Source organism: Ziziphus jujuba, chromosome 1, assembly GCF_031755915.1.
Source record: "Ziziphus jujuba cultivar Dongzao chromosome 1, ASM3175591v1".
Lineage (NCBI taxonomy): Eukaryota > Viridiplantae > Streptophyta > Magnoliopsida > Rosales > Rhamnaceae > Ziziphus > Ziziphus jujuba.
Window position 1 is genome coordinate 34633982 of NC_083379.1, and position 141971 is coordinate 34775952.

General features: G+C 32.8%; 17 protein-coding genes, 2 non-coding genes and 3 pseudogenes across 31 annotated transcripts in view; 9 read left to right on the forward strand and 13 right to left on the reverse strand.

Annotated features, from left to right (window-relative positions):
* Positions 1-8418: 8418 nt before the first annotated feature.
* TRNAQ-CUG (transfer RNA glutamine (anticodon CUG)) lies at positions 8419-8490 on the reverse strand. The gene has a single exon. It is a non-coding gene; the product is annotated as a tRNA-Gln (tRNA).
* Positions 8491-12007: 3517 nt separating this feature from the next.
* On the reverse strand, positions 12008-14089 carry LOC107429785 (uncharacterized). Its single transcript, XM_016040536.4, has 2 exons — positions 13651-14089; positions 12008-13400 (listed from the first exon to the last, which is right to left on the reverse strand). Exon 2 carries the CDS (start codon positions 13215-13217, stop codon positions 12324-12326), a length of 894 nt encoding a protein of 297 aa, XP_015896022.1. The 5' UTR covers positions 13218-13400; positions 13651-14089; the 3' UTR covers positions 12008-12323.
* Positions 14090-23724: 9635 nt separating this feature from the next.
* LOC107429795 (putative disease resistance protein At3g15700) lies at positions 23725-26596 on the forward strand. Its single transcript, XM_016040547.4, has 2 exons — positions 23725-23921; positions 25261-26596. The coding sequence occupies exon 2, from the start codon at positions 25320-25322 to the stop codon at positions 26478-26480; it is 1161 nt and encodes a 386-aa protein (XP_015896033.3). The 5' UTR covers positions 23725-23921; positions 25261-25319; the 3' UTR covers positions 26481-26596.
* A 1008-nt stretch (positions 26597-27604) lies between these two features.
* LOC107429711 (PAP-specific phosphatase HAL2-like) lies at positions 27605-30829 on the reverse strand. Its single transcript, XM_016040453.4, has 3 exons — positions 30252-30829; positions 28483-29170; positions 27605-28100 (listed from the first exon to the last, which is right to left on the reverse strand). The coding sequence occupies exons 1-3, from the start codon at positions 30607-30609 to the stop codon at positions 27797-27799; spliced, it is 1350 nt and encodes a 449-aa protein (XP_015895939.3). The 5' UTR covers positions 30610-30829; the 3' UTR covers positions 27605-27796.
* Positions 30830-38585: 7756 nt separating this feature from the next.
* LOC107429806 (uncharacterized) lies at positions 38586-39175 on the forward strand. Its single transcript, XM_016040558.4, has one exon. The coding sequence runs from the start codon at positions 38790-38792 to the stop codon at positions 38994-38996; it is 207 nt and encodes a 68-aa protein (XP_015896044.1). The 5' UTR covers positions 38586-38789; the 3' UTR covers positions 38997-39175.
* Positions 39176-46117: 6942 nt separating this feature from the next.
* Positions 46118-49979, forward strand: LOC107429767 (receptor-like protein kinase THESEUS 1). Of its 2 annotated transcripts, none has more exons than XM_048471111.2 (2): positions 46118-46594; positions 46785-49979. In XM_048471111.2, the coding sequence occupies exon 2, from the start codon at positions 47025-47027 to the stop codon at positions 49554-49556; it is 2532 nt and encodes an 843-aa protein (XP_048327068.1). In that variant the 5' UTR covers positions 46118-46594; positions 46785-47024; the 3' UTR covers positions 49557-49979. The 2 variants fall into 2 exon arrangements, with proteins under 2 accessions (XP_048327068.1, XP_048327071.1); XM_048471114.2 differs by having other exon boundaries at positions 46954-49979.
* Positions 49980-51397: 1418 nt separating this feature from the next.
* LOC107429759 (uncharacterized) lies at positions 51398-52832 on the reverse strand. Its single transcript, XM_016040508.4, has 2 exons — positions 52532-52832; positions 51398-52226 (listed from the first exon to the last, which is right to left on the reverse strand). The coding sequence occupies exons 1-2, from the start codon at positions 52788-52790 to the stop codon at positions 51424-51426; spliced, it is 1062 nt and encodes a 353-aa protein (XP_015895994.4). The 5' UTR covers positions 52791-52832; the 3' UTR covers positions 51398-51423.
* Positions 52833-63151: 10319 nt separating this feature from the next.
* On the forward strand, positions 63152-64894 carry LOC107429743 (phytohormone-binding protein). Its single transcript, XM_016040493.4, has 2 exons — positions 63152-63439; positions 63576-64894. The coding sequence occupies exons 1-2, from the start codon at positions 63259-63261 to the stop codon at positions 63860-63862; spliced, it is 468 nt and encodes a 155-aa protein (XP_015895979.3). The 5' UTR covers positions 63152-63258; the 3' UTR covers positions 63863-64894.
* Positions 64713-65836, forward strand: LOC107429826 (phytohormone-binding protein). Its single transcript, XM_016040580.4, has 2 exons — positions 64713-65230; positions 65426-65836. The coding sequence occupies exons 1-2, from the start codon at positions 65050-65052 to the stop codon at positions 65713-65715; spliced, it is 471 nt and encodes a 156-aa protein (XP_015896066.3). The 5' UTR covers positions 64713-65049; the 3' UTR covers positions 65716-65836.
* Positions 65837-65929: 93 nt separating this feature from the next.
* On the reverse strand, positions 65930-67496 carry LOC107429732 (uncharacterized). The gene is made up of 2 exons (XM_016040482.4): positions 67247-67496; positions 65930-66875 (listed from the first exon to the last, which is right to left on the reverse strand). The coding sequence occupies exons 1-2, from the start codon at positions 67485-67487 to the stop codon at positions 66082-66084; spliced, it is 1035 nt and encodes a 344-aa protein (XP_015895968.3). The 5' UTR covers positions 67488-67496; the 3' UTR covers positions 65930-66081.
* Positions 67497-68944: 1448 nt separating this feature from the next.
* On the forward strand, positions 68945-72432 carry LOC107429908 (lysine-specific histone demethylase 1 homolog 2). 3 transcript variants are annotated; one of them, XM_025066925.3, is made up of 3 exons: positions 68945-70005; positions 70105-71172; positions 71303-72432. In XM_025066925.3, the coding sequence occupies exons 1-3, from the start codon at positions 69639-69641 to the stop codon at positions 72013-72015; spliced, it is 2148 nt and encodes a 715-aa protein (XP_024922693.1). In that variant the 5' UTR covers positions 68945-69638; the 3' UTR covers positions 72016-72432. The 3 variants fall into 3 exon arrangements, with proteins under 3 accessions (XP_024922693.1, XP_015896173.1, XP_060667805.1); XM_016040687.4 differs by having other exon boundaries at positions 68946-69164; positions 69606-71172; XM_060811822.1 differs by having other exon boundaries at positions 68946-71172.
* Positions 72433-72668: 236 nt separating this feature from the next.
* Positions 72669-78884, reverse strand: LOC107429723 (protein ULTRAPETALA 2). Its single transcript, XM_048471438.2, has 6 exons — positions 78750-78884; positions 78436-78573; positions 77362-77720; positions 74248-74466; positions 73365-73689; positions 72669-73111 (listed from the first exon to the last, which is right to left on the reverse strand). The coding sequence occupies exons 3-6, from the start codon at positions 77369-77371 to the stop codon at positions 72937-72939; spliced, it is 729 nt and encodes a 242-aa protein (XP_048327395.1). The 5' UTR covers positions 77372-77720; positions 78436-78573; positions 78750-78884; the 3' UTR covers positions 72669-72936.
* An 8167-nt stretch (positions 78885-87051) lies between these two features.
* Positions 87052-91347, forward strand: LOC107430086 (uncharacterized). Its single transcript, XM_060813590.1, has 12 exons — positions 87052-87412; positions 88023-88136; positions 88512-88622; positions 88697-88759; positions 88879-88992; positions 89073-89222; positions 89612-89689; positions 89765-89986; positions 90071-90201; positions 90502-90621; positions 91018-91110; positions 91302-91347. Exons 1-11 carry the CDS (start codon positions 87239-87241, stop codon positions 91019-91021), a joined length of 1281 nt encoding a protein of 426 aa, XP_060669573.1. The 5' UTR covers positions 87052-87238; the 3' UTR covers positions 91022-91110; positions 91302-91347.
* Positions 91348-91365: 18 nt separating this feature from the next.
* Positions 91366-96553, forward strand: LOC107430127 (uncharacterized; annotated as a pseudogene).
* On the reverse strand, positions 92620-92692 carry TRNAF-GAA (transfer RNA phenylalanine (anticodon GAA)). Its single transcript has one exon. It is a non-coding gene; the product is annotated as a tRNA-Phe (tRNA).
* A 703-nt stretch (positions 96554-97256) lies between the features above and the next one.
* LOC107430062 (uncharacterized) lies at positions 97257-100954 on the forward strand. 9 transcript variants are annotated; one of them, XR_003057608.3, is made up of 8 exons: positions 97257-97843; positions 98322-98399; positions 98969-99003; positions 99130-99185; positions 99763-99858; positions 100013-100083; positions 100289-100371; positions 100730-100954. XR_003057608.3 is itself a non-coding variant. In XM_016040858.4 (7 exons), the coding sequence occupies exons 1-6, from the start codon at positions 97406-97408 to the stop codon at positions 100069-100071; spliced, it is 762 nt and encodes a 253-aa protein (XP_015896344.2). In that variant the 5' UTR covers positions 97257-97405; the 3' UTR covers positions 100072-100083; positions 100289-100642. The 9 variants fall into 9 exon arrangements, 3 of the variants coding, with proteins under 3 accessions (XP_015896344.2, XP_015896353.2, XP_015896337.2); XR_003057609.3 differs by having other exon boundaries at positions 100818-100954; XR_001582500.4 differs by having other exon boundaries at positions 100319-100371.
* Positions 100955-101049: 95 nt separating this feature from the next.
* LOC107430134 (uncharacterized) lies at positions 101050-102437 on the reverse strand. Its single transcript, XM_016040936.4, has 2 exons — positions 101570-102437; positions 101050-101492 (listed from the first exon to the last, which is right to left on the reverse strand). Exons 1-2 carry the CDS (start codon positions 101745-101747, stop codon positions 101239-101241), a joined length of 432 nt encoding a protein of 143 aa, XP_015896422.1. The 5' UTR covers positions 101748-102437; the 3' UTR covers positions 101050-101238.
* A 610-nt stretch (positions 102438-103047) lies between these two features.
* LOC107430112 (uncharacterized) lies at positions 103048-105525 on the reverse strand. 2 transcript variants are annotated; one of them, XM_016040909.4, is made up of 4 exons: positions 105311-105525; positions 104576-104646; positions 103976-104065; positions 103048-103272 (listed from the first exon to the last, which is right to left on the reverse strand). In XM_016040909.4, exons 1-4 carry the CDS (start codon positions 105432-105434, stop codon positions 103198-103200), a joined length of 360 nt encoding a protein of 119 aa, XP_015896395.3. In that variant the 5' UTR covers positions 105435-105525; the 3' UTR covers positions 103048-103197. The 2 variants fall into 2 exon arrangements, with proteins under 2 accessions (XP_015896395.3, XP_015896402.3); XM_016040916.4 differs by having other exon boundaries at positions 103048-103255; positions 105311-105518.
* A 551-nt stretch (positions 105526-106076) lies between these two features.
* Positions 106077-108257, reverse strand: LOC107430102 (uncharacterized). The gene is made up of 2 exons (XM_016040898.4): positions 107990-108257; positions 106077-106573 (listed from the first exon to the last, which is right to left on the reverse strand). Exons 1-2 carry the CDS (start codon positions 108138-108140, stop codon positions 106278-106280), a joined length of 447 nt encoding a protein of 148 aa, XP_015896384.3. The 5' UTR covers positions 108141-108257; the 3' UTR covers positions 106077-106277.
* A 2745-nt stretch (positions 108258-111002) lies between these two features.
* On the reverse strand, positions 111003-112520 carry LOC132800368 (monodehydroascorbate reductase-like; annotated as a pseudogene).
* A 23992-nt stretch (positions 112521-136512) lies between these two features.
* Positions 136513-139181, reverse strand: LOC132800232 (monodehydroascorbate reductase-like; annotated as a pseudogene).
* A 1668-nt stretch (positions 139182-140849) lies between these two features.
* The window catches only part of LOC132800370 (monodehydroascorbate reductase, seedling isozyme-like), a 3005-nt gene continuing 1883 nt past the window's right edge, over positions 140850-141971 (reverse strand). Inside the window, exon 2 of the mRNA XM_060813890.1 lies at positions 140850-141971. This exon is cut by the window's right edge and continues 571 nt beyond it. Coding sequence (XP_060669873.1) covers positions 140850-141971 — 1122 coding nt within the window.

Consider the following 141971-nt stretch of genomic DNA (forward strand, 5'->3'; position numbering starts at 1 on the left):
GATGGATGAATAAGTACCCTCGTTAGTCTTGAAGCAATAAATTACTATTTCAAGAAAAGTTTTAATGCAACATTGGAACTCTACATATTCTTTTTATCGTAGATTTGCCAACTTAATCTGATCGAGATATAACTTATTGCAATAAGAAATTTAATCTTAATTATTATTCAAAAAAAATACAATTAAAAAAGGAAACAAAATGTTACGTAATCAGTTTTGTTATACATGATATGTACAGCTCTATGTGATATATATTGTTATTTTTTAATATTTATCCTACTGTTGTAGCTTAGTAGGACTCTTTAGTTTGTACACCTGTATTTAACAGTGGTTTCACGTTAATAATAATATACTTTTCATTCTCTCTATTTTGTCTCTGTTTTCCTTATATGGTATCAGAGCATCTAAATTTTTTTTTTTTTTTCGATCCTTCCTAGTCCTTCTCATGGCTCTCTCTTCATCTTCTACATCAAATCCTACAGACTCAACACCCACTGTTGCTCCTTCTACTGTCTCTAATGAGCCATCTCTCTCAAGCCGTGTTCTTGTGGTTCTCAATGTGGCCACACAGGTCCCTCTTAAACTCACTGACACCACCTATTTTCCATGGCGTAAGCAGTTCGACGTGCTTCTCACAGGTTATGATCTCTATGGTTTCGTCAACGGCAATATTCCCTGTCCATCGCCGACTCTATCTGATCAATCTCCCAATCCTGATTATTCGTTTTGGATCCGCCAAGACTCTCTTCTACTTGGTACGTTGCTGGCTTCTCTATCTTCTGAGGTTCATCAGATTGTAGCCACCTCTGAAACATCTAAAGATGCATGGGATCGGCTTGCCTCTGCTTTTGCGAAACCATCCCGCTCTCGGCTGTTGCGAATCAGAGAAAGGCTTATTAAAGCCCAGGGTAATCGGTCGGTCTTGGAGTATCTTAATGATGTTAAAAGTGCAGCAGATGAACTCAGTCTCTTAGATCATCCGGTGAGTGAAGATGATCTTACTTTATATATTCTTAATGGTCTATCTACTGCATTTGAGAGCATTTCTGCAGCATTTCGTACAAGAGATTCCTCTATCAGTTTTGAAGAATTACGTGAGAAATTAACGGAGCATGACAATTATATGAAAAGGACAGACACACAGCCTCCAGACACCACGATTACTGCCCATGCTGCACAACGCATGCCTCCACCTGGCACTTTTGGCCCACGGTTTGGTGCACCCAGACCATACGGAGCCCCTCGTGCTTCTGTTGTTCCTCAACATCGTCCCGTCTCCAACTCCTCTCCCACCAATTACAAAGGTCGCTGTCAGCTATGTGCAACCCATGGACATTCTGCACGTTATTGTCCTCTATTCAAACATCAATGGACATTTACGCCTAAGCAGCAAGTCCCTCCTACTTTCAATCAATCTGCTCCTCATGCCTTTCATTCAACATCTGTTTTGCGTCCTACTCCTATCCCTCCACCTCAACCTTGGCTGTTGGACACGGGTGCTTCGCATCACATAGCTCAAGATTTTCAGACTTTATCTCTTCATTCTGACTATGATGGCACCGAAGAAATCTCTGTTGGTAATGGTAACAGATTGGGTATCACACACACGGGCTCTACCTCTTTATCCTCTCCCTCTAAACTTTTTTCACTCACTAATGTCTTATGTGTTCCTGCTATAACAAGAAATTTACTTTCTGTTTCTAAATTTTGCCAAACCAATAATACCTCTATTGAATTCTTTCCTACTCATTTTGTTGTGAAGGATCTCCGGACCGGTGCTCGTCTTCTCAAAGGACCACTTAGACATGGAGTTTATGAATGGCCGGGTCCCTCTTCTCCCTCTCATCCAACACATGCTGCCTATACAAGTGTCAAAACCAATCTTCAACAGTGGCATCAATGGCTTGGCCATCCTGCTCTCAAAACTCTCCGTCATATTATTCACAAGTATTCCCTACCTGTCTCCAATAATGCTAAATTTATTTGCTCTTCATGTTTTTGCAATAAATCTCATCGTCTCCCTTTTGGTGTGTCTTCCCTTTCTAGTTCAAAACCTTTACAATTAGTCTATTCTGATGTTTGGGGACCTTCTTCTGTTCCCTCTTTTGATGGTTTTAGATTTTATGTAATTTTTGTAGACCATTTTTCTAAGTACACATGGTTATTTCCTATTATGCATAAATCTGATGTGTCTTCAGTTTTTATTAAATTTAAAGCAATTGTAGAAAAATATTTTCAATTACCATTAATTTCCTTTTATTCAGATAATGGTGGAGAATTTATTAAACTAAAATCTTTTTTTGAAATCAATGGCATAAGTCACTTCTTAACCACACCACACACTCCACAACAAAATGGGTATGCAGAACGTAGGCATAGGCACATTCGTGAAACTGGCATGTCTTTACTATCTCAAGCTAATATTCCTACAGAATTTTGGTCATTTGCTTTTCAAACTGCCACTTATTTAATTAACAGATTAACTACACCAACATTGGGATATAAATCACCTTTTGAAATTCTTTTTCAAAAATCACCAAATTTTATTTCCATCAAGACATTTGGGTGTCTATGTTTTCCATGGCTCAAACCCTACACAAACTCCAAACTTGACCCTGCTCTCGTCCATGTGTTTATCTTGGCCCATTGTCTAATCAAAGTGGATACAAATGTTTGGATGTCATGACAAATAAACTTTATTCTTCTCGTCATGTGACCTTTGTAGAAAATGAATTTCCTTTTATGCAAAAAGTCAAAGCTAATAATTCATTCTTACCTACTCCCACTACTATTCAATCACATGTTCCCACCTCAACCCATACATTACTTCCATTTCATTCTCCACGTATCCCACCAAAATTAATATCCTCTTCACTACACAACTTTTCTCCTACCTCTTTTCCATCTTCTCTGACAGCCTCCACCTTCACCTGCTCTGTCTCCTGGCAGTCACAAAACATGTCCTCCAACCTTATCCGTGTCTTCATTTACTCCTCTCTCAAGTGATATACGGCGAGAAGACAACACTGCTTCCCAGGAATCTCTCCCAGCTTCCCCATCTGCTACGGTCCCCTCACCTCCAACAAATACCCGCATCCATACCATGCGCACAAGGTCATTAAATCAAATATTTAAGCCAAAATTACTACTTGATTTTTATGTTGCTTCTATTTCCAACAGCAGTGAGCCGAAGACAGCAAAACAGGCTTTGGCCATCCCAGCTTGGAGAGATGCCATGCACAGTGAATATCACACCTTGCTTAAGAACAATACTTGGACGCTTGTTCCACCTGCCTCTACTCAAAATCTAATTGGTTGTAAGTGGGTTTTTCGCACTAAGTGTAATCCTGATGGTTCTCTTCAGCAATACAAGGCCCGTCTCGTTGCTAAAGGTTTCCATCAACGGCCGGGCATCGATTATTTCGACACCTTCAGTCCTGTTGTAAAGCCCACTACAGTACGCACTGTCATCTGCCTTGCACTCTCCAATAATTAGGCAATACAGCAACTTGATGTTAATAACGCCTTCCTCAATGGCGTACTTCAAGAAGAAGTGTTCATGGTTCAACCCACTGGGTTTATTGATCCAACCAAGCCGAATCATGTTTGCCGGCTAAACAAAGCTATTTATGGCCTCAAACAGGCTCCCCGTGCGTGGTATACGGGCTTCAAGGAGTTTCTCATTAAGTTTGGTTTCAAAAATTCTTATGCAGATACCTCCCTATTTATTTATAGCAAACAAGGCCTCACTCTCTATTTACTTGTTTATGTTGATGACATAATCTTGACAGGCAACAACTCCACTCTTCTTTCTGATTTTATCAAGGCCTTGTCAAACAAGTTCTCTCTCAAAGATCTTGGGTCCTTGTATTACTTTCTTGGGATTCAGGTTCTTCCAACTGCTACCGGTGTACTCTTATCCCAACAAAAATATATCACGGATCTCTTGGATAGTATGAACATGCTTGACTCCAAACCATATTCGACTCCTATGGCTGCAAACACTGGCTTATCTGTTAATGATGGCAAGCCGCTTGATTCTCCAACTGAGTACCGGAGACTTATTGGCTCCTTACAATATTTGTTGATAACAAGGCCGGACATTGCATACTGTGTTAACAAACTCTCCCAGTTTATGCACTGTCCAACTCAAGTTCATTGGGCTTCCGCTAAATGTCTCCTTCGTTATCTCAATGGCACTCAATCTCATGGCTTAGCCCTTCACAAAAATTCTCCTCTGAATCTTCATGCTTTCTCTGACGCTGATTGGGCAGGTAACAAAGACGATTGCACGTCAACCACAGCCTATATAGTGTTTCTTGGCAAGAACCCGATTTCATGGTCATCAAAGAAGCAAAAGGCTGTTTCGAGATCGTCCACTGAAGCTGAGTATCGGGCAGTTGCTAACACTGCCTCTGAAATCTGCTGGATTGTCTCTCTTCTTCATGAACTTGGTGTCAAATCCAGCATTGTTCCCATAATCTATTGTGACAATTTAAGTGCTACCTATGTGTGTGCAAACCCCAAGCTTCACTCACGCATGAAACATATTCGTATAGACTTCCATTTTGTGCGTGATCAAGTTGCAGAAGGGAGTCTTCGTGTCTCACATGTTTCGAATAATGACCAGCTTGCCGATCTGCTCACAAAGCCTTTAAGCACAAGGCAATTTCAATCTCTTCGCTCCAAAATCTGTGTTCTTACAGGATCACATATTTTGCGGGGGATGTTACGTAATCAGTTTTGTTATACATGATATGTACAGCTCTATGTGATATATATTGTTATTTTTTAATATTTATCCTACTGTTGTAGCTTAGTAGGACTCTTTAGTTTGTACACCTGTATTTAACAGTGGTTTCACGTTAATAATAATATACTTTTCATTCTCTCTATTTTGTCTCTGTTTTCCTTATACAAAACAGATTAAAAATGTAGAAATGTCAAGAATTACTTTCTTCCATAACTATTTGATTTTTCACCTAAATAAAATAAATTAAAAAAAAAAAAAAGGAAGTCTCATTTAAAGGAATAACTTGTGATGGATGAATAAGCACCCATGGCTAGTCTTGAAGCAACATATTAGTGTTCAAGAAAAAGCTCATAAAGCAACGTTCGAACTTTCTCTCTCTCTCTCTCTCTCTATATATATATATATATATATATTATTTCTAGTCGTTGTAGATTCTCCAATTTAATCTGACCGAGATATACTCTTTAAAAAAAAAAAAAATTATTCTTAATTATTTTTCCAACTTAATGGTTTTATACAATGTGAAATTTGGATACTGGAATATGAGTTGAATGTTGCAAGAAAGAGTAATACCAATAACGTAACCAAGTGAGAATAAAGCACAAAGCTGGTGGAACATATATAATTTGGAGGTTAAAAACTACAAAAAAAAAAACAAAAGTTTTTGTTTGGAGAGCCTTGTCCTATGTGGCCAATTACTAGCTAAAATGAAGATCGTGGAAAAAGGAATATGTATAGCTAAGGTGCAAGACGATACTGAGGTTGGAAACCACCATATCCTCTAAATGTTGATGGTGTTGTATCTGAATTGAATTAAAAGGTTGGCGCATTGGTCAATGAATAGGATATCCTACCCTTTATCCTTGCTCATATTTCATCTATGTAATAAATTTATTCTATTTTTATCATGTTATTATTCAAAATAAAAAATACAATAAAAAAGGTGAAAAAATTTAATTAAAAAAAAAAAAGAGTATAAATGTCAAGAATTACTTTCTTCCATAGCTATTGATTCTTTCGTCACCCAAAATAAATAAATAAATTAATAAAAACAAACGAACAATGGTTCTCATTTTAAGAAATAACCTAATACATAACAAAATAAGAAATGAACAGTAACAACGATTATTAAAAGATTAACAGCCAACTGAAGTAGAACGACTTCGTAGGCCAGCTGCACACATGGCCACTAAAAATATTTCAATTCCATCATCTAGTCATGTTGGTTATGAATTAATCCTCTGCTTTTATGATTGTGCATATCCTACAACTTAATACTTATGGACATGGTCCGTCAGCTTCGCCTTATACTAGGTTTTACTTTGTGCTTCCTGGCCATTCCTCTAACCTCTTCTGCACCTATTGGTTTCAATGACACTAGTAGCCAAGCCTACAAAGTGCTGCAATCTCCACATTCTTTTGGTTAAAAAAGTTAGTGTTCAATTTAAAATAAAAACCGAGCCTATTAGTCAAGTTTTTATATGATTGGACATTAAATACTAGGGGAAAAGACATAAAAAAGGGGAGAAACAAAAACATAATGCCCATGAGAAAAATAATGAAAAATAATGGTGAATAATAAAGCTCTACATATCGTCCGTAGCTACTCCATATGCCAAGTCAAACTCAGTCAAACTGCACTTCCTAATCTATTCACACAATAGATATAGTTTTAGCTTTGTTTTTTTTCCATTTTTTGTATCTTCAACTACATCTTTTAACATGTTATATTGAATCATATTTGTGTCATATTATATCATATTCATAAAAAATTTAGTTAACCTAAATCCGAACATATTTGATCAATTATTGTATAATCCAGCATCCAACTCATTAACTCATTAAAAATATATACAAATTTAAAAATTTAAATTTAACTTACCTTTCAAATAATAAAATAATATTTTTTAAGAAAAACTTTATTTGTTTTTATATTTTTTAAAAATTAAACTAAAAAAGAACAAATGAACATATATTAAACAATAAATTAGATAATTTTAATATTATAAAATTTATATAATTATAAAAAAAAATTTAATAGATCTAATAAATTTATTATGTATTATCGTATTTTATCCGATATAGTTTTAAAATCAATCATGGCTAATTTAATTGTTGGGCCTTGTGGTAGAAAAATTGAAATTCAATCTAAATGCACTTTGTTGCTTTACTGCGTGAGTTATCCCATATCATGCATTTTGTCCTCCAAACTTTGCAAATTCCTTTTCTTTTTTTTTTCTTTTTTTTGGGTAATATTGCAAATTTCTACTTCCTATGTTGATTTTCGTGATAATAAATTTGGCCTTTCCGATCTTGTTATTATGCCCTATTAAAAGATTTTCAAGTATTACACCTTGTAAGTCTTGTTCTTTATCCATTCTGATGTCTACTTAGAAACTTGTTTTTTGAATATTGAAGTCCAACCAAAAGAATTTATTCTCGTTTGTCTGTTAGAAGTTAATCTTTACGAAAGGATAGAAGTAGGGGTGGGCATGGATTGGGTTGGTTCGGTTTTAGACCGAAATACAACCCAATTCATACATATCGGTTTTTCTAATTTACAATCCAAACCAAACCATTAAAATATTAAATCCAAACCAAACCAAACCATTTATGATCGGTTTGGTTTGGATTGGTTGATCGGTTTGAAACTTACTAATTTATAAATATATAATACAAATAAAAAATTTTTCAAATTTAAAATATAAATAATAAATTATAATTATTCAAGCATAAAATACAATTAAAATAATACAACATAGTCTAAAATGGAAAATAAAGAAGAAAATATAGCAAATGATACACATCATGCACTTATTAAATAACAAACATTAATGTCATCATCTCACTCCTATAAAATCAAATTAAAATTGTTAGAACAAATAATGCAAAATAATACATTAGTCAAAATTCATTCACTCAAGAATCAATGCATAATTCCTTTTTTTTTCTTAACCTTAAAACTTTGGTAAATTATAAATCAATCAACGTTGACAGGTTCACTAATTTTAGTTGATTTTGTAAGCTCTACAAATATCAAAATAATAAAATTAGTAATAAATTATATTTAAACATTTATATATATATATAAGTAACAATTGGATACAATATATGTAGATATATATATATATATGATGGGGATGTAAAATATATATATATATATATATATATTATGGTGATGGTGATGGACTGGTGGTGGGCGGCAACAAAGGTAAATGTTTAGTTTAGGGTTACAACTTATAATTTGATTTGAGATTTGGGATATGGGGATGTAAAAGAAAAAAAAAAAAATATATATATATATATATATTAAAAATCAATATATAAAAATGGAAAAAAAATTAAAAATTAATATATGAAAATGAAAAAAATACTCTAAAATTAACATATAAAAATGAAAAAAATAAAAAATATATAATTTTTTAGTTATATAATATATTATTTGGATTGGATTGGATTGGATTGGATTGGATTTATATTTCCAATCCATAACCAATCCAATCCATACAAGTTATAATATTTTGAACCCAATCCAATTGATATAAAAATCCAATCCAAACCGTTAAAAATGGATTGGATTGGGCGGGTTGAACGGATTGGATTTTGCCCACCCCTAGATAGAAGGAAACATAAAATAAAAGATAAAAAATAGATAAAACAAAAAAAGGTCCCACCGAGATTTGAACTCGGGTTACTGGATTCAGAGTCCAATGTCCTGACCACTAGACCATGGGACCTTGTTGGTAGTCTGCTTCTTTCATTTTTTATATACTATTCTTCTTCTCTACCCATCTATTCCAGCACATTGTTTTATCTTTTTGCAAAATATTTGAGTTTGTGTTTTTTATTTTTTTTTCCTGATTTGAGCGGCTATTTGAGATAGGATGAACGCATAGAAGCAAAATCAAAATAGAAACATGGAGCTTACACGTAGCAGGTTGAAGATAGAAATTAAAATAGTTCACAAATCACATTATTACCAGGTGTCAGCTCTCTTAAATTTTATTGGTCAGTTTCGCTTCACTTCTGAAGCACAGTTGCCCAATGACAACACTAGCTTCTTCTGTATGAAATTTTGTTAAGACCCAAAAAAAAAAATTTTAAAAATAAAAAACCTATGCATCACAATTCTTGTGATGCTTCACAATGAGGTGGAAACTAGTGAAATTTACGAGGAAAAACCTTTGGCGTATGTTACATATTAACCCAAACAGCAAAAGAAAACAAAATGCAAGGATGCTTACATTACCATTTACTTTTGCAATAAATTACCATTTACTTTTGCAACAACTTTTGTTTGATTATTCTATGATGCTTAAACTCTGATTCTCATGCTTAATTGAAACCTTAATCATATCCATATGCAGATTTGTTATCTAACACATTACCAACAAGCGAACTTTCTATATTACTTCAGAACCAGCCTGCTGGTAGCAACAGTATGGATCCTGTACCCAAAATTCAAGCTAGTATATTATTCAGAATGTTATGCTTTTAGGATGTGAAAGAGCGAGCAGTTGTAGTAGTAGTGGTTCTATTCTACTATTTTTCTTTAGTGCTGATTAATTTTACAGTTTTTAAATTTTCTGATCATTTTATACTGGTAGAAATTTTATATTTTTTAATCTTATTTGGGCTAAATTAGTTTATTAGGAATCAATTTTTTTTATTTTGATAAGTAATAAGATAGTTGGGATTTATAAATAATTAAATTTAATATTATATAATAAATTAATTATAAATTTGTATTTCAAAAATAATTCTAAAATCATATTTTCTTTTCTGATTTTTTTATATAGTTTTTTTTATATAGATAAGAAGCTAGTGTTCTGATTCCATATTTTTCCATCTCAAAATATATATTCAAATAAAAAAATTCATCAATTTTTTAAAATAAATTAAATTTTTACTAATTTTATCATTATTTAAATACATGAAAAATTAAAAATAATATATGTATACTATAAGCATATTACATGTACATATATTTAAACCATTGCCAATTGCTTTCTTTTGGTTCAAGATCCAAGATATTCTTGTCTTGTATGAGAAAGCAATCTATACAGTTGTTGCTATTGTATGATGTTCATTAATGGACTGAAAATATCAACCTGTTCTTTGCTTTTGTCGGTTAATGCTGTAAGGGTGTTTCAATGCCACGCAAGGACCACGCACCACACCTTGTTGGTTACTCTAATTAAGACTAGATGTGCCTCCACATGCAGAAAAAAACAGCAAAAGAATCTCTATCAATTTTCTTCAAGCTAACTTTCTTTTTTTTCCTTTTTTGATATGCCATGGATTTTTCAATCCTGTAAAATTGTGACATCTAATTGATTCAACTTGCATTCAGAAGGAGTCCATATTTATAGGTAGCTCTCCTTTTTTGACTTGTGCCTTTTATGTCTCAAATGTTTTTGGCAGTTTCAAGAGCTATAGGAATAGGGGTTCCTGGGGTTTTATTATTTAGGTGAGAGTCTCTTAATTGCCGGTGATGATTAAGAATTTATAAACAACCATAATTACAGTTTGAAGCATTACTGCCTTTCTGAATAACCCAGATGGCACTTGGCCAGTTCCAAATTCAGGAATTCAAAAAGAGAATTTGCAAATTAATTCAGCCAGGATTTGTAGTTGTGGTGGATTTAATGCTCAACTAACACATATCCAACCTCTACTCATTTTGTTTCTCTGTCTTCAACGGTGTAAGATTTTGACTCCTGTATGTAGATATATGTGTATATATATATATATATATGTGACCAAGTCTGCAGCAACACATATTCATCAACAAATATATTTACTTCTTAAAAACTATGACCCTGTTCTTCAACTTGAAACAAATTAATTTGATTTGAAGAAATAAGGAATTTTTTATTTCAAAAATTTGGCAACAAATTAAGTCACTACCTGATAATAAGTGGCCGGATGCATGAAGCAACCACCATGGATAAAGTGGGTGAAATTTAATATGGAAAAAAGGTGAAAAAAAATTGAATATGCAAACTGGCTGGAAGAAGCATTGAAATTTTGGTACTGAAAACACTAAAAAGGAAAATAAAATCATATATATATATGTATAAATATATGCTTGATTGAACAGGGGTTTAGTGATTATTAAAATGCACACACAGGATGCAATTAAAATGTTTCAGAGAAGTTATCAATACTCAATTTGATGAATCTCCATTTAATACATTAATTTCCCATATACAAAATATAATCATATGCAGCGCCAACAACGGATCACCAAATCTATAACACGATGGGGGAAAAAAAAAAGGTCTCTAACACTCAATGGGGCATAGATTTTTATCAAAAAAATATTAAAAAAAAAACTAAAATAATATGGGGCACAATTTGAATACATCATTAGCAATAATTATTTTATGGAAACCCAAAAGAGAGAAAAGAAAAAAGCAGTAATTATTTGGTGTGCACTTTTCCCAAACAAGGCCTGCCATTCGACCTCAAAAACCAAGATCACCAATTGAGATTTATAATTATTGAACCTCTAAAATGATTTCTAAATGAATTTTAAATGAACATATAAAATCATAGTGTGAATTTGGATACAAGATATAGGGGTGTTATGGAAGAAAAGTAGTTGTGGGAAAAAACAGTGAATGTAATCGATAGTGAAGGGCAACCAATAAGTATAAAGAGCGATTGTGATATTTTTGGAAGCTGAATAAAGAAGGCATTGAAAGAGAATTGAGAAAGTTGGTAACCAAAAGTTCATTTTATAAAAAATAAAAAATTGGGGGAGAGATGCCTTTGGATATAAATTCCCAAAACAAAGTAATTCCTCATCCCACTGAAGCAATGGCCATGTTTCAGTATCACAGAACCACATGATGCCTTCTGATGCTGACCTCTCAACACCCTTTTCCCTACTCTCTCCAACACTAAACTCAATTCTCCTTTTCAATTTTACATCCTCCATAAATTTTCATCCCACCAAATTAAAATATCACTTTCTCTTACGTCTCCTTCTACTACTATTACTACTCTACTACTATTACAATTATTACATTATCCAATCACATCCCTATATGATTCTTTTCTTATCAGGATATTGACAATTACAAAAAAAAAAAAAACTATGTTATATTTTTCTTTAATATTTTCAATAGATTACAGTCTTATAAACCAATAAACTCAGCAAACATCGTTTTAAAACTGAGTGGCTTGCAATATCCATGATGGATGATGAATAAACCAAGAAAACTTTTAAGATTAGGGGGGAGAAAATTGACAAAAACATCTCATTTGATAAAATTCATAGTCCATATACATATCACACAGCTACCTTACAAAACAGTATATTTTCTATTTTCCCAACCAACCCCAAATAGGTCCATCTGAGTCAGCTTCGCCTCCTCAGACATTACAACTTAACATCGATCAAACTAAAAAAAAAAGTATTTTTTTTTTATTTATTTATTCACATTCTTTTTTTTCTCTTTCTTTCGTTCAAAATCTCTGCTAACAAGATTTTAAAAAGTACGTAAAACTATCATCATCTTTATATTTCATATTTATATAATAAAAAAGCATGTTTTCCACGTCAGCATCTCCAGTCCAGTCTGACTTCGCCAGGTCCCACAATGTGCTGACTAGGCTTCCTGAAAGAAACGATGTGGCTACCGGCCATGAAGGCGGTCACACGCTCCGACACCCTGATGTCTTCCATCTTCAGCTCCTGCAATCTCCGCACGTATTCAGGCACGTGCTGTAGGTCCCACACGACCCCGACCCCACCCGGCTTCAAAACCCTCACCAGCTCCCCCATCACCCTCATCCTCTCAGCTGCGGCCTCCACCGTCCGATGCCCGTACTCCTTCCCTACGGTGTGCACGAATGCAGCGGATACCACCACGTCGAAGTAGTTGTCCCCGAACGGCAACCTCCTCGCATCACCCTCTCGGCACGTGACGTACTCCCCCACCCCTTCCATCTTCGCGGTTCGGAGCGTCGACAGTGTCGTCCTCTTCGACCGGTCCAGACCCACGACCCGACCCGAACTCCCTTCTTTCTTCAGCTGGGTCGCCACTGCGTTTAGCAGTATCCCTCTGCCGCATCCGAGGTCGAGGGCCAGTTTGACCGTTGACCAGTTGTTGACGGAGTTGACCATCCGCTGTGCCATGTCGTAATGGAGCGGGAGGGAGGAGTAGAAGAAGTTGGCGGAGGCGAAGAAGAGGCAGATGGCGGAGATCGCCGTGACGGAGCCTGAGAAGCCGGCGGCGAAGCGAGCGGCGCTGCTTGGAACGGCGGCGAGGGAGAGGAGGTGCTCGAAGAAATGGCAGATGGGGTTGAAGTAGAAGAGGTAGAGGACGGAGAGGACGGTGAAGAGAATGGCTTGGAACAGGAGGAAAAGTACGGTCTGCCATTGGTCCACGCCGTAGATCGAGTAGATCTGAGTCCACTCTCTTCCTGTTGTGGCTGATTTCCCCATTTTCATGGGCTTTTAGACTGACTAATTTTTTACTGTTGCGAAAGACGTCGTAAAATGGAGCTTCAAAAACTCGCTGGGAGTGTACTGGGTGGTTGTTGAGAAACAGAGCAGCCTTTTAAGCTCGAACCATGATGTTTTTTTTTTCTGATTGTGAACAGATACAATTCAACCCTGTGTTGAATGCGAAATCTGCAATTGGAAGAAGACTTTATATAAGCGAACGAAATGGCAAACCACCGTACAAGAAACTAAATGAAGACAACCCAGTAATGTGTATAGAACAATTCAGCCGATCCAAGCTGAATTTTTCTATTACTCAAACCGGGAATTGAAAATCCCATATTGGAAATTTCTCTCTGTTTTCGTTTAATACAGCTTTCTCAGCAACAAGACAGACCCACCCAGCGTACAAATATACACTGCGGTTCTGTTTACTTACATTAACGAAATTTCTTTTCCTTACGCCGCTGATGAAGCTCAGATCCACTGACTGTAGACAAGATTTTGGATCGATCCAACACGGAAAGAAATGGGTACAGAGAAAAAAGCTATTTTTTCCTTTTTGCCTTAAACAAGCAATTTGTCATTCGCAGCGAGAGAGAGTTGCAACAATAAATCTGCAAAATGTCAGGCCTGAAGCTTAAGAAGGAGATGATGATGATGATAAGACTGTCATCAGCTTCCAGCTATTTTGACGCGCTTTCGTTCGTCGGCTTTCGTTCAAATTTTATTGAAAAAGAGAAAATAAAAGGTAGGGACTTTGGGTTCCGAGAAAAAAAAAAACCAATATCGTTTTACTACTAAACTCGCACTCTCTCTCTCTCAGTGGGTTTGTGGTTGTAAATGTACGGAATTTAATAAAGAGAGGGAAAGAGAAAGCAGAGTTGATTGGTTTGTGGGATTCTGGTATGTATAGTAATAGCGAGCGAGAGAATGAGTGAGGGTGTTTGGGGAATTTCCACATGGTGACCAGTTCAGCAGGTTGCTTGACTTTTTGGGTAATGGAGATTTATTCAACCGAAATTTTTGAAAATCTTTGCGAGGATAAAGAAAACAAAATCAAGGGGCAAAATTAGGTGTGCTTTGATGGAAATTTTTAAATTTTAAGCTATATTTGAGGTTACCAAAATAGGTAAAATCTTATTCACCCAAAAAAAAAAAATTTATATTAAAAAAAAAAGTAAAGCTTTAATAGTAAAAATATCAAAGTAAAAGTTACGGAGAGTCTTTAAATCTGTGGATTCGTTATGCAACCTAAAAAGCAAAAAATGATTCACCAAAAATTAAAATAAAATAAAAAAGCAAAAAGTGACTTGTCACCAAAATTTTTATATATCTAAAAAAAAAAATCTCGCAGTAAATTTTTCGTTGGCATGAAAAAGTAACTTGCGAAAATTTATTTTCTCAGGTTTTAACTTGCAGCGTCCCACTTTCTCTTCACACCATAAATAGTATAAATTATTAATTATAAATAAATAGATAAAGAAAAAATAGCGGTTACATTATTTTCTTGATATTAGCGGTTACGTTATTTGGAATTTAATTTTTTGATATATATATATATATATAGAATTTTATTTTTTTTAGTTTTTTTTTTTTTGGAGAAGACAGTTCAACGGAAAATGATTATAATTTACGTTTTTATATTTTGTATATAAGGAACTTTAATTAATTCACATATTTAATGATTAGACAAAAGTAGTTTAGTAAAATACGGTAATTACGTTATGTGCATTTTTTTCTATTTGCACAAAATTCTAAATGAAGTTTTAATCATGTGAAGCTTATACATACCTATGTTTTCTAGTATATTAATGGTAAAGAATCAAAAGCATTTGTGGTAGGTAGAGTTATGGTAGCTAAGAGTACTATTAATGCATAATTTAGGTAATTTTTTTTGTTTTAGTTAAAATATAATTGAGGAAAATTGGTTTATATATAGATAGGTCATTTTTGTGAAAAACGAGTAGATTGCTTGTAGATTTATACCAAATTATAATGATAATTTTGTATACCGTTTCTTAATGAGATTTTCATGCAAAGCAAACTGAATGATTCAAAATTGAAAGATTGCTTAAAATGCCAATCCAAGTTGTTTTTTTTTTTTTTTTTTTTTTTTTTTTTTTTGAGTGTTTGAATTGGCTCCTCGTTTTCTTTTTGTTTCTAATATTCTTTCCTTTTATATATAGGAGAAGTATTACTAATTGTTTAAGAGACAATATAATTGGTATCTCGGTAGATATCCTTGTCCAAGGCATCGAAATTTGGGTCATAAATTCAAAAGGTAATTGTCCTAAACCTTTAATAAATCATGCTATAAAAAGTGATTTGTCATATTCCTCGAAACCAAAATGTTGGGTTAAGAAGCTTTAATATTTTGAAGCTTTTGAAGGGTTTTTGAAACCTCAAACATTGTGAAGGGTTTAAAAAAGAGAAGACTCGTTCTTGTTTTGTTTAGTCCAAGAGCTAAATTTAAAAAAAAAAAGAAAAAAGAAAAAATGACTACTCTCATTCGAATCCAATTGCTTCTTCTTTTTTTTTTTTTTTTAAATAAAAATAAAACCAACAAGTCCATTATTTCCGCACAAGTTTTGCGAATAGAAAGGGTCGTGGGTGTGTACCAATTCATTAGCATGGAACATCTTATTTTTCAAAAGAAATTCTTTTGGTAAAAGAATTAGATTTTTTCTTTTGTAGTATGAAAGCGGTAAATATGGTAAATATCCTATGATGCTATTAGGAAGCATTTTTCTTTTTCAAAAAAAAAAAAAAATTTGATATTGTATTCCAGTGCATCAACATTATCTTTTCTTTATTTATGGTATTGATGTTAGCAAATTCAATGGTATTACTCATATTTTTTTCACAAGATAAAAACAAATAAGCGTACTATGCGCATCTACTTAAGGTAAAAAGCTTAATATTTTTCAGTTTTAGATTAAAAAAAAAATTGAGACTCACATATAAAAACAAATAAAATGAAACAATTAAGTTTATCCTAAATATTCTTAAAAAAAAGAAAATTCCAAGAACATTCATCACACTTCTTTTCACAATTCAATGCCAACCACTGAATTTGTATACCCGTAGCACTCTGATTGGAGCTAATTAAACCAGCTTGTTTTATTTAAAACTTTGAAAGTATAAAACATGTTCAAAAAGGCTTTGGGGGTAATGCTAAATCAGCTCCGCAAATCATGGAACAGGAAAATCTGGACCGTACAACATGACAAACCACGTTGGAACTTTGGGATCGACGTAGTTGGGAGGGGAAAGCTTTATTACTAATTTGACCCAAAAAACTCTCACTTGCCTCCACCACTGTCTTGTTCTCTTCCTCTGCTCCCTTGATATCAGGCCATAAAGTCCAAGCGTTTCTCTCACTGGTCATATACCTGTATTTCCCAAATTGCCCTTTGCATGGTCCCATTGCTCTTTTTTTATTTTTTATTTTTAATCTCACCCCTTGCTTTTTTTTTTTTTCTTTTTTGTTTTAAGAGAAAGAAAATATTTTTGGGTAACCACTCTTCAACTTTCCTTTTAATAATCCCTTAATAAATGTTATTCTTCTTTATTGGTCAGAGTTTATAAGATAATATTCAAATTCTGACTTTTGTCAAGATGCCTAAGGAGACTAAAAAAAGATGGTAGAATTGCTTTTCCTTTCATTATAGAGAGCATAGGCACAAAGTTTCAATTTAACATATTTTATACAATGTGAAATTATAACAAACTTGGCATGTAGGAGTTGTCCATTGAAAATGGTGTGCCTCTAGGAAGACCTAAACGGGATGGATTCTTGTCTCATTCAGATAGTTATTGTCCACCAAACCATAAGTGGAACCTTGCTGCATACTTACTACTTAATTATAACTCTTTGGAAGTACCATTTTCCATGCATACAAATTTCATTGAACAAAAAATTGAAATTTTTTTATTTATTTTTCCAAATATCTATTTTTTTTTTAAATAAAAAGCTTTAGCTTTAGTGTTAACTAATGTAGGAGCGAGGCAACTTTTTTTTTTTTTTTCCAAAATCACAATTGTTAGTTGACAAAAAAAACATTTTGTAATTGTTATGAGAGATACAATTAACTCTAATCAATTATTTAAAATTAAATTCAAAAGTATACTTTTTTTTTCAAATAAATCCTAATAGTTAATAATTTATACATTTATCTTGGATTTTATTTGAAAAATACAACATTGATACCTAACAAGATCTAAGTTTGTGTTATATATTGCACTTGCATCAAAATAGCTAGTTTACTATCTAAATAATTAGATATATGATTGGGAGTTTAGAGTAATTTGGATAATTCAATCCTTGTTAAGTCATGCATTGAAGCTAAAGCAGAAAGAAAATTATTTTAATTTGGCTCCTAATAAATTTAAAAAATAAATTAAAAAATCCCTAATTATAATTTAGGGTGGAGTTGAATTTTTATGATATTTTTATTGGAATGAGAAAATTTAAAAAAAAAAAAAGGGGGGAAGGGCAAAGTTGTCCAAAGGATGGAGTAGTGGAAGGAAAAGACCAAAATAGTGATATAGTTGAAGGGAAAATGAAAAGTCATAATAGAATTAAATTAGAAGTGGGGCCTACTTTGTCTTTAACAAAAAAGTGAGTGGGTCCCATTTTGTTATCTCAAAGAAGAGGAACGCGGGAATGACAGTCCGAAAGGGACTGATTGAGGAAGCCACGAACTCAGACCGCTACGTACTTAAGCACCGACTAATTCATATAAAGTGCTCTCCGACACAAACTTTAATCTAATTCGTAAATATGTGCCTCTCCTCCTGCCCTTTCAATTATTCCCTGCTTATACCTCTAATTGCCTCTTTGTGTTTCCTTCTGAACCTTTGATTTTTTTTTTTTTTTTTTTTGCCCTTTCCTTTCTTATCTTTATTTTTCAAGTTTCGTATTTTTCATCATGTAATACTATTATATATATATATATATATAGATATATCACGAAAGACTTATTTTTTACATTGAAATAGGTTGGACTATTTAAAAAATATATACAATAATTTAAGTCAAAATCAATTTAATTTCATTTAATATATAGATACCATTATAAGAAATTTTTCAACCTCATTAAATTACGAAATTCAAATTCAGATACTGTATATCTATTTTTTTACAATAATTTACTTTTATGCTGGAATATATTTATTAAAAATTATATACCTATAAATGTATCAAATGCTAAAGATTGTCAATTAGTAATTTAATTTTAAGCAGTTAATTAAAATTTCATTTATAACATGAATCATGTTAATAAATTTTTTATTTCATATTGGAAACATATTTTCAATATCATAATTATATATATGCGCATAAATTATTTTGGTTTTGTTTAATATAGTTGTAGCTTAGTTATAATATATATATATATATATATATATATATAGTTGTAGTTTCTAACATAATACGCTTTTGCTGTAAAAATAATCAACTGAAGTTTTCCTAAGCAACACGTTTCTACCTTTCTATTCTTTATCGATCAAACAAATGGCTTAATAACAGTATCCTCTAACCACTTTCTTGATATTATGCAATTCCATCCACTGTCCTCATTGTTTCCGGTACACTCTAAATTAATATATATATATATATATATATATTTCTTTTAAATGTATAACTATGGGTTTGCCTTTAGGGCACTAGTATATAAAAATATATATATATATATTGTATATACTTTTGACTTTCCAATCTCTCATGGCTAGAAGAAACAACAAAATTTTGTAAACAATGTAATTGTGTAGTTGTTCTAGAACTAAAATTTTTGTAAATCAATTGCAAGTCAAAAGAGGACAAACTTCTAGATGTTTACAATTGTAATATTTTGCAATTTTGCGTATTATATTATGATTGATAGTAGTAGCTACAATAAGAGAGGCAGCACTAGCATTTGAATAAGGAGGGTGAGTGTTTCATTAACAAACCCCCTCAAAAAAAAAAAAAAAAGAAAAAAAAAAAGGAGGGTGTGTATTTTTTTTAAGAAAAATAATTAATTTGTTGTTAATTAGGTAGGTATGTTCTATCGGTAGAAGGACCATCCCTAGTTGGAGTCAAAATGGATGCTACGTACATTTCTTCTCTCTCTCTTCTTTTCTTTTTTGTTTTTTTGTTTTTAGGTAAATACCTTTCTTATTTCTCACATTTATACGGAAGAGCTAATCAAAATGGCTTTCCTAGCGCCCACCATTTTGGTGGGTTTGTGAGATTCTCGCCTACAGCTTTGGGTACAATCAATTAGTCTCCAATTAACTACCAGAACGTGGAAATTCAATTCACCAACAAAAGATGGACATTCACAAATTAAAGAATATATATATATATATATATATATATATATATATATATAAATATATTTGAAAAAAAAACTATAAGAAAAGATAGAGAGAGAGAGAGAGAGAAATTCAATTCACCAATAAAAGATGAATATTCACTAATTAAAGATATATATATATATATATATATATATATATATTTTTAAAAAAACTATAAGAAAAGAGAGAGAGGGAGAGAGAGAGAGAGAGAGAGATTATGTTAATTAGTGCTACAAGAAAATTGAATGCCACTGAAATAATCTACGTCCATATAAGATAACATGGATAATGGGACCGTTTCATCTCTCTCTCTCTCTCTTTTTAATCTTAATTATTTGAATATTGTCAAATAATGCATGGCTTCTTTTTTCCTTCCTTTTTCTTTTTTGTCCATTAGTCTCACTCTCGTGCTACACTTCTTTTTTTTTTTTTTTTTATATATATTCTGCTTTTCTAAGGTGCATCACACCATATTTTCATAGCTGATTAATTTTGAAAAATATATGCCCTTATTCACACTCACACATGATCTTTATCCCTTAATTAGTATTGTACAAGGTCGTTTAGTACATTGAATCTCAAAAGTGGAGCAAAAAGATTCATAGAATGACAATTAACATAGATTTAAGTCCTGGAATATCAATATTAGTTAAATTAAACCAATCAGTTAAAAAAAAATTAAAAAAAAGAGAAAAATAGAAACAAAAGCCAAAAAACCTCGCAGCTCAGTTATATACAGGGCAAATGCAATATATATTCCTTCGTTGGGTGGTCTGTCCAATAATGAAAAGAATGGGATAAGGTGGGGGCCTTCAATTATTAAATTGAATAACATAATGATGATGGACGTTTCTAATTTTTACATTATTTTTTTGTAGGACTCGTTGATCCCACCACCGGCTGTGCAACACAGCCCCAGTTTTTTGTAACTTCTTCTGTTAATGCAACTCGATCGGTACTCAAACTGATCTGATCAGATTCTGCCACTACAAAATAATTTAATTTCATCGATATTTTAAATCCAAGTCCAACACCTTCACCTTCTAGCAGGAATGAAACGACTACATATACATATAGCTCACACAACGAAACTACCCTACTTCAATTTCTTCTTTTTTTTTTCTTTTTTTTTTTTGTGTCTTTTTTTCTGAAGAAACCCCACTTCATTTTTGTTCCTGCTAACTGCAGTTTTGTTCTTATATGTTTTCATATCTTTACAAGGTTTCCACATGGTACCATTTATTTCCACTCTTTTTTTCCCCTCAAATTCTTTTGTTTCAATTAAATATGTATATGAAATATATAATCACAGTTAATTAATCCTCAAAACGAAAGTTAAAAATAAAATAAAATAAAATAAAATATTGTCATGGTCCCGGAATAGTTTTAAGCTTGCCCTTTAATTATGGAGCATATTATTATATTGTTAAACTCTGCTTAGCAATAAAACCATTGTCGGAAGTTGGAACTCAAATCTATAACATGCTTCAAAAGTCTCCTTATATAATGAAAAAAAAAATAATTTTGATGCTCCACTTTTTTTTTTTTTTTTTTTGGTAAAATAATTTTGATACTTCACTGGGAGAGTAGACAACGGCTCAAGACATGGGATGGTGTTGATCATACAGCTATTCGTGTTCCAATTGATTTCGATTCATTATATCAAAATATTGGGAAAACCCATTGTTTGTAACATGTTAAATTAATATTTTAATTCCTATGTTTGAAGGACTAAATAAATAACAAAGAATTCTCTTCTCTTTTTCTGAGATCAAGAATTCTCCTCTTAAAGCGTGTTGAGAATCACTGTAATATTAAATGCTAGCTAGGGATTATTAATTTTTTTCGTTTGAGGAATTTTTTTTATTAATTTTGTTTTGTTCTAAAAAAATATAAAACAATGAAAATGTATGAATTATGAAGTTAGAATGAAATATAAAACGTTGCAATTTTCAAATTCAATTCATATATCTTGATTAATTTCTATCTATATGTACATGGGGGAAAAGATGAAGAATAATATTTATTATTTCTTTTTTTTTTTTTTAAGAAAAGATTTCTTATTTATTAAGAAATAAAGAAACAACACACAAAATAAAAATACATATTGCAATTTTACACAAAACAGTCTCAAAAACATGTTGGACATTTTCTCAAAAAGTCAATTTATAACATCTTACTTTTAGTCGAACATGAATGGATTATAACCAAACAAATGGGCTGACAAGAATTACGTCATTGGATACTTCGTGCATAAAGTTCTTCAAGTATAGTTTTTCATTTTATTTTTATTTTTATTTTTTTGGAGATAAATATTGTTGAGATAATATTTTATTCATAGTCCTAGATGTACGACTAAGCCAAAAAAAAAACAAAAGAAGAAGAAGAAGAAACTCACACACACATATATAAAATTAATTAGATTCTCTCTCTGCCGCCTTTAATACTATTATCTTTTATATTATTTTATTATTCTCTTATGTAAGACTTTGTCTTCTACATAGAAGTAATTTGAAATCTCCTTTTTTTAAAAAAAAAGAAAAAAAAAAAGAAATTTGATTTGTAAACAGGGGGGTTGGAAAAAGATTCGCAATGTGCTTGTGGCTATGACTAATTTATAGTTATTAGTCCTAGCTAAAAAATAATAATAATTATTATTATTATTATTATCAGTTAAATAATTCCAATGATCATTACAAAGCTTTGATTTTGGAGTTTCTGTCACATCTCCAGCTAGCGGCCACTTTTTAAGGTTTTTGTTATATATATAACCTTTGGTTTCACCCTAAAATAATAATTATAGCTAGCTAACTAGCTAGAAATATCATTAAATTTTTAATGCAATGTGCAAATATTTACGTTCACACATACATGCATATATATATATGTAAGTAAAAAATGAAAATAAATAAATTACGATGGATAAACTTATTACAATAATATTTTTCACACTACTTTTGCACATGCAATTAACAATGAACAAAGACTATATCCAAGATTTATGCCATGTCCTTGGAAGAAAATGTCTTCAGCTAAAACCCAGTCTAATCCTTTCAAATTAATTATTTTGGTAAAAATGAAGTATGTGTGTGTGTGTATATATATATATATATATATATATTTCCTTTCATGAAGGTGGCATTTGTTGTTAACTCGAATAACTTTTTTGTTATCATGCTATGAAACCTGAATAAGACCGAATTGTACTTTTTTTCCAAATTTATTCAAAAACAAGATAGATGATGATGACGAGGCTCCGTGTGCGATTGAAAAAGTAAACTACGGGCATATATATGGAATTGGATGGTTCCAAATTTGAGAGCTGCCTAATATCTATGAAACTCCTGTATATATAAATATACAACCCAACCATTCCTAACATTGACTTTTTGTAAATTAATCTCTTCATTCTATCCAACTGGTAATATTCAATTTTAAATAATATATATATATAATTAATTCAAATCAATTTGTCAAATAAAGGATATTTGTTTTATTTTATATAAAATTGTAAGAACAATATGCTGCATATATAAATATGTATATAAAATTAGTGGCCTGCCTTTTCAACCTCTGTCCATTATCTGTAGCTGGATTTGGAACTTGGAAGGAAAAAGTCAGATGGAAATGAAACTGTGGAATTTTGGAGTCTTGGGGTAATGGTTGGACATTTTCTATCTTTGCTTGTTACATTAATTCATGGAAACGTTCCAAGCAACTTTCCATTATTTTCTTTCACCAAAAAAAAAATTAAATAAATAAATAAATCTTTAATTCATTCATTCTTCTCCATATTGTGTTTGTTTTATAGGGTTGTATAGTTGACCATTCAGAAGGCCCAGCTAATTTGTACAAGGCCTAGAATCTTTTGGCCCAGAAATTTCATAATCAGACTGTCATAGAATTATGGAGGGAACCTTCTTTATAGGGAAAGTGTTGGAAAAGTTTGTCTACTACAAGATGAACAGGTTAATAAAAGTTTGGGACGATGGAGTTTATGAACTGAGATTTCAATGCAACCAAAGATCAAAAAGATAGGCTTTCTTCATTTTGGGCTATCTTGGGTCCATTTTTTTATAAATGGGCTTGAGATTGGGACCAAAGTTAGTATGGTTGACAGATGAGTTCAGTCAACCCTTAAAAAGCAGCTACAAGTATAGGAAGGTGGCCTGAACCTTCCAGCCTCTTAACAAGGATCTTTGCAGTCACTTGCAGCGAAAAAGTTGTGGTAGTTGGTAAACATGCATTCTTTGGAATATTTCATCTGTTTTTATTATCAGCTTCTTCTTTGGAGTTTTTACTTGCTTTCTTCCAAGAGCTTTGAGAACAGCATCACTGGGTTGCTTCCCCTTTTGCTCTCTTTCAAAGGTAATTGACTCTTTTTTTTGCTCTTGGTTTCAAATTTTGTGGTTCTTGTTTGGGTGAATATGTTAGTTTTGCATGTTGAATTTGGATAATAAGTTCCTGAATCGTGTTGAATAAGAACTTACTGGGTCCATGCAGAGTTCTAGATTGCTTTTTCCTGGTTATCTTTTGACTGAAGTACATCTTCTGCCATTGTTAGATTTTAGTGGCTGGGAAATTATGAAATTTTGATCATGGAGCATGTTAGGATCTATTCTGAGCTGTTTCTGGAATTTTAGTCCATAAAACCTAGTTGTAGTTCAGAAGCCCAAATTAACTTTTTCACTCTTTTTTTTTTTTTTTGGCTTTTAAGGAATATTTTTTTCTGGATGAATTATGTGTAGATTTGGCAACCAATTACTTAGTCACTTAAAGTGAATAAAAATGGTATTAAGGAATAAAGGCCAACTGATTATGATTATGTTGCTGTAGCTTTGATCGTTAATGTCAAGTTAGCATCCCTTTTCTATAAGCAGAATAATGGAAGCATGTATGATTTCTCAACCCCTGTTCTCAAATATTGTCAAAAATATATCAATTCTTGTACATTTGCATTTTTTATTCTGTCCTTTCTTTATAAAAGTTTCACCAGGTTAAGTACCTGAATTTGGTTGTTTTGAACTTCTTTATATGTGTTGTATCTTTTGCCCTCACAAGGAAACATTGAGGAGCACTTAGTGCTAAGGCTTTTGAATCTTCTATTTGATCTTTTGAGGTTTACAGTACTTGTCATTTTTGTAAATAATCCTTATATACTGGAGACTTCGTCGACCCTCATTAAAGTGTTATTGGTAGTTATATGCCTCCATTTTCCTTATCTTTGTGTTATCATCGTTCATGGGTGTGCTATGCTAAACTGATGAGCTAACAACCCGTATATCTCCTTAGTTGCACCTTTGGATGTGGATATTCTGTCAAAGAAGAGGCAATTAGCATCTCTTAGTTAAAAGAGTTGTAGATTGATTGCAATTAAACAAAACTAGCAAAAAGAAGTCAATTGAAGTATTCAACTTGGTCCAAGCCATTTTTACCTTTTAAACATTATTTCAGTTTATGCAATCTACAAAACTAACGTAAAAGAAGTCAAATGAGGTATTCAACTTGGTCCAAGCCATTTTTACCTTTTAAACATTATTTCAGTTTATGACTGAACACGATAATATTTTAGATACACTAGTATTTGTGCTTGATATTTCAAGAACTTATTATTTGGTTACATAAGATATCCTGTGTCATTCTTCTTGCATATAAATATCTGCTTCTGTAATTTTTCTGATGATTTATAAAATTTTCGGATTGACAGCTGACACGTAGATACCAATCTTCGACACTTGCTAAGTAGTGTTAAAGTGAGCAATCAACATGGAAATCTTGGCACTTTTGGCATTGAGTTTCGGGATTCATTATTTTGATTTACCAGCAAAAGTTGAAAAGGTTAGGGACATATGGAGATTCATCGGGGAGTTTCCTGAATGGCTAAACTATCACAAACAGCTTGAAGAGAAAGGAAAAACTCTTAAAAGAAAAGTGGAAACTTTGTGCTCTCTAGAGGATGATATTAACACAGAAGTAGAGAGTGCTCTCCGTCAACCGGGGAAGAAGCGGAAGCGTGAAGTTGAGAATTGGTTGTGGGATGTACAAAGAAAGAAAAACGATGTTGTAAGCATAGAACAGCGGATTGGAGAAAGAAGATTTTTCTCATTTCCATTGTTGGATAAACGAGTTGAGAAGTATATTCAAGACATAGATGAGCTTTGCGAGCGGTGTAACTTTTCTGATGGACTGCTTCTTGATACACATATAAAAAGAAGAGAGCCATTCCCAACAGCAATGTTGGAGGGTCATACGTCACGTACAATTATCGAATCAATTTGGCAATGGTTGGTTAGTGATGAGGTATCAAGAATTGGAATTCATGGTGTGGAGGGAGTTGGGAAAACGGCAATCTTGACACGTATCCATAATCTGATATTAGAACATTTCCCTACTTTTGAGCATGCTTATTGGGTCACTGTTTCACAGAATACCAACATTCATGATTTACAGGATACAATTGCAAAAGAGATTGGTTTATATCCCCTGAATGAGGAAGACACAAGAAAAAGAGCAGCAAAGTTATATAATGCACTAAAAAGAAGTAAAAAGAGTGTACTCATTTTAGATGATATTTCAACACCATTAAAACCAGAAAATATTGGGATTCCTTCCGATGTCAATGCATGTAAATTGATAATGACTAGTCGATCGTTAAAAGCATGCCGCATGATGGACTGCCAAGAAACTATCGAGGTAAAGCCACTCTCTGATGAAGAAGCAGTGAACTTATTTAAGGAAATTGTTCGTCTTAGGAAAGTCCTTGCCCCAGAAATGGAAAAAATTGCAAAGCTGATTGTCAGAGAATGTGAAGGATTGCCTGGTTTTGTCCTTGAAGCTGCTCGAAGGTTGAAGGGAGTGGATGACATTAACGAGTGGATGGATGCTCTGAGTGAGGTGAGCGAGCTTAAAAAGGGGCTCATAGACTAGATAATGGTTCTCAGCCATGGAGGGTTTTGGGTTTTGCTTTTTGTATGTTTTTTTGTTTACATTTCTTATGTATCATTGATTTGAAAACTTTGAAAAAAACCAACTTTAACAGTGAAGATTTGGAGTCCATGGCATATGACTCTGGAAACATGCCAATTGAGAAATGTCACCTAAGCATAAATAAGCTCTCATACATCCAATAAACTACGTCTCTCAGGGGAAAAAAAGAAAAAAACAATGGTGCAATCATGAAAATGGATCCTTTAAAGCTCTGCATAACTCCAGATCATTTTTTTTTTTTTTTTTAATTACCATTCTAAGTATCACTAATGCCAAGCTATGTAATATACAAAGCAATATTGAAGAAATGTTAATTTGTGATCAGAGTTTAAGAATAACCCTCCTTTGACAAAGCAAAGGATGGCAATTAGGACTAACTTTTTTCAAAAAATAATTGAATACTCGCGAACGACTAATGTAATTACCGGATCATGGTTCATCATATTGTTTATTGGTAATACTGGCATGAGATATAAGTAAATAGTATATCATTTAAATAGTTTATTTAAAAAAAATAAAATGCTTCATTTGGGAAAAATAGAAGTCGTATCTAAACTCAATTCCAAAAAACTCTTTAACCTTTTTTCCTCAGCTTGATTTCAATATTAACAAAAAAAAAATATATATATATATATATATATATATATATATATATATATTTAATTAAACTGTAATTTCTATCAAATATTTTCTCAAAATTATTCTTATAAGTTAACATGTACTTATATTTAATATGTAAAACAACAGACGAAATGTTATTGTACTTAAAAACTGTCTCTAGTAAAAAATTTTAAAAAAAAAAAAAGATAACCAATGTTATACGTGGAAAAAAAAAATATATATATATATATATATGTATAAATATGACAACAACTTTAATATAAAATTTTTATTTTGGACTTTTTCTGGGGAGCTCAGGCAAAAGGCCCTGCCCTTTGCCGGCTCTGACTATATATTTGTAACTAAAATAATCCTCAGTCTACATCATGAACAATCCAACATTACAAAACCCATGTGGGTTGGCACTGGAACCTCAAGCCTCAAACACCAAGCATCAAGTCATATCTCAAAACTGGCTTAATGCCTTGATCACAAGATCTTCTCAGTAAATTGTCAAAATGGATCAGTGCAGGACATGTCAAATGAGTAAGTCAATGGTAATGCAAAATACATATCACTGCAATGCAGATGCCTTGCCCTCTTGAAAGGTATCAAATACTGCAAAAATCAGTTTTGGGAAGAAATAGAAAATCTCATTATAAGTTAGAAGAATCCCAGCTAGCATAAACAGCGTTAATGATTTTCTCATGTAGCGTTGCCCCGGAGCAAGCAATTATGCCACGATCAAGACCTTCTAAGTACACACCCTTTGAGAAATCCAGTGGGCGACCTCCAGCATCAGTTACCATACCACCAGCCTCTTCCACAATGATGACACCTGCAGCATGATCCCATATCTTCTCTTTGTATTCAGAGCTTGCAAACTTCATGAAAATTTCGGCATCTCCACGAGCTATTGCTGCATATTTCACCATGCTGTAGACACGAAGGGGCTGCTTTCTGCCATTTGAGCATCAAAATAACATTAACAAGGATCAAACTAGACATAAATAAAGCAAAACAATTGCAAAGATCCTTCTACTCAAGTGTGGCCAGGGGATTAAAGTTATAGTTGCTAAGCAAAGAAAGTGTTTAATCAGGGAATAATGAAAAAAGGAAGTAAAACTAGCTAGATTTAGTAACCTTCTTTTCACCTGCAATTACATATCAATTACAAAGTTATGCATTTATTCACCACTGTTAACCTCTTTAACTTTTCACACAATTAGCAAGTTTGATTTTTCAGTCACACAATCATCCAAATGGATAGGCAAAGCCTTAAATTTATGAATAATCAAAAGAGAAGGGAAAAAAATAAATAAATAAATAAATAGAGACATACCTAAGCCCTACACTGTGGGCAAGTCCTTCTGTGTAGGAATGATTTGAATTTGCTTTCTCAACAGGTTCACAACGAGTAGCCTGTGCTGGATCATCAATGGAAGAAACCCGAACCAATGTAGCAGAATTTGGCCATTCAAGCTTGTTTTCTCCATGAATTAATGGCTGCATCCAAGCCTTACCACTGCCTTTCATTGCATAGATCACACAACCTCTTCCCCATATATTCAAAGTCGGTTGAGACAAATTTGACATGATTTGATGTTGTTGATAATGATAATTGAGCCACTCTTTCTTTGCTGGGTAATTTGGGCATCCAAGAACTCCAATAACAACTTTTCCTTCCTCAATCAATGCTAGAGCTACAGCATACTGATCCCCACGCACAAACCCCAACGTTCCATCAACAGGGTCAAGGACCCAGTGTCTTCCTGTAGGGCCTCCACTCGAGTTGCATCGACTGATAACCTCAAGAATCTGAGTAGCCCCAAGGGCTTTCGGTGGACTTCTAAGACCATACTTGGTTGCTTCAGCTAAGCATTCATTCACAGTGTTTACAACAGCTGCCAGCAATCCTGCTGAATCAGCTCTGGACAGAGAGTTTATGTCTTCTTCAGCAATAATGGAGACATTTTCAACCCCAAAGAATTCAGATAACATCCAGCTAACGGTTGCTTGTACACTCCAATCTGTTCATGCAAAGATGTCAAATAATAGATAATCTCTAATTGGAAATAATATGACCATTTCAGTTTCTTTCACCAAAATTTTCAAGTTCAGTGCCCCTTTTAAGTAAGAACTTGAACAGCTGCTTCAACAATCCAATCTGTTCATAATCCACTTCCTCCTTATATTCACTTTGAAGTAAGAACCATGCATTCTAACACAAAAACAATAAATCGAAAGAGCTTGACATGCATTTTAATTATAGTACTGTGCCTTTTAATGTTCCCCATAACGATTGCCTTTTTAAGGGTTATAGGTCTCTGAAGGAAAAAATACAAATTTTTTTTAAAACAGGATATGTAAATCACATAAAGAGCCGTTTTATGGAAATTACATCTGATTCTTTCATTATACTTTTTCTTTGAATTCAAGACCCAACTTCACAGCCTTGTCTTGCTTAGAGCCATTAAAAAACATGAACCACAAAAGAAAAGAATCACTTTCTGAACATAATCCAGTTTCACAAATTGACTACAGTTTAAAGCAATGGTATGTGATAGAATTCCTCCAGAATATCCCATTCAGAGCTATTTGGAACCTCCAAAAAGTTCTACATTGCACGGGTTTGCCAAGAAGAAATAAAACTAAAACAGCAGTTTGAGACTAGCCAACAAAACTCAGATAGCTGCATTAGTAATTAGGCTTAACTAAATAAAACTAAAACAGCAGTTTGAGACTAGCCAACAAAACCCAGATAGCTGCATGAGTAATTAGGCTTGAATAGTTAAGCCTTCTGTTACTCCGAAATTCTGATTATATGTACAAATTATTTGTCTGATTTTTCTATCGTTCACTATCCCAGCAAACCAAAACTCAGAACAAAAGCAGAGAAGATACTAAAGGTTTATCATTCAGTCAGTTTTTTACACAAATGCATCGAATCCAAAATTTAACTTAAATAAAAAAAAATAAAAATAAAAAAAATAAAAACCACACCAATACTTCATTCAAAGAAGGCTGATAAAAATTCAATAGCCCAAATTTCCCAGAAAAAGAAGATAAAACAATATGATTGACGAGAAAGCTCATTTCATTTCAAAGTACCTGCAACCGTTACAGGAGAATCATCATCCTTAGACTTAACCTGGTCACTATTTGTCGTTGCCAAACCCTCTTGCACCTTCTGACACAGAGAGCACGCCAGGTGAACCACCCTTACGGCAACATCCAACTCCTTGGAGTACCTTCCTCCCTCCATGATTGAAAAGTTCAACAATTTTGAGCTATACCCAAATCGGGAAAAACAATAAAAACCGAAAAAAGGAACAACCTTTGAGATACCCAAGTCGGGATCCGTGAAAAAAAAAAAATTTCCTACATTCTTGTATATTGTCAAAAAAAATTTAGAGGTGAATAATGGGCTGGTAATTGTGTTATTAGTTGAAATGCTGGGCAATGGCATTTACTGGTGCATTGGGCTTTGGTATACGTGGGAGGAGAGAATAGGATTTTTGGTTGGGTTGGTAGCATTTGCGTGCGAAGAAGGGAGTGTTTGTGTCGTGGGAAAATGGGGGAAAATAAAGAAAGAAACACGAAAAAGGATGAGCGTCAAAAGTTCAGCGTAATTTTTCATCTTTCGGAGGCTTTGAATCGAGAGGACCACAGGGGTCTTTTCCCACTTCACTTTTTTTTTTTTTTTCACTTTTTCTTTGTGAAACCATGTTAAGGTCCAAAATATGATTACTTCTCGCCAATAAGATATTGCCGTGTCATGCTTTTGCGTATCGGAGTAGGGTCCACCATCGAGAAATTTAACACATGATTCAGGAAACAAAAAAAAAAAAAATCGAAACTGTTTGTCAATATTATTTGTCGGCCAAACAAGTGGTAAGTGGGCGGTAATGTATAACGTTCATCTATGTCATTATAGCCTTTTTTTTTTTATTATTACTTTAAGCGGAGGAGATTTTGTGGCTTTAAATTTCTTTTATTTTAAGATAATTTAGTTGGTCTTTTCCAATAATAGTAATAATAATGAATTGGTTTGAATTTTTGACAACTATAATTTAATAAATTTAGCTTTTTAATTCGAAAAAGAAAAAGATAGAATTAATAAATATTTGAAACATAAAATTAGTTCAATCAATCACATTTAAAGCTTAAAGAGGTTTTTAGATTTTTTTTAAGAATAATATTTTTTAACTATATATATATTTTTTATAGTTCAAAAGAAAGTTTATAGCACTTTAGTATTCTTTAATTTCAAGATTGTGCGGTACACACGCCTTCCATTTTAAAACCCTAACACATTGAACCACATATTTTTTTAAAGCTCGTGCATATTGGTGCAATTGGACCTAATGCTTAACAGAATGATAACTTCCAATCAAGTGCCCTCTTTTTCACATTTAAACATTAATTTATTTATGTTTATATTTATGCAAAGTTTGGGGTTCTAAACACCTGTAGGAATATCAAGAAACATTGTGCAAGAACCAAAGTCGCAAATGAAAATAGTCTCGGCATTCCAATGCCATTCAAGTAAGCATTCACTTCCAGTATTTATATCCAAACCTGCAACCTCTCCAGTAACTTAAAATTGTTGTTAACATCAACACGAACAGAGTGGTAATCGGATTTGAAAGGGAATTACACAAGAAAAACAAATTATGGTCAAGTTTCCTACACTACTTCTCTTTATCTTCCATTAAACAAGAAAACAAAAAAATGAGCTCATAATTAATCGAGGCTTTACGATGTGGCCAAAACATCGGTGTTACTTGAGTAAGTATTGTTTGTTTGAGGCCAATGTTTGAATGGAGAGTAAGGAACGGAGATAGACTCCTGTCATGATCATAACCATTTTCATTGTCTGCTGCATTGAGATTTGTCGTTTGCAGGCTTGGTGGTTTGTTTGTAGTGTGAGCTCCGGTTCTATCTTCAGAGCTTCAGTGAAGGGTCGGAGAAGAGAGAGTAAAGCTTATACTCCAAAAAATAAATAAATAAATAAAAATATTAGTGGTGAAAAGAGAGAACGTGAGGAAAAGAGTGGACGGAAAGTTAGTATGCTGTTAATCTTGAGATTCAATTGCATCAATGTGCAAACATTCATGAAAGAAGGCTCAATAATGTGCTTACTTATAAACCAATATTGGGTTTAAATTACATAATCTTCAATTAAATGATGTTAGTTTAATTAATAAATAGAGTTTAGATCAGAGATAGCATTGAAAACAATGTTTTTTAAACATATTTCTTTTGGTATTTTAAAAGAATATTTTTCAATTTCAATGCGAGACATTTGTTTAATAAGTAGTGTGGACTTCTAGATCTTGGCAAAACTCCATAACCTGGAAGTCACTGTTTAATTGTTGCAAATTAGCCCATATAGCTTACAGGCTCGAAAATCATTGCAATTTTGTCTTCACTTTTTCTTTTATTTTTTTCTTTTTATTTTTCCTGAAATATAATTGTGTCCTTATTTTTTTGATCTGTATTAGTAATTGTGTTCTTTGAATTATCAAAATACGCTTCTTTATATGTTGAAGTTTAAAGCAAGAAAAAAAAAATCATGTTTCAAGTTTGGGATTAATTAGAAAAATTTATAATTTTGTTTAAATTTAACTTAAATGCCAAAAAAAAAAAAAAAAAAAAAGCTTCTATAACTTTCCATATTTCCAATCCTCTTGGGACAGCCTGGATGACTATGACCGTTGGTAATATTTGCCATGGGTTGGATTCAATGTTTGGCGTTAAATAATCTCTCTTCCTCAATTTTTTTTTTTAATTTTTTGGTTTAATTAAAAAAATCATATTTTCGTGATTAAAAAAATAAATTTTTATATTAAATTATTTTAAGGATTTTATTTTATCCTACCATTCCTTTTCCTTTTTGTTTTTTTAGTGGCTTTCAATATGCAAAAATAGGAAATTTTTTTTTTTAAAAGAAAAATTTAATCATTAGGGGACTTAAATTCACATAACTTTTATTTTTTATTTTTAAAAAAGATAAATAGTTTTAAATTTCTTTATTATTAAAAAAGTTTCTTTATTACTTTATCTATCACAATCTGGTTGTTATCACAAAAGAAAACAATGTCTATCCATCACAATCTGGTTGTTATCACAAAAGAGAACAATGTCTAACTTTTCTTCTTTTTTCTAAAAGAAAAATTGAGTCCAAATATATATATTGATTTTAGAGCTAAATTGTTTGTGTTTTTGACCGTCCATTCTTTTTTTTTTTTTAAATAAAAAAAAAAAAAAAGAAACATCAAACTTCATCCAACGAAAACATTTCAAGCATCGTTTTGGAGCACAGGAACTAACCAAGGAAGTCCCTTCTCCATTCAAGTGTCATGCACAGATCACTGTCCAACTGTTAGTAGCCATTATTTTAGTGCTAAATAATTTCTCAAGACGAGGATATCTACCATGGAAGAAAATATAAATGGCTTCATTATCTTTCTACTTTTAAAGACGTCTAATTAATTTTTTTTAATATTAAATATGGAGATTCATATTATTATCTAATGAAATAATAACTTTTACTGTTAAATTGTCCCTACAAAAATACTGGCATTAAAATTTAAAATAAATTACATGATTTCATAATTTTATTTTATTTTTAAGAAATGATTTCATAATTAAGAAAGTGTTTTAGTAAGGGACAAAATAGGAGTTCTAAAATCTCTTTCAATTAGTTTGCAATCCAACACGTCCAATAAATTCATCCTTTTAGGTTAGGACATTAATCCATTAAAACACATCACATGGACTTCGGCAATGACACTATGTAATAGTGATATGAAAACTTATTAGCATTAATTAAGTACGTCTTCGATATTCTAATTTACTTTTTTCTTCTTATATTACATTTTTACTATATAAAGTCACTTTCTCAAAATTTGTGACGAAAACTATTAACAATATAATTATTAGTCGTTTTTTTATATTTTTACAAAAGAAAAAACTACTAATTATGTAATTCAATACGTTAACAAAAAAGAAATAAAAAAAAGCCCTCCATAATATTAACAACATATATAATAACTAATAAAAAATATATCTTAGAGTATAATTCCAATTTCCATACTATATTGATGATCTATTTAATTATATTGATGGCGATACTTTTAAAGTTGGTGAAAAACATATGATGATCCAATGTAAAATGAACCAACATGAAATTAATTTCATAAGGGTTTGTCTTTCAAATTCTTTGTGTATCTTTTTCACTCTTGCATGCATATAATATTTGCTGTGGTACTAGAAAAACTTTACATAGAACCTTAATTTTATCAAAAAAATCTTGAGAACTATAATTGCAATATTAAAAGTGTAGCAACAAGTTGCAAGCAAGTTTCCACATCCTTCTTATTCATCATAAATAAGTTTCTGCATCTTACTTATTGCTATGGGTCAAACCAGTGGAAGATTACGTACCTACTTGAACCAAAAATAAAATAAAACTACCTACTTGTACAACTTCAAATGTCTTTTAATCAAAGATTAAATCATATCATTTTGCAAAAGATAATAATAATAATTAACTTTGAATTTTTGCGAATCTCTTCACACCAATAATAATAACAATAGTAATAATTAACAAAGAATAGTACTAGTGTGTTTGTACGTGTGTGTATTTTGATTTAAAAAATTAAATGCATATAAAACGATAACATAATTTGATTTGACCAGTTTTGTATTTTAGTTTAGGTACGTCCACAGCTAGTCCACATACAACTCATTAATTTACATTCCATTGCAAGACTAGAGAATCCAAGTCGTTCGACCATTTGGCCATTCCTCTCCTTACGCGTAAGACTAGAGAGTTATATAGGTCCACGGTCCACCATCATCTTCTTTCCCTTCTCTTCCCCGTTCTTCACCTTTTTTTTTATTTATTTATTTTTAATAATAATAATAATAATAAATAAAAGATTTAGTGGCTTGTGTTTCAATATTTCAACAATTTATTTTATCTTTTTTAATTCATAAATTCATATAGGGTAAATTAAACCACTTGTTTAGTTTTTTTATTTGATTATATGGTCCAGTTCATTAGGGTTGGAGTTAATTTCCTTATCCCTCAATAAACTTCATACCTAAACTATAAGCATATATATTAATGATCATCTCAATTACAAAGGTATCAATAGTAACCTTAATAGCTTTTGGTATTCAGATTCCCTCTTCTTACTTAATCGTTGAAGGATTTTTGGCTTGTGCCTCCAAAGGCCTTCTACCAACATTTTCTATTTCATAGGTACCACAGGTTATCAATGGTAAAAGAGGTTGCATCAACAAGTTCATAGTAACTTGAAACCATATTATTATAGATTTATAAAAAATGAGCATAAATCATCACAACTAAATGAGCATAGATAATGATTACCAAGTGTTATGGTAAAATGATATAATCTTATTTTATTATTTTATATTGAATTTCATTTTATCCCTTTAAAGATTCATTTATATTAATTTTTACCAACGGTGATTTTTTCTCTTTCATAACTTTCAACTGTTGCCTTTTGCAATATGACATAAATATATATATATATATATGCAAAAATGTTTTCCAAAGAATTATCACCCAGTTTCTTTTGAAAGACATATTGATACGTGGACTCCAAATGGAATTCACATGATTCCATAAATTTCAAATCCTTACATTAAAGGTTTACCTTTTAATATTAAAAAAAATATTTTTTTAAAAAATGATTAACATGTAAAATAAAATGAATTAGTTAATGTGATTTTCATTTTTATTGTTCATATCATTATGTCTTCACAATGAATTGCAAGATAATTTACAACAATTTTTCTCGCTTTCGTGTCTCAGACCCTCAATTTCAATTTCTGAGGTATGAACAAGGGCAGAACCAGGAATGTTAGGGTTGAGAAGTTAAATTGTTATTTATAAAAAAAATAAATATTTAAAATCGAATTATTTAAAAAATAAAATAAACCTGCACATTTACTTCATATGCATGTTATTTTCTTTGAAAATAAATGAAACAAGCACAAACTAAATTATTTAATTCTATAGAACATAAATAAAAATATATTAAAAGAAAAAGAGACTATAAAATGCTAAGATTGATAGCCATCAAGTGCAAATCAAGTAAAGTTTTTTATTTGTTTTCATTTGTCAATTTGATGGTAAAGTACTCATATTCTCATACTCTTTAAAAATTCTTATAATTTAGAATAAAAGAATATAACATGTATGATTAGTCATTTTTATCTACATAACCCAATTAATATTTTATTATAAATCTAATTTACTATTTCAATTGTTTTAATGATAATTAATAAATAATTATAAAATCTACATAGTAATATTGAATTGATAAAGAAAGTTAATACAATGAAAGGGGCCAAATGTGTAAAATATTAAAACTAAATAAAAATATATATTAAAAATATGTATATATAATAAAAAAATAAATAAAAAATAAAAAGGGCAAGGCGACAATGGCCCCCTTAGGCCCAAATGTGATTCCACAATTGGATATACATGTAAGTAACATAAGAATTAAGTCGATTTCATTCAAGAGGACAGGACTAAAAATTAATTTTCAATAAATCTATACATAAATGTTTAAAGAATATATAGAGAAATTTATATAAGTGATCCATTATCTTATCCGAGGAAGTGGATGATGAAGAAGCACAATTTTATTTTCTTTATTTATTTATTTTTTGGCTGAAAATGAAGAAGCACCAGTTGGTAACATGCACATGCTTCCTTAACATGTATTGTCCCCTTCTTCACATTTCACAATCTGATTGAACAACTAGCTAGGGCTACAACATTAGTATACTGTACGAAAAAGAGAAGGAGTCATATCAACCTCCCATTTCTTTACACTACAACTTTTCAACCTTGGAATGCTGTTCGTTTATTGGTCGGTCATATTAAAGTAATATTTATTACTACATTATTATTATTATTAATTTATTATCCCACCTGCATTTTCACAAAACATTTAATGAAGCAACATCGATCTAGCTAGCTTAGATACTTTGCAACACAAAATGTAATGAATCGAAGGCCTACTACACTTTATATATATTAGCTGGCATTGATTAAAATCGTCCTGCTTGCCTTCAGCTTTTTCCTATGCCTTAGATTTTGTTGAAGACCTTGCTTGACCTTAAAATATACAAATATATACATATATACATATACATATATGTTTGTGATGATTTCCCTTTTCCAAATATTAATTTCTTGTCTTTTTTTTGAAACTAACCAGCTAGCTACAAGAACAAAAATTACATGCCAGAAGCCTGGTTAATGGTTTTCCATAAAGCTAGGCATTTTTTCATATATTATACATTATTGTATTTATAAATATTATATTTTTACCAACAATATATATACATGTTACATATTTATCTTATGTAGGCCTTTCTGAAATATAAATATCAAGTCCCTATGAATTTATACATTTTTTTAATTTCCAAGCCCCATCCAACAAGAAATTGGGAACATATATATCACTTTCAACATTAATGAGTTTATAATTCTGGCATATATATATATATATATATATGAACCATTATTTGCACTTTTTATACATGCAATTTGATTTAATCGGGAATATTTTTAATTTTTTATATTGAAGATAAACAGGTTTAATAATCTAAAATTATTAAATTACATATCACATATAATAATTTAATATTTTAAATAATTAAACTTTTTTTTAATTTAACAAATATTTTTATTTAATTATTATTTAAATATTTCTCTATTATAAATTGAATTTCTTATATCAGATAACATATTTTCTAAAATCTGCTTCTTCCAACATGACATCTGGTGCAAGACATTCAAATTATGAACGGAAACAGATGTTGTAGGAAATCTGTGTATATACAGACATACATACATACACATATGTAAATGATAAACAAAGTGAGTCAGAAACGGTGAAAAAAATAAAAAAAAAAATTGTGCATAAATTGACGGTGACGTACAGTTCTAGAAGAGAGAGCCAAAGTAAATGAGCATTAATAGTAAAATTAATTACCTCAACTTTGTTGGCCATGTGGTACAAATATATTTTCAGTTGATCAGATTCTTAATCCCCACTCGGTGAACTATAACTATGACAATTAACAATATCCAACTGTCATTTTTTTCAAAAAAAAAAAAAAAAAAAACTGTCCTTTTTTTTGTCTTTATACTTTAAAAAAAATATCCAACGTACGGCCTTGATTTCATAATAAAAATATCTAACTTTTCACACGTGGCAATCATCCACGCAATCACCATGATTGTCATTTATCAAGCAGGTCTCCCGACACAATTGCGTGATCAAACCAACTGGGATTGTAATTTCATCAACGGAAACACGTGTCGTCCATCCAAAGGGACAAATCTCCTCAACCTGCTCGACTTGTAACGCATGATCTGCAACTCCTCTAATAACTTGTACACTCTGTGTGTGTGTGTGTGTGTGTATATAGATATATAGAGGAGGATGAGATGGTGGAAGTGATATAGTTGCGAGAGAGAACGAGAGAAAGAGAGAGGGAGAGAGAGAACAACAAAAAAAAAAAAAAAAATTGGAAAAAGCTGAGAGTGTGTTGTAATGTGAGTGTGGTATTAATTGAAGAGAATTAGAAATGGTTTGTTTTTGCTTTCTGGTGGACCAAACGCGGAAGGTTCGGAAAAGCAAGCCGGCGGCAGGGACGTGCTCGAGATGTGGTGGTGGGGCAAGCGTCGCCGACATGAAAACCGCCACGAGGTTTTGTCATGTTCCTTTTTACTCCAAATCTTGGAAGGCTATCATCTGTACTTTCTGTGGAGCCGTTCTCAAGTCCTATGCATGAATTTTTATTTTTATTTAAAATTTTTTTTTGGGTTTTCTATTAGATCTATCTAACCTAATTAGGATTTATTGTTATTTTTATTTTTATTTTTGTCTCTTTTAACTAAAGCTGCATAGCATATATGCAAGTTTTGGAATCTTGAAAGTTTAAAATATATACGAGCTTTTATATTCGTAAAATTTTTCTTTCTTTCTTTTTTGTTTTTTTCATGTATATATTATGATAAATATAGCAGTCATTCTTGTTAAAATTTTGAAAGCAAGGAAACTCTAGGCAACATTTGGAGTTGATTTTCCATGGAAATTTAATTAATATATATATATATATAGTGAAGGAATTTAAGGCTAAGTAGCTGATGATAAAATTGGTCCAAAATAATATTTTTTTTTAAATTATAAAAGTTCAAAAGAATTTTTTTAAAAAAATTTAAATGTTTTAAGGAACAGACTAAACAAGTGTGCCCTCCTTCTACGCAGTTTTAACTGCGATAACATTTTCCATATATGTTAAGTGGAATATCATTCATATGCCTATATATGATCATCCAATTTGTAACAGTGTGAAAGCAAAGGAAAAAAGAAAAGAAAAAAAATCTTAAAAATTAAAATGTATTTTAAGAATCATGCATACAAAAATATATGTGTGACAATTAAGTTGTATATATATATATATTGAAAATAAAATAAAGTTATATTTAAAAGGAATAAAATTGAAATAGGGCACCACACCACATGACATGAAAGAGTAGAAGATGCAAAAAGCAAGCAGTTAATAAATGATATGGTCAAGTCACAGCTTCTATTGAATGACCCTTTTTCCACATTGCATGGACAGCTCAAGAAATCATTAATGTTCAAGCTTCCTCTTTTATTACTTCTTTCCCACATTGATTTTTTTGCCATTAAAAAATATTACAACCACATGACTACGCTTACCCTTATGTAAAATAAAATGAACAGTAGCTATCCATGATCAGTGTTCTCCACCAAGTAGCATTTAAACGACAATGACTACTTTTGATAATTCTCATATCTTTGGAAAAAAAAAACCCAAAAAAAAAATAAAAATTCAAATGTTTATGTACTACTATTTTGTATTTAATGTTTTACAGTTTCCAATCTTTTATGAACGCCACCAATATTCTATCTGTTTATATGTACCAATTGCTAAGAAAATTAGTAGCTTCTCATCCAACCTGGAAGATTTAAACTTTCATAAAGAGCAATAAAGGACATTGTTGTCGCTGTGTGAGTGCCATTTTCATCAAATAAACGTGATGACCAAAGAAATTTAACATTGTCACTTTTATTGCTTGGATATTTGGGCTGAGCTTAGAAGTCACTCTAAATGTTTAACGTTACATAGGATCAAGTAACCCAATAAAATACATAAGCCCAGCCCAACTTCATATAAAGAGGCCACTTGTATCAGGATTTAGGGTTGTGTTATATTTATTTAGCTTTTATATATTTATTTACATTACCCAAGCAATTCAATAAATATAAAATAATTTTTGTAATTCTCATAATGGTTTATTGTAGCAAAGATTTTTAACACCACCTACAAATAAGTTGCTTTTTATTTTTTATTTTTTTCTTTGCCCTAAAAAATTAAAAATATAAAACCAATTTTAAAAAAGAAAAAGGTATGTGCCGAGTGGTGGAATATAGAAGTGGTGACGTGTTGAGAGAGAGAGAGAGAGAGAGATGGGGCGGGGGGGTTTGGATGGCGAGGAAGAGTGAAGGCGTCACCCACGTGGGTGTTGGATGACAGCGAGTCATCCAGGCATATGATGTGACATATGTTTTGTCTCTTCACGCTAACCACAAAATCTTCTGTCTCTTCTCCACTTATAATTACCCACCAATTAATCTTATTTATTATATATATAATTTTCATTTTATCCAAATAAAAACTACACTTGTTAATTTCCTTTAATTAAATTTATGCGTCACTTGTGTTTTATGCATTCTTACCACGTATAAATCTTTGATTAAAGGGCTATATTCTTATGAGACAACTTATGATAAAATTATTATTTCTTCTAATAAAAGAACAATATTTGAATTCTCACACTTCAAATATTTTCTTTTTTTCAATCCAATTTTTTTTTATTTAAACAAAGGATTAAATTGTTATATCTTATAAATATGTTAATTTATATAATATATCATTTTATTTCATTGTTTAAGTAATCTTAATCAGTATAATTAATTGATTTAGCATATTATATATATATGTCAAAATAAATAAAAATAAAAATAAAAAAATATTTTTTTAATGAAAAAAATAATTTTAATAGTTGAGTATTTTTATGAAAATATGCAAAAATTTAAAATAATTTATAATGTTAAAAAATATATATATTTTTTTAAATTTTCTGTAAAAAATGAAAACAAATGACAGATTTTATGTGCATCATTTGTTTGTTTTATTCCATATTTATTATCTTTTAGGGTTAAAGATACTTCACTACTCAGACTTCACTGCTCATTTGGTTTGGACAAAGTTTCATTTTAGGATCTTTATAATTTTATTTTATTTTTAAATTTGATATCCTTTTTTTTTTTTTTCGATGACATCATTTAAATTTCATTTTAATACAAAATCATTAAATGTTAACGGAATCCGTTAAGTTCATACATATATTTTTTTTATCACTAAACCCTTTTTTTAAATTCTTTTTATTATTTCATCCTAAAAAAAAAAATCTAAAATTCATGATTTAGTGGACACAATAAATAGAACAAAAACAAGAAATTAGACTTAAAAAATAATGAACGTAACGGTTCTATTATATTTAACAATTTATCATCGTAAAGCAAACTTTTTTAAATTTAAAGGATATCAAATGTATTTTTATAACACGTCAGATAAATAGAATAAAAGAATAAAATCTTAAACCATATCAATCATTTTAAATGATATGTGATAAAAAATAATTGATGTAATTTTAAAATGATTAATGTGGTTTAATATTTTAATTTTTTTATTATATTTATGTAGCCTGTTAAAAAGTTTGTAAAAAAACCATTTAAAACAAGTGATCATTGTATCTTCAATTTTATCTTATATACGTAGACCATAAATAAACTTTTCTGAATATAAAGTACATTTAACTCTTTTTTATTTTTATATTTTAAATATATATTAACTCGTGTTTAATTTAAATTTAATTATATTTTAAAAAATTTTATTGATAAAAATGGTTTTGCATATCTTTTTTTTTTTTCCCCTTCTTAAAAGTGGTTTTGCATATCTACTAAATTGAAAATGCACCACTAAAATTAAAAAATAAATACAGAAAAAGCCCAAAAAAAAAAAAAACTTTGTCATCGCCATCATTAACTGTTTATGCGTGTATATAGCAATTTAATAGATCAAAATTATTATATTAAGAATTATTTATTTGGAAGATAAAGCAATGTAAACAATAAAAATGGCATTCAAAATAGCTCATTTATTTAGTGATCCATTAGATCCACCACCAATGACCATGTATGTTACATGGTAATTTAATATACCAAAATTGATATTTGGAAACTATTTATTTAAAAGAGAAGGTGATAAAATGTAATAAAAATGGACCTCATATTAGCTAATCCATTTGGAGCATGTATCTATATACTCAAAATGGACCTATATCAATTTGGACTATATGTTCAACCCACCAAAGTATTTTTTTAAGATAAATTGGAGATTGGTTATAAGAGGTCAATCTTGTTTAAAAGGCTGTTCTTAAGAATTTATTTTTTCATATTAGATTATTAGTTGTAAAAAATAGAAAAAAAATAAAAAACATATAATGCAACCAATTTGCATTTGCCAAAGCAATGTAAGTCCAACTAGTATATAGAATTATCAATAATGATAAATATCAAAATTCAAAAAAATTAATAAGTAATCTAGGGTTAGTATCATTTTACACTCAACAATTGTTTTTTATCATTTTTGTCCAATAATATAATTTTCTCTAATTAAGTTGGTCAAATTAACCTACACACACGTTTTACATATACAGTTTAAGTTAACTTCATCAAATTTATCTATTGAAAAAATTTAATTAGATTAAAAAATTTATAATTTAAACGATAAAATGAAAAACTTATTAAAACATGACTTCAAAAGAAAAAAATAAAAATTGTAACAGTAAAAATTTAAGGCAAATCTGGAAGTCACAAAATAACGTAATGATTATAGTCAAAATCTTCAGGGTGCCAGAAAAGAAAAGAAAAGAAAAGGGGGTCATTTCATTGGTTTTGTCAAAATGTGAGAAATTTCCCAAGTTTCATACCTCGGCTACTGGAGTGACAACGTTCGGTCGGATTTTTGGTGGTAAATTTTCCTGACTTGACTAAACAGAGTTTTTTTTTTTTGACAATGAAAGAGAGTGTTTGAGAAAACGTATGAAGCAGTTGGTTTGTTGTTTACGATGCAAAAACATAAAAAATAAAAAACAAAAGAAATGGAAGATTGAAAAAGAAAATCGAAGGGTTAGGATGGAGGGGGACAAATGGTAATCGCACCGCTCGGCGTTATTCACGGACGCAACGTGAATGGCGGTGTATGTGTTTGTTTTTTTGTGGTTGTGGGATGGATTTTTATCAGCTGTGAACGCCCGCTGTCTCTCATAGTCCGTTGTTTTTGTTTTTTCAAAACGTTTTCGTCCAATACGTTTCCCATCCTGGAAAATATATTCAAGACGTGGCTATTCCTCATTCGATTTATTTATTTATTTTACTATGAAAGAATATCTCATTTCAATTTTTTATTTATTATTATTAGTTTATATATATATATATTTAAAAAAAAAATTGGTAAACGTTTGCGTGCTTGTTTACTACCATGTGCTTGGACCAAATCATTTGGTCCTTTTCATGTTTCATGTCGGTATTAATTTTTTTTTAATTTTCCATTTTTTTTTGAATTGGACAAATAAAATACCATCGAAATTTAGATAATAAAAGTTATGAAATCAATATGTTAGATTCCATAATATTTTATCATTTATTTTTCGTTCTATTTAGTAGGAGAAATGATTCATTTTTTCAAAAAACCACTTATACAAAATTGTGCGATAACCATTAAATGTTTAACTCAAAAACCGGGTGTTACGTCGATAGCTGACTTCACAAAGTCTTCGAGTGGGTGGCTTTTTGAGAAGTCCAGGTAATAGAATGTGAAATTGAAGTAGAATAATTTTATTTTATATTTTTAAGTTTTAATTAAAAGAAAAAGAAAAGGAAGTGAGAGAGACGTTGGTGGATATGGTGGCCATGTGCTGTCGAATGCGGCGGGTTCTTTATAGGAATAAGTTAACGGATATGGAGTCGTTGACGTCTATTCTGCCAGTCATCCACTCCAGATCCACAATCTCCACTTTTCTGCCTCGTCTTTTTCTCATTGAGTTATCCACAAAATAATAATAATAACAATAACAACGACGACGTTCTTTATCCTCGAGTATAAATTTGATAATTTTTTTTATTTTATTTTAATATTGCATATTTATGATCTTAATTTCGAAAACAAAAGTTGAATTAAATGTTTTCTTTTTTGAAAAAAAAAAAGAAAAAAAAGAAGGTATGTAGAGAGCTTGTGGTATAGGTTTCAACAGAATGAAAGGAATATAGTTTTAAGCAATTTGGTAGGTGTGTATATATATATATATATATATAGTGTCGGTAAAATAAATAAATAAATATATATTTTTTGTTTATGGTGAGGACCATCGTACATGGGATACAGTTGTGTCAAATATTATTGAGAATTTACACCCCTCACTTGGTGCATGGCATATTTGTTTTGTCATTTGGCTTTATTTTTATGATATTCATTCAAGAAAAATTATTCCATATTCTTATGATAAAATTATAGAAATTTTATAGAGAGAGTGAAAATACTTTTATCTGTGGGTCTGATGCTAAATTATTTGATTTGTGGAATAACAGACTGTAATGGGCATTCATGGGATTGATTGATTGATTGCTTGTTCATGTCTACCATATATATATATATTTATACTTTGTTTGAATAAAGAAGTCATATAATAGATATGAAATCTAATTCATGTATTAGCGGTAATTCTAAATCTTGGATTCATAATTTGGTGATCAATTTTTTGTTTTTCACTTAGCAAAATAATAATAATAATAATAAAATAAAATCATATTCTATATGGAAAATTATAATGCAATTACTAGTGTGTAGGACAAATATGGTGTTGAAGTGTTACACTAGAAAATTACATATTAATTTTAGTTTCAATTTCTAAGCAGTATTAGAAAGCAAAAACGTGCCGTTAATTATATAATTTGAGTCACTATCAAAAACTATGTTTGGAAAGGTTTATCAAACAATTAATTTCGGAAAAAAAAATAATTACTTTTGAAAATATCCCAAATGTTTTGTTATGCATACCAACTAATCATTGATTTTGTGGTATGAAAATGACCCATTTTCTTAAAAATAATTTGAGGTCGAATTTAAGACCATTCCCTAATACCGAGTTTACGTACAATTTGTCCTTTTTCTAACAAGTTGCCAAATCTCACTTTAAAAAAAACAAAAGAAACGATAAAAATAAAAACTACGAATAGCCAATGGGAACCAATTTATGCATACATGTAAATGTGAACAAATTTAGAGTTATAAAAGTCTATCAAAATGTGCTACGCATCATTATTTTTTAAATTTATTTATCCATATCTAAATTAAAATAATTTACCATCAATAAAATAAAAATATATTATTTTAGTAAGTATTTTTTTTAATTTTGTTTGCCTTAAATTTACTTATTTCGAAATCTATCTATCAATAATAAAAATATTTATCAATAATATAATAAATATTTTAATTAATTAATTTATATTTAAATTATATAAATATATTTTAACATGATAAATAAATTTAATAAATATTTTAATACAGGAACACCCTCGTCTAACCGTTGTTAAACCCCATAAATTTCGTCAATTAACGACGTTAAGTACGGCTCCTCCCGCCTCTCAAAGCCGCGTAAAAGCGGGTCCCAGTAATGGTTGGTCCCAACAAAGCAACCGTTCCGTAGCAGAGCTTTAAATATGGTTTAGAAAAAAATAATAATAATAATAATAAAAATAAATAAAAAATCATATACAAATTGTCAGAGCCTTGAAATAAAATAATAGAAACAAAAATATTACACAGAGGCTTTAAGTTGCAGAACTTCCATGGTGTTTTCTGTTATTATATTACAATCTTTCTAAAGATTCTGAGTATCAATATCAAACTACAACATCTTTTAGGGAAAAGTGATAACAGCTGGGTTCTTTTTTTTCTTTTTTTCATTTTTCTTTTTTTGATTTGTATGGTAGTGGTATTGAGCTTTGAAGTTTCATACCTTTTTCTTCTTCTAGTGGGGTCCTCTATGCTCTGTAAATGACAGCCTAATCAACAGCCTGGAAAGGGAAGGGGGGGTTTGTAGCCGCACTAAAAAAACCTCACCTTGGCGGGTTTTCATGGTGGGTTCGGGAAATCTCAACTGGGTTTTCCTCTTTGCTTCAAACCCATTCCACTCTTATTAGCCAGATTATGTCCATTTTTGTTTCTCTCAAGAGGTAAGGATTCTGAGAAAAAAACTGTACTTTTTATACTTTTTTCTTATCTGTTTATGTTGAACTAGTTGAAACCAAACTAGACTTTTGGTCCAAGTTTATGCTTTCGTATTGTTTACAAATTTTAAGAATTCTTTTTTCTTTTGTTCTTCGGGGATTCTTCCTTGTAATCCGGGGGTACCCCCTCGTCCAGGCATTGTGTTATAGATCTGATATTGCTGAATTTCTGGGATTCTTTGCATGAGTTATAGGCGAACTGGGTTGGGATTGTTTTGTGGAGAATATTTGGGAAATGTAAATTCGGGTTTGTGAATCTTTGTAAGCTGATTGGTTTCTGATTCTATAAATTCTTGTTATCTTAGGTTTGGAATCAGGCATTCTTTTGTTTCGTTAGGCTTTTTAAGGATCTGGGGTTAATTAGATAATAGTGAAGATGAAACTAGTGGAGTGGATAGCTTTGGTTCTGGCTCTTGTTCTAGTTTTTTGTCATGGATCATCTGCCTCTTTCACTCCTGTTGATAACTACCTAATTGCTTGTGGTTCTCCACGAAACGTCACCTTTCAAGGTCGAACTTTTGTTCCTGATTCCGGTCATTCTTCCCTTTTCGTAAAAAGTGGAAACTCTGTGGTTGCTAGCTCCAATTCTTCTAGTGTCCCTTCTCCATTATATCAATCTGCTCGAATTTTCACGGGCATTGCTTCCTACAAATTTGAAATCAAGCAAGAAGGCAGGCATTGGGTCCGGCTTTATTTTTATCCTCCTTCAAGCTGGAGTCAAAACTTGACCTCTGCCTCAATAACTGTTGTTACTGATGATTTTGTGCTCTTGAACAACTTTACTTTCAAAAACTATAATGGTTCTTATATGTTCAAAGAGTACGCAATCAACGTGACATCGGATGACTTGACTCTCAGCTTCATTGTGTCAAACAATTCAGTTACATTCATTAATGCAATTGAAGTTGTCTCTATGCCAGACGGGGTGCTCCCTGACCAGGCGTTGGCTGTAAATCCATCTTCCCCTTTCAGTGGCCTTTCTGAACTTGCGTTCGAAACTGTTTACCGGTTGAATATGGGGGGTCCTCTGCTAACTGCTCAGAATGATACCCTTGGAAGAACTTGGGAGAATGATGCGAAATACCTTCATGTGAACAGTTCCGCGGTGAATGTATCAGTCAGTCCTTCAAGCATAAAATATCCAGCTGCTGTGACTCCGGAAACAGCACCAAACTGGGTTTATGCCACTGCTGAAACCATGGGAGAAGCAAATGTGCCCAGTGAAAACTTCAACATAACTTGGGTCTTCACCGTCGATCCAAATTTCATGTATTTTGTTCGGGTGCATTTCTGTGATATTGTAAGCAAGGCTCTGAATAGTTTAGTTTTCAATGTTTATATAAATTCTGATAATGCACTTGGGAGTCTTGATCTATCTTCCATTACCGGTGGCCTGGCTGTACCTTACTACAAAGATTTCGTTTCCAACTCTTCAGCAGGTTCAGATACGTTGACAGTTAGTGTTGGTCCGGATACAGTGGCAGATATCACCGATGCAATTTTGAATGGTTTGGAGGTTATGAAGATCAGCAACGAAGTTAATAGCTTGGATGGGTTTTCATCTGTTAAGAATCTCCATCCTAGCTCACCTTCAAAGAACAACAAGATAGTAATCATAGTGGGTTGTGTTGTGGGATCCGTGGTTGCTGTGGCATTAATTGGTTTATTTTATTGTTGTTTGGCTGCCCGCAAGGCGAAGGATACTAATAATAATCAAGGTCATCCATGGCTTCCTTTGCCCTTATATGGTAACTCCCAGACTATGACAAAAATGTCCACAACTTCACAAAAGAGTGCAACAGGAAGCTGCATCTCATTAGCTTCTTCCAACCTTGGCCGGTTCTTCATGTTCCAAGAAATCCTAGATGCAACCAACAAGTTTGATGAGAGCCTACTTCTTGGGGTTGGTGGTTTTGGTAGAGTTTATAAGGGAACACTTGAAGATGGGACGAAGGTAGCTGTCAAAAGAGGAAACCCGAGATCAGAGCAGGGTCTTGCTGAATTTAGAACTGAGATTGAAATGCTATCCAAGCTTCGCCATCGCCACCTTGTGTCTCTCATTGGCTATTGTGATGAAAGGTCAGAAATGGTTCTTGTCTATGAATACATGGCTAATGGACCTCTCAGGAGCCATTTGTATGGAACTGATCTACCGCCCTTATCATGGAAACAAAGGCTTGAAATTTGTATTGGGGCTGCAAGGGGACTTCATTATCTCCACACTGGTGCAGCTCAAAGCATAATTCATCGGGATGTGAAGACCACAAACATTCTCTTGGATGAGAATTTTGTAGCCAAAGTTGCTGATTTTGGCCTCTCAAAAACTGGTCCTGCTCTGGATCAGACTCATGTGAGTACAGCTGTTAAGGGTAGTTTTGGTTACCTGGATCCTGAATACTTTAGGAGGCAACAACTTACCGAGAAATCGGATGTGTATTCCTTTGGAGTGGTTCTAATGGAAGTTCTCTGCACAAGGCCAGCTTTAAATCCTGTTCTTCCCCGGGAGCAAGTGAACATAGCAGAATGGGCTATGACTTGGCAAAAGAAGGGCATGCTAGATCAAATCATGGACCAAAATCTGGTGGGAAAGGTAAATCCGGCTTCTCTTAAGAAATTTGGAGAGACAGCTGAGAAGTGCCTTGCCGAGCATGGTGTTGACCGGCCATCAATGGGGGATGTCTTATGGAATCTAGAATATGCTCTTCAGCTAGAGGAGACCTCGTCTGCACTCATGGAGCCCGAAGATAACAGCACAAACCATATTCCAGGTATCCAGTTGGCCACGATCGAGCCATTCGATAACAGTGTGAGCATGATTGATGCGGGGAACTCATGCACAGATGATGATGCTGAAGATGCTGCAACAAGTGCTGTATTCTCTCAGCTTGTAAATCCTCGTGGAAGATGAGAACTGATGACTTTTTCTTATCAATGTTCTTTGGCCACTGGATGCCCATTAAAGATGTTGGTGATCCTGGCCTTGAGAGCGGTTGGAAATATTCCAAGGAATGAAGGTGATTTCTTTAATCATTATTTTCTGCTCTTTTTTTTTTTTTATATCTTTTTTTTCATTTACATCAATTTTCCGTCCATAAATTATTTTGTAATATAGTTGTGATGGGTGCCAATTGTGATCCATCAGAAAGTGAATGTGAGCTATCATAAAAGGATTCTATTGTTGTGTTGATACAAGCCCGTTTGGGTTTCAACTTCCCATGTGTTTTTACACGATTATGAAACACAGATTTGTATTGGCATTATAATTTCTTTGAAAATAAGTATAGAAAATAAAGCAGAGCTTGTCATCTCTGAAGCCTAATTAATTTGCTCATCGTTGTTTTCATGTTCCATCATGCTGTTTCGACTATATCTTTTTGTGACCTTGAATTTGTCAAAGAGAAGCCCAAGAAATGACTGGAAAACCAAATGGGAAGCGTTTAGTTGTCTATTGAAAGTAGATGGTACTTTGTTTTAAAAGGGGCAAAAAAAAAAAAAAAAAAAAAAAAAGGAGTTTTACTTTGCTAATACTATAGAACATGTTTAATATTTTTATAAATCATGTGGCAAACTTCGAATTGACTGTCAAAAACTTGCACCAATTACAACACGGTAATGACTCTGTCAGTCCCATACTTGACGTTGTTGATGACCTTTTCCAGCTGGTAAATGTACGAACCCAAGCAGTAGACTTTGGCAACCAGCAGACTTGGATTCCAGTTCATCACATAGACCTTAACCATTGCTGTTAGACTGGGACTTGGGGTTTTTGTGTCAGAAATATTGACCACTACCCATTTGTCTTAATTTATTTTTTCTTCTACTAATTTCTAAATCAAGTCTTAAAAACTCGGGGAAGACTTCAAATGCTCTGCACGTAGACCAAGCAAGTGGAGGTTTGGCTAAAACGTGTCTTCAACGTATTAGAGTTTATTTTTTATATATGTTAAATTAGTAATGTGTTTTTTTTTTTTTGGTTTGTGATACGCACTATAGAATTCAGAGGTGTTTTGTCATTGCGGAGTACCACCAAGAGACAAATAAAATCATATTTGATAAATATCATAAAAAAATAAATGATAAAAATTATGACATCCGAAGCTTATATACACGCTTAAATTCACCTAGAAAATTAAATTAATATTAATTCAAGTGAATACTTTTCTTTTTATATACTAAATAAAACTCATGCATATTTTTATTTGCATTAAAAATCGTTACTGGGTCCTTACATAGAGATCGGCATTTGCGGCAATCTATCTTTAGAGGGAACATAAATAACATTTTTGATATAGTTTTGCTCTAAGCGAAATGTAAAAGTTCGAAGTTAAATCTAGCTTGTCTTTAACGTTCCATGTGTATATCATCTAAAATGTTCCACCACCCGAAAACAAATATAGAAAAAGCTAAAAAAGAGTGTTCTTCAATTTTGTATTTTTTATTAGTATAAGGGAACAACAAAATTGTAAAAAAGTCAACATAACATACATATATATATATATATATATATATATATATTTGTTTATTTATGTAATACTTTATTGAAGCATAAAACATGAAATTAGGGTACAAATTTATAGCCCAATATTGTTGAGACATAAATATAATAATAATAATAATAATAATAATAAAAACTTACGAATTAATTCAAACAATATGAAAATTTCATCACCAAGTTCACCCAATTCATAGCTAACATTCATAGCCACAACTATTACCCAAAAAAAAAAAAAAAAAAAAAAATTCCCACCCCCAACTTATATAGTTTTGATTTTTAATTATTTCCTGCAAACTATTCCATTCCCTCCGGTAGTACGTCCAGTGCAGTCCAGCTTCCCATACTCCATAGCCATATTGGAATAGTACTTCTGCTGATCCTCAAGTTGCTCTGGAGACAAAACACAAGCACTGCAATCAGGAGAGAGAAGCGACGTCGTTCTGTACTCGTCTTCGCCTCCCACAACCGGCATTGCCACCCCGGGCTTGGCCGGGTTTTGGAAATCCGGCCGGTAAGTCCTTCCGAGCACGCCTTCAACCTTCGACGACAAGCCAAAGAATCTGAACTGCACTTCCAGGTGAGCAAAACAGTCATCGGCAGGTATCTGATAGTTGTGTATTCTATCATCTTCTTTAGTCACCGGAACCACATTCACCGAAATCTCAACGATCTCTGGTACAGTTACGATGACGCTGTTTCTGCCGGACGTTCTCTCCACTTTGATTCCGGTTTCTTTGCATTTCCAATGCGATGAATGGCCTTCCGGGACGACGATATCGTTGCCATTGTGTGAGAATTTGAGATGGTCGACTTGGTCGTCCCAAGACGATGCCGGTGTGGCTTCGAGAGAGAAGGTGCTGGAGTCGAAGAGAATGATTCCGAGAGCTTGAATCCAGGTGTAGTCCCTGGTTCTTCCTTGAGGACGGAGACCGATGAAGCGGGCGTTGATTTGAAAGTTTGTATCGGATACCAAGCTGAAATGCTCGTTTCTCTTGCCGTGGAAGTAGAAGACGATCCCGTCTCCACCAATGAAGCGCGGGTCCAAGCATGCCGATCCAGGTCCATTGCAGTTTGGTTTCCTTTCTGCATTATTATATAGATATATATTAGCAGATAAAAAAAAAATTAAATAAATAAACCAGTACTTAGCTAACAAGTAGAGATTATATATAATTTTTCTCTGGAAAAATTTGTCCAGGAATGTTGATAGAACAACTTAACACAACATATTGCATGACGATATAATGTTTCGTAATTGTAATTTGTATGATGTTATCCTGAATGATTCCAAATAGAATTCTCCCGGATATGTATACATGTACAAAGAAAATAGAAAAAAGAAAGAAGACAAATTAAGAAATATGATATGAAAATGTATTAATTATTACTTCTGCACTCTGCTTTGCAAATGGGTGAATCGCAGTTGACAGAGCAAATCTTAGCTTGAGGGTCAGTTGGGGAAGTGAAAGGGCATTCAGTGGGGCAACGTATCTTCTTCAAAAAGCATGGACCTTTTTTATAGCAGCTAACAGTGTCATACTTGGCAGCCGCGGCTTCGATTTGCATTACCATCCCTGACACAAAGAGTGCCAGGATGATCAGCAAACTACTGCAACTACCCCTGCTGAACATCTGCATGGATTTCATAATGTTCTTTTCCAAAATCAAAACCAAAAAAGAAGTAATGAAATTAATGGATATTGGTCTGGCCCATCTCATTCTCTGCGCACTTTTATAGCATTCAACTCAACAAGTGGGAGAGTTTTTGGGATTACTTTTTTCAATTAAATTAAAGTTTCTTACTTGGTTTAGAAGGGGGGGAACATGGGCTACGTGGTTGCTTAGCTGCTTTCTAGGGAGATTGTTGGTCTTAGTCAATGCTCTGGGGATCCCAAGTTGTGATTAAAGAAAGAAAGTTGACAAATCCAAGGCCAAAATCCAAGGCCAAAAAAAGAAAAAAGAAAAAAAATAAAAATAATAGAAGCTTGAAGAAGTAATCAAAATCTAGTCCATATAAGTACGGGGGGTTGAGTTTTCCAACTCTTCCACCCTCCGAGCCATATACATATGGTTAATACACTAATGTCAACTAGATTGGCTGCATGCCTCGCATATAAGATTATGACTGCCGGAAGGTCATGATCCACAAGATGATGAGAACACACGGGGTGGTTTGGACCCGCATGCTCGGCGTAGATACGGGTCATGTACGAGTAGAGGTCGCTTGTGAATATATATCTATATATATATATATATATACATAAATAGTAATATATATGCCTAATGTCTTGCTTCCTATGCTTCCTTAGCTCTTGTTTGAATAATTAGAATATCATTATAATTATTCTTAACAACTGGCCATCTTGCAAGTTGTTTCGAGCACTAGCTTGCTAATGGATATACTCTGCTAATTGTAACAAAATGCTAACTCTTTCTTAATTTTATATGATCCAGCGTTACTTATTAATCCATTCATTACGTACACGTATAATTTTATTACAATATGTGGACATATGTCTAAATTAAGATAGATGAGCCTAGTTAATTACGTCCCATTCATAGAACTAGTTTGAGAATGCTTTTAAGAGTGCTAGAATCAATTTTACTAAAATTTAGGAGGATTAATATGTTTGGTAAAAAAACATTCTCCTGACTATTTTATAATTTTGGACTATATAGATGCTTTTAAAATCAGATGGAAAGTTGATTTTATTTTTTTTATTTTATTTTATCTTATTTTTTATAGTTAAGATAAATTTGAATCCCTAAAATATCCTTAGTTAATCAATATAATATTACATTATATATCTTGTTTTTTATTTTATCAAATAATTATACTTAAATTAAAACTCTCTTATAAATATAAATTCAAATTAAAACTTTAATTTAATTACTGTTAATTTATTATATATTTTTAACAATATTTTTTAATTCAATTTTAGTATAAAAAATATAAAAACATAGCTTTATATAAATTATTATTAAAAAAAAAATAATTTATATAAATCACGTCCACTTTAGTAATTGTAAACTTTATAGCAATTCAATTTAATAAGCTACCAAACACTTATTGGTAACTTTTATATCTTACAACATTATTATAAGTATGAGTTACCAAACACTTAACTAATTATTTCTTCTACACAGTTATAATTTTAATTTTTTATTCTGCACAACTACAGTTGATTCTTTTAAAATTTAAATAATATCAAACTAAGTTATAGATCATATTTGCTCGATTACATGTAATCAAATTATTTAACCCCATCATATAGCCAGTGGTTTACATATAATTGACTGTTTATGCCCTTATACAATGAGAATGCTTGCATATGACAACAAAATTGTATAAATAGCCAAACTCATATCAAGACAATGTGATGTTTCTAATATCAGGTATTCCTTTATTAGCTCTTAAATTACATCAAAATATAATTTTAAATTTCAAGCTATCGGGAATTTATTAGCTCTTAAATTACATCAAAATATAATTTTAAATTTCAAGCTATCAGATCGGGACTTCAAATTGAGATCTGTCAAGTTATCTACTAGTATGACAACTTGACAACTTGCTCTACCAATATGATATTGTTTGCTTTGGCTTTAAAGCTAATGGTTTTATTTTGGTTCAAACCCCATTAACTTGCTCAAAACTTATATTAGTAAGTTAAAAACTCATACTTATATATCATTTTACCAATTCATTCCTGAGCGATGTGGGAATGTTTACTATCTTCTCCCTTTATACCTTACATTCTATAGGACTTCGTAAGTCTTACATATATATATATATATATATATATATATATATATATATTTGGAGAAATTCTAATTAAGTCAACTTCGATCTATTTTTAAGATTAATTTTAATTCAATTTGTATAAACTTGTATTAGAATTTATTTAATTAATGGTTATTGGAATCATTTAAATTTAGATTTGTTGATTCTTAATTTTGTCTTTGAGCTTAATAATAACTTTGAAAAGGAAGCATGTTACATATATAATTGTTTTACCATGGAATTTTTTTTTTTTGGAGGATTTATCAGGATTAAGTTATATCCACCAATAAATCACTTACATCCAGCAATAACATGACTTCTTGGCGGATATAACTTAATGATCTTAGACAAAAAAAATTGTTTACGATTCTTGGATAAGACAAACATTATAAATATATGTTGTTTTTAAAGTTAAACTTAAGAGAGTTTGATGTTGGATGAAAAATGTTATTTTTCAATATTAGTGACACATCATAGTGAGCCCTACAGGCTAATAAGTTCATTTAATAGGCTATCATTTATGGTTCACTTTTTAAATTAGGTATTGAATTTAAAAAATATAACAAAGAAACATTAAATGCAACCAGTTAATATTTGCCAAATCAATATGAATTGTTAGTGATATTCAGTACTGATAACAAATAATAAAGCTCTCTAATAAACAAGTGGTATAAGCTTCACATCCATACCTTAAGTTCTTTTCGTAGGTTTTTATCTAAAATAGGTGTTTTTCCAATCAAAAAGTATTTTCAAATTTCGTTGTCAAACATTAGAAAAAGACACTTTAAAACGATTTTAGATACTTTAAAATCACTCCAAAATTAATCCAAAATTATATGATTAATCCCCGTGTTCAATCATGTACTAATATATTCTCTTCTTTATTTAATATATAAATAAATCATTAGGGTTTTGGGTTAATTTGTACTATGGCCTTACCTTTGTTGGGATCCCTTTGCTACAAGACAAGGCTTGTCTTGACCATGGCCTGATGTGCAATGGCAAAAGCCTCCCATTTGGTCAAAGCCGCTTAAGTGTTCTTTAATTTTTAAAAAAATATTTACAATAGTTTAAAAAATTAAAATATTAAATTACATAGTAAAAATAAGGCCAAAATATACTTAAGTACCTTTTAATTTCACCGAATTTGCAAATGGGGCTGTAAATTTTTTTTTTTTGACACTCAATACCCTCTATTTTCAAATATGTTAAAATTTAATGAAATAGGGGTCACGCCCAAAATTGTTTTTTTTTTCTTTTTTTTTTTCAATTTCTTATAATTAACTAGAGAGAAAATTAATTATAAAACCTAAAAGTCAAAACGACACCGTTCCTTTCTTTCTTCTTCTTCTACTTCGTTTTTTTCTTTTTTTTTTGCTTGCATATAAGTAAAAATTCGGTCAAACTGAAATTTGGAGTTGGTGAATTGAAATTCCTACGCCTTGTACCCTTTCATCCACTGTACCTTCATTTCTCTGTTAAATTTTAACATAATTAAAAATAAAAGGTATTAGATGTTAAAATTTTTTTACAGCCTCCTAAATGAAAATACACTAGAAATAAAGGATATCAAAGTGTATTTTGGCCTAAAAATAATAACACAAATAAAAACAGGGTTTGCCCTGACCATTGATGCAATGGCAAAAAATGCCTCTCATAATTATTAAATTACATAGGAAAAGCAATATTTTCTTAGCTACTTGTAGAGAATCTCCCTTTGCCCAAACCAACTTTGGCCAAGCTTAAGTAAAGTTCCAATTTAAAACCAATTGGTAATGAGTATAATAGTCCATTTAAATTATATGGTAGATTTTCTTTGAGTTTCTTACCAATGTGAGATTTTATTTGACTTTTCTCAACATCAACGTTCATAAAACTACTATTAGAGCCTATAATCATCTTCTTGCAAGGTTTAATTTCTCTTTGTAGGTGGAATATCATATGGCGAAAGGTAAAGATTCGAGTAGGGGTTGAATCCCTTTGGAGAGATATGACCAAGGAATTCACACAAGTTATACCAAAAATATCGCCCTCCGTAACCATTGTGGACGTGAAGGTGGATTAACATCGATCAGATTGAAAGAGAAAATGGTGATCAAGCTGTCATGGAACAGATGGCAATTCAGCCAACTCCTTGTCTTATTCAGGCCATTGAGAAATGTATGTTACAATGATTTGGTATATTAGTGATGACGCTGTTGGGTCACATTGGTTGCATGGCCCATGCAGGTCTTATGTGGCCAATTAGTGGGATTGTGGGGCTGTTAGGAATGGGTCTAATACTGGTGCTATTATCTTTAGTAGTGGGTAGAATAAAATTAGTTAATATATTATTGTTATTTTGTTTAGTTGTTATTTCAGTTGTAGGCATGGCCGTATTGCGGGTAGGGTCAGTTAGTGGTAGTAGTGGGGCTGAATAATTTGGAAGCCATTTCTTGATTCTTGTTATGTAGGGGTATATATATTGTACCATAAGAATGAAATATGGCATCAGATAAAGTTTATTAACCTTCTCTCTAACTTTCTCTCTCTCTAGTCTCTCTCTCTAGAATATTGCTCTGTTCTTCTATAACCGAAACAGGGGAGTTCCTTCCTTTTCTATCTCTTCCTTTTCATTGCTTTGAAATTCTGAACCTATCAATTGGTATCAGGGCAGGTTTAAATGGATACCCGGGGCAAGACTAATGCTGAATTTCGAAATGAGGTAAATGAGGCCTTGGTAAGACATGAGACTAGTATCCACCAGGTGAATACACAGTTCGAGCAAGTCACTGCAACATTGCAGATGGTTTTGTCAGAACTTCAATCTCTGCGGGTGTCTACTAAATCATTCCAACCCTCCCAGGATATCAATCCCTTTTCTCTTGGAGAATCCTCAAACACAGCCAACAAACCCAACCACCATCAATTGAAACTTTTCTTCCCGAAATTTGATGGAGAGGACCCGCAGGGATGGGTGTACAGAGCAGAACAATATTTTGAGTTCCAAGGAGTTCCTGCTAACCAACAAGTTACGTTGGCATCATTCCATTTGGAGGGATTGGCCCTCCAATGGCATAGGTGGTTCATGAAATTTCGTGGGCCAGTATCTTGGAAAGAGTTTACAAAGGCCATTCTCCTACGCTTCGAACCAACTGAATTCGAAGATCCTTCCGAAGCTTTGACTCGTCTACGACAGACCACCACAGTAGAGGCTTACCAGGAGAACTTTGAGAAATTACCCCAGCGAATTGACGGATTGTCGGAATCGTTTTTAATTGGGTGTTTTATTGCAGGCTTAAGAGATGACATTCGCTTAGATGTTAAAATCAAACATCCACCAACTTTGACCGAAGCCATAGGGGTGGCTCACCTAATTGAGGAACGAAATCTCCTGCAAAGGAAACTTCCACAATTCCATCGTTCACCAACGCCTTCAACTCGAACACAGGGAAATTCCACGCAGGGATTACTTGGACCTCCACCTTCTCAGAAATCCACACCCAACATCACTCCCACTACTCTCCGACGTATAACCCCACAAGAAGCTCGTGAACGACGTGAAAAAGGCTTGTGTTATTACTGTGATGAAAAATTTGTTTCTAGCCATCGTTGTGCCCGACCTCAGCTCTTCATGATAGGCGATGATGTTGAGACCACTGAAGGAAATTTGGAAGACACGGCAACAGAGGAGCCCGAAGGAACTACACCCGAAATCTCATTCCATGCTATAGCGGGTACGAATCATCCGCAAACAATTCGGGTTATTGGACAGTTGCAAAACAAGGATTTAACAGTACTCATCGATGGTGGGAGTACCCATAATTTCATCGATCAAGCAGTGGTCACCAAATATGGCTTACCTGTTGAGAAAAGCAAGAAGTTTCATGTTATGGTAGCCAACAAAGAGAGAATTGAATGTGCTGGTCTCTGCCATGCGCTCACCATGAAAATTCAGGGGTGTCCCGTGACTGCAGATTATTACTTGCTTCCAGTGGTGGCTTGTCCGATAGTTCTGGGTGTCGAATGACTTGCTACACTTGGACCGATCGAAATCGATTATGCCTGCCTCACTATGACATTCAAACAAGATGGGATCATTCATACTTTTCAAGGAGTCCAACAAGGACTAGAAGTCCTTTCTCAGAAGGAATGCCAAAGCTCCCACGGGTCAGTAGGATGGGGTACATGATTCTTCCTCCAGCTGGTTGCCACGTCAGCCACCAAAAAACTCTCAACCCACCCACCAGAATTAGATAGACTCCTCTCCAAATTTCCAGTAGTCTTCCAAAATCCTACGACTCTTCCACCACAGAGATCCCATGACCACTGAATTCAACTTCTGGCGAATAACCCTCCTGTGAATGTGCGTCTCTATCGTTACCCACACTATCAAAAGGCCGAAATAGAGAAAATTGTTCATGAACTTCTCCAAACAGGACTCATACGTCCCAGCCACAGTCCGTTCTCTTCACCGATGTTATTAGTTAAGAAAGCAAGTGGGGAGTGGCGGTTTTGCGTGGATTACCGAGCACTTAACAGGATCACTATTAAAGATAATATCCCATACCCGTGATTGACGAGTTATTGGATGAGCTCCACGGTGCCCAATTTTTTTCAAAATTGGATTTACGATCCGGGTACCATCAGATTCACGTACACGAAGCCGACATTCCCAAGACGGCGTTTCGGACTCATGAAGGCCACTACGAGTTTGTCGTAATGCCTTTTGGCCTCACCAATGCATCAGCCACGTTTCAAAGCTTGATGAATGACATCTTCTGACCTCACCTACGGAAATTCATTCTGGTATTCTTTGATGACATTTTGGTTTTTTCTAAAAGTTGGGAGGAACATCTGAGCCATCTCCATACAGTTCTCTCCATTCTTGCCGCTAATCACTTGTTTGCAAAGGAGTCAAAATGTGTTTTCGGGGTGACTACTGTTGAATATCTGGGCCACATAATTTCTTCAGTAGGAGTAAGTGCTGACCCTGTCAAGGTACAAAACGTTCGAGAATGGCCAACCCCGTCGACCATCTGGGAGGTTCGTGGATTTCTGGGTTTAGCCGGATATTATCGGAAGTTCATTAAACACTTTGGAGGCATTGCAGCGCCCCTCACTAAATTACTCAGCAAGGAAGGATTTCATTGGATTCAAGAGTGCGACGTTGCTTTCCAACAGCTGAAGACGGCACTAACCACAGCCCCTGTTTTGGCACTTCCAGATTTTTCACAGCCTTTTGTTATTGAGTGTGATGCTAGTGGAATTGGAATTGGTGTGGTATTGTCCCAAAATGGATGGTCCCTTGCTTATTTCAGTCAAGCATTGCAAGGCTTGGCACTTTCCCTCTCAGCATATGAAAAGGAGATGCTGGCGGTGGTTAAATCGGTACGCAAATGGCGACCATACCTGCTCGGGAATTCTTTTACAGTCCGCACTGATCAACAAAGTCTGAAATACTTGTTGGAGCAGCGCATAACAACACCTGCTCAAGCACGTTGGTTACCAAAACTACTTGGGTATGATTACCACATTGAATACAAACGTGGGAATGAAAACCTAGCCGCCGATGCCCTCTCTCGAGTTGAGCTCAATTTCATTTCAATTTCCACGCCACAAGCGGATTGGTGGAGCCATCTATAGTCCGAGTGTGCCCGTGATCCATACTACATGAACTTTGGTTCCGCTCCGCACCAAACACAATGGGATGGCATCTGGTTTGAGCATGGCAAAGTCTTACTTAGTCCATCATCTACCTTGTTGCCAACCATTATAGCTGAGTGCCACTCATCTCCAACGGGAGGACATTTTAGGTTCCAGAAGACCCTATCACGTTTACTCAACGATTTTAGATGGCCTGGTATGCGCCAAACTGTCAAGGACTTTGTTCGCCAATGCGATGTTTGTCAACAGTGCAAGCAGATTACCAGACATCGGCGGGGTTACTCCAACCTTTGCCCATTCCTGATCTTATTTGGTCCGATATCTCAATGGATTTTATAGAGGGGTTGCCTCCTTCAAATGGATATTCAGTTATCATGGTGGTGGTGGACCGGTTGTCCAAGTATGCCCATTTTGTTCCTCTAACTCATCCATTCACAACTGCGATCGTGGCTAAGGTTTTTGTTAGTAACATAGTTCGACTCCATGGCATGCCCACTTCCATCATCTGTGACCGAGATAAAGTTTTTATCAGTTCCTTTTGGAGGGCACTTTTTCAGTTGCACGGCACCAAGCTTTGTATGAGTTCTAGTTACCATCCTCAGACGGATGGCCAAACTGAGGTGGTTAACCTTACCTTGGAGCAGTACTTGCGTTGCTTCACTGGTCATCAGCCGAGGCGTTGGAAGGAATGGTTGTCGTGGGCTGAATACAACTACAACACATCCAAGCATTCTTCAACTCAAATGACTCCCTTTGAGGTTGTGTATGGCAGGTCCCCACCAACTCTGCTTTCCTATGTTCCCAGATCATCACGTGTTGATGCAGTAGATTCCTATCTTCGAGACCGTGATAAGGTGTTGCGTCTTCTTCGTGCCAACCTTCTGCAAGCTCAGTCGAGGATGAAGATTTTTGTTGATCAGCACCGTCGTGAGGTAGCTTTTGCAGTGGGGGATTTTGTGTATCTTAAGTTCCAACCGTATCGGCAGACCTCGGTAGCTTTTCGAGCATCACTCAAGCTTGCCCCACGTTTTTACGGGCCTTATGAGGTGCTGGAGTGTGTGGGTACCGTAGCTTACAAGTTGGCGTTGCCACCAGGGTCGAAAATTCACAATGTATTTCATGTGAGTCTCTTGCGCAAACACATGGGGAAATTGCCAGTGGTTTCACAGCAACTGCCGCCAATTTCGGATGAAGCTACGATTTTGCCTCGGCCAGAAGCTGTCCTTGACCGCTGAGTGACACAAAAGGGTCGTTATCGGCCAAAAACAGAAGTGCTAATCAAGTGGCAAGGGCTGCCTGAGGAAGACGCTACGTGGGAAAATGCATGGCGGTTTGCGCGGACCTATCCAGATTTCCTCCTTGAGGACAATGAGTCTTAAGGGGGGGAGAATGTTGGGTCACATTGGTTGCATGGCCATGCAGGTCTTATGTGGCCAATTAGTGGGATTGTAGGGCTGTTAGGAATGGGTCTAATACTGGTGCTATTATCTTTAGTAATGGGTAGAATAAAATTAGTTAATATATTATTTTTATTTTGTTTAGTTGTTATTTCAGTTGTAGGCATGGCCGTATTGCGGGTAGGGGTAGTTAGTGGTAGTAGTGGGGCCGAATAATTTGGAAGCCATTTTTTGATTCTTGTTATATAGGGGTATATATATTGTACCGTAGGAATGAAATATGGCATCAGATAAAGTTTATTAACCTTCTCTCTAACTTTCTCTCTCTAGTCTCTCTCTCTAGAATATTGCTCTGTTCTTCTATAACCGAAACAGGGGAGTTCCTTCCTTTTCTATCTCTTCCTTTTCATTGCTTTGAAATTCTGAACCTATCATACGCATGTACAGATGAAAATTCAGTACAGATTAATGGGCAAATGTCAATTACATTTTAATTGATTGCAAAACGTGACAATTTAAGTGAAAAGACGAAAAAAAAAATGTATAAAACGGGTAATATTGCAAAATAAAGGAGCATATTTGTAATTTTCAAAATTATAACGATATTTTTGTTATATATAGTTGATTTAATTTTCTTGGTTTCCCCTTTCCTGTTATTCCAAATTGAACTTTTCGACTACTGGTCAATTTACAGTTCCATCACACTTTACTATTATTTTTTTTCTTTTCCTTTAAAAAAATACAATTTGCTAGAATTTTTGCAATTTACATTTAATGAGGACCAGTTTATGATTTACATTGTAATACTTTTTAATTTGATGAAAAAGCAACAAATGAAAATTTGAAAGCCTATATAATATATTGCTATGCTTTATACTTGAAGGTTTAAGATGTAATTTTTCAAAACTAGAGCATATTAAATTCCAATTAATCTTACCTTTTTTAATAATAATAATGATAATGATAATGATGATGATGATGAAGCCCATCAAATTAACTAGGGTTTTGGTCGACCTCCATCACTAGCTAATTTGTTTTTGGTTATAATTTTCTGTTATTTAATATTTTCACGAAAGCAATAGCATCGGGGCGAATTTTCATCATCGCCTTTGTTTGGGTCTATATGTCACTATTAACGTTTGATTCAATTATTGATATGATCATAAAAGATGCTTCTCAATAAGATTTTTGTAATGACAAGACCGACTAATGTAACCTCCATGATATGACTCATTGACTTTTTCGAGCTTCATATCTTGTAAAGCTTTCCCAATATTGGAGACCAAAACATATGGCGAAGGAGAAGAAAGCTCAAGTAAAAGTTAAAGTTGGGATTGAATCCCTATGGAGAACTATGACCAAAGATTTGGCACTTGTTGTGCCAAAAATAGCACCCACCATTGTGGAAAGTATGGAAGTGATTGAAGGAGATGGTGGCCTTGGCTCTCTCTTTCTCTTGCATCTTTGTATCGGTTAGTCCCTATTAATTATTGACTCTCGCTTGTGCTTCTGTGTATATATACAAATATTTTAATTTAAACTAATATTGGAATTTATATTTCCTTAATTATGAAATGAACAAACTGTGTTGGATATATATGCACATAGGAGCAAGCAAAAAATTACAGAAGGAAAAGATTGTGGAACTAGATGAGTCAGCATACAGATTTGGTATCCAAGTGGTAGAAGGGCCTGCGCTGACTAGGGGTAGTTTCTCTACACTGACGAGCACATTCCAAGTGAGTGCAGTGGGAGAGAAGGAGAGCCTTGTGGATGTGAATGTGGTGTATCAGACAGACAGACAAGATCAAGCTATCATTGAAGAGATGGCGATTCAGCCACCTCTCAATTTCATCCTAGGACTAGAGAAATTTCTGTTACAACTTTCTGAATAATCGATCTAATTCGTTGTTGAATATGTGTATGAATTAATGCAAGATCCTGTTGGATTAATAATATGCTTATATTATAAAAATATTAGAACTAATAATTATTATCCACAAGGGCGATGGTTGCGGAAGTTTAACTTGGGGGTCCTACTGGATGATGCACATTTTACCAATATTAGTGGGATGTAAGCTTTTTGTCAAATTCTTTATTTACATCCCATCAATATTGATGGGATATGTACTGTCCATAATAACTAATAACAAAACTGTATATATATAACATTATCTCATCACTGTATAATTTAATATGAAGGCTGATGCAGGCCAAGTCAAACAACATTGGTGATGACAAATGGGCTTAACTTGGCTCGGCTGACAACTATACCAGTCCGAATATTTTCTCCTTTTTGTTTTTTTTTTTTTTTGTCAATGAGGATTTATATACCACAACATTAAGAAAATAACTTCATCACTTTAGATCCACTTTCTCTGTAGACTTTATATTTATGTACATATATATATATATATATATCTCTTCAAATCAAATGACACGGATTCTTCTTTTTCCAGGCTAAAAAAGCTTTGGTAGATAATGGTTTTTGGTTAAAGACAAGAAGGTATCCAATTATATCCCTTTGTCCGTTCTAATGAAATGATACTCCAAACAATTTGTATAGCACGTGCCCTGCATGTGACTTCACCAATCACAGATGCTTCAAACCAATTCAGCTATCCACCTCAGCATTGCTGCGATTGGTTTACCCTGTTAAAGATTCTGGTGTAACTTTTTTTCAATTTGTTAGAAGCTGTTGTGCGATCTGTTTCTGTTATATAATAAAAGACACACTAACTTGATTTGTTTCGATTATCCGAATACAAGAAGATCAAATCAAAGTTTTTCATCATTTTGTTCTCTCTCTCTCTCTCTCTCTCTCTCTCTCTCTTTCTCTTCACAGAGTTTCTTTTTTCTTTCAATCCTTGCTTGTTCTTCATTTTTCTTACCTGTTCTTAGCTTTTTCTGTCAATATTCAATCTTTTCCATCATATAGTCTTTCAAACTTTATGGTTAACTAAAATCAATTGGTATTCCCAGGAATACACAAAAAAAAGAAGAAGAAACAAGATCAATCATATATCAATCTTCAAAATCGCTCCCTTTCTCTCTTTGAAATTATAGTAGTTGAGAATCGGCGATGATGAATGAAGTTAAAACGCATGTAATAGTAGGCGTAGAGATTGATGCCTTGTGGAAAGCTCTGTCCAAAGAGATGAGATTTGTTATTCCAAAAATAATTCCGAATTTGGTAAAGTCCGTGGAAATCATAGAAGGCGATGGAGGAATTGGTACAGTCTTCCTCTTCAGTTTTGGATCCGGTAAGTCCCATATCTCTTACGATGATTTCGATCCATATCTATGTTCTTCTTTATACCATTATATTTTTTCATTGGCTAGATACAATTTTGTTATTCAAAAACTTGGGTGAGATGCTGATTAGTATTCTTATATGAGAAACGAACAGCAAATTCGTGTTAGAATTACAAAAGTTTTGATTTGGAAAAAAATGGCAGATGTAGAAATGATGAGTCACCAGAAAGAAAAGATTGTGGAGCTTGATGAGTCTGCACATCAAATCGGTATTCAAGTCGTAGAAGGAGGGCATTTGAATCATGGGTTTTCGTTCTACCAAACAACTTTTCAACTCTCAGCAATTGAGGAGCACAGGACTCAAGTCAATGTCAAGGTCCTCTATGAGTCAGCAACTGAAGAAAGAACCATGCCATCCAAGACAACAGCATCTGCTCTCTCTTTCATCAGCAGCCTAGAAAATTATCTGCTGCATGGTGCTTCAAAGAAATAAATTTAAGCTATTAGGTCTTGGCATTACGATATATTAATCTATTCCTATTTTCCTTTTAATCTCTATTATATGAAATAAATTTAAGTTATCCTTATTCATTAATATATTATTTCATTATCTATGCTGTAAACAGGGTACAAAACTAAAGCGCCAAACAAACGATTGTTTCACTATTTTATTGTACTTTATTCAAACTTAGAAGTGCATTGACTTAAACTTAGGAACACACAGTAAAACAAAGAGATACATGAAACAAATAAGCTTAAGTAGCTGAAACAAACGGAAAAATATGCATATTTTTCTGCAGCTGATTGAAAGTTTCATTATTCATTTAATTAGAACGCCACGGGTAGTAGTTACGGTTTCTCATTTCTTGCAAACAATCCCGTATCCTCCAGAGAAGCCTCTGGTACAGTCGAGCAGGTCATACTCTTTCACTGTTGGAGTAATTTCCTTCTGGGAAACACCTTCCTTGGTGAACAAGCAAGACCCACAATCTGGAGCCAGAAGGGAACTGGTTCTGTATTTGTCTTCACCGCCTAAAACCGGCATTGCCACACCGGGTTTCGCTGGGTTCACGAAGTCCGGCCTGTAAGTCCTTCCAAGAACTCCCTCAACTTTCGGTGAGAGAGAGAAGAACCTGAATTGGACTTCCAAATGAGCAAAACAATCATCAGAAGGGACCTGATAGTTATGGACTCTGTTATCTTCTTTTGTCACGGGTACAACATTCACCAAAATCTCTGCGGTGTCTTTCAATGATACAACGACGCTGTTCTTGCTCGAAATTCTCTCTACTTTGATGTCTTTGTTGGGCGAATACCAAATGGAGAGATGGCCTTCTGGAATGATTTGATCTTCACCATTGTAGGTGAATTTCAAATGGTCAACTTGGTTATCCCATTTTGCTACTTTCGTTGCTTCCACACTGAAACTATGAGAGTTTAGAAGGATTCCCAAGGCTTGGATCCAAGTGTAGTCACGGGTTCGGCCTGCAGGTCTGTGGCCGATGAAGCGGCCATTGATTTGGAGGTTGAGATCGGAGACTAAGCTGAAATGCTCATTGCTTTTTCCATGGAAGTAGAAAACAACTCCATCACCACCAATGAAGCGTGGATCATAGCAGGCCGATCCAGGGCTGTTGCAGTTTGGTTTACGTTCTGAAAAAAATTCTCGAAACAATTATTCATTAAACTGATTTTTTCCACCAGATCAAAATCTTTAAAGTATATAACTCAATTCCGATCCACCTCTCAAAGTTTAAACTTCTGAGAAAAATGGTACCCGATTTTGGATTTTATAAGGTATTAGAGCTGTAGGACTTGGGACTTTTCAGTCACCAGAACTTTTGATACCAATATCATTATCAACGTTTATCCCAAAAGCTAATAACTGGTAGGAAGATGACTCAAAAATGTATATTAAACATATTTTCCAATAAAAATAAAAATGAAGGACAATAATAATGTTGAGAAAATGTATAAGAAAAGTTAAAGAAACGAAGAAGGTTGTTATATATAAAAAGGTATACTTTTGCACTGGGCCTCGCAGTGGGGTGAATCACAGTTGATGTAGCAAACTTTGGCCTTGGGGTCTTCTGAGTCACTGCTGGGGCATTCATAAGGGCATGTCACAGTCTTTCCATAGCATCGGCTATAGGTGTTGCTACAGTAAAGAGAGGTATATGCATTTGCTTGAGCGATTACGCCACAAACAAACACAAGGACAATGATAAAAGTGGAAGTGGAACTGCTGCTTCTCAAGGCTTCCATACTTGATTACTTAATTGGCCTTGAAATTGATATGAGAAATCAAGTTTTCTCTTGTGCTATTTATAGAATTAGCAATTGGCACATTTGCTATGTTTTTACTTTTGTAACTAAATTTTTTAGCTGAAATTTGACGTATGAACATGGGCCTAGTGGGCTTTTCTGCTTACTTAAGAAATGAGTTGACTAATTAATTAAAAACGTACACATGAAATTTTCTTCAGATAGAATGAGTTTTATGTATTATGATTAATTATGAATATATGAAGTTGATTGTTAATTCTTCAAGTGCAAACTTTGCTTAACCTTTTTTTTTTTTTTTTTTTTGGCTTGCAGATGATTTTTTGAGGATTCTGATAGTGGGGGGTATCAGATATTAGTCAGTTTTATTGTATTTTATATATATGAATTACGATGAAGGAAAAATTAGGCAGTGGATTGCCTATGTAGCTGACTAGTAGATAAAATATAAGATGGAAATAATTAAACATAATTTGGTCGGTTAAGCAATATTTTGAGGAGCCAACTGTTGCCTTGTATGTCACCTGAAGTGTTGGATGCCCTGTACATTGCCAACAAAATCAACTTTGTAGGCACTTTGCTGTGGTTCTAAACTTGGTCAATGCTATGAGGCTCGCAAAGTTGAGAATAAAAGCATCATGAGGAACAGATTTTAATTATTTCGTTGCCGAATGATATAGTGGATAAGATACATCATGTGTTTCAAGTCATTTCTTTCAGTAAAAAGTATAACAAAGAAAAACCTACAACAATAATTTCAATAATATTTTTGAAAAAAGATATATAAGTAGCATAATAATTTATTAAACTATAATTGTTCAATATATAGTTTCAATGCAAAACAAATGTTGAATCTTTAAATTAATATTGATATTGACTTCGCAATGCGATGACTAAATTATATAATTGGAGTAGGGGCCTTACTTAGTGGCTCAATATTCTTATTCAATGTATATGATGTATTTTTTCTGTTGTCTTATATGGAGTTTCTTTTATTATCATTATTAATATTTTTTACAGTGAGGCAGAAGACTTCAAATTCGGAATCACTTTTATAGGAAAATTAGGAACAAAAGCTACATGGAGTTAAAATCTCATGTGGTTAATTGGAGGATTATCAAAAACATTACCCAAAAGGTTAATGTAAGGATTGGTTTCTTTGGAGGTTTTTAAGGAGGGGGGGGGAAAGGTTTATAATATTTGAAAAAAGAGAGAAATTAAAAAAAAAAAAAAAAAGGAGAAAGAGAAAGGTTTCTTTGTATTGTCTTCAATATTTTTTTTTTAACTTTTTTTTTTTTGGTCAAAATTTTTTAACTTTTTGATAATATAAACATTTTTCTAAAAATGGGTGTTCGTAGTTTGTTTGGTGTGTGTATACAGTACCACAACATATCTTATCTTCAATCAAATTGTGAAGGCTTATATTGTCTGGGCCCCATTAATTCTGACTACCAGGATGTCGGCAATCCACAACTCTTGGATCGGAAAGCCCGCCATCGCTTCATTTCCCTCCAGTTACAACCCAATTTCTAATCGACCGAGTCCACTCGCTACCTACCACGCCTTTTCGAAGTTGCACCAGAACCCTAACTCCCAACCGAACTGAACCACTTTTCCACCCCGAATTCTCAAATCTCTGAATCAACTCGGACCGACCAGGTAATTCTCCCTTATCTTTCTACCCCTCCGCATCGAATTCCTTGTAACTTCTGGTTCAATTTGGTATCCATTCCTGACGGCATAATAGAAAAATCAGGCTTCAAATCTCGGTTGAAGTCTCGGTTTGAGTGAAAGTTTCTTAAGAGTTTCTTTTTTCTTTTTTCTTTTTTTCTTTTTTATTTGAATTTGACACTCACTTATACTTTGAAATGAAGATGGGTTTTGAGTAAGATGAAGATATTTGTTTGGTAACTGTGTTAAGATGGTAAAATGCTGGAAGATTACGTAGAAATTGCTAAATTTTTCGACCTTGTTGGAAACAAAAATAATTACCCATTTTGTTAACATGTATGATATATCCATAGCATGCAAGCAAGGCGGGGTGTTATGTATTTCTTGATTGGTTTCTGAGCTCAACTTCTTGATTTTGATTGTAAAAAGGTTGCTGCAAAGAAAAACCTTGGTATAGGAAAAATGGGAACCCCTGTTTCTGATGGTTCTATTTCGAAGCGGTCTTTGAGAAAGAAAGCGGGTTTGCGAAATTATGATGAGAATTTGATGGATGAGCTTATAGAGAAGCATCTGGGTGGTACTTTGAAGAAGAGGAATAGAACGAAGGAGGATTTGGAGAAAGAGACCGAGACCGAGGCTATGATAGCCTTTTCTCTTGGTTTCCCAATTGATGCGCTGCTCGAGGATGAAATTCGAGCTGGGGTAGTGAGAAAATTGGGTGGGAAGGAACAGAATGATTATATTGTTGTGAGGAATCACATACTCGCAAGATGGAGGGACAATGTGAGAATGTGGCTTTCTAAAGGGCAGATTAGAGAAACTGTGAGTAGTGAGTATGAACAACTGTTATCTTCTGCTTATGATTTTCTTCTTTATAATGGATATATTAATTTTGGGGTTTCGCCATCATTTACATCTCAAATGCCAGAGGAGACAACAGAAGGGTCTGTCATTATTGTTGGCGCAGGACTTGCTGGGCTGGCTGCGGCAAGGCAACTCTTGTCGTTTGGTTTCAAGGTGATGATTCTAGAAGGTAGGAATCGACCTGGTGGAAGAGTTTATACTCAAAAGTTGGGACTGGAGGGTAAATTTGCTGCAATGGAACTTGGTGGCAGTGTTATTACTGGAATCCATGCTAATCCTCTTGGAGTTCTGGCTCGGCAACTTTCTATTCCACTTCATAAGGTCAGAGACAATTGCCCCTTGTACAAGCCAGACGGGGCACCTGTTGGTAAGGACATTGATTCCAAGGTTGAAGTCATCTTTAACAAGTTACTTGACAAAGTCATGGAACTTCGACAAATTATGGGTGGTCTTGCAACTGATATTTCTCTGGGCTCAGTTTTGGAGACACTCAGGCAGTTATATGCTGTGGCCAGAAGTAATGAGGAGAGGCAACTTCTTGATTGGCATCTTGCAAATTTGGAATATGCAAATGCTGGATGTCTATCGGACCTCTCGGCTGCCTACTGGGATCAGGACGACCCGTATGAAATGGGTGGTGACCACTGCTTTCTAGCTGGAGGTAACTGGAGATTGATAAAAGCAATGTCTGATGGATTGCCTATATTCTATGGGAAGACTGTGAGTGCTATTAGGTATGGAAATGAAGGAGTTGAGGTGGTTGCTGGGGACCAAGTATTTCAAGGAGATATGGTGTTATGCACCGTGCCTCTTGGGGTTCTTAAAAAAAAGACTCTCAAATTTGAACCCGAGTTGCCCCAGAGAAAGCTTGAAGCAATTGAGAGGCTGGGATTTGGACTGCTGAATAAAGTTGCAATGGTTTTTCCTCATGTTTTCTGGGGAGAAGACCTGGACACATTTGGATGTCTCAGTGAACATAGTAATACCCGTGGAGAGTTCTTTTTGTTTTATGGTTATCATACTGTTTCTGGAGGTCCAGTTCTTATAGCATTGGTGGCTGGAGAAGCTGCAAAAACATTTGAATGCACAGATCCATCTATTTTGCTCCATCGTGTTTTAAGCATCCTCAGAGGTACCGCAGGCTCACAATTGCATATATCATATGTTCTCAATATTCTTCTGTCTTTATTTTTGCAATCTCTTTAGACAGTTTCCATTATTCTACCTTCTTAGCTGATGTAGATATATTTTTCCATCTTCAGGTATATATAATCCTAAAGGTGTTAATGTGCCTGATCCAATTCAAACAATATGTACAAGATGGGGTAGTGATCCCCTTTCCTATGGTTCATACTCTCATGTTAGAGTAGGGTCATCTGGCTCTGATTATGATTTGCTAGCAGAAAGTGTGGGAAATCGGCTATTCTTTGCAGGTGAGGCCACAACTAGGCAATATCCAGCCACTATGCATGGTGCCTTTTTAAGCGGACTTAGAGAAGCTTCATGCATATATCGAGCTGCAAGGGGTCATCAAAACAATCCAAGAAAATATGTTCAAAGGAATGTTGGACCAAGTAATGATTTGATGGTAGATCTTTTCAAAAAGCCTGATCTAGAATATGGAAATTTCTCGTTTGTATTTGACCCTTCAACAGAAGACCCAAGATCAATGGGGCTTGTCAGAGTTAATTTTAGTAGTAATGAAGGCGGTTATAAAGAGGAGTTATCTAACAGCTTTGTAGATTCCTCAAATCAACCCTTGCATCTCTATACTGTTATATCTCGACAACAGGCATGTGAGCTAGAATTGTTGACAGGAGGAGATGCAAGAAGGTTGTCACACTTGGTTAAAAATCTGGGCTTGAAGCTGCTAGGACCTAGTGCAATGGGATATTTAGGCAACTCTTTAATAACTGATATTACTAATGCACGAAGAGGCAGGGGCCGGAATCGCACCTATGTTGGGCAGAAATGAGTTATGTAGAGATCTTCCCCATTTCGGGACTTGAATCTTCGTGTACACCCCTTGTTATGTTAGAGGTAGTTAGAAATCCAGTACGCCTTTCCTTCTAAAGTGCACTCTTTTGTGTATAAATGTAGCCAAGTAGGTTATTCGTTAGCTTCAAGAGAATAATCAGTTTCTTGGAGGTTGACTGGGAAAGCCCTTTTTTTTTTTTTTTTTTTTTTTTTTTTTGAAAATGTACCCAAAAAAAAAAAATGTAGAAAATTCTGTAGTCTGACAGTGACCAACTTGTTGTAACTGGTGAGCCATCAGCCTAATCATCTGGCTGTAAAATTTTGTATAGGTTGAAGGCCTACGTACAAGCGTCCCATTTTAGTTGGGGAGGAAATGCGGTAAAGAATGAGGACGTAGTTCTGCTTTGGAATCTTTCGAATGGCAGTATTTCGTATGTAGGCTTGTTTTTATGTTTCAAATATTGTACATGTTTACTGCATTTCTTTTCTTGCTTAATAATGATAAAATGACCAAAGATAAATTTCTGAATATATTATCAAACAGACTAAAATTATCAATCAAATTAGTATTATGCTCAATGTGTTGGTATAACCTAGGTAATGACATGTTTTTTCCTTTCTGTTTTTTTTTTCTTTATGTTCTAATTGACTAAGGAAATAGGATAGTTAATAAATGTCAAGCAGGAACAATTAAAATGATAAAATATAAGAAGCAGAGAAGTCAGGGACTCCTAATCTTCTGATTAAAAAACAGCTGAAATAGGAAGATCCAACTGAAAAGCTAAAAACACTGGCAGTACTTCGAAGTCATTCATCAAGGAAAATGGAAACTACTTTGAAGTTTTCATCAAGGAAAATGGAAACTATAAGGATAGAAGTCCTAATCGAGCCAGCAAGGGATGACTCCAGAGGAAGGTGTCTATGGTTCTGCATTCTGCATGAAGTCTACACATGTTCGGCACCTGCAATCCCAGAAACGGCACCTGATGCACCCAAAACACACACAGGATGTGCAACCCTTGCATGTTGCAGTACGAGGGCATCCTCTCACGATTTTCCGAGTTGCACGCTCTTCTGCATCTTCACATGTGATCCTGAAATATAAAAAATGTAGTTCGAATAAGCAAGCAAGCTACAAACACACTTATGATATGACAACTTGGTTTTAACAGCTTATGTGATATGAAAGGTATTGCGTGGATTCCTTGTTACCACATATAATGGATAAAACATATCATCGTTGATTGCAAAATTAACATCTTTTTGTATGGTTTACTTTCTGTCGCTTTTGATTGAGCATGAAATGTTATATTTAGGACTTAGGAGGGGGAGATGTAGAAAGTTAACCTGTCATAGGGCCCATCAACACATTTCCACCTTTTGTTGGCCAAAGCATCATGATAAATCCTGCATTCTTCTTTGGTGCGAAGACGAAACCTGCGATCTTTCTTGCACTTTGAACAGGTGATGAATTCGTCACGGTGGAAATTCCGTTTGCGACGAGTCCTACATGCCCGGTTGTTGACATTGGAGGCATGCTTGTAATACTTCAAGATACCTGTTTTCCACAGGGGAATTTTTTCGTCATCTTTAATTACCCATATGTTGCTTTTCCACTTCCTCAGTCCCTCTCGCATTGAGTGCTTCTCAAATTCTTCTGGTGTCATTCTTCCTGGACATGAGAGACTCAGCTCTGCTAGCTCAAATAATTGTACATATAAAAAGAAAAAAGGAGTGTATATATATACATCTATATGTTTGTCAATGTAATTACACATTCCTATAGATGATCCCTGATCATTGTACTCAGTTCTTCTGCATGTTTTCTACAATGCACCGTAATATACAAATACATATAAAGCTAAAGCGATGGTGGGATCGATATGTACAGTTTAAGAGAGCTATATATATATATATATATATAAGCTCTCGTTCTTTATATCAGACAAATGAGAGATCATAAAATATACGATGGCCAAATTTCCTGGAATCTTAAGCAGACATGCCTGCACAAATAATAATTAATCTGTCTCACATATAATATATGAAATATATGACTAAAATCAAATGAACCAAGATGAAGAATATTATATATATGGGCAGTGTGTAATAACTAATGAGCTCATAGTATAAGATTCATATCTAATATAGGCACAAAAAATTATTAAGTAGACGATGAAGAACTTATATAGAAGTAAAACATAAGTGAAACACACATATCATGACTTGCCTTGCTGGCATTGAGGAGAGCAGTTGCAGGTGATTAAGAAGAGGCCAGAGGTGAAAACCTTGAGAATTCCTGTGGAATCACCGAACCTACGGCTTGTGCAGCCGCAAGGAGTTGCAACGAAGTCCGGCCCTCGCTGTAGCCCTTTGATGTTGTTCATCTTCTCGTCTGTGAACATGCCACTCTCACTCACCACAACCCGCTTTGCTGGTCTCTTTGGTCCTATATATATATATATATATATATACATAACACAAATTCATATAATATAATATCACAAACTATAAACAGCAACAATAGGAGATTAAAAATTCAATTAAAAAAAAAAAGGAAAAAGAAAAAAAGTGATAAAAAAAACATCTTGCAGAGTTTCAATCTAACAAAAACCCATCAGAAATATCATAATGTGGAAATATTTGGTTGAATTACAATATTATAATATGATATATATGTATACAACCCTGTTCAGGTGAAGGTGCTATTTGAATATATCGTGTGGAAAAAAAATGAGAAAGAAAAATGTTAGAGATAAAAATATCTTGAGGGTCTCCCTTGCTATTAGAAACAAAGAGCAACGCATAATAATTTAAGGCAAAAGAACGCTACATGTATATGATATCTTCTTCTTTACATGTATATATTCATTGCTTTTGCTACTCTTTGACTGTATTCTTTCACTATAATCACATGATATTGCTTTTGCAACTCTTTGACTGTATTCTTTCACTATAATCACATGATATATATATATATATATATATTCTACCATTAACATGTTTTAATAAATTTTTCATGCGGATTCAACTATATTTTTTTAAAAATATATGTATATTTTAAATAGTAATATATCTTTTTGAATCTGTACCATAATTCTATCATAACATTCTAATAGTAGAATTGTTATATATATATATATATATATACACACACACCATATATTTAGCTACCCCTATTGGCTATATCCTAAAAAAATGTTTAATTTTTTATAAACCCCATTTTGGTTTATAAAATAAACTGTTTATTTGAAATATAATTTTGAGCTGAAAATTGTTTCTATATCTCCGATCCATCTACCATGCTCGAATTTGTTAATTTTCTATTGGCAAAAGCCACCTCTATGCATATTTCTATGCAGATTCAGAGCACAGTTCTTCAATTATATATTGCTCAAATTAAAGATCTTGTCCTAAAAATTCTTTGATTAGTGTCACACCAGCTGTTGTGTATATATATATATATATATATAGATATAAATTATCTTTCGGTCTTTATATTCGACTGAATAACCTATAACCTTACCGTTATTAGTATTTCTCATATATATCATAAAGTAATTAAGCTAATTAGTACAAAATATATTTACATTTTTTCATGGATTCTATCATAATCATAACAAAAACAAAGATGAAATATCCTCATAAAACTCAAGCACAAGGGCATGTGGACAAATTACAAATTTGAAATTTAAGTGGCTGTAGCAGTTGACTAAAAGAATCATAACCATACTTAAGAACTTACGAAAAAGAAAAAAAAAAAAAAATTGTTTTCTGTTCACGTTTCTTTCTCACTTATTAAGTATTCATATAAAATTGGAGAACTAATCAATCTAGCCAGCAACATTCCAATAACAATCCCATAAGTTCTGTTTTTTTTTTATTACATATCCAATACATTATTCTATTCCCCTTCATATACACCTTTTTTTTCTCTTTTTTGGTTCTTCTCTTCTATTTCAATTCCAGAATGACCAAACGCACTATAGATTAGTGTATGGGCAAAAATAATTGAAATGAAGGATAAATACCCACAACTTCTAAAAGGATACCTTTTGCTTGTTTATTTAGCATTTTCAGATTGTTTAAATTAAGAATCTTAATCAATTTTCTCTATTCTGAATATAGTATTGTTCTTGATGAGATGATACATTTTAGTTCAAGAGTGTCAAATTATAAAATTAATTTACTTGGAGAGATGTCGAGGCTCCAAACATCTTGACCTACAGTTTCAATTAATATCTCAATTGGAAAATCCAGAATAGGAAGGAAACTATTAACTAACTAGTTTAGAAAATGATTATACTATACGTACAGGTGGTAATTAGTGGCGCAAATATTATATGGGATACAAAATATTAAGTTCGCTGATCCCTAGTAGACCTTTTCCAATCATAGAATAGAGAATTAAATAAGTTCTTTATCACAAACAAAAAACAACGACTTCATTAAATAATTAAATAGCAAAATACAACAATTACTAATTCATAAAAATATATTTAAGGAGTTCGTCATGTAAAATGAGCAAATATTGAGGTGACATAATTAAAGCTTGCGCGAGCAAGATATGCACTTTTATCACAAAAGAAAAAAAAAAAAAAAAAAAAAGAGTTTTAGATATGGATTTTGATGATTCAAATTAATCACTAATTTATCCTATATATAATGGCAGCAAAATAAGATTTCAAATTCATGTGCAGTGCCAATTAAATTGTCCAATGAACATATATGTGCATGTGTATGCACATCCTATATCTAAATTATGATATATACATCGATATAAACTACTAAATTAATGTTGAATATCTTTTTATTATCCTTTAATAAATGTATTAAATTTTAAGAATTGAGAAAATTGATATTATCAACGTAGACAAAAATAAATAAATAAACAAAGAGGCTAAGAAATTAGAGATTGAAAAGTTCAGAAATAAAAAAATTATCTACCTTAAATACGATCTAAATTAATTGTTGATATAAAATAGGGGAAAATTATTAGTCATAGCAAATATTTACATATGTAGCGATATTAAAAGTAGATTAATCAATATAATGTCTTTTTTTATAGAAATTTTTTGATTCCTTCATGATCTAACGAAAGGGCAAGCATTTCGAAAACAACCATTTGTTATCTATTTTGGTATTAAAGGTGAGGATAAGTCTTAACCAGTTTACGTGCATCTTGATTAATCCCTCTTTGGATGAAAATGACTTTTATATAACTAATTTAGACATAATTAAATTAAATTCCTTTGAAAAAATGCTTTGCATTTGTAGCCTATATGTATCTTGATGATGTTTAACTCTACAATAATGAAAAGAAAATAAAATAAATCAAACTTACCTCGGGCCATTTTCAGTAAATATGGTGTGGTTTTAGGGCTTTCCTTTTCACTTCCTTTTTTGAGTATTAAGCCTTAAAATTAGCTTGGTTTTTCTTCACACCCAATGCTTATTCTTTGCTTCTCAATTGCCTCCAAAAATGAACTAAGAGAAGAATTGAGATTTCTTATATGTATAGAAGAAGAATAAATTCATATATATGAAATGAATCTGCATAGATTTAATAATTAAATTACATTAAAATTAACCAGATACAATCATATTTACTCATTTTCTTTGGCATGAAATCCAAGTGTTGCAACGCTGTTGCTCGACTGTATCGAATGAGATTGTAAACCCTAAACGTGGCAATCCCCATATCTGACACATAAAAAATCAAAGTTATTATTACTAATAAATTTTGAAAATTTTTTCTATTAACGAACAGTGATTGAGTGTTATATTATTATTATGTTATACTTCACCGTTTTTAATTAAAACTCAAAATGAATTGCATGCAAAATTAAAAAATAGAAAAAAAGGTAAAGAAGAGTTTTTAACGTTGTCTTCGATGACAACTCAGAAATTTATGTTAGAGATGTGTCATTGACCAAATTAGAACATGGAAAATGATAAAATTGGTTGACAACTGCTTTTCACTTGTCAGAACAAGAAACAAAGAAATTTCAACTGCTTTTACTTGGGCCTTGTTCGAAGTTGGGCTACTTAAAACTTTTGTAGGTCCAACATTCGTAGCTTTAACAGAGCTCATCTAAAATTGCCCCTTTTTCCATTAAAAAAGAAAGAAAGAAATATTTCATTTACTTATTTCAAGTTTAGGATAAATACAACAGCTTCTCAGATTTTTGATAATTTCATCAATATTTTGATCTTTAATTCTTAAAAAATTAAATTTTGAAAATTAATTCTCTTCCATTTTTTATATTTTCCAAACAGGACCTACAAAAACTATTTTTACAATTTCAAAATATTTTTATACAATCTCATAAAAATTAAATTTACCGAAAATTTTTCCTTATTCTTTTTTTTTTTTCTTTTTACTTTTATTATTTGAATTGGGGTTAGGGTTTCCTACCTAAGGTGGAGCCTTCCCTTCCCCATTGCAACCAGCATAGGAATGATGGGCACCATGCCTCAAGATTGGGAAAATGGCTTCAAACCTTCAACTATGTCTTGCTGATGGCAACTATATTCTTTTGGAAATTTTGGAATGCTGCAATTATTTCATTCTAAATGATAAGTATGTGATCCAAGTAAAGTTCTGATGGAAGGAAACAACAAAATTTACTTGCATAATCAAATTTGTTGTAGTTTTACATAATTTATATATATATATATATATATATGTATAAAAGGAAAAAGGGATGAAGAGTGTGAGTTGTATCTAACCTTCCAATTTCTCTTCTACGAATTAACAGTTTTGTTACTGTGAAAAAAGATTAAAAAAATTTCCATAGCGGCTGTGGAAGACTGCCGATGTTCTCTTGGGATCCAGCCACCAATCCTTAAGGAGAGAAAAAATTTTCTGAAAATAATTTTAAAGTGTGAAAACAATGTTAGAAAAGGGTAAATTGGAAAATTAAAAAGTTGAAGACTGCATAAAGTTCTTTTGAAATTGCATCTAAAACTTCTCTTTCCTTTATCTTATGTGAGAAATTACCCTTATGCCTTATACTATGTTTGGATTGAAGAAAGGAAAAAAAAAAAAAAAGAATAAGTTTAATGAGAAAATGAAGGTTTTTAAAATAATTATTGTTTGGATAAGTTTTTATGGAAATAAAACAAAAATGAAAAAATAATTAATGCAGTTTATGTAGTTTATAAACATATCCTCCATAAATAATATCTCAATCATATAATAACAAAGTTAGTTTTGAAATTAAAATCCTTTTTTCCTTTTTTTTATTTTTCTCTCAATTTTTGGTGGAAAATTAAACTGTTTAAAATAAAATATGTAACACCCTGTCCCAAACCATGTCGGAATTTTAGCACGTTGACCGAGGTTCACTGCTGACCGTTGGCCGAAGGGGTTAAAAATTGACTTTTTGATCCGATTGAAATTCTAGGTTGACTAAGGTACCGTTACGAAGTACACGTTGGCACGAGTTCGTAAAGTAGTAGCACGTTGAAAACGGAGTTACGTTTTGAAAGTTATGAGTAAAACAAGTTGAGGTCCAAACTGTTCAAGGGGTGCCGGAGTTGACTTTTTATTCATGCAAAGTTGAGCTTTGACTCATGTATGGTTGTAAAGTGTTCGTCGATACGAGTCCGTAGACTAGTGGCACGTCCAATTTGGACATGTGGTTTGAAAGTTATGGACCTGTAGAGTTTTTCAAATACTGTATTATTTTAATATTATTTTTGAACGTGTAACGATGTACCACGTGTGACTTAACGAAGGTGACCATGTGTCACCATGTTGAGAAGTCACATGTCAACCATGTGTAATATCATATTATTTTATTATTATTTTAAATAATAATAATATTATTAATATTATTTAATTAATTTTAATTTATTTCTTTTTTATTTTCCTTTTTCTTTTTCTTTTCTTTTCCCCACGTGGGAAAACACCTCCTTCTTTTTTCTTTTCCTTTCCTTCCTTCTTTTTCCCCGAGCCATCAAAAAACCAGCAGGAATTTTTCCCTCTCTCTCTCTCCTTTGACTCTCTCCCCCTCTCTCTTTGACCGGCCTTTTGGCCAGATTTCAGTCACCGGAAAGTCACACGCGCTGGCCACCGGTGAAGCCCAGCTTCCCGCGACCTCAACCTCCAATTTCCCTGGCCATTCGCCGCCGGACGCGCCCAGATCGGGCCGGTGAAGTCGGCGGCGACCGGTTATGTTTTTCCGGCGATTCTCGCCGTTTTCGACCAACCCAGCCCGACCCATACCTCTATTCCACCATTTTCGACCCCTCTGAGTCCATTTCCAGGGTTAGATTGCCCAAAATCCCCACCGTTTGAGAGATCCCTCAAGTTTAAATCCGGCCGAAGCTTTCCGACCATCTCCGGCGGAATTGGGGTCGATGGAGACCGGATTTGTAATCCTCGTCACTCAAGCTTCGATTCGGTATATTATTCGACTATTTTGGATAACGTTTGTGTTTGACCCCCCGGTACCGGGTATTATTATCCGATTAAAATATTAATTTATTTGACTGTGTGTGGATTTTGTTCTAGGAGCACAGGTGAGTCATGGAATTGACCCCATGGTGGATCTTAGGTTAATTGCGTGCTCCAGGTGAGTGACCCACCTCCAAAAATATTTTGGGCAATTAATTATGTTTAATTGGTATTTGAATCATGCTCATGTGGTACGATGTAATTATTATTTTATTGTGGTTTAATTTATTATTTATGCATGAGCAAAGTGTATTTCGGTAAACGTGGTTTTAAGTATTATTTTTCAGGTATAATTGGGTTAAATATTTTATGAAAATATTTGTTTAAATTGTATAAATTATGCCCGCGTTATTTTAATTGTTGCATCTCGTGTTACGAAAAAATTATGGTTTATTTGTTATTGATGTTTTCGTACCGGATTGTGAAAAGGAAATATGTGGGATGATATTTTGTGAAAATTTAGTATATTTTCCACAATAATTTTGGAAAATGGTACGGTTGGTTTAATAATTATTTTAGACACATTCATACAGTATTGGTGTTCTGGTATATGTATATGTGGTTCAGCGCTCAAGTATTATTATTTCACCGTGAGTTGCCATTGGACCGTGGGCAGGCAAGTTTGTTATTGGCCACAGCCGCCCCCCTCCTTGGCAGGGATGATGGTTTCAGCAGCGGTACTGTCGGGACACCGAAGTGCCGTTTGCAAGTTTCTCTCTTTAATCTCCTCGCCAGTCGGTGCTCAGGACGCTGGGTATCGGAGGACATCACTGGTATATGGTATGGTGTGTCAAGTACAAATTTTTCGGATAGAAATTTCAAAACCTAAAGAGTACAAAATTATTTATTATAATTTATTGCAGTTTATTTATATTTGGGATATTTATTTATTTATTTGTTGTTTATTAAATTATTTGATCCTTTGGTTTTCGGGAAGTACGAATATCGGGTTTTGTGAAAATGTTTTAAAAGGGAAACATTTTCAACGGAGTGAATAGTGAGGGTTTTGAGAGAAATTGTTACCTCAATTGTTTATTTATTTATTTATTTAATTGTTCGGCATTGATTAATTAAATCCCTTTATTTGGTATATTATTAATATTAAAGGTGTTTAGTAGATAGGGTCACTCACTGAGATGATTAATATCTCACGCTCTTAAATTCCGTTCCCCTAGGTTCAAGTTGGGAGACGTTGATCGTCCGGGGCAAGCCCGACGTCTCAGCTTGTTGTCGAAAGTCCAAGAAGTATTTATTCCCTTTTTCCTCTTCATCTTGTATTGTTTCCGTATCTGTCATTGTATTAATTCATATTTATTTGTATAATGCTCTGTATACTGTATTGGACGTATAGTTATTATCTATGCACTGATTTACTGTTATTTTGAAGTGCTGTAAATTTGTGGAATCAAATTGTAGTATTGTGGGAGGAATAAGGGGACAGTTATAGAAGTGCGTTTTCAGTGCAGGAAATTTTTGGTAAGTCCTACCCTTAGGGGAGGTGCTGCCGGATTTTGCGTTGGAAGGTTCGATGGTATTTCCCTGGGATCAGGGCTTGTCTAGAATTCCGAGGAGGAATTCTGGACGGGTCCTGACAAAATATACATTTCCTTGATTATCCTTTCCTTTCCTTTCCTTTCCTCTTATATTTAGACATCTAAAAAGGAGAATTAATTCATTCTCTTTTTTTTTTTTTTTTCCCAACCAGAATGTTAGTGAAAATAAACTATTTTTAAATGCCTTGTGCTTCTTTTTCTTTTTGAAAATATTAATTGTTTTTAATCATTTTGCAAAATTAATTTGAAAACTTTTGTTAATATATATATATATATATTTAATTAATTTTATGTAACCTTTGTAATAATTTTTCAATTTTTTTTAAAAAATTATATGATAATTTTAGTTAAATAATTTTTTAACTAAATAATAATTTGTCGAATATATTTAACTAAATGTATTAAGAAAATGGAATGGAGGAGATTTTTTTTGTCCCTATCCGGCTTGTTATAATTTGTCAAATATATTTAAATCAATATATTATAATTTTTTTTTTGATATGTTAAACTAAATGAATTTGTCAAATATATATAATATATTAAAAAACTATTTTAATTAAAAAATATCATACATTTTTTTTTTAAAAAAAAATTATCACATAGTTTAAGCAAAAATTAATTAAAATATAAAAAAATTTTTTTGAGGTCTTCAAAAAATTATTGAAAAAAAAAAGAACCAAAAAATTTAAAAGTAATTTAACTTTAATAAGGATTTAAAATTAATTTAGACAGATAAGTGCAGATCAAAGGGCGTGGATAAAATTAGTAGAAACTCAAAGGATTCTTTTGTATCTACCCTAAACCTAAATGAAAAATTCTAAAGAACAAAAATTCTTACTTTTTTTTTTTTTTTAACTTTTTAATATTATCATTTTTTCTTCACACCCACACCCTTCACATTATGGATCAAATGATGCTCTTTTCTTTTAAAATTAGAAAATTATTATAATCTTGATAGAAAAAATTCTATCATTTTTTTTTTTAAATAATCATATTTTTGCCTCTATGTCCAAAAAAATTATATATTTATATACCCAGCACCATCAATCAGTAAATGTGATTAGTGGCAGTAGTTTGACTGTTAGTAGAGGTGCTCATCAATTCAAAACTGATTATTTTGAAAATAACCCATCCGATCAAATTACTAATTAGTTTGGTAATTTCAATCCAATTAAAATTGATTTTAACATTAACTTTAATCCAATAATAGTTTATTTGGATTGGATTAGATGATTAGTTTAGGCTTGAATTTGAACTTGTTTTTATAAATTTTGAGGTTTTGAATTTTATATATTAAATAGTTGAAACTTGGGTTTTGGCTTTTTATTTTTTATTTTTTTGTTTTTATAATTACCAGTGTAAAGTAGCCAAAATTTTTAATTGAAATCTCTTTAACATTTTGAAAATAAAAATAATTATTTTTAGAATATAATAAATAAAAATAATTATTTTAGAATATAATAAGTGAAATAAAATTGGTTAAAATAGAATATCAAAGACATCTAATTTTTTAAACTACATAATTAAATCCTATGTAAACATTAAATTAAAAAAGCAATAATTTATTAATTATTTTAAATATATATATATATATATATATATATTTGATTATTTTTTATTTTAATTAATTTAGTTTGGATCGATTTATTAGTTTTTGTCTATTTAAACCAATCTAAACCAATTTAATTATTAGTTTTGAGTTTTTAAAATTGATTAAATTCAATAATGTAAAATAACCAATCCAAACAAATTGGATTGGATTATTTAGTTAATTAGTTTTTTTGGCACACTCCTAACAACTAGGAGACGTTTAGTATCTAAGCCTAGTTCATAAGCCTAAAGACCCATATGTTAAAATTAGGACTAAAAGCATCTTTAAGAGACTTTTTAAGAATAAAAAGAATCTTTCATATAATAAAAAGCATTTTCAAACATAAAATAAAGATTTTTAAAACTTATCCAATAATAATCTCTGTATTACATTTTTTATTTTTATTTTTTCAATGAACATTTATTGTTATGTGTATTTTCTTTCTTTTTGTTTTTTGTTTTTTAATAATAAATAGTAATTAAAATATATTAATATAATATAATAATTTTAAAATTTGATAAATATTAAATAATATTAGATATAAAAAATATTTTTGTTTCTCTAAATTTAAAAAGCTAAATTTATTTTGCATTTTAAAAAATTAAAATACAAAATAAATTGGAATTTGTTTTTTGAGATTGATTTTTCATAACAAAAAATTTATAATAGATAATAAACCTGGGATATTATCACACGTACCTAAGCTTGCGTGTCCCAATAGATGACAATGTGACAAATGAGAAAGGAAATATCACATTGTTCATAACCCAGGTCCAATGTCAACTGGTCCACTAATCTAAATGGGTTAAAAATTAAACATAAGAAAAGTTGCAGTTGAACTACGAAAGCAACCATATACAGTCTTATCTTGATTAAATATATTAAAATATACTTTTTAAATTTCAAAATCCTAATATTGTTTTAAATTATCCGTAATACTCTTACTATGCTTCTCATTTCCTCTGTCTCTTCACCAACCATGAGAAGACTCACAGTCATAGCCTTGTCTGTCACTTCCCTTTTTATGCAATCGCCTATAAACAGACTCCATCATTGATTACCGATAATGAACACGATTCCAAATATTTAAGTAAACAACAGAATTGGTTTTCTTCAAGTTAAGCCAATTCAGGCATTGGTGTTCATCAATGAAGGGTTCCATTCCTCTGTTTGCTTTCAGCAAGGTTATTACATAAGAACAGAGGTCCAATGTGCCCTGCCTTAACTCCCAATCTCTTCTTGTAATATTAACATAAACCGGTTGGAGCTCGGAGAAGTTTGTTAACCAGAACCCCATAGCTCCTCTTCTCCACTTGTTTAATTAGAATTTTTAATATTTGCATTTCCTCATAGTCCTCCTTTAGAAAATCTAGTAATTGTTTTTTTTTTTTTTTTTTTTTTTTTGGTGAACATGATGTCACCTGGTAAACAAGGAACGAATATAATTAGAAGAGAGGCTCTTTTGAAGTGCATAATCATACGCACAGGAATGCACAATAAAAAATAAAAAATAAAAATAAAAATCTTTAAAAGCCTATCCTAAGTAATTAAATTGTATAGAATTGTATATAGAATCTTTTGGAAGTGATTTTTAAAAGTCACTTCAAGTGATTTTCAAAGAATCACTTAACTAAAGCTTAGTTTGATAGTGTTTAGATTTAAAAAAAATTACCTATAGTTGTGCTGTAAAAAAAAATCAATTTTTGTTATGTTGAAGAAAAAAATAACTAAAGTGTCTGGTAACTTATATTAATAAAAATGCTATAAGAGGTAAAAGTTACAAATAAGTATTTGATAACTTTAGAAATTGAATTGCTGTAAATTTTTTAATTACCAAAATGAACATTGTGTGTATAAGTTGTTTTTTTAAAAAAAATAATTATATATATATGTATATATATATATAGTCCTTCTACAGTCAGGACCATTCGGATAGAATTGCATGCAGATCCACGAAAAAAACATTGGTTTTTCTCTCAGGATAAAAACAGACGCTACACACAAAAAAAAATGTTGACTTTTCTAAAAAACATCGATTTTGCATCGGCTTTACTCCTAGTACGCACACAATTCTATCCGGATGGTCCTAATCATAGAATCACCCTATATATATATATATATATATAGAATTATTCTACAGTCAGGACCGTCTGGATAAAGTTGCATGTGGACCCATGAAAAATAGACGCTACACAAGAAAAAAATATCAGCTTTTCTCTCAGGATAAAAGCGGATACTACATAAAAAAAAGATCGGCTTTTCTAAAAAATATCGATTTTGCATCGGCTTTACTCTTAGTCCTCACGTAACTCTATCCGGACGATTTTGATTATAGAATCGCCCTTTAAATAAATAAATAAATATATATATATATATATATATATATATTAAAGAAAACCAATAAACCAATACTTTTTTAAAAAAAATTATTTTGATAAAATGGCAGAAGGTATTACATTAAAAATATATGATTTTTTTGGGTCCAAATCCCAATTTTAAAATAAAATACTTAACAACTAAGAGATTATATATATATATTACTTCTGGAAAGGCTAGAATTAATTCTTCCAGAATTTAAGAGTATTAACTTGTTTGGTAAAATATATATTTCTGATTATTTTATAATATTCCATAGGTATTTAGATGCTTTTACAATTAGATGGAAAAATAATTTTAAAAATCTGATTCTTTTATAATTAGGATAAATAAATTTAAATCTCTAAAATATCTTTAATTAATTAATATAATATCATATTATATTTATATTTTATTTTATCAAACAATCATACTTAAATTAAAACTATCTTGTAAATATAAACTCAAATTAAACTTTAATATAATTATTGATAATTTATTATATATTCTTAATAATATTTTTTAATTCAATTTTAGTATATTTATAACATAATTACATATAAATTATTATTAGAAAATAATTTATATATCCTGTCTATTTAAATAATTATAATTTTACAGCAATTCAATTTAATAAGTTATAAAATATTTATTGATAACTTTTATACTTTAGAGCATTTTTTGTTTAGAACAGTTACAATTGATTTTTTTTTTTAAATTTAAACAATATAAAATTAAGGTAACTGTATAATGACTAAAATAAATATGAATTATTATTTCTTTTTATATATATTATTATATATAAATGGATAAAAAAGAATTTTATAATTAGTTGAAAAATATAATAATAATTTTGGTTTTAAAATTCTAGAAAGATATTTTAAAATGCTGTCCTTTGTTAATTTTTAGAATTTGATTTTTGGAAGGATAGGTTATTAAAAAAATCTAGACTCTATAAGTTTATCAAACATTAAAAAATTTACTTACAAACTAAAATCATGAGGTTTAAAAGCAAACCCCTTGAATACACACTAAATTTAATTGGTGCTTCTAGAATTACCAAATGGACGATTTCTGAAAATACGGGCACACGGTTCAAATGAAATTCCGTGAAGAACTTCTTCTAAACCTAATAAAATAAATATAAAGTCATAAAATTGTAAAAAAGATTAAAAAAAAAAAAAATTTAAAAAATTGAAAATATTAAATAGGAGGCGAAGAAGGGAAGATCATCTTCAAGAGTGGAGTGGAAGTGGGTATGTTGTTGACGGTGGGAATGTGGGGTTTAAACTGCGCAACCTCTGCTTATCCTACACCACCTGCTCTTAAAGCTTCCATTCCCATGGCTACACTTCGTTCAAGCTCTTCACCACCACCCTCTCTTCCTATCAATCATCGTTATCATCGCATTGACAGTCCCTTTGTTTCAGAGGTTAAAATTTCTCTCTCTCTCTCTCTCTCTCTCTCTCTCTGTTCTGCACATTTCTCACACCTAGAGATAGCTAGCTCCAAACCCTAACATAAAAACAAAAACAGAAAAAGCTTTGTTTTGCATTGCCCTCTGTAAAGTTCAGTACTTTTATTTGGTTTCAGTGCTCTTTGGTCCTCGATTTTTCGATTCTGGAAACAAAGATATTTCAGGAAACAGTGAAAGAAAGTTAATTTCAATTTCTTGATTCTGCATTGCTTTCTTGTTCAACGAAATGTTCTCTTGGTTTTGGTATTTTTTTGAGTCGAAGCTGTTATAGGACAACCATACCAAACAGAGCTGATGTCCTCTATCAAAAAATAATATGATGATAATAATAATATATATACATATATATATATATATATACAGTGAGCTGACATCCCATCTATTACTATTTGTGTATCTTACTAGTTTTCCAAATTAAATAATTTATAGAACTCTGTAGAATAAAACCCAGAGTCTCTGTCTGTTATCTGGAAACCAATGTTTGTTCTTAGGTTTATGATGATTCATGTACAGTGGAAAAGAAAAGCCACCAAGTGGTTGTTTCATTTTTTTTGTGCAATTGCAGGTTGTGGAAGCGGTAGACTCCTTGTATGCAGAGTTTAAAGCTGTGGATAATTTGGTGGCACACAATACCACCCGTGTTCTTAAAGCTTTCCAAAATGCTCGAGTTGGATATCATGTGAGTAAAAGAGCAAAACTGATTATTATTGGTAAAATGTTCTACGTTTGCAAACTTACTTGGATGCCAATACTTCCTCAACCTAGCTTCTGGTTCTAGTGCTTATGAAGAAATTCTTGATGTGGAAGAACTGGACACGTTATTACCAAGCACCGATCTCAGGCCATTAGAACTATTTCTATAACGTATCCATTGATATATAATAGTGGATTACTGTCTTCGTTTTTATAATAGTGGATTACTGTCTTCTTTTAGGAAACTCTAGAGGACAATGCTGCAATTCTTTTAGGTCCTCCTGCCATGCAACAATTCTGGGTAAAAAACTTATTTTTGCTATGTCTTTATGGTTCTTGACATGCTTATTTACTTAATCAGCACTTCGGCGGATGCACTGGTTATGGTCATGATGAAGCTGGGGGACGTGAGGCACTTGACCAAGCTTTCGCAGAAATAGTTGGCGCTGAATCAGCAATAGTTCGTTCTCAGGTACAAGATGTGTATGTCTTACGTCAGTTTTGATGAGTATTTTCAACACTTAAACCTTTTCTCCTGCACATCAGTTTTTTTCAGGAACTCATGCAATAACTTGTGCTTTGTTTGCTTTTCTAAGGCCAGGAGATGAGGTGAGCTCAGTTTTTTTATGTTAACTGCACTGAGTTCATGTTGAAGCAACCTAGCGGCTGGAGTTAAATAATGGTTACTCTTCATTATTAAACTATGGATTGACTAACTTAAGTGTCAGCTTTTGGCAGTTGCTGGTCCTCCGTATGACACCTTAGAGGAAGTTATTGGAAAAAGGGACTCTCATGGTATGGGATCCCTGAATGACTTTGGAGTAAAATACCGAGAAGTTTCAGTATGTCCCTAATTTTATAAAACTAGTTTTTCAATTTCTTGTTGTGCTTGCGAAACCGTCTCATATTGATTATGTTTCAGCTTGCTAAGGATGGTGGACTTGACTGGGAAAATCTTAGGACTTCTTTGAGACCTGAAACAAAATGTGCACTCATACAGAGATCATGTGGTTACTCCTGGCGTAAGAGTTTAAGTGTTTATGAGATAGAGAAAGCAATAAAGATAATCAAGGTAAGCTTCTCAGAATATCCATCATTAATTAGTTGGGACTGTGTATCTGGCCACACTGTGTCATTGAAGTGGAAAATTCAATTGCAATAGTAAAAATGCAGAGGATTTGGCATTGTGCAATTTCTGGTTTGCAGCATTATTGACTTAAGTTTGGCCTTGAGTGACTTGCACATGATTTGGGAGGCAGTTGAATTTTCATCGGATTAAGTTGGCTTAAAGCAGATGTTAATACTTAACTAATCTAAGAACTTGATAACTTTTTCCTTGATCATTTTGTATTCTTAATAATCAAAATAGTGGAGGTTTAGCTGATAGCTACTGTGAGTTTTCCTGTCCTTTTAGCAATCTTGGATATTTACCCTGTTTTTGTTTCTCTTAAATTTATTCAGATGCAGAATCCTAACTGCTTGGTCATGGTGGATAATTGTTATGGTGAATTTGTGGAAAGCATTGAACCTCCGATGGTGGTATGTGAAATATTTTTCATTCCTTCTGTTTTGATTTCTCTGAATAAGGATAAAAAATGTTGTAAGTGTATGCAGGGTGCAGATTTGATTGCTGGTAGTTTAATTAAAAATCCGGGTGGAACTATAGCACCATGCGGTGGTTATGTTGCTGGGAGGGAGAGGTGGGTAAAAGCTGCTGCAGCTCGTCTATCTGCCCCAGGGCTTGGCATTGATTGTGGCGCAACTCCTGGAGATGTTATGCGATCATTTTTCCAAGGACTGTTCCTTTCTCCTCAAATGGTGGGCGAGACGATCAAGGTATAGAACCTGCGGCTAGTTTTCATTTTACATTAATTGCTTATGCTTGGCAGTAAGTTTTCTATTCATCTTCTGTAACAACAGGGAACCCTTCTAATTGCTGAAGTTATGGCTTCGAAAGGATACAAAGTACAGCCACTTCCTCGTGTTCCTCGCCATGACACAGTACAGGTTATTTTACTTTTATATGTTATCCTCGCCATGACACAGTACAGGTTATTTTACTTTTATATATTATCCTATCTAAATGAATTTGCCTTCAAAAGTGAAATTGTTAGCTTAGACTATAAGCTTGCCTTCTTGATAAAATGGGTTCGTTTGGGGAATGATGCCTCCTGCATGCAGTTAGCAGCTGATTATTTCTATTCATTACTCTCATATTGTGCATTTAAACCTGACATATTGCTTTCCACTATTATATATAAATTTTGTTTTGGTTCTACAGTTTCAAAATCATAACTTGGAATTTTCTGCAATGTGTAATAGACAAGCTCATATTTTATGATACTCTTCAGGCTGTACAGCTTGGAAACCGTGAGCGTCTCCTTGCTTTCTGTGAGGCTGTACAAAGAAGCTCCCCAGTTGGTTCATATGCTAAACCGGTGGCTGGAGCAACTCCTGGATATGCATCAGAGGTATGAGATATATGGCAGCTTCTGGAAATAAACTGCCATCTTATTGACATCATTTGTTTGTCGTGGCCATATCATATATAGGCATTAGTGTTCATGTAGAATCAAAGCCAGTGGGAGATGGGCATGGACATTTTACTTTCCTTCAAGAAATTTTCTGCATAAAAATTAATGAAGATGTTGTTGTGAGTTGTTGAGCCTTCAAACAAGCCAATAATCACAATCACATTACTTTTCATTTTAATCTGTGAAGTTTTGGCATTTTTACACACATCTTTCAATGAAATGGTTTGCATCTCATATAAACAAATTAAAATTAAGTCTGAACATGGATTTGAAGTAATTGAAATTGGAAATTGTTTTTTCTTCTCATTACTTTTTTTATTAAATGTGTATTAGGTAATCTTTGCTGATGGAACCTTCGTTGATGGTAGTACAAGTGAGCTTTCATGTGATGGACCTTTAAGGGAGCCATTTGCCGTATTTTGCCAGGTGTATTATGTGTTCTTGTTTTATGTATTTTTTTCTATTTGCCCAGTTCAGGCTTTACCTATTCTTTAATTCAAAAAGAGGATAAGTTTGAAATATTTGAGATCCATAAAAACTAATTGGATAATCTTAGCTATAAATTCATATAGTTCTTCTTTCCTGAATTTGGGTATTGCTTGTATATTCTAATGCAGGGTGGCACCCACTGGACTCAATGGGGACTAGTACTTGGAGAGGTTTTAAAATCCATCTAACTTCAAAACTATCGCCCATGCAATGAAGAGGGTATTGTAGCGAAATTCATTGAGGAACACCATGTATTTCACGGGTCAGACAAAATTGCATGTATACTTTATGGCAGCCTCATTCTATGTACCTTGTCTGTATTGCTCAAGACCATCAAGCTTTATCAAGTTGTGGATGAAAGGTAGAACTAGAGTCTATATCCTGCCCTTAATCATCTGATTATGTGTTGTGTCTTAAGAGTTGGTTTTTTCCTTTTCTTTTTTTTTTTTTTTTTTTTTTCTCCTTTGGCTTTTAAGGTGATGCAATATGACAGTTGACACAACACTCGAAGGTGTAAATAGTGTGAAAACTGTGGCAGCTTGTGTCGTCAGTGCTGGGTCGATTTCATTTTCTTTGTTATGGTTTTGTGGCTTTCAGACTGAATTTTGCGTAATGCTCTCACCATTTTCATCAGGTTGGTGGCTCAGATGTTTGGTACATGGGCTACAAGACTACTAGTTGAAGAAGATAAGGACACAAATGAATACTTCAAGATACTGTTTGAGGGGGCCGAATTTTTCTTCTCTTTAATTGGTTGACTTGTTTGTTCTTCTGTTGTTGCACCCAAATTGTATTCACTTTAAAAGCTTTGAAGGTAGTTTTGATTAGATAGAACTTGAAACAGAAAATTTTACAATTTTGACATCAATTTTGGCAGTGGCATCCATTCCTACTTTACTGTGTATGTGATGTTGTATAAAGTACTCCATAATATCTATCTCCTTTATTCATTGCAGAGAAAGATAAAAAGGCTAATTCAGTGGAAAATTTATGTTGGAACTAGAAGGTAAACAAAAATTACAAGTGCAGATTTTATGATCAGAAACTTGCAATGCTGACCCTTCAACTGTTTCAAACGTTAAAACAACGTTCGGTTCACGGTTTATCACTAGCCAAAGTTTGATGTCTCGTTTATTTTGATATCATGCAAGTACGATAGCTCCAAAAAGCATCACATAAAATTTTTTGTAACTTTCTAAATGAACGGTTGGGGTGATGTAAGGCGTCATTTGCTAGAATTACGTATTGGTTTGGTTCACCTAAGATGATTTTCCTTTCAAAATACTAACAATAAAAAACATAATTCTTGTACAAGTTATAGAGACAAAGAAACTGTGCGAAACAGCTACTACTTTGTATTATTCCATTTATCCAATTCCTCGAACTAAAAAGCATGCACCTTTCATTGAAATTCATTTTAGCAAAAATTTCAAAATGTCAAAAGATTGCGGTGAGCGTGGATCGAACACGCGACCTTCAGATCTTCAGTCTGACGCTCTCCCAACTGAGCTATCCCCGCTGTTGCTATTTAGGTTACTAGTTTCCTATTTCATAATGTTTGTTTCTAAAGTATCAAACCCCCCTGTTCAAATAGGTGGAACTAAGCCTGAGAGTGATCTTCCTACTTCAATTCTATGCTACGTTTGGCTCCCAGAAGAATTGCAGGAAAAGAAAATTAATAAAGACTGAAACTTGGTAAGCTTATCTAATACTAGGCACGTATATTCTAGACTAATACTGTTTACCTTACTTTATGGTTTTAACAACTAAACAGAACGTTTTTCCAACTCTGCAAAAATGTTTTTGATACTTATTAGTTTGTAAATGCATCTTGCTAATTGTCTTTAGCTAAAGAATAATGGTTCTTTGGATCTTTACTTTTTCTGTTATAGTTCCATGTATATTGATACTTTTATCTTTTTCCGGTGTAAATTTAGATGGACTGAGGCACAGAAAAAATCAAAAAAGGGTTTCTTAAAGCTCGTGATCTATGGTGTTAGTATTATCAATCTAAATGTGAAAGATATTGGATCCAGTAGGTGGATTGAAGCTAACTTGTTCATTTAGAGCTGCCTTTATTGGATGCTGATGAACATGAAATGCTTTCTTTTCTTATTTTTCGTTCAGAGTGTCCAAATATCCACACTTCTGCCCACTGTATTGAATTCCTGAAATGGTATTTTCATATCTTCTTATCTAAGGAGCTAGAGTTTGTTATATTGGATTTGAGTTGTAAAAAAGACATTGGGAATGTCGGCATTAGGCAATACCAAAATCTAGAGTTGAGAACTTGATATCAGTGTTGAAGATTCTGGCTTGACTGTGTGAGGAATATATACAATGCAGCAATGAATTTTCTTATAAAATGAATTATCAAAGCTATTGTCTGGTGAGTGTTGACAAATTAATCTTTGAGCTCCTTTTGTAGGTATTATTTCAGGAATACCTCTGTGCTTAACAAGAGTAATAATGTTTAATCCGGGACAAATCACTTTTCTGGGTTCTACCTTCTGTGTGATGCTTACAACCCACTTTGCGGTACAGCTTCTCTGAGAACATCTTTTCTACTGGAAGAAGCCAAAGGAGCAAAAGGCGATAATCATTATAATCCTTATGGCCCCCATATACGCAGTTGACTCCTTTGTGGGCTTGTTAGATTTCCAGGGAAGCAAAGCATTCTTTATGTTCTTGGACTCGATTAAGGAATGTTATGAGGCTGTGGTAAGGTTTCAATATTTGGAATCTTTATTATATGATTGTGACTTCTTTTTTTTTTTTGGGTGAAGTAAGATATGCATTTTCTGTGTGAGAATTCAAATTTTGCTGCTTTATATGTGCAGGTAATAGCTAAGTTTTTGGCTTTGATGTACAGCTACTTGAACATATCCATTAGTAAAAACATTGTGCCAGATGAGATCAAAGGAAGAGAGATTCACCATTCATTTCCAATGACTCTTTTTCAGGTGAAGGCGCCCCCCCCCCCCCCCCCCCCCCCCTTCCCTTTTTTTTTTTTTTTTTAATTTCTTTTTGAAGTTTCTTTTTTCAATCTATAATGACAATCATTCATATCACTTTTGAAGGTGTTTCCCCGAAATATCACTGTATTTTATGAGAATCAAAGAATCCATGAGGACAACTGAAAACTATCCTGTCAATATATTTTTAGGTGATGTTGTGAGATCAATAGGCAATGATCCATTAAATTAACTTGTGGATTTTGATTTGTTTGCAATATTATTTAAATATTTTCTTTCCAGATTTTGATATATCTTCCTACCAAGGGGTCTTTACGATTTGGGATATTCTTCTACCATTACCAGTATTTTGGTTTTTGCATGGTGTAAAGTTTTAGCGGGATGCCTAGGAGGAGCAGTTAATTAATCTGATGCTGAAAGCTATCAGAGGATATATCTTTTAGCATTATGGTGATGTAAGCCCATGGTGAGTTGCTATAAAGTTGAAACCAAAAGTACTAGTGTTACGTCGGTGATGGTAGCAGCAATAGTTGGCTAAATTTGCTGCCTTAATAGTTATCTAGGCACCGAATGACTGACTCTCTGTCTTCATGTGAACCCTGAAACACCGAACAATATTCTAGGATCCCCTTCTCCCTGTTTCCATTTCAATAGCATATTGTGGCAATTTTTCTGTTTGGCTAATTCTGTTTTGAGTTAGTGTATCTGTGTAGTGCAGCCTCACACTGCTCGTTTAAACCACCACACCTTGAAGCTTCTCAAATAATGGACGTGGCAGTTTGTTGTGATTCGCCCCATATGCTCCATTTTGATGATAACACTTCAACTTCTAGGGATATACCCCAGTTGGGTTAGCTGGACATTCACAATCATACTGAACATTTCAGTGTCACTGGCTTTGTATTCTCTTATAGTTTTCTACCATGTCTTTGCCAAGGAGCTGGAGCCACACAAGCCTCTTGCCAAGTTTTTGTGCATCAAAGGGATTGTATTCTTCTGCTTTTGGCAGGTAATTGCATTTCCTGTCCATTCATGTTATGCTTTATTGGAAGAGAATTATTCCAACTGTTAATATTGCTGCTAAATATTTCTGTGAATGTCATAAAAAAGGGGCAATTTTTAGCTAAATAAAATCCATTATTAACAGATCTATCTGGCAAACATATGAATACTAGTTAGTGCTAGAATGTAATCTTAATTTTGACATGCAGAATCACAAGATTACTTTGGATGGTAGGATATGGTCTATAGAATTCATATCCTGATTAGAAAAGGTTCTTGCGAAGAGTCTTCATTGACAATATAGTTTGTTTCTGAACAAGGACGTCTAATTGCATTTTCTCCTGTAGGTCACTTTTATTATGTTCCTTTAGCAGATGATATACCATATTGATGATGTTTTTATGCTTTTTATGATGGATCTCGTTTTTGTTTAAATGGTTCATCACAATTATTGGTTTCTATTTTATTATGGATACCAACTCTGAGCAGGCTAAGTGTCAAAACCATGATGCTTAGCTATTTTTCGAGGCTGCCGACACTGTTACCAGAAACCTTAATAGCCGTGTGGAATTGTGACTAATGTCTCTGCACAAAAAAGCTTTATATGCTTCAACTTTCAAAGCTGATAGTTCTCACTTTGCCATAATGCCAGTCCTTTTTAACATTTTCCTTTAGTGGACCTGGAGTTGATATTATATTTCTAGACGATTGTTCTTATGAGAATGGAAATTGTTGTATGTGAATAATGTATCTAAGATGGAATTTTTGCAGGGAGTTTTGCTTGACATTCTTGTAGCACTGGGAATAATCCGATCTCATCATATCTGGCTAGATGTGGAACATATTGAGGAAGCCTACCAAAACATGTTGGTGTGCGTGGAGATGGTTTTCTTTTCTGTTGTCCAGAAGTATGCATACAGCGTTGCACCAATAGGGATGATGGTACTGCTACATCAAGTGTCAAAATAGAGAAGAAGAGAGAATGATACCCTAGGACCCCACTCAATGCGGATGAGAAAGTTTGTAATATGGTGTATGAAGTGGCATAGGCAATGCATTTTGTGGACGTAAATTTCTCAAAATACCTGCTGACAAGCTTTATTGAGGACTAATTATGCGATTATGTGGAGGTTTTTTCCTTCAATCGTCTATGACTAGTCTCTCATCGTTGCTAGCTATGAATTTCGATTTTATTTTATTTTTTCTCAAACTAAGTAAAAGCTTATTTGTTTGGTTAAAATGTTAAAAGTTTATTTTTATATATGTATACAGAATTTTATTATCAAGATATTCTAATGGAATTTAATGTAGATACCATTCCGTAATAAGTTGTTGAAGAAGTCTATCCTATAAGATGTTGCGGACTTCTTCTGCAACTTGCTGCGGGATGGGATATTTGCATCCGTAACAATTCCATATGGAGATGCTATGTTAGCTGAACTATATCTATATATATATATTTGGCGAATAAAAAAAGATGTTTCTTATAGTCTCGTAGGTATGAAGTTAAAGCCTGCAATATATCTATAAGAAAATGTGTTTATGTTTATGATTTAAAAACAGTTTATTTATATATATATATATATATTTTGAAGATTTTTTCAAGATTTTAAAACAGAAAATTTAAAGCGTACATTTACTATGATAGGGTTTAGAGCGAGTTATTAAATTCCAAAAGTTCTAAAAATACATCTGGATAATATTTAAAGAACCAATATATATATATATATACATTTAAACAACTGAAAAAAAAAAAAAAAGGTGAAAAGAAAAACAGCAGACAAATATAACTTAGGAGAATCATTGTCTAATTCACCATAAAAAGAGAATCATTGTCTATCTAGTGCCTGGTTTTGAAAAAAACCCAATAATAAAATCAATTATTGTTTGATCAATTTCTAATTTTAACCAGGTTTAATTTTCTCTAGGACAGGTTTAACTTTGATGAGTTTCATACAGTTAAGACTTGAGATCAAGTAACAAAAGGCCTGAAAGTCTAGTTAGCAAAGTCCAAACTAATCACTCTTGCAATCACACGTGTTAGTCTACCAGAGGATAATAAGGATTCATATCCTGCAAGCGAAATTGAAAGCTCTCTTTTAGAAACTATAAAGTTTGTATTTATAAAAAAAAAAAAAAAAAAGAACTGCAAAAAATCTTTTCAGTTTTGTTAAAGCCACCATGAAAATGAAATCCTCCATAAACAGTTATAAGCCAGTGTTATAGATAAAGTCCACAAAATTCCCATCTTTGCCATGACAATAGTCCTTCAAATCTCCATTAATTTCTCAGCCTGCCAGTTGAGAACTTTGCATGATGACATATTCAAGAAATCCATTAAGTTGAATCTTCTACCGAGGAGAAAAGTTGGTGCTTTTCATCACAACCGGTTCAGAGTGAGGGGTTGTAGGGAGAGATGGTCATTCTCTGGAGCGGTTAGCAGAGAAGGTGGGATCTTGGTGAAGGGTGAGAAGTGGAAGGGAAAGAAAGGATCGGTTTTGGTGAGGTTTAATCAGGGCTTTGGTTTTAATGGCGGTGGAGGAAGTGGTGGTGGTGGTGGTGGTGGTGGTGGTGGGAGTGATAATGGTGCCACTGCTAGGCTTCTGGGTAATATAGCTTTCGCTATTGGATTGACCTATCTTTCAGTTACTGGGCAGCTTGGTTGGCTGTTGGATGCAATTGTTTCCATTTGGGTGGGTACTATTCCCACTCTCTTCCTTCTTGTCTCTATGTGTGCCCGTGCAGCTTAGGAATTTTCCTGGATATGGATATGCTTGCTTCTTTGTAGTTTTGGTTAAAACCTTAAATATCTGTTGTGTGAACTTCTACTTCTGATCCATTGTCAATAGCTTAACTCAATTTGTTATTAATATATAGTTGTTTGGGTCAATATGCTGGTTTTTTAGTCTCTGACCTACTTTAGTGTTCTTTGTTGAAATGTGGAGAATGATATTATTTTTCAATGCTTGGCTTGGCAAATAAATCCTGTTTTGCTTCCTTATTATGTTAAAAGTCTTGACACTTTAATGTAGTAGTTTTTGTTTTTCTTAGGTTTCAAGTGTCAAATATAATTATTCAGATTGTAGGACCAATACTTTCGTTGTATTCTTGATGACTTTGACACACAACATTTTTTGGTGTCTGATGTGACTAATGCGTTTTTACATTCAGCTATTTGCAGTAATTGTACCAATAGTTGGTTTGGGTGCTTTTCTCTGGTGGGCAGGACGGGATATAGTTCAAGATAGTGTAAGTCATCTTCTTCTTCCCCTTTTTTAATTTTTTAATTTTTTTATTATTATTTGATTTGCACAAGTGAATCTACGTCTATGACATGAAATTGTTTTCTGATAATATTAAAGCTGAGGACTGTTTCTCAAGGATATAATAGACCATGTTTCTCAGACACTCTCCTTAACAAGTTTTACATCGTATCCTGGAAAAGTAATTTGTATACATGAAAAAGTAACTCCTAATATTGTTTAGTGATTGGGGATATGAATTGTAACCTTTATGTTCTGTGTGAATTTATGAATTTAGAAGATCTAAATACTAGCATATATTGTTAAGTTCTAGCAAAAGGTTTAAGTTTTTCTATTAATGAAATTAACAATTTGGATGTGATTAGTCCATGTGAATATTAAATACAAAAAGAATATACATAACGTACTCAAAAAAGAAAAAATAATAATAATAAGAAGGAAAAAGAATGTGTCATTTCAATTCCTATGTCTGACTTTAAAACAGTAAAAGTTTAATTATCTTATTTTATCTTATCCTGCCTTTCTTGATTGGTTTACCTTGTGGTGTATGTGCAGTGCCCAAACTGTGGAAATGATTTTCAGATTTTCAAGTAAGATCAATTGAATCTGCAATAATATTATTTTCTTGAAACCTATATTAGTTGAATTTATTTTCCGTGGAATTAGTTTTTTATTATTGATTTGCCTCACTTGGACTAGAATGCAACCTTTTGCAGATCTACCTTAAATGATGATTTGCAGCTTTGCCCTTTCTGCAGTCAACCTTTCTCTGGTAAAAGTTAATTCTAGATTATTATTTTTCTTTTTTGGGTTCCAATAATTTATTACAACTCTTTTCAAAAGTAGACTACAGAATTGCGTGTCTTGTGGTGATTCTTTCATTTTTCAACTTAATAACCAATGGTTTGAACAGTCATCTTAAAAGTCCGGAGGCATATAAGTAAGTAAAATGGTAAAATCTGGATATAATTAATTACATAATTTTCTCATTAGGTTTCTGAAAAGTCTAAATCTATAGCAACATTAAAGGAATAAATTCATTAAAGTGAATTTTTGCTGTTAGATGCATGTGTGTTTATCTCTATATTCCTTGTGCATTACCTAAATGGTATTGTTTGATAAAAATTCTTCACGTCTAAATCATGTAATGTTAGTATAAAAGTACTATCCATTTCTATGCTTTGTTTGAGGCTCTATGCAATGAAGACAAGGGCCATGATATGGATCTCCCCTGCATGTCATGGTTGGCAACTTTGGGTGATTAGGTTTTTTCATTTTGATAGTTTGTACTACATCATGAAAAGAGTGTTTGCATTGCTCTCATGTCTTTACATTTTGCATTATTTCAGTGGTGGATAATAAGTTTGTAAGGGACTCTGTGAAGTTCTCCAACCAGTCTACTACATTTGGACAGGCGTTTAATGATTTTTATAGTTCCAGAAAAGGTTATCCTTGGAAACCTTATGCTATTTTACTCTTTCAGAGTCATTTGTGTAAAATTTATATAGAAAACTTGCTAAGGATTGATGAATCCAAAATTTTCTACTTGTCTACTACTGATGCTGATTGAATATGTTACCTGAAATTTCACTGTTACAGATAAGGATTCTTCTAAGTCAGTTGTTGATGTTGAAGCAGAAGTAAAAGATGCAGACTGAAGCCTGACAGCGGTAACCACCTGCTATGCTGTAAAGATCCTTAATATAATGATAAAAAAATAGTTTATTAGTGGAAAAAGCATATGGATGAATGAGATTTATGAGTTCTGTTAAACACTCTTGATAGGATTAATAAGTAATAATTTTGGGAGGATTTCAAATTGGTTGTGTTATAATTTTATCAGTATTTAAATCTTCTTCTTCTCCTTAACATTAGATGTCTGAGCTGAAGAATCCTCTGAAGCAGGTATATTATTGTCGTTTTGAGCCGGAGTTACTCTCATGTCACGACCCATTGAGGTAGGAAAAGAATGGTGACAAAGTCACATCATATGTAATCTGAGTTTTGACTACTAATAAATGTGTCATATGTTGTATATTACTTGTTAACACTAATTGATTATCCCCTCCCATTTTTTTATTTTTATTGTTAATTTTGTATTTATATTAAGTCTGTTGAGAGCACATGGTATTACTGTATTAGTTTAAGTTGTAATTGAGAATCTTTTGGTTCCATGAGTGATAAATCTTGCTGCTAATTCAGCCTATGAAAAAACTTTGGTTTACTCTACTTGAAATATATGTTTTATGTTGTTTTGAACTCTTATTCTGCCCAAGTTTGAAATTGTTTTCATCTTTTTCTCCCTTTTGCATGAAGCTGGTTTTGGTTTGAGTGTGAGGGTTGCAGCTCATACTAATAGGTGGACATAACGACCTAAATGCCTTTGCCCTTTTTGGCATTGCAGGTGCTTCAGTTTTATTTTAAATTCCAGTACTCGTGTTATTTGGCTGATGAAAAATAATGATATGTGGTTATCATTTTATAACAAATTGTAAACTTCACTGAAAATTATTCAATCATGCATTCTGGCTTCTTTTCTCATCTGTCTTTGGAAGTTAATATTTCATTGATAAATTCTGGAATTGAATGTGCTTGTTTAAGTCTTTAACCAAAGCTTGCAGTTATTACTAAACATATAAATCAATAAGTAAAATATGCGCTGATATTTATTTCCTCTTTAACTTGTACAACACCATAACAAAGAAATTAAGTAAATCTATGTTGCCATTCACACAATAACCTTCAGTATTATTCTAAAGGGTCAAATATAAAACGAGCTTCTTTGCCGATCAGATCATCGGCATCTAATTCTGTCATCAAGAAATCTATTGGTGAGGCCATGGCACTGCAAAGAATTTCATCAGACCATCTTTGCAGTTGTAGCTATTGCCACCGTCACTGGCAAAGTAATAAGGCTTCCACTGGTCCAGCACAACCTCAAAGCCCTCACCGCTTCCTTGCGTTGCATTCGCCAACAGATCCGCATCGCTTAAATTGCAATCCACAAAGCTCCAAAGGTATGGCAGCAAGTAGACGCTATAAGCAGAGCTGGAGTTGCTTGGAGGATCATACTTGAAAACTACAAAATCAATATACAGTGAGACACAAGACACAAAAGCATTTACTAAATTTTAGTATCATGTTAATGGTACATACCGAGTTTGTCATTGATGTAAAAGGGACTGTTTTGGATAGCCCAGTCAGTGTAGTTAAAGCCAAAACGCCAACCTTCAGACCCTCCGACAACAATGGTTCTGGCCTGGCAGACTGCCAACAAAGAGACAGTCATGAAGAGTATGAACCATTTTGCTCCATGGCTCCGACCCATCTTCATTGTCTAGTAATAGTAACCCAAGTGAATTATGAGGTCTTGGCTTGGGAGAACAAACTGATGGGTTTATATAGAAAAATATTTTAGCCTCCATGTCTAAGAGAACCAAGTAAAATTCTGAATTTCAACTAGGGAGACTTCTAAATGGGCTGTTCTTTGATTCCTTTTTCATTTGGCAAAATGACATTTAGACTCAGAAGGAGAGTGCAATGAACTATTGTTGGGTTGACTAGCAAGATTAGGTCATGAAATTTGGTCATTTACCATTTATAAGAGGAGTTTGGTGGTGATTGTCATGATTAATTAGGTATTAAAGGTCTCAATGTGGGTTGGTTAGACCTTAGAAGCAACAGAAGCCGGGTTCAAAGGTCCACTCGGTGCAAATATTTTCATCAGTTGCGGCCTGGCTTAGGAGCTGCACAGAAACCTTTATTCTCTTTGGGTAGACGCCATAGTCAAAGATTTTGACATTGGTGTTTAAATTACCATAAAACCACGCGAGTTAGAATTTATGAAATGATTTAGCTAAGTAACTCATCTAAGCTTAAAGAAATATTTTCCAGGACAACTGAAATCTTGTGAATATGGATAATAAAGACAATCTCTTGGCACTTTTGAGGCAGTTTCTGTTGATGGGCAAAGCTAAGGTTTATGAGGTGATTTTTGTTAACGTGTTTGGTTTTCTTTTCTTTTATTTTTTTTTAACCCAAATTGGGTGTATTTTACTTGCTTTAATTGTTATTAACATGCATTAGTGATAATTAAGTATGTTAACTAACTAAAAACTTAAAAGAGAAGAGAGCAAGAAAAAAAGGTAAGAACCATACATCGCACATGAAACACAAATTGAAATTGTACAGGTTTTTTTTTTTTTTTTTTTTTCGTATTTTTTATTTGTAATTAATTGATATGTTTAAAAAACTCTAACCATTAACTATCACTAACAAACAATTAAAATAAACGAATTACATATAATTCAGTGGAAAAAAAAAAACAAAAACAAACAATAAAAACCAGCCGCATTAACAATTAGTAAAGAATGCATTCAATATAAAAAACATAAAAAAATAAAACAAAAACCAAGCATGTTAACAAACTACATATAACAAAGAATGTGTGCAATCTTTGTATGCAATCTTTAAACCAATAATGCCAAAGCTTTTTACTTGAAAGTTCAATTATAACCTCAAATTTTCTCCTCAAAACTCTTTTAAGACAATCAAACCACCTTCAAAGGTTCATGGGACATTATTATATTATAAGAAAAAGATTTACTAATGCTCGAGTCCGATAACCACTGGTATAAAAAACAAAGGGTACATTCATTAAATTATCATTTCAAGGAGTCATTTACAACCAGACTAGCTCAAACTAAGGTGTATATAACATTTAAAAACAGCCTCATTCTCCAGAAAGTACGATGGTTTTCAAGCCATGTGAGCAATCACTTTATTTATTGGCAGAGAGATTTTGAAACAGTCCCAAAATTAGTGCGATGGTTCTCCGACTTTCTGCAAGGAGAAAAGGCCTATTAAAGTGAGGTCATCGTTATGTTAGAATATGCATAACTATACTAGAAAAGCAACAATCAACAAGAACTTCAAGTCAAGAAGAGATAACAATAAGCATCACCGTATAGCATACAAAATACCTACGAATGCACATCTCCTCAAAATGGCATAAACAATCGAGAAAATCCTCCAAACTTTCTATAATAATTTTACATAGCAAGATTCAGCTACTGATCAGCTGCCTAAATTATAGTTCCAGGCAACGTTAAGGCCAGGTGGAAGCTGCAGGTTCTAGCCCCGTCAGTCCCAAACTAGGATCTGATGAACAGATCAATCCATATCATACAATAGAATAGATACAACCTTGATTGGTTCAAATGAACATGGAGTTGAAATGTACCCACCACACCCAAAACACTAGGAACGTACTTGAAATCCAGACAAAGAAAAAGGAACGCTTTAAGAAATACATGCAATCCTCATTATCATCGTTTTTGTTAATCCTATCAAACCAGGCTATGGAAATACATGCAATTATGGTACTTTGAAAAAAAAAAAAAAAAAAAAAAAAGTGTTCATTAAAGTTTCCCATACAAGCTAAGAGCAACTGGTCAAATCAATAAACTTATAACATGACAGAAACAATCATGCAAAGTTCCTATGTGAGCTAAAAAATAAATGTGAAAGAGATAAACTCAATTCTAAGGTATAGGAGGCTACCTCTTCCTCATTGTCCTTCTTGCCTTTAGTAAAATACTTGTAGCCCCCATATAAGAGTAAGCCCCATCCAGTTAAGGAGACAATTACAAACTGCAAATAAAAAAAGTCTAAGAGAAGAATGCTATAACAATTTAAAAAAGAAAAAAGCTTAGTTTATTCAATTAATTATAGTAACCAGGCATACCAAGCTATAACCACAGATAGAAACAAAGACTTAGAACAACAATATTACTTAACCACTGAACTTAAGTCATTTTATCCACAAAAAATTTCTTGATACATTATAAGGAATCTCTATAATCATATTCATAATCATCATATAGCCTTAAATGAGTGGGCACTTAATAATCCCAAAAGTCTTCCCAAATAGTGCGAAAAACATAGATGGAATATGTTATAATATACTCGTAAAGATAATAATTTAATCTAAAAGCATGCCATAAATAAGCATAGAACAATTATTAGAAGTCTGGCCAAAATTAAGCAGGAAATTCATCTAACCGCGGAAAGTAACATCTGAATGGCGACTCAAGAATACAGATAAAGTAATATACTAAAGGGGGGAAAAAAAAATCTCTCAGAAATCAATACAAAACTCACATGTTCTTCTTTCCATTTAGATGGGTTCAAAGGATCCTGCCAAAAGTTCACCTTTGGAGGTCCATGGTGATCTGCAACAAGGTTAAAGTAACAAAACCATTAACAAAAAAAGGGAAATAATATTTTCACATTCGTTATGCGAATTAGTTCCCACTTTTCTTTATGCATCATAAGTTCAGCAGACCACGCGCCTCTAATTCAAGCTTTACCAATTTAATAGGAATCTGTCAAGTTGTCCTTCTCTTTGCCTAAACCTCATACAGGTCATCCTTTGTACTTCTCATCAAACTTCTATAAGCAAACCCACATCATAAAGTGGGAATTTCCTGATGCAAAAGAAAGCTTTGGAAAATTCATAGAACTTCATGGTTCACGCAAAATTTACAAATGTCTCACAACAACCAGGTAAGAAAATTCAGCTTTACCAGATATTCATGATACGGCAATTGGAAAAATTTCATGTGGGAATTTGTATCCAAAAATCAGATTTTTTTTTTTTTTAAATTTATATTTGCACCTCCTCTAAAACCCCAGTTCATTCAAAGGGTACAAACAACTTTAGAACAAGAAAATTCTCTAATTCTTTCATTGAATGCGCAGACACTGCAAGCCAACTACTCTTCTTATATTCTTTCCTTTTTCACTCCTTCAACAACCAAATGGAGTAACAAAGGAAGAAAATCGAAATGGAAAATTAAAAAAAATAAATAAATAAATAAAGAGAAGGTAATTTACCTCCGCCGCCGGCGAGGCCACGCCGATGGACTAGACTAGCGGCTTGAGCCGTAGAAGCCGATTTAGGTGAAGAAAGCCGAAGAAGATTCGCCGCTTGGCGCGCTGCCAACGTACATGCCGCCATTGTTCGGTGCTCAGAGAAAGAGAGAGAGTGTGTTAAGTGTGCTTAGGTGGATCTTCTTCAGTGAAAACTACGAAAGAAGGGCTTTATATAGTTCTAATGCAGAGGAAAAGGTTTCTGGAATGAGCTTTCTACTTCCACCAAGACGTACGGAAAAACGACTTGCCGCATGAACCGTTGAAACCAAACGACATTTGGCCTTATTCTTTTTATGGGCCTCTATATATGTAAAGATTGACGAACTATTAGGCCCGTTTTCAATTAGCAAGGGCCCAAGTAAGAAACTCTAGCAGATCTCTTTCATTTTATTTTTTTCCCATGATTTCCGATTCTAACCATTTAAAAAATATTTTGTTCACCAAAAAATAATAATAATAATAAGGTAACATTCTATAAATTTAATTTGAATTTAAAAAAAAAAAAATTGGTGTGATTTATTACAATATTAATAGACGTAAATAATGATCAAATAAGATTATTGCCAAGAAAGACTCGCGTGGCAGTTCAGTGGTTAGAGCACCACAGCCCCGGCCACTGGACGCTGGGTCGAGTCTGGGGGGGATCGGGGATGCCAGGGGGCACAGCCCCAAAAAGATAAAGAAATAAAATAAGATTATTGCCAAGAAACAAAAAAGAGAAAGAAAAGAAAAAACAAACAAATATTTTTTAAAATCCATTTATTTGTAAATCAGCAGAGATCGCTCTAGTTCATATATTGCATGAACCCAACTTATTTCATTTCAAATACTCCAGTAACACCATGTACAATATTATTATTTTCAAAATTACAGTGGCTATCCGAGGATCTGGTTGCTCTGCCTCTGGTTTTTTAAACACCATCCCATCTCATAGACGGGAACGAATGAATACTTTTTTCCTCTGAGTTTGCACGATATCTGATCCTTTATTGCCCTCGTCCAATGTCTTTTCCAGAGCCCCTGTTCCGGCTGCTTTGTATTTTGCTGATATCTCATGCTGTTGCTTTATATTATTGACGTCATCTTCTTGCATTTTCTCCATCTTTGGCTGCATATTCTCCATCACTAGCTTGAGATTTTCCACTTTTCCCTTGTCATTCATAGAAACTGGAAAGGGTTCATATTTTGATACTCGATGCTCATTCTTTTTGACTTGCTTCTTTCCTGCAAAACTCAAATGGTGAACAAAGAAATAGAAAAAGGGGTGGAAAATAATTGAGTATGCAAATATTATTTGAACGTTAGTAAGATAGCCATAAATTAGAAAGAAATCAGCAAAAGATTGAGCAGGATACAGAATGTAATAATGTCCAGGAAGAGTGAAAAATACCCTCAAAGAGATAGATAACACATTATTTTGCAATATGAGACTAATGCCTATAAACAAGTTTTTCCTTTATTGATAGGAAACCGACTGTGACTTGCCTACTTATTGGCAGATCAGTTCCCACTCAAAATTGTTTACCCAAAAAAAAAATAAAATAAAATAAAAAATTCCACTAACAATTGTAGTTCGCTATCGGAGTTTCTTTCTACGAGCTTAAAAGATGGTAGATGTTTAGTTGGAATATGGTATATCTAAAACAAATGTAGAAGAAAAATGATTCTAGCTTCCCATATTAACCATGTATAAGAGTGATACTCACTCCTCAGAAGCTGCTGTTTTCTTAAGCTGCCTACTCTTTGCTGAAATATCGTACAGCAGGATAGGAAAGTTTGTGCTATAATACCTAATTACCGTTCAGAGTAAAGACACACTAGAACTGTTTATGAACAAAGGTCCTCCTCCTAAGTGATAATATGTAGAACCAACTCCTCTTCTCATTAGTTTACCCAAAAAATAAAATAAAATAAAATAAATCCTCTTCTCGTTAGCTCAACCTGTGCTGATCAGCCCTGCATCCATTTACTTTACTATAGGCTCAAGGAATTAGCAGTTGATGAATCTTGACCAAATCTATCAATATTTTGAGGTGCATGTTCTAAACAAGGGAGAGAGATGCTTAAAACTTGTGGAGTCAGACGAAGTTACCTTAAATTGCAATTTTAACCAATTCCCATTACCATTTTTGACAGTAGCCTAACTTTATGTTTCATTTTCTTTATAGTTAAAAACAGTATGGCAAAAATGCTAGCTTTCAAACTGAGAAGCTCCTTTTAAAACATGAAAATGCAAATTTTCATCTGTTACACAGAACTAAGCAGCAAGGGAAGCGATAAGAAACAAAACCCACATAAAATCCAAACCATCCTGTGATTTTCGCATGAATATAACCATGAAACAATCGTCGAGTTAAACCCTCTTCGTTTATCCTATTTGTCTTTCACTGGTATTTTGAATGACCAGCAATCTTAACATGGTGAAGACGGCAAATTTTTGCAATTTTAGCAAGTACAAGGAAATTCCAAAAAAGGGGCAGCACTGAAAAGATTAAAACTGAATCGAAATATTAATCAAGGAGATTATAGAAAAATGATTTTAAAATTTCAACCAAATTACAAATTATGAATTGATTCCACAATTATCCAATCCAAGTAAGCATTTTCACAAACATATAAAGTGCAAGACAAGGAACAAACCTGCAAGGGATTTGAGAGAATGGATGAAGGTAGAATCAAAAACGAATTTGGCGATGTGGTTCAGAACCCCACTAAACTTTTCGTGACGACGGGGTTTCAGTTTGTGCTCCGTCAGATTTCGGAATCTTTCAATTCCAGCGGTGTCTGCCATTTTGTCCGATACCCTATACAGTTCTTTGAACAGCGGCTGGTTTACGCTACAGATTAGTCTCTTTTCTGAACATTTCTGTCTCGAATTTAACCGAAACGATCAGTCCCCTTTATTTATTTATTTATTTATTCCTATTAATTGTGTGTATTTACTATTCATTAGTTAGTGATAGTCTTACACAATTATAAATTTTGAAAAAATGCAAACAAATAAATAAATAAAAATAAATAAATTATCATTTTACTTTATAATTAGTTTATATATTTTACAAGTTCTAAGTGACATTTGAAATAAATAAATTGATAATATACATATATATATATATATATATATATATATATATATATATATGTAAATAAAAATCAAAGACTAAAGCGAACTACGTTATGAAATGATAGCTAAGTCTTTGTTCCTTCTTTTCAAATGGAATCCAAAATAAGCCATTATTATTTTTCACTTCTTCTGTTTTTTTTTTTTTTTTTTTTTTTTTTGGGAAGGGTTTATATGGCCATCGTATTTTTTAGGCTTCTCATAAATTATAAGGACTAGTTATAGACTAATTTGTAAGGACTAGTTATAGACTAATTTGTTTGGTGTCAATTAATTAAATAAACTATAAGGACTAGTTATAGACTAATCTGTCGGGTGTCAAATCACTTGCATTATTTATTGAATTTATTATAAAACATTTAATCAATAATACTATAATTATCAAAATATTGATCAAATAATATAACAAATAATGAAATAATATTTAATTGATTTATTTTTTTGTTATTAAATGTTTATTTATTTATAATATTTAAATTATATAAATATGTCAACAATAACATGATAACCTATTATGTTAATTTGTAAATAAATTTAGTGAATGTATTAATATATGTAGCATTAGTGTAATTTATCAAACATTGATAAATTGTCATATCATCTTATTGATAAATTATACTAATGTGACAACATTGTGGTTTATCATGCTACCACATTAATGTAACATTGTGATAAATTGTCATATTATGCAACATATCCTTTGGTAAACATTTTTTTATAATTTTAATATTATTGATGTACATATAGACGTATTCCTTTATTATTATTTTTATTATAAATTTTTAAATTGTTTTAAAATGTTAGATTTAAAAATGCATTTGATGTTTATATGAATTTAGTAAATTATAAAAATATGTAGATTTAAAATTATATTTGGCATTTATATAAATATAGTAATATACAAAATTTATAAAAGGATAAAGTAAACCCATCGATTGTTTAAGTTCATTTAAAACGTAAATGTAATTTTAAATTTAAAGGCTTAAAACAATCAAAAAACTGATAATAAAAACATCAAGGCAACTATGATATGATAATTATTCTTTCTCTTTTTTGTTTTTTTTTTTTTTCTCTCTCTTTCTATATATATATATATAGTTCTGATTCAATAAGGATATCTTGATATAAAATCTAAACCTGATGGCATATCGTGTTAAATTGTATTTGTGTTGTATTTTGTTATGCTCCTATGAAATTTAATTAATCTAAACACGATTTGTTAAATTTTCGTGTGTAAATAAATAAATCCAAATTTATTTGTTAAATTATCGTATAATCCGTCAACTGATCTCCTAACTCATTAACAATATATATAAGTTTTAAAATTTAAATTTGAATTAGTTTTCAAATAACTTTTTAGAAAAAATACAAAAAGACTTATTTGTTTTTAAATTTTTTAAAAATTAAACTAAAAAAAATAAATTAATACATATCTAACAACAAATTAAGTTATTTTAATATTATAAAACTTATATAATTACAAAATTATCAATTTTTAATGGACCTAATGAATTTTTCATGTGTTATCCTGTTTTATTTTTTAAAACTTGTTAATTTATTGGTTTTTATTGGATGATACTTATAAGAATTCGATACGATATCATCAATTTAAATATATAAATTATTATATGGATTCGTATCATGGTATTGTATGTATAAGATTTTATTAGATATAATAAAACCAACATAGAGTTCAAATCGAATAGGATAACTTGGTTGTTTTTATTTCAATTTAACTTTTTTATATTGAATCATAACTTTACAAAAGTAAAATATCATAATTGAATAATTATTATATATATATATATATATACACATATATTTACATTTCACACCGATTATATTGTTATAATAGAATTTTAATTAATATATGACAATAGTAGAGACTAATGGCAATCATGGTACAACTTAATTTCATGGAGCTTTATTATCGAATTTAAGACAAAATAAACTCTGTTACAGCTTTAAAGGTTTATTTTGGCAAAACTTATAGTTTTCTGAACTGAGGGTTTTTTTTTTTTTTTCTTTAAGTATTTGAATCTCCCAGTTTCGATAAACAGATAAATAAATAAATAAGACCATTTTTCTTGTAATTTAATATTCTTCCAAGAAATCAATGTTGAGAATTTTTCCTTTCAAAGAAATAAATAATAAATTCGATACTTTTCTTAAGAGGCTTTCTCTGGATCTCGAGAAAGCTTTCTCTGGAAGGGAGAACCAAAAAAAAAAAAAAAAAAAAGATAAAAATAAAGATAAAAAACAACTGAGAGGAAAATGAAAAAGAAAAAAAAAAAAAAAAAAAAAGTACGAGGAAAAAAAAAACAAAATGTTTTCCTCTGGGTTTATACAAAACCCACCTAGAAAAACAAAAAGGGAGGAAAAAAATCTCAAACGAAAGTGGAATGACTAAATGCTCTTCTACGATGAACCACGATTAAGACAATTAAGGAGAGATGCGAGACAGAGGGAGTGAGAGAGGAATTTCAATTTTCTTAGAAGGTCCTCTCAAATCCAAGATTAGGTCTTGCTCGCTCAGTTGGGACGAATGGAGAGGCCTCTCAAACAAGCGATTTCAAAATCCGTAAGACTTTATCTATTTTTTTTTTTTTTTTTTTTTTAAATCCTCATCGAATTCCAGGTTCCAAACGTAGCCTAAAGAAATTTTCTTTATATATTTCTTGTTACTTACAAAAAAAGGATACTCAAATTCTAAATTAATAGTACAGCAAAAAAAAAAAAATAATAATAATAATAATAATTCATCATTTTCACACAGAATAATTTTATTATTTGTTAGACGTATTACATAATAGATACAGAAGGGGAAAGTAGCTACATCTCCCACTGCATACACCCCTGGGACGCTTGATCTGAAATAACCGTCGGTTCTTATACCGTCTTTTTCCTCCTTTATTTGCCCTTTGAATATTGAAATTTGAGGCTTTGCTCCAACACCAACAACAACAATGTCAACTTCTATTGCCAGACCATTGTTCAGTCTCACCTTCTTTACCTCTCCATTATTTGATGCTGATGATTCGAACCCGATTGCAACTGTATTTTTGAAGAGTTTGACTCCTTTGTTTTTGTAGTAGTCCTCGTAGAAAGTTGCAATGGCCGGTGTGAAAAGGCGGTGCATCAGCCGCGGTTCTCTGTAGACCAAGCTAACTTCAAAGCCATTGATTCTCAAGGCTGCTCCAACTTCAAAACCAATGTACCCACCTCCAATAACAACTGCTTTTTTTCCTACTTCTTTCTTTTGTTGTATTGCTTCTACAAGTTTATCAGCATCACTGATTTCTCTCAAGTAGAAGATGTTTTTGGCATTATTATTAGCTTCTTGTAACTTAACTGCAGCAGAACCAGTTGCAATGATCAAAGTTTGATACCTAAAGACTCTTCCAGTTTCGCTGGTGAGAGTCTTTGAAGCAAGATCTGCTTTCACTATTTCTGTTCTGAGCATTAATTCGATCCCTTTTTCTTTATACCATTCTGGAAGCTGTCTCTTCTCTCCACTTCCAACACAGACATGGAAACTTGGAACTCCTGTGGCGAATCCATCTGGTAATAGATATGACTTGCTAAGTTCGGATCGTTCATAAGGTACAACTGCTTCTTTGGATATAACTGCTAGTTCCCCTGGCTTTAGCCCTTGCTCTGTAAACTCTTTAGCTGCGTATCCTGCTGCAACCCCACCACCGAGGATGATGTACTTGAAACTTTTTTCCTCACCGACAACTTTTGTCAACAACTTCCCTTTCTGGATAAGTTCTTGAGCTTCTATTATCTTTGCATCAACAAGTTTCCAAGATGTGCTAGGGAGAGAATTTTCCTTTTTCCAACCTCTTGCTCAATGTTTTTTACTTCGCTGTTTATGTTTTTAACATTGATTGACCAGTTTGTGACTTGGTCTCTTTCGTTTATCCCCAGACGATGTTCATTAGAAAATCTCAAGTCAATATCACCCTTCAGGCTATTTACTTGTTCTATTATACATTTGAGAGTTTTCATATCTTGTTCTGTGTTTTTGTAGTAATTCACAAATGTATTAATCAGGATCCATGGTTCAACTATTATTTTGAAAACAAGCACTGAAAGGAAGTTCCTGCACTCCAGAAAACCAAATCGATATATATGTGCATGACCAAGTTTGTTACCTTAATTCGCAAAATATTGAGGATATAATCCTCATAAAAGAATTGGAAATTGGAGGGAGAGATATACAATATTGGTACTAATAATGTCTACTTGTAATACAAAGCAAAACAAATTTGGGGCATGCAAGAAAGAAAGTTAAAATGGCTTCTCATGTTGTTGGAAACTGGAATATTGGGCATAGTTTGGGAAGTGTCAAGCTTGTGAGGGAAACTGGTTTTCAGGAAACTGATTTCCAGGATTTAGATTCTTTAGCCAGATATGTAAAATTTCTGAGTCATTTTTAAAGAACATCATAAAGAATAAATGATGGCCAAACTGAAGTTGTTAATCAAACATTGGGTAATATGCTTCAAAGTGTAGCTAGTGATAAAGATAAACAGTGAGATTCTGCTCTTCCACAAGCTGTATTTGCCTACAACAGCATGGCGAATCGATTTATAGGCTTATGTCCTTTACTATTGTCTATAATAAAGTTCCTTATCACAGAGTTGATTTGGCAATTGTTCCTTCTGAGGACAATAAAACTAGTACTAAGTTAGGCAGTATATTATCGAATTAACAGCATAGTTTCTCAAAAGTTGCAGAGCTCAAATCAAAATTACAAAATAGCCGCAGATTCCCACAAACGATTCAAAACGTTTAATGAAGGGATTTAGTCATGGGGTTTACTTTAGGAAGGAGCGATTACCAATGGGCACTTACGACAAGTCAAAAGCCAAGAAGCTGGACCATTTCCAATTCTGAACAAATTTATGGACAATGCCTATGTTATTGATCGTCCTCCAGATATAAGATTTCCAGCATTTTCAATGTTTCTAAAATCTATGAGTACGATCCACCAAATGTTGCAACCGTTTCTTCATATTTGCTCGTGGTTGAGCTTTCTCATGGATGAAGAGACCGATGAAGCAAGAAGCTGAAGTCTATTGTCGTTTCAAGTCATAGGTTTCGTCGTTTGCTTTGTTGCCGTTGGGATCGCTGTTTTAAACTTTGTTTAAGTTTTTAGTTGTTTAAATGTTGCGTTTAGTATTAGTTGCTGATTTAGCTAGTTGGTTATTTAACTTGTGCATTTCATTTGTCCTAATGCTTGTATTTAAGCCTTGTCTTCTTCGTTAAGAAGGCAGTTTTGATTACCGCGCGCCAATGTTGAACTTTCTTAAGCTTTCTTAAGCTTGTTTGGTTAGTGAATTGGACCAGTGATAGTCAAATTTGTTTGCCTGATCATTATCATCTTGGTAATTCTATTTTTTGTTATGTGACTTTCTACATAACTTTCTCAATGTATTAAGGCCTGGAGTTGTTCTATCCTATATATTTCCATGACGCGTTGCAGCTTTAATTTAATTTGGGGTTTGTTGTAGAATTATTTAACCATATTCCTAAGTCTCCTTTAGGTGACTTTTTGTTGCTTCATTTAGTCTCTCCAAGGTAAATAATGAACCGTATATGTGACTGTTTATGCTAGATAAAAATATTGCTTGGAGAACCATTTTGCAAAACATTTTTTCATTTTACAAATCAAAAAATGAAAATAGTAAATTGGATTTTGTATTTTTAGAATTTAAAAACATGTTTGGCAATTTTTTTTTTTTATGAGAATGAAAATTTTAAAGTTATGTTTGATAAATGTTTAATATGACGTATATTTATAAGAAAAAAAAATCTTTGTTATTGAAAATCCATATTTATATTAAATAAGTATTAAATATGGTTTATATCTATATAAAATAAATATTTTTATCTATTTCCTATTTTAAAAATTTTCCCAATACATGTAAAGGGTTTTTAGACATTTTCTAAACTTATCTACGTTTCTGAAAATGTTTCAAACTTCCTTTTTTTTTTTTTTTTTCAAAAATAACTGTTAAATACATTTTTGATCATTTTTCAAATTTTTTTTTTTTAGCTATGCCCCTGGCATCCCCTTCCCCCCCCAAGACTCGAACGCAGCTTCCACTGGCCGGGCTGTGGTGTGCTAACCACTGAACTGATCCCAATTTATGGACCAAGTCCAAATTATTTTCTCTCCTGGCATGTTAAACCCGTTTGTCAACAGTATACTATCTAAAAAATTTGTGAGTCCAGAGTCCCTACTTTGTATTTATATATCCCCTAATCAATAAATTGTAATTTTAAAGGTCTAATGCATTTCAGAGGGAAAAAAAAAAAAAAAAAAAAAATTCAGAAAGGTGCATAAATATGAATGGTTTAGAATGCATACCACAGGTTCATCTTGGTTTAACTGGTATTGCACTTTTTAATATGCCGAATTGTTTGCTTTTTGATCAGAAGTTGATGTCTAGAAGATGTTGCGAACCTTCTTAACTGCCCTGCAGTACTTATCCTCTCTCTGCAGGGAAAAAAGTGAAATGTAGAAACAAAAAATGGAAGAAAAATCGTAATCCAGTAACGGAAGAATAAGTTTTCAAATATAATTCAATACTCAAAGAGAATTGTTCACATGATTTATTGTATAGTGGGAAAATTGACCAGACCTAGCAGCAAATCTTCTTTCTTTCTTTTGGTAATTAATGCCAGTCCTCTTTGGTGGAAGAGATGTGAAAACTAATGCTAAGAGTCTTCTCCTTTTTATGGAAAAGGAATAGTGAAATAAAAAACAACAGCAAGGTATCCAAAGAAGTCAAACTTAATAAGTTTAAAGTAGGTGATTACAAAAACGAAGAAAAGCATCTCATTGTATTATAAATCTCATCTACGAGAAGATGCAAATGGTGCACGCTTTACGTGTAAACATGCAAATGAAGTCTCATTGTACTATAAATCTCATCTCATTGTATTATATAAGTCTCATCTCATTGTATTCTTTTCCTTTTGTTTCTTACACCTAATAATTAATTTTTTTTTCCCTTTCTTTCTTACACCTCCTTTTACATGTTTATTTTTATTTCTTTACGATAAATTTGAATTCAATTTATATATAGAACTTAGCCCCAAAAAAAAAAAAAATTCCACTTTTTACTCTTTAAATATTAATTTTATATAATTAAATTAATGAAACCCAAAATGATAAATCAAAAAAATTTACATTTAAATATGAATTTTATAAAATAAAATTAATAAAAGCTAAAGAAATAAATAAAACAAAATTTTAAATATAAGTTTTATATAATAAAATTTATAAATACAAATGAGATAAATTAATAAAATTTAATAATGGAAAAATAGATAAAATCATTTATAAATTTATATAGAAATCCAAAAACATAAAAATCAAATCCTTTATTAAAATTTTATTTTTTCTTAACACCAATATATATATATATATATATATTTCTTTGGGCTTAATCTTAAACATAATCCGACAGCACAAACACTCTTCATTTGTAATTTCTCCATTAATAGGGAACTCCCAATCATGTTCAGTCTGATAAAAAAACGTAACCTAAATCAAGGATACAAGAAATGCAAAATCCCAATTTATTCTTTCCACCATTGCTCCTTGCATGCCAAGCCTTTGACCAGGCTTTAGGATCCCCAGACTCAAGATTGTTATCTCATTTCTTAAACGATTCTTACCCAAAAAAAATAAAAAAATAATAAATAATTAAAAAAAAAAAAAACCGAAATGGCCAATTGAATGGGATAGGTAAATCTGAGGTCTCTGCAAAGAGAGAAAAAAAAAAAAAAAGAATAATTTATGGAGATTAGGAAAAGATTGAAGATGATGGAGACATAGTTGCTGGACAAGAAGAAAAATCCATATGAGTTAAAGAGGAGAGAGACTAAGAAGAACCATTTTTTCACTTTTTTCTTTTTCCTCAGCCCTTGCTCTCGGAGCCTACAAGCTCGCCTCGCCGCAAAACCAGAGGTCATCATAATGGTTGGATTCGGCAAGAAAGGGGACCTAACTCATTCAAGAAGTAAATAGGCTTGGATTTTGTGAAATTAACCCTATATGGGCTGCAGTATCTGCAAAGGCCGGAAGAAGAGAAAGCAAGAGAGAGAAGGGGAGAAAGAGAGGAAAAAGGAAAAGAAGAAAAAGAAAATTGCATATTTTCCAAATAATACTAATAATAATAACAATAACAATATTTATGAAAGGGAATTTTTTTTTAAATTATATTTAAAGGTTAATATATATCATATTGTATATTTTACCTTTTAGCCATTGTTACCAACAATATGGACTAAAGTTGAATTGTTTCAAAATACAGGAATTAAAATTGGTAGTAAGCAAATCTTAGGTACTGCGGTTGAAAATAACTCTATATATGTATCTATATATATATATATATATACATATACATTTATAAATATGCTTTCTTTTTCCAAATTAATCTTCATTTTCTTTACATAATTGAGAAATGTTCTTAGATTACTTTGATACATTCTTTTCAGGTGGCCAAAGATTGGTAGCAAAAAGGTGTTAAGGCTTTTTAGATTCCACCAAAAAGGTTAAACCAATAGAGAGAGCAGCCTCTTATATATCCTTTGGGGCTCTCATGTTTGGCCAATGTAATACTTATGTTCACAAATTTTCGAACCAAGGGGCACCAACTCTTTCCTAATTGTCAACTCCTTAAACTCTGGACCATTTGCTTTTTTATTTTCATTGTTTTTTTTTTTTTTCTATTTTGTTTTTCATGATTCAAAAATCACAACAAATGGTATCAGAGTTACAAGTTGAGAGACATGGATCATTGCATAAAAGCTCCAAATGAAGATTTGTGTATACAAAGTAATAAATCTCGCCGAGAAGAAAAGAGAACGAGCCCAATTGGAGGATCACACGTCGCTCAAATATTCTATAGGTTTTTCACACATTGCACGTGTCCACAGTCAAAGCCATATGCCTTCCATGCACCAAATGCACCAACCATACAAACTAAGTTGCTGAGTCAAGCTGAATCACAAGCCAAGCCAAGTCATGAAGATAAGGTGACACATCATCATAAGACTCTTCATCCACAATGTGTGCCACGTTATAGACGTTGAGCCATTTTTTGTGTGTTGACAATTTTCATTATTCATAACATTGAGCTGTAATTGAGATAATATTAGTCCGTGCCAGAGCATAAAAAAAAAAAAAAAATCTTAAATAAGAATGGTAAGTGACCTAGACACTTCACTTGTTTTAGGTGGTTAGACATTGACACATTTTTTAAAATAATTTTCCAAATTGTTTTGAGAAAATTTTTGACACTTATTTTCATGTGGTTTTATGCTTTTTAATGTCTCAAAGTTTGGCTTTTATTTTTTATTTTTTATTTTTATTTCGAGAGATTTGGAGTTTTGATTGATTTGCTTACATATTAATTGATCATTTTACTAATCGATTGATATGTTTTAGTGATCAATCGATGTGCCAACGGACTGATATGTGGTTAACGATCAATTGATCAATAGTAGAAACTAGTTATTATCTTCCCTAATTTTAGGGTTTCTTGTGTGCTCAAAACCTCCATAGCCGTCCCTTCTCTCTATAGTTCACTATAAAATTATTCTTATCAAATTTAAAAGAGATTTTTTAGGGAATTCGTGTTTTCATTTCCATTTTATCATTAAACACATGATATTCTTATTCTTTTTTTTTTTTTTTGTTTCCTCTAGATTTTCTTAAAACCAACTCTCACCATTTAGATTTATAGGATTTTTGACATGGTTTTATCTTGAAATCATCAAGAAAAGTTTTAAAACTTAAATCGTATCACTTTACCCATAAGATTTGTTAAGACAAGTTTTTGTTGGAGTCATTCTTTTATAGGGAAAATTGTTGCAATAGTAGTGGAGGCATATAGCCTTCGTAAGAGGATTGTTACGACATTGTGATGGAGCTTCCTTGCAAGAAATACTATTGTGATAGTGGAGCTGTATAAAGTTTGAGGAGTCTAAGACTAGAAAGTTAGGTCATCCACTACATCAATGGCTAGAGATGTTGATATATCTCTTACACCTTGAGTATGGTTGTATATGATCTCAATTCTCTTACTTAGTGGATTTAGACTAGAAGTAGTGTTTAGCACTCCATAATTTTTTCCATCTAAGGTTTCCATGTAAAAATCTATGTATTTTACTTTTCTGCATTTTATTTTCTATACTTATTTCTTTTGTTGTAGGGAGGACTAAATCCTTGGTATGTGCTGTTTATATATGTTGTGCGTTTTCGTTATATTCTATTTGTGCTGGATATTATACTTTTGTGTGTGATGCAAAAATTATAGTTTTGGGGTATAAAGATGATATAAAATAGGCCTAGGCCCTTGCAGATTCCTATTGATAATCTGTGTTAATGCCAAAAAAAACTTTTAAATAGCGAATGACCTATTCTACCCCCTTTCTAGGTCAATTTTGCATTTTCAATTGACATATCAACAGATTTGGCATGTCATTTTACATGTCACTGTCTTTTTTAGAAATTGCAAATTGCCCCTATAGTTTTTGGTATTTGTAGATTTACCTTGAATGTTTGGTATTTATAGTTTGATCAAGACTTTTAGAAATTGTAGTTTTATCCTAAATTTTTTAATATTCAAATTTTGACCTCAAAATATTCAAATCCAACATTTTCAACCATTTTGAGCACATTAGTGAACTTTGTTTTGCTGAATTCAGCTTCGATTTTTTGATCAAGCCATTGTAGATTAAAATGTCAATAGAGGAATCACCATAGAGAGTTGTCATCAAGCTTACTGATGATGAGAATCCACCCAAGCTTGCACAACCGACAACCTGCTCGGGTGTTGATCCAATACGGATAAAGACCGGATCGATCACTAGGACTCAAGCTAAGAAATTTAGGGACAACCTAGCTGTTTTTATCTAGGGAGTAATTAATTCTCAAAGGGGCTTGTCAATACCAGAAAAAAACAGGACCTGTTTTAAGCATCCAAGTGGTGAAGGTCGATACGGACTCGGATATCTGTTTTCATGCAAATATGGACTCTGGGTAATACATATCTCTAAGAGGTCATGGAATCAAGTCAAGACAGCTTCAAAGGCAAACGAAAAGGGTCTGTGCACACAAGTGAGATGGATGGCCGGTTTTGCTGTATTGCTTGCTAGCTTTACTATATTTTGCAGAGTTGATATTTTGTCCTTGATCCAAGCAAGGGCAATGTGTGGGACTCCATGATAATCCTATTTGAAATCTTACAAAGCATATGGGAGTTGATTTGGAGCCTAAATTAGTCAAATATTGGTCAAAGTCAACTAAGTGAAAAAGATAGTATTTTAGTTTCCTAATTTGATTTCTACTTTTTGTTTTAGGAAATTAGTCTTCTAGTTGGTTTTTATTTATTTACTTGCTGGAGAAATCAACTTAGGAAAGTTGTTATTTTATTATTTTCTTTGTAAATTAATTAATTACTAATTCAAAATAAAGGAACTAATTAATCAAAATTAGATTAGGAAAGAAGGTGACTTTCGGCCAAGCTAGGTTTCCTATTCTTTGGTGGTCGGTTTTACCTAGATAATTAGGGTTTTATTTTATTCTTTCCTAGCCTATTTAAGGACTTATTTTTGAGGAAGAACACACCTTCAATATTATTCAAAAAATTAACTATGAGATATAATTCTCTTTGTTCTCTTTGAACACTTAAAACACCATTAGAGAGTGAGTGTTTTAATTTTGACTTATAAGACTTCCATATCCTATTGTGAAATCTTTATTATACCAAGATTTCTAATCATAGGTTGGTTAGGAGTTAAGGTTTTTCCATAAGAACTTGAACTTAATTGAGATCTGGGCTAATATAATACGGATTTAGGCACGAGTTGACCTAGGTTCGTATCAACTGCCACCAACTATAAACTTTGGAGACCTCTAATTGAAGGTCTCTTAAATTGTAAGATTTATTTTAAATTTTGGATATCAAAGGAAAAAACTTGATCCTACCAAAAAAACAAATGTAAGAAGTAGAACAAGAAAACGAATGGTTAGATCTGGCAATGGATCGATAATAGTGTCTTCCATTAGGTCAATTTAAACAGTTCCATGCCATGGTAGAGTATGAAATAATAAAGAAGCTGAAGTGCCTCCTTTCAGATAATGGAGGCAAGTATTCATCTAGAGAGTTCCATGCTTACAGTAGAGTACATGGCATTAGACATGAGAAGATTGTCCTTCGCACCTCACAACATAATAGAGTAGCTGAGAGAATTAATTGGATGATCATAGAAAAGGTCAGAAGCATGATCAGTATGGCTAAACTGTTAAAGCTATTTTAGGGAGAAACTATTTGTGTCATCTGCTATTTAGTCAACAGATCACCGTTAGTACTGTTGAATTTCAAAATATTTGAGAAAGAATGGTCTAGTAAAATCCTTCCTACGTTCATTTAAGAGTATTTAGATATTTAGCCTGTGCATATATTTCAAGGAGCTAAGATGGAATCTCTATATAAGGACTACTCTATACCTCTTTATAGGATATGGAGATGAATAACTCATTTATAAACTTTAAGATCCAAAGACAAAGAAAGAAGACTATTGGAAGTAGAGATATAATATTCCATGAAAACTATACAATAGAAGACATTGAAAAGTCTATAAAGGCTTTAGTACTTACGATATTTGTTAGGACCCATCCAAGATCCCTTCTTAAAGCCCTAGATGAGTTCTGATCATAGGGGAAACCTTACCGGACCATTTTATGGAAAATTCGACAGCATCCCCCTAACGGTAGAACATGCTCCCATAATTAACTACATAAAAACGTATTCCTATATCGTACCACTTTATCCCTCCCTCTTTACTACAAATAATTCCACAATTGGCAGCACTTCGATAAAAATATAAGAACATGAATATTAGAAATAATTCAATAAATAAAAATATCTTTAAATATTCACATCCGTCCACACCACCCACTTACTGCCGTGTTATATTTCAATATCGTTTTATATACATACCCCTGCATAATGCAGATAGGATGGTAATAAAACAACAAGAATAATAGTAATATTAATAACAATAAAAAGACAATTGCCTGAAGGCTACCGCACTTGCCCAAAGGTTACACACTTGCCTGAAGACTTCCACACATACTCGCTCGAAAGCTTCCATACTTTTCCGAAACTTAACATACTTGCCTGACGACTTTTACACTTGATATATGGCGAAGCATAAATACCATTATGCATCGCCTATTATTGTGAAATTTTTTTTTTTGGTGTTTTTCTAAGTATTAAACAGTTTATTTTTTTCAACTTTAAATAACAAGTGAAAATGTTATAGCTGCTTCACAGTGCTGTTTTTTTTTTTTGTTTTTTCAAATAAATTTTTAGAAAGTATGTTTTTGATGTATGGCGATGCATAAATACCATTATGCGTCGCCTATTATTATGAAATTTTTTTTTTTGTATTAAACAGTTGATTTCTTTCAACTTTAAATAACAAGTGAAAATGTTATAGCTGCTTCACAATGCTTTTTATTTTTTGTTTTTTCAAATAAATTTTTAGAAAATATGTTATTGATATATGGCGACGCATAAATACCATTATGCGTCGCATATCATTGTGAAATTTTTTTTTTTTTGTTTTTTTCTAAGTATTAAACAGGTGGTTTTCTTTCAACTTTAAATAACAAGTGAAAATGTTTAAGCAGCATCACAGAGCTTTTTTTTTTTTTTGTTTTTTTTTCTTATTTCCCTCAGGCGACCCTCAAGCTTTTTGTGCGTCGCCTATTGACTTTTTATTTAAATATTTTTTTTCCTTTGGTTTTGTGAAAATATTTATCAATCTGTTTTACTTTTGGCATCAAATAATATGTTAAAATATTGAAGCACATAACTGTGATGGTTTTTTTTTTTTTTTTTTTGCATTATTTGTATCAGGCGACTCTGAAGCATATTGTGCGTCACCTGTTCATCGTTTATTTTAATTATTTTTAATATTGTTTGAAATTTTGTAAAATTGGTATGTTTGAAACCAAAGTTCATGCAAAACAAATACTACCTTATGAGCGATTTTCACAAATTTGTCTACGATATTTTATATGTACAAACAAAAGCTATTAACAAAAGCTAGCTATTTCACTACCATGCATATATATATATATATATTCATTGGTTTGAGATACTTGTGATCATCGCTGTTGCCCATTCATCTCTAAATTCGTTGACATTTTCAGCTTGTAACCAAGTGACACCTTCGTACTGAACATGAGAAACTTATGTTAATACATATAAAAATAATCATAAATATTAATTATTACATAATAGCAATATGATGAAATCATTAAATTAATAATAATTTACCATTCCTCTTAAGTCCCGGGGAGGAACTTTGCGCCTAATGATATCTCGCATTATCATCATCATATAGTAACCGCATTCCGTATTCCTGGGCTGCATCGATGTCTAAATTTGCAAACAGTAAATTATGTGTAATATTAGATACGAATATATACAAGTATTTAAATTAACTAACAACTAATAATGCTAAGTTTTTATATATAATAATTACCTTAGTATTTTGCCACCGAAGTTTCTTTTCAAATGTCTTTCCTTGGTTCCATGCAACGAAGGAACTATATAGAAATATAAATATTGTATAAGATTATACAATAGCTTCAAAAGTACAAATCCAATATATATAAGAACAATTAACTTACTCGTCGATCAAAGATTTTAGATCCTTATCAATTATATTCTTATGAGTCTTCAAAGAATCAAAAAACCATGCTACTGCTTTGTATAAATCAACAACACATAGCATCCAATGATTCCTAAAAACACCAATAAATATTTTAGTTAATATGATGTTTCTCGAAATGAATATTTTCATAACATAATTCAATAAAACTAACACAATATTACCTTGCACAGTAGGGAAATAACCATAGTTGATTGTTTCTTGCATCTTGCCATCTACTCAATATATTTGATATCCGTTCATGAGGGTTTTGATGACCAACCGAAGCAATAATATCCGGATGAACAAAGTAATATTTCCCTTCGAAGGAGCCCGTCAATCCCTCACATAAATGCCTACATAATCCGATTACAAATAATTATAGTGTTTAATTAATTAAATTAAAGAATTAGTTATAAAGACATCCAAATTTAGTTTACCTTATGTAGAATGAGATGCATTCGGAAGATAATTCTTGCATGTAACAAAAATCGTTTATATCGCTACTCGCTATGGCCAACTGTTGTTCTTCCCCAAAGATCTCTTTTTTCATATTAAAAAACCATAAATGATCGCTATCGACGTCCTTGATCCGACGTAGCAACACTCGGATCGTTGGGGTAACGATTAAGGGATCAACATTATCATCTTCATCATTCTCAACATTTGACCTGTTCGAGCTTCCATACAAAATATCAACAAACAACATTTAAAATAGAACAAAAATGAAATTATTTTAAACTTCATTAATATATATAGCTGCATCGAACAATACCTCCTTAGATGGCAAGATAACAAGATCTCTTGGCCATGCAACAAATGCACCTTCAGCATCACCGACACGTATGATGTCAAATGACGGAATAGGCAAAGGTGCAAATCCATCAATAACGTCATCAACAGTTACCTTATAATTTGCTGCACCTAGCTTCACACCATGGCACATATCCGTTGGCAGCGAAGGTACCAAAGTGCCACGTGCTACTATATGGCCAACATTGCCTTGTGCAAGATTGCATTTTACACCCTGCAAAGTTTAAAAAAAAAAAAAGATTAATATATGTTCACATGACAATATTCCTTCAACTTAAAGACTCGATCCCATGACCTCATGGCGGTAGGTAAGACCCTTCAACCATGGGAGCTATATAGATAGTAATAACCCACTTAAACATACATACATACATATAAATAAATAAATAAATAAATAAATAAATAAATAAATAAATAAATAAATAAATATATGAAATAATCACCTCAGGATAGATCTGAGGAGCATCAATCCAAGATGTAAATTGGGTCCCATGAGCAGCAACATCATCGAATTGGGTGCCCGGAGCATCAACATCATCGGCTGGGGGGGTCCCATGAGTAGCAACATCATCGACTTAGGTCCCACGAGCATTAACATCATCGGCTGGAGGGGTCCCTAGACCAGCAACATCATCGAGTTGGGTCCCAGGAGCAGCAACAGTATCGGCTAGATGAGCGAGTGACGGAATCTGAATACCACATGCCGATATGAGCGCATCAACTTGGGCAGCGCTGCTGCTGCTTGAATTTCTGACGATCGCCATCAGACCTTTGAGTAGCGTCTCATAGATTGAATTGTTTCCACTTCCCTCCGACTTGGTCTTTTTTTGTAAACTCGGCTTAGGAGTATGGAAAAAGTTATTCACCGTGTATCCTTTGCCTCGACCCCTAAGCCTACCTCCATACTCCTCTTTTCCCAAAGCTTGTGTTAGGATATCCACAGGAGGTGAAGGCCGAATTTCTCCCTCTGTTGCCTTCTTCTTTAAGTCATTCTACAATATATTGTTTAAATGATTGAATATATCAGTTTATATAATAATGAAGTAAATAATAATATATGCAACAAATATTCATATAAAATACAATACTCACAATTTTTTCCGCTACATGTTCAGTTTCTTCATTTGCATATTTTCCATCCTTCCCCATACGTGCCCGTATCCACAGGTCATCTCGGTCTACATAATCTTCAGTGCCTCTTTCAAGTTGCTTCAAAATTACAAATAAATTAATTTTAATAATGCATGCAACTGATCAAGTAATAATGACAAAATTATTATGGTTAAATGTAAATAAAAATAAATTGCATACAATGGCTCTTTCTAATCTCGCGTAGCCCATTGCACCCATCCTATGCGGATACTTGTTTAGTTGCCGTTTTTCCGAATATTTTTGACTTAATGCCTACAAAAGTTATAAACAAACATATTAGAAAATCCAAATAACATAAGTCACCATAACAAATTTTAATTTTTATATAAATAATGCCAGCGCAATTTAATACAACAGTACCGTGCGTTAAATAAAACTATACTTGGAATTTATCCGACAACCTTTGTTGTACAAAATCATCCCACACCTCTTGGCTTATGAATTCATAAATTGAGGGTCGATGCTTCAACTTTTCGGGTGTGTCAATATATGGTCGAACAAAAGATCTATACAAGTAATTCTTGAATTTTCTCCATTTGTCACAACAATCTTTTAAAGTTGCCTTCCTAAAACTATCATCCTTACCCGTATATTGCTGCAAAATTAAAAAATATATATATATATATATATTTAGTAACATTGATTGACAAGTAAATGCGGTAAGTTAGAAATGCAAGTAAAATGCATATATACAAGCTGCAAATGCAAAAAAAGAATTATAAAATCTCCATCAATTAAATATTATTTATAATAAACAATATCTAACAATAATGCACTCCGTACCTTTATTGATGCCCATAGGTTATCTTTTAACCTATCGGACACATCTCTCCAATTAGGTATATTAATTGGTATTGTGCTCCTAGCCAACGAGCCCTCCAAATTGTTTAGTCGAACGGCCTCAGAGTTAATAGCAACTCCAACCTCATTATATTGAGGTTCCAAGCTTTTGTTTCCCGCCAAATGCTTCCTAAGGCCTTTCATTGTTGTGGCCCCTCGTTTTCTACGCCTTGGGGATGATGTATTCGGCCTTTCCATATCACTGGATGGTGATCCAGCGCCATCCCCATCCGAGAGGACATGTTCATTAAAAGAATCCATAATTCTACATACAAAAAACATAAACACAAATTAATATTACTAACAATATGAACATAGGGTGTAGTATAATGAATAAACCATTAATAACAATAATAAACGATAAATTCATGTAATTTATTTACCAAGTGATGCAGTAATAGTATCTTCTCTTAACATCTATCCTCTTTAACAGTCATTAACATTTTCAAACTTTGCATCCGGCGACTAAATCACTAATGGATTTTGAGTCGCACAAACGACGTCGTTTTAAGACCCAAAACAGAGCACCACCTCTGACATTTCCCACGCAAATTTAACCATATAAACACATAATACAAATAATAGCATATAATTTTGCTTTACATACAATTGAACCCCACTTAATAAATATAGCTATTTTTCCAAACAAAATTTAGCTAACCCATTGTCAACAACAAGCCATGATTTTGACAACATAAAACCCCACCAAAATTACAGTAACGAACAAATATTTAAAAAAAAACAAAAACACCAGCAAACAGAATTTTTTTTCCAGCAAACACACACCACTGAACCCCAAAAGGGATGAAAAACAGCACACAAAAACAGCACACATACACCACCGAACCCCAAAAGGGATGAAAAACAGCACACAAAAACAGCACACCTTTACAAATTCAGCAATCAAGAGGAACTTCAAGCCACCAAGCAGTGACGGCGACGGCACGGCAGAAACCTAGCAACCAAATCTCGGCGACGAGACGGCAAAAACCCCAGCCACCCAGTGCGACGGCGACGGCGACGGAGAGAAGGTGAAGTTCTTCAACCCAACCACCGGCAAGAAGGAAGAAGCAGAGGAAGAAGGAACTTTGGGTATTTAGGAAAGAAACCCACAAAATCCTTCAAACCCTTGAAAGAAACAAGAATGCATAATGAGAGTGATCCCTTAAAATCTTCTCATACCCCCTAGATTGCTTCCAACTCTCTAGTTTCCGTACAAATGGTTAATGGTTGAATATTGGGGAATAAAAAAATGTTATTAAAAACATTTTAGGGGCAAATAAAAATATTTAAAGACACTTACAAACGAAAAAATGGAAATACAAAAAAAAACAAATAATAAAAAGAAATCAGAAAAAGCGACGTATAAAGAATAAAATGCGTCGCCTATAAAAATTAAAAAGCATATAAATTTTAAGTGTTTTGAAATGTTAAATAAAAAATAAATATACTTGAAAGAAAATCAGACTGATTAAAAAATATAAAAAAAAACTCATTCACGTTGTTAAAATATTTTAACTAGTTATTTGATGCTGAGACAAAATCAGATTGATTAAAAAAATAAAAAAATAAAACTCATTTATGTTGTTTAAATATTTTCACTGGTTATTTGATGCTGGAAGAAAATCAAATTGTTAAAAAGCATGGTTTTTTTTGAAAAAAAAAAAAATTGGGTATTAGGCGACGCATAATACTGCTTATGCGTCGCCTATTACTATAATTAAAAAAAAAAAAACTATCTTTATATTGTTTAAATATTTTCACTGGTTATTTGATGCTCAACTAAAATCAAATTGTTAAAAATGAAGGTTTAAAAAAAAAAAATATATATATATATATAGGGTATTAGGCGACGCATAAGCATCCTTATGCGTCGCCTATTACTAAAATTCAAAAAAAAAAAAAACTCTCTTTATCTTGTTTAAATATCTTCACTGGTTATTTGATGCTCCTAGAAAATCAAATTGTTAAAAAAAATGGTTTTTTTTGGGAAAAAAAAAAAACATGGGTATTAGGCGACGCATAATGATGTTTATGCGTCGCCTATTACTATAATTTAAAAAAAAAAAAACTCTCTTTATCTTGTTTAAATATTTTCACTGGTTATTTGATGCTCCAACAAAATCAAATTGTTAAAAAGGAAGGTTTTAAAAAAATATATGAAAAATAAATTGGTATTAGGCGACGCATAAAATAGATTATGCGTCGCCTATTACTGTAATTGTTTTTTTAAAAAAAAACTCTGTTTATCATCTTTAAATATTTTCACTGGTCATTTGATGCTGGAAGAAAATCAAATTGTTAAACAGGAAGATTTAAAAAAAAAAAACCTTCTCTAACTAGTTTAAATATTTTAACTGGTTATTTGATGCTCAAAGAAAATCAAATTGTTAAAAAAGATGGTTTTTTTGGGGGAAAAATAAAAAAAAAACATGGGTATTAGGCGACGCATAATGATGCTTATGGGTTGCCTATTACTATAATTTAAAAAAAAAAAACTCTCTTTATCTTGTTTAAATATTTTCACTGGTTATTTGATGCTCCAACAAAATCAAATTGTTAAAAAGGAAGGTTTTAAAAAAATATATGAAAAATAAATTGGTATTAGGCGACGCATAAAATAGATTATGCCTATTACTGTAATTTTTAAAAAAAAAAAAACTCTGTTTATCATTTTTAAATATTTTCACTGGTCATTTGATGCTGGAAGAAAATCAAATTGTTAAACAGGAAGATTTAAAAAAAAAAAAATCTTCTCTAACTATTTTAAATATTTTAACTGGTTATTTGATGCTCCAAGAAAATCAAATTGTTAAAAAAGATGGTTTTTTTTTTGGGAAAAAAAAAACATGGGTATTAGGCGACGCATAATGATGCTTATGCGTCGCCTATTACTATAATTTAAAAAAAAAAAAAACTCTCTTTATCTTGTTTAAATATTTTCATTGGTTATTTGATGCTCCAACAAAATCAAATTGTTAAAAAGGAAGGTTTTAAAAAAATATATGAAAAATTAATGGGTATTAGGCGACGCATAAAATAGATTATGCGTCGCCTATTACTGTAATTTTTTTAAAAAAAAAAACTCTGTTTATCATCTTTAAATATTTTCACTAGTCATTTGATGCTGGAAGAAAATCAAATTGTTAAACAGGAAGATTTAAAAAAAAAAACCTTCTCTAACTAGTTTAAATATTTTAACTGGTTATTTGATGCTCCAAGAAAATCAAATTGTTAAAAAAGATGGTTTTTTTTGGGGAAAAATAAAAAAGGGTATTAGGCGACGCATAAGGATGCTTATGCGTCGCCTATTACTATAATTTAAAAAAAAAAAAACTCATTTTATCTTGTTTAAATATCTTCACTGGTTATTTGATGCTCCTAGAAAATCAAATTGTTAAAAAAGATGGTTTTTTTTGGGGAAAAATAAAAAAAAAATGGGTATTAGGCGACGCATAATGATGTTTATGCGTCGCCTATTACTATAATTTTTTTAAAAAAAAACTCTCTTTATCTTGTTTAAATCTTTTCACTGGTTATTTGATGCTCCAACAAAATCAAATTGTTAAAAAGGAAGGTTTTAAAAAAATATATGAAAAATTAATGGGTATTAGGCGACGCATAAAATAGATTATGCGTCGCCTATTACTGTAATTTTTTTAAAAAAAAAAACTCTGTTTATCATCTTTAAATATTTTCACTGGTTATTTGATGCTGAAATAATATCAGATTGATTAAACAGAAAGATCACAAACCCAAAAAAACAAATTATTTGTTCATAAGCGACTCATAAATATTTTAATGAGTCGCTTTTTATTTGAAATGTCCTTCCCAAATGTAATCTATTAGTTTATTTGGGTTCATATAAACTATCACTGATAGCTGAAAACATGAAAGTGCAACTCGTTGAACATACTTACATCGAGCAATTGGACTATGGGTCTTTGCTTTAGACCAATTTACAATTGTTATATCCTATCTCAAATTATGTCGTGAGATGTGTTTTTGTGTTTGTGTATACTCATCATATATGAGAATAATTGAAAAGAGCATTGATAGAACTGTTTTATATTTTTAGATTAATTGACTTGGTGTTCATTGGAATGCTATGTGAAAATTTTTTTTGAATGTAATTTTAAAAAAAAATGACACAAATTAAAAAATAAATTTTAATTACTATTGGATAAGGCGACCCTTATATACGTAAATGCGTCGCCTGTTTCTATCAATGAGTCGCTAGATCATCTACCTTTTTAAATGTAAAATTACCATTTTAGAATTATTGCCAAAAGTTTAAGAAGGAAATAAACAGTACTTGGAGAAACTTATTTGTTTTAAACGAATTAAAAAAAGAGCGTCTATGAAACTGTTTATCCTTTAGCCACATAGTTTATCTGAATACGTCGCCTGTTTATCCAATTTCTTAAAATTTTTGGCGCGTTTTCAAAATTTACGTGGGATTTTGAATACCATTTCTTTTCACATAATATGTGTTAGTACACTTCATAATAGGTGTTAGAATTGGAAGCAATCTAAAAGAGACTTGAAGAGTGGGATATTTCGTGTTTAATTTTCCATTTGCTTGCATTGCTATCTGGAAGTTGGATTTCTTTCTTTGTGGATTCTTCTTTCTTCGTCAACCTCGTGGTTAGCTTGGATTCTTCTTTCTTCGTCTCCCTTGTGGTTAGCTTGGATTCTTCTTTCTTCGTCTCCATGGTTTCGGTGAGTTTCTTTTCGCTTTATGATTGGCGGTGACATGTGGTGGATTGGGTTATTTTTTATTTATTTATTCATTATACCCGAAGGTTAGGTTCGCTGGGTTTTCTTAATCTTGTTTTTGTGGATAATTTGTTTTCGATGGGTTTTCTTAATTTTGCTTTTGTCAATAATTTGTTTGCGATGGGTTTTCTTAATCTCACTTTTGTGGATAATTTGTTTGCGATGGGTTTTTTTAATCTTACTTCGATGGGTTTCTTAATCTTGCTTTTGTCGATAATTTGTTTGCAATGGGTTTTCTTAATCTTGCTTCGATGGGTTTCTTAATCTTGCTTTTGTCGATAATTTGTTTGCGATGGGTTTTCTTAATCTTGCTTTTGTCTCAAATTTTTTTTATGATATTGTTTGATATTGTTCTGTTTAGATTGGTAGGGAAATGGATAAATCGTGGATAACGAAGGATAGAACCTCAAGCGATTTTGCTAAGGGGGTGAGTGAATTTTTGAAATTTAGCATGGAGAATGCCAATGATTGTAATGCCATACGGTGTCCTTGCATGCAATGCGGGAATATGAAAATCCATACTATTAGGGATATTAAAGGCCATATATATTGGAATGGGTTTGATGTCAACTATCGGCGATGGATTTGGCATGGTGAGTCATGTGCTGATGGTATTAGACCATCTTCTCATTTTGGGAATATTAATGTAGAATATAATGAAAATGATAGTAGTAGTAAGGAAGACGTGGCTTTCAATAGCTTAGACATGACCCGTGCTGCATTAGAAACTTTTGATAATGATCCTAATGAATTTGCTACCTTATTGGAGGATGCGGAGAAACCTTTGTACCTAGGTTGTACCAAATTTACCAAGTTGTCGGCTTTGGTTAAATTATACAACTTAAAGGTAAGATATGGATATTCTGATAAGAGCTTTGATGTACTATTGCAATTGTTATCCCAAATGTTGCCAAATGACAATGTGTTGCCAACCTCCATGTACAATGTTAAGAAGACTTTGAGTGCTTTGGGAATGGAGTACATCAAGATTCATGCATGTCCTAAAAGTTGTATTCTGTTTAGGAAGGAATATGTGGACCTTAATGAATGTCCTAAATGTGGATCTGCTAGATGGAAAATTGATAAGAATGGAGTTGCTAGCAATATTCCAAATAAAGTTTTATGGTACTTTCCTATTATTCCGCGTTTTAAACGAATGTTTCGTAGTGTTGAAACAGCTAAGAATTTGACATGGCATGCCAATGGGAGAAAGGTTAAGAAAGGGGAAATGCAACACCCTGCGGATTCTCCATCTTGGAAGTTGGTTGATCGTTTATGGCCAAACTTTGCATCCGAAGATAGGAATTTGAGACTTGGGATCGCGGCTGATGGAGTTAATCCACATAATATGTTGAGTAGTAGGTATAGTTGTTGGCCTGTGATGACGGTTGTGTATAATCTTCCTCCTTGGTTGTGTATGAAGCGGAAATTTATGATGTTAAGTCTTCTAATTTCTGGACCGAAGCAACCAGGAAATCAAATTGATGTATACATGGAGCCGTTAGTTGAAGACCTGCAGCGGTTGTGGAATGAAGGTGTTACGGTCTTCGATGCTTACCGTCAGGAGAAATTCACGTTGAAGGCAGTGTTGCTATGGACAATAAATGATTTCCTAGCTTATGGTAACTTGTCCGGTCATGCGGTGAAGGGATATTATGCTTGTCCAATTTGCAGTGAAAATACTTTTGCTACAAGGAAAATGAGTTTTACCGGGCATAGAAGATTTCTTCCTCCAAATCATCAATATAGAAGGCAAAAGAAGGCTTTCAATGGATTTCAAGAATTTGGAGTGCCTCCAAAACCGTTGACTGGAGAAGAAATCTTAGATAAGCTTAATGCAATGAGATTTGATAACTCACACAAGAGGAAAAGGACTGTTGATTCTGAAGAATGTTGGAAGAGGAAGTTCATTTTTTTTGAATTGGAATATTGGAAATTTCTCCATGTGCGACATAATTTAGATGTCATGCATATTGAGAAAAATGTTTGTGAGAGCATATATAGTACATTGCTCAATATTCCTGGTAAGACGAAGGACAGAGTTAATGCTCGGTTAGATTTACAAGAAATGGGTTTGCGGAAAGACTTGGCCCCTAAGCCTCAAGGTAATCGAACTTTCCTACCACCGGCCTGCTATACATTATCAAAGCATGAGAAGAAATTGTTTTGTAAGTGTTTAGCGGACTTAAAGGTTCCAGATGGTTATTCTTCAAACTTTAGGAATCTTGTTTCAATGGAGGACTTAAAGATGGTAGGATTGAAATCTCATGATTGTCATACATTGATGCAACAACTCTTGCCTCTTGCAATTCGTGCAATCCTTCCTAAACATGTGAGACATGCAATTGCAAGACTTTGTTTTTTCTTAAATGCAATTTGCAAGAAGTCTATCATTGTTGCTGAATTGGAAAATATTCAAAATGATCTTGTCACAACTTTGTGCCTTTTAGAGAAATTCTTTCCACCATCATTTTTTGATGCAATGGTTCATCTAACTGTACATTTGGTTCGAGAGGTAAGATTGTGTGGACCAGTACATTTCAGGTGGATGTACCCGTTTGAGAGGTACATGAAAGTATTGAAAAGTTATGTTCGAAACAAAAATCGGCCAGAAGGTTGTATTGCCGAGGGTTACATATGTGAAGAAGTGATTGAGTTTTGTAGTGAATTTCAGAGAGGATTAGATGCAGTTGGAAACCCAATTGGTAGATATCAAAAGTTAAATGATAAGGATGATGTTGGTGCCCCATTTAAAGGTGGAAAAAATCAATCAATTGATCAACAACTTTGGGAGCAAGTTCATAGATATATACTTTTGAATACACCAGAAGTGGAACCGTATGTCAGGTGCGTATATACATGTTAATGTATAAAATAGTTGATATTTTTAATATATATATATATATATATATATCAACATGCATGTATAATTTAGTTGATATTTTGAATATATTAATAGGCATCGATAAGTTAATATGTTGGATATTTTTATTAATTACAACAACTTTTATTTGTTTTAGTATTCATTTTGAAGTCTTGAAGTCAAGCAAAAAAAATCAAGGAAAAAAAGCAAAATGGTTTCAAGACGAACATAAACGTACATTTACGTACTGGTTACGTGATAAGGTATGGGAAAGTTAAATATTCAATATATAATATCATTGTTTTAGCTTTATTTTTTCATATTTTTCTATTGACTAGATTGCACAAGAGCGAAGTCAACCTAATCACACAGTGTCTGAAACATTACGATGGTTAGCCCATGGTCCGCAATGGGTGGTAACGAAACATGAAGGATATGTCATTAGAGGGGTTAGATTCAACACTATAAATATGGATAATAAGAGGGTCACCCAGAATAGTGGTGTCAAAGTTATTGCCAAAAGTGAGCATTTTGCTAGTGCTAAGGATAATAACCCAATTTTAGCCGAGATGACATACTATGGGATCATAAGAGAGATTTGGGACGTCGATTACACTATGTTTCGAATTCCAGTGTTCAAGTGTGATTGGGTTGACAGCAGTGGTGTGAAAGTTGATGAGATGGGGTTTACATGTGTTAACTTTAGTAAAATTGGATATAAATCTGACCCATTCATCATGGCTTCACAAGTTCAACAAATATTTTATGTTGAAGATCAACTTGACTCGAGATGGTCTGTTGTTTTAACTCCACCACGACATTGTACTTTGGTTGAAGAAGAATTGGTTGAAGAAGATGTTCTTGGCGATACTACAATGGCTCACAATCCATTTGCCATACAATTGCCAAGTGTTGATGAAAATGATAATGATGATGAATGTGAGAGTGACTATGTTCGTAATGACTGTGAGGGGATATGGATAAACAATATCTTCTAAATAAATTGGTAGGTATATTTATTAACTTATAATTATATTTTAAGTAATATTTATTTATTCATTGTGTGTTTTTTTCTTATGTGTTTTCCACTTTAATTAGGAGAATATGTGCCACGCCAAACCTTAAGAAGGTAAATATTCATTAAATTTTCATTTGCCAAATTACAATTTAATTTATTAATTATGATTAAGTTTTTATTAATTTATTTTGCGTCAGTGCTAACAAATTTTTTTATTTTTCCATATGCAGTATGAGGGCGTAATATCGTCAACACGAGTACATCAACTTCCATCTCAATAAGTATGCATATGTAAAAATATGTCAATGAGATGATATTTAATTATATTGATTATTGTTTTGTTATGAACAAGTATTTATTTTAAATTTTTATATTCTAATTATTTTGGACGAAGTTATTTTGGGTTTTTTGCTATTATAATTAATTTTATATTTTAATAAATTTTTATGAAGATAAATCTAAAAAAATATAAAAGAAAAGTCGCCTAACATATATAACGACATATAATAAGATCAATTTGGCGACTCATATAATTTTTAGCGACATAAATATATTGTTGTATATGTCGCTAAATAGGTAAAAGATTCGCTAAAAATTAATAAATATGCGACTCTTATAATTTGTCGCTAAAACATGAACGGTCGCTAATATGGCGACACTAAAAACTCCTCGCTAATTGTTACGGGTCGTTAAAAAACCGATCCACAAACTTTGTCGCTAAAAATAATACGTCGCTAAATAGGCGACAGAAAAGCGTCGCTAAAAATTCATGAGACGCTAATTTAGAGACACTAAAAAATAGTCGCTAAAAATATATGGTCGTTAAAAGAGAGACTCACATAATTCGTCGCAAAAAATAACGCGTCGCTAAATAGGCGACAAAAAATTGTGTCGCTAAAAATGAATGAGTCGCTATTCAGGAAGCATTTTTAGCGACATAATTATTTGGCGACGAATCACGTAAGTATCGCTAAAAATTTATTAGCGACTTTATTATAAAGAGTCGCTATTTTATTAGTCGCTATAAGTACATCACTGTATGAGTCGCTAAAAATTAAATGTGCGTCGCTAAAAATTATTATTAGGCAACTGTTATGATACGTCACCTGTTATCTTATATATTTCGCGACAAGACATTTGGCGACTCCATCAAATGCATCGCTGTTTATTTAGTGCGACACAATACTTGCATCGTGTATCAGCTCGATTCTAGTAGTGAAATAATAGTACACTACTTTTTTTTTTCTTTTCTTTCTTTCTTTCTTTCTTTCTTTCTTTTTTTTTTTTTTTTTTGGAGAGAGAGATGTACGCTACTTGAAAGAAAAAAAATAATGACATAAAAATATAATTGTATTAATATAAAATTTAGCATTGGAGAGAGTATAGCTTATAAGGTTGATTTTTGAGTGGCAAGGTTAGTTTTCTCAACAATAAACATAATTTATAAACATAAAAAAAAAAGAATTTTATTTTATTAATTTTTTTTTTCTGCTATGCCCAGGCACCCCTTATCCCCCTGGACTTGAACCCCGGCTCAGTAGGCTGAGGTGGTGAAGCTTTTACCACTGAGCTATCACACTCGTCCCATTTTACATTTTATGAATCCGATACATTTCTTCCACATTTTTTTAGAGGATCTTTCTTTCTATATTTCTTGTTATTTACAAATAAAAGATACCCAAATTCTAAAATATAGTACAACAACTAAACCAAAAAAAAAAAAAAAAATATCATCAGAACACATAGAATAAGTTTATTATTTGTTAGATGTATTACATAATACATACAGAATAATTGATAGTAAATAATTGATATTAGATATTAGATATTTTCTAGTATAATTTAAGACGGAGTGCCATGTGAAGCAGCAAAGGAAATCCCATCCTGTGCCAGTTTATCTTTTTCCACCTTAGGTTTCCTCTTCGCAATCTCCTCAATACCCCTGTTTGCCGCATCATTCCCTCCTTCTAAGAAAGCCCCAACCACCTTTCCTCTGCTGTACCAATAGGTTATGAACCTTGGTTTTGTAGATGTCACTCTCATATCCTCCCCAACTGGCAATGCTTCACCTACATTGTCTCCACAAAATCTCCATGACAGATCAAAGCTACGAGAATAGCAGCAGGGAAGGTACTCATACTCTGAAATCTTGAATCCTCTAACCTCGATTGCAATGGAATTGTCATCTTCCTTTGCCTTGATAGCTATCACTGCCTGCTTAGCTGATTCTCGAGCATGGTCGATATGTTTTACTCTTATTGTTTCACCTTTGAAGGGGAAAGTAGCTACGTCTCCCACTGCATACACATCTGGGACGCTTGCTCTGAAATACCCATCGGTTCTTATACCGTCTTTCTCCTCCTTAATTTGCCCTTTGAATATTGAAGTTTGAGGCTTTGCTCCAACACCAACAACAACAATGTCAGCTTCTATTACCTGACCATTGTTGAGTCTCACTTTCTTTACCTCTCCATCATTTGATGCTGATGACTCCAACACGATTGCAACTGAATTTTTGAAGAGTTTTGACTCCTTTGTTTGTGTAGTAGCCCTCATAGAAAGATGCAATAGCAGGAGTGAAAAGCTGGTGCATCAGCCGTGGTTCCTTGTAGACCAAGCTAACGTCAAAGCCATTGATTCTCAAAGCTGCTCCAACTTCGAAACCAATGTATCCACCTTCAATCACAACTGCTTTTTTCCCTGATACATTCTTTTTTTGTATTGCTTCTACAAGTTTATCAGCATCACTGATTTCTCTCAAGTAGAAGATGTTTTCGGCATTACTAGCTCCTTTTACACCCAAATCAGCCAACTTAACTGCTGCACAGCCGGTTGCAATAATCAATGTTTGATACCTAAGGAATCTACCAGTTGCGCTGGTGAGAGTCTTTGAAGCAAGGTCTGCCTTCACTATCTTTGTTCCAAGTATTAACTTGATCCCTTTTTCGATATACCATTCTGGAAGCTGTCTCTCCCCTCCACTTCCAACATAGACATGGAAACTTGGAAGTCTTGTGGCTCCATTTGGTAATAGATATGACTTGCTAAGCTCGGATCGTTCATAAGGTGCTACCACTTCCTTGGATATAATTGCTAGTTCCCCTGGTTTTAGCCCTCGCTCTGTAAACTCTTTAGCTGCGTATCCTGCTGCAACTCCACCACCGAGGATGATGTACTTGAAACTTTTTCCCTCTTCAAAAACTCTTGTCAATGGCTTGCCCTGCTGGAGAAGTTCCTGAGCTTCTATAATCTTTGCATCAACAAGTTTTCCAAGATGAGCTTGCGAGAGAATTTTCCTTTTTCCATCTTCTTGCTTGATGTTTTTTACTTCATTGTTGATGTTCTTAACATTGATTAGCCATTTTTTGACTTGATCATTTTCGTTTAATCCAAGACTTTGTTTGTGACTAGAAAATCTCCAGTCTATATCACCCTTCAGGCTATTTACCTCTTCTACTATTTCTCTGAGAGTTTTCATATTTTTTTTAGTGTTCTTGTAGTAATTGACATATGTAGTAATCAAGATCCATGGTTCAACTATTATTTTGAAAACAAGCTCTGAAAGGAAGTTCCTGCACCCAAGAAAACCAAATCCATATATATATATATATGTGTGTGTGTGTGTGTGTGTGCATGACCAAGTTGTCACTTGAATTTGTAAAAAATTGAGGATATACATAATAATACTCAAGAAAGAATTGGAAATTGGAGGAAGAGCTGTACAGCGTCCGAACGTCTACCAGTAAGTGAAGTTGAATGAAAGCAAAGAAATTTTGGGGCATGCAAGAAAGAAAGTTAAAATGGGTTCTCAATCTCATGTTGTTTGAAACCGGAAAATTGATTTTATCCCCAAAAAAAGAAAAAAAAGAAAAAAAAAAGTGGAATATTGAGGAAAAAAATCTTTCTATATGCAACTGTTACATGGGCCATATTTATACATACATACATATATATATATATATACACACAAAAAGTTGAACAGTACTCAACGGTTATTTTGTAGGATTTATATGCTTTATTAATTTGAATGTTGCGTATAATTATAGATTGCATGTGGTTATTGGGAGAGTTACACAAGATGTCATGGTAACAGTTACATGCAATACCTTCTCAATATTAACGGCCGACCTGCGTTGCTCTATCCTATGTAGTTTCATGAGAAGTTGCAGCTTTAATTTAGCGTGGAGCTTGTTGTGGAACTAGAAACTATATTTAAATAAACTCCTAAGTTACTTTGTTGAGACTTTATTGGCAAGTCAATTAAGTCTCCTTGAGGTGACTTTTGTTACTTTGTCTAGTCTGTCCTAGTAAATAATGAACCATGACTTAGCAGCATGTGATTGCTATTTATGCTAAATAAAATAGCTTAGAGAAATGTAAATTATTAACTCTTCTGTGTTTTAATTCAACTTGTTTATATGTTAACAGTAGCATCAAAAAAACTGTGGGTCCCTTACTTTGTATCTACCCTAGTTAATAATTGTAATCTTACAAGATTGATCTAATGCATTAATTCAGAAAGAACATATATTAAGATAGGTGCATAAATATGAATGGTTAGAATGCATACCACAAATTCATCTTTTTTCAGCTGGCTTTTAATTTTCGGAATTGTTTCCTAAGTTGATGCCTAGAAGATGTTGCGAACAACCTTCTTAACTACCCTGCAGTATGAATTATCCTCTCCCTGCAGGGAAAAATTGAATCCTAGAGCCACAATATAAGAAAAATTATAATTTGGTAGCTGAAGAGAAGTGGCAAATAGTGGCAAAATGGATCCGATCAAACAGCTAATCTTCTTCTTTCTTTCTTGTTAAATATTGCCAATCCTCTGCTAGAAGAGAAGTGAAAACCAATGCCAAGAGTCATGCTAAAAGCTTTCTTCTCTTTAATAGAAAAGAATTTTGAAATAAAAGCTGGAAACCTTTGAGCAAGGCATCAAAGAAGTCATACTTATGAAGTAATATAGGTGATTCCAAAAACAAACAAAGCACCTCATTCTGTTATCAAGTCTCATATACGTGAAATGCAAGTACGTTACTCAGTGCCTTGGAACATGGGCAAGGAGTTCCGGAGCACTCCACTGTTAGTTATCCTTGTCCAAGCGGTTTTATTCAGTGTATTATTATGTTTCTTTTGTCGTATTCTTGGCTTAAATAGAGGAGAAAAGCATTACTAGCATAGGCAATTACCAAAAATTCGATGCTTACTTTCAAGACAGTCAAAGGAGTACCGGCTACAAAACTTATTTACTGAGACTATGTTTTCTTTTTTCAGTCTTTTATTTTATTTATATAAATGCGAAATCTTCTTATTATATGTATATGTTATCTATCTATATATAAAACCTCAGCAGGCCAAAGGTTGGTAGGAAAAACGTGGCTTTGGATAAACAAAGAAACCAGCAAAAGAAGCAACATTACCTATATAATATGTATGGATACTTACAATTTAATACCTTCAGTTTTGGAAAATTACATCTTCAATCCTCAAATTTAGAACTTTTCGAGTTAGGCCTTTAGGTTTCACTACCAAAAAATAAGGTTTTAGCTACAAGCAAACAATGTAGCTAAAAGTCTATCATTTGTCGCTAAATGTTTTTAGTCACATAGCAAATGGTTCCCATGGTGTAGTCAATAACCTCTCAGGTTAAAAAAGTTTTTAACCGTTATATATAATAGCTAAAAGCGTTTGGAGCCACAATCATTTTTGTATCCAAAACTAATCAATGTAACTAAAATTGTTAAACTATTTTTATCTACAACATTTCATCATAGCTATAAAGTCCTTAGCTAATTAATGCTCACTTATTTTGTAATGTTTCATATTGTTATATTTTGTTACAGTACATATATGGTAGGTCTATTTCACTTTCCACTTAAAATCTATTTTTTCATAGTTTTTTTCATTCTTTTTTGTTTCTTATAGTTTTTATAAAATTTTAAAAGTATTCAAAATGTTTGCAGAACAGTTGGTAAAGAAAGTAGTACTTGAAAGAAAACAATTGTACAATTGTATTTTATTCGACGTTTTAGCATTTGATTACAGATTTTACAAGAGTAACATTGCTATATTGTTCATCATATATGCATAAGAGAGTAGTTAGCAATTCTAAAATATAGAATAAATATCAATTGCTAGTGCTCTCAATGTATTTTGCAATTTATAGGCCTTTCCTCAAGCCATACAAACCAGCAACTAGCATCCCATATATTTCAAGTCGATCTCTCTGAGCTTCAAGTTGGAGACTAACAATTTTGGCAATTCCTTCGATTTCTTCAGCAGTTCCTCCCTCCAAGAAAGCTCCAACCACCTTTCCGTTGTTGATCCAATATGTTCCAAACTTGGGTTTTGTAGGTGATGGCCTGGTGGTATTGTATTGAGCATCCACAAATACCACTGGTTCTCCAACATTGTCTCCACAAAAAATCCATGATAGATCAAAGTAGCTAGAATAGAGAAAAGGAAAGTACTGGTACTCCTCTATGGATTTACCGTCCTCCCTTGCCTTGATAGCCTTCACAGCATGCTCTGCTGACTGTCGAGCGTGGTCAACATGTTGTACTCTTCTCATGTCATTGTACAATTTCATAGGGAATGTAGCTACATCTCCAACAGCATATACATCTTGGACACTTGTTCTGAATAAACCATCAATTTTGATACCACCTTTTTCTTCCTCAACCTGTCCTTCGAATAATTCAGTTAGTGGCCTTGCCCCAATGCCAACTACAACAATGTCAGCTTGCAGCACCTTACCATTCTTCAGTTTCACCTTCTTTACCTGTCCATTTAAGTCAGCTTCGAATTCAACTGCAACTGTATCTTTGATAAGTTTAACTCCTTTGTTAGCATAGTAGCCCTCATAGAAAGAAGCAATTGTTGGACTGAAAAGCCCAGCCATGCACCATTGTTCACGGTAGACCATGCTAACATCAAACTTGTTGATTCTCATAGCTGCTGCAACTTCAAGACCAATGTTTCCACCTCCAATCACTACCACCTTTCCTTTGTTCTTTGTTCTTATTGCTTCTACAAGCATATCAGCATCACTTATTTCTCTTAAGTAAAAGATGTTTTTGGCATCAGCTCCTTGTACACCAGAATCTGTCAACTTAACTGCTTTGGAACCAGTTGCAATGATCAAAGTTTGATACGTATAGATTTTACCAGACGCACTGATGAGCATCTTTGAAGCAAGATCTGCTTTTACTATCTCTGTTCCAATGATCAATTCAATCCCTTTTTCCTTGTACCACTCAGGAAGCAGTATTTCTTCTCCACT

Bases quoted from the DNA above. Each gene is read 5' to 3' on its own strand.
- LOC107429908 (XM_060811822.1), top strand. From the start codon at position 69,639: ATGGGAACCCCTGTTTCTGATGGTTCTATTTCGAAGCGGTCTTTGAGA. The intron at 71,173-71,302 runs GTACCGCAGGCT...TTCCATCTTCAG, and splicing joins TGTTTTAAGCATCCTCAGAG to GTATATATAATCCTAAAGGT.
- LOC107429785 (XM_016040536.4), bottom strand. From the start codon at position 13,217: ATGAAAATGGGGAAATCAGCCACAACAGGAAGAGAGTGGACTCAGATC.
- LOC107429732 (XM_016040482.4), bottom strand. From the start codon at position 67,487: ATGGAAGCCTTGAGAAGCAGCAGTTCCACTTCCACTTTTATCATTGTC. The intron at 66,876-67,246 runs GTATACCTTTTT...AATTTTTTTCAG, and splicing joins CTGCGAGGCCCAGTGCAAAA to AACGTAAACCAAACTGCAAC.
- LOC107430086 (XM_060813590.1), top strand. From the start codon at position 87,239: ATGTTGTTGACGGTGGGAATGTGGGGTTTAAACTGCGCAACCTCTGCT. The intron at 88,137-88,511 runs GTGAGTAAAAGA...TTACTTAATCAG, and splicing joins ATGCTCGAGTTGGATATCAT to CACTTCGGCGGATGCACTGG. The intron at 89,223-89,611 runs GTAAGCTTCTCA...AAATTTATTCAG, and splicing joins AAGCAATAAAGATAATCAAG to ATGCAGAATCCTAACTGCTT.
- LOC107429806 (XM_016040558.4), top strand. From the start codon at position 38,790: ATGGTTTGTTTTTGCTTTCTGGTGGACCAAACGCGGAAGGTTCGGAAA.
- LOC107430112 (XM_016040909.4), bottom strand. From the start codon at position 105,434: ATGGCGGCATGTACGTTGGCAGCGCGCCAAGCGGCGAATCTTCTTCGG. The intron at 104,647-105,310 runs GTAAATTACCTT...ACCTTGTTGCAG, and splicing joins TGGCCTCGCCGGCGGCGGAG to ATCACCATGGACCTCCAAAG. The intron at 103,273-103,975 runs GTAGCCTCCTAT...TCACTTTAATAG, and splicing joins AGAAGGACAATGAGGAAGAG to GCCTTTTCTCCTTGCAGAAA.
- LOC107429759 (XM_016040508.4), bottom strand. From the start codon at position 52,790: ATGAAATCCATGCAGATGTTCAGCAGGGGTAGTTGCAGTAGTTTGCTG. The intron at 52,227-52,531 runs GTAATAATTAAT...ATAATAATGCAG, and splicing joins TTGCAAAGCAGAGTGCAGAA to AAAGGAAACCAAACTGCAAT.
- LOC107429767 (XM_048471111.2), top strand. From the start codon at position 47,025: ATGAAACTAGTGGAGTGGATAGCTTTGGTTCTGGCTCTTGTTCTAGTT.
- LOC107429723 (XM_048471438.2), bottom strand. The intron at 73,690-74,247 runs GCAAGTCATGAT...TCTCATGTCCAG, and splicing joins CTCTCCTCAATGCCAGCAAG to GAAGAATGACACCAGAAGAA. The intron at 73,112-73,364 runs GTTAACTTTCTA...TTTATATTTCAG, and splicing joins GTTGATGGGCCCTATGACAG to GATCACATGTGAAGATGCAG.
- LOC107429711 (XM_016040453.4), bottom strand. From the start codon at position 30,609: ATGCCATTGCCCAGCATTTCAACTAATAACACAATTACCAGCCCATTA. The intron at 29,171-30,251 runs GTACTTTGAAAT...TTGCATGAACAG, and splicing joins TTCTCCTGTAACGGTTGCAG to ATTGGAGTGTACAAGCAACC. The intron at 28,101-28,482 runs GTATGTCTCTAT...CTCAAATGGCAG, and splicing joins GCCCACAGTGTAGGGCTTAG to AAAGCAGCCCCTTCGTGTCT.
- LOC107429743 (XM_016040493.4), top strand. From the start codon at position 63,259: ATGGCGAAGGAGAAGAAAGCTCAAGTAAAAGTTAAAGTTGGGATTGAA. The intron at 63,440-63,575 runs GTTAGTCCCTAT...ATATGCACATAG, and splicing joins TCTCTTGCATCTTTGTATCG to GAGCAAGCAAAAAATTACAG.
- LOC107429826 (XM_016040580.4), top strand. From the start codon at position 65,050: ATGATGAATGAAGTTAAAACGCATGTAATAGTAGGCGTAGAGATTGAT. The intron at 65,231-65,425 runs GTAAGTCCCATA...AAAAAATGGCAG, and splicing joins CCTCTTCAGTTTTGGATCCG to ATGTAGAAATGATGAGTCAC.
- LOC107430062 (XM_016040858.4), top strand. From the start codon at position 97,406: ATGACAATAGTCCTTCAAATCTCCATTAATTTCTCAGCCTGCCAGTTG. The intron at 99,186-99,762 runs GTAAAAGTTAAT...GCATTATTTCAG, and splicing joins CTGCAGTCAACCTTTCTCTG to TGGTGGATAATAAGTTTGTA. The intron at 99,859-100,012 runs GTTATCCTTGGA...TCACTGTTACAG, and splicing joins TTTTTATAGTTCCAGAAAAG to ATAAGGATTCTTCTAAGTCA.
- LOC107430102 (XM_016040898.4), bottom strand. From the start codon at position 108,140: ATGGCAGACACCGCTGGAATTGAAAGATTCCGAAATCTGACGGAGCAC. The intron at 106,574-107,989 runs GTTTGTTCCTTG...TGAGTTTTGCAG, and splicing joins TTCTCTCAAATCCCTTGCAG to GAAAGAAGCAAGTCAAAAAG.
- LOC107430134 (XM_016040936.4), bottom strand. From the start codon at position 101,747: ATGAAGATGGGTCGGAGCCATGGAGCAAAATGGTTCATACTCTTCATG. The intron at 101,493-101,569 runs GTATGTACCATT...TTGATTTTGTAG, and splicing joins TTACATCAATGACAAACTCG to TTTTCAAGTATGATCCTCCA.
- LOC107429795 (XM_016040547.4), top strand. From the start codon at position 25,320: ATGGAAATCTTGGCACTTTTGGCATTGAGTTTCGGGATTCATTATTTT.